At 37.6% G+C, this 144179-nt stretch overlaps 2 protein-coding genes across 10 annotated transcripts in view; one reads left to right on the top strand and one right to left on the bottom strand.

Moving 5' to 3' along the window:
• Positions 1–14728, bottom strand: part of N4BP2L2 (NEDD4 binding protein 2 like 2) — a 41538-nt gene extending 26810 nt beyond the window's left edge. For 4 of the 8 annotated variants that reach the window (XM_041415992.1, XM_041415997.1, XM_041416000.1 and 1 more), the window contains exons 1-6: positions 14446–14691; positions 13848–13992; positions 10721–12156; positions 3349–3473; positions 2875–2963; positions 2441–2517 (exon numbers count right to left, since the gene is read on the bottom strand). In XM_041415992.1, the coding sequence (XP_041271926.1) occupies positions 2441–2517; positions 2875–2963; positions 3349–3473; positions 10721–12156; positions 13848–13992; positions 14446–14483 (1910 nt within the window). In that variant the 5' untranslated portion in view covers positions 14484–14691. Of the gene's footprint in view, positions 1–2440; positions 2518–2874; positions 2964–3348; positions 3474–10720; positions 12157–13847; positions 13993–14445 lie in introns of those variants that run through there. The other 4 variants (XM_041415993.1, XM_041415995.1, XM_041415994.1 and 1 more) reach the window with 4 other exon arrangements.
• Positions 14729–23936: 9208 nt separating this feature from the next.
• PDS5B (PDS5 cohesin associated factor B) lies at positions 23937–124168 on the top strand. 2 transcript variants are annotated; one of them, XM_041416051.1, is made up of 35 exons: positions 23937–24105; positions 44660–44785; positions 48186–48389; positions 52843–52929; positions 53028–53125; positions 54195–54321; positions 60938–61018; positions 62796–62936; positions 70615–70730; positions 72517–72611; positions 74917–75062; positions 75947–76098; positions 77800–77913; positions 79414–79495; positions 82673–82721; positions 84219–84358; positions 84434–84549; positions 85533–85638; positions 87292–87452; positions 88066–88189; positions 88958–89116; positions 89873–89941; positions 94230–94366; positions 98877–99000; positions 104592–104796; positions 109060–109174; positions 109504–109636; positions 110457–110576; positions 110908–110970; positions 113193–113338; positions 115435–115534; positions 118922–119364; positions 119456–119557; positions 122320–122461; positions 123287–124168. In XM_041416051.1, exons 2-35 carry the CDS (start codon positions 44678–44680, stop codon positions 123320–123322), a joined length of 4341 nt encoding a protein of 1446 aa, XP_041271985.1. In that variant the 5' UTR covers positions 23937–24105; positions 44660–44677; the 3' UTR covers positions 123323–124168. The 2 variants fall into 2 exon arrangements, with proteins under 2 accessions (XP_041271985.1, XP_041271984.1); XM_041416050.1 differs by having other exon boundaries at positions 23998–24105; positions 115435–115540.
• Positions 124169–144179: the final 20011 nt, after the last annotated feature.

The raw sequence follows: 144179 nt of genomic DNA, 5'->3' as shown, positions 1-144179 counted from the left end.
ACCACAAGCCTCATGCACAAACTGAATGTCAGAGAATTAAGAGAACTGTAACAGAAATGAATCTGAAAGAAGAGACATAAAACAGAAACAAAAGGTTTGGATAGCATAAACAAGCATTTATCATAACCCAATACTTTTTATTGTCAAGAAACCTTGTCCAAGCTAAATTATGTCCACAACAAACCAATAGGGAATATATTTCTGCATCTTTGCTTTCTGCATGGGCCTTAACAACTTGATCAGTTCTACAGAGGAGAAATCAACAGTGGGAACAAAGAGGCTATACAGGAAATACAATATTCCATACAGAAATATTTTAGAAGACTGATTTCTCACCACCCAGTCCCCTCAGGACTTTATGAGTATTACTACAACAAAGAAATTAGTATCAAGTTGACAAGGGCTCAAAGCACACTGCAGGTAGCACACTAATTTCACATTCAGAATGGAAGCAGAACTGGTGATCCCAGAACTATTCAAAATTACATTGGCTCCTTAAAGGGGTATTTTAGCAGCTTGCTTTCTGTGAAGAAAATGCTTAAGCAGAGCATTTCCCTCACAAACACTCTTCCCTGAGACAACACCAGAAGCTAGAGATCATCGCATGTGGCTCATTGTTTAAATGCTTTTAAGTTCTACACTGTGCTAAAGCAGCCCAGGAGCAGCTGCATGTTGAACTAATCACTTGGTGAGTCTTAGTAGTTTTGATTTTATTCACAAATATGAAAAAGGTTAATGACAGAGAAAAAAGTCAACCCTCTAGAAATATGTGAATTTTATAAAGCACTTGACATTTGTGACAGACAAAAAATGAGAAGAGCAATTCTTTTAATGCCAAATGTTGGAAGCAGAAAGTTATTCAATATTTTCCTAAAAAATATTTAATATTTTACTATCTTAGTACTTCTAGAAAAAAATTACAGCTCAAGTGTACTGGACATAAAGTCCACACACATCCACAGTTGAATGGACTTGTGCATAATCACTTCATAAAAGATGAAGTACTCTTCCTTGCAGAATAAGGCAGGATAATAAAATCACCAGCAGCAAAATCGCATCAAGCGTAGAAACTGATTTAAAAAAGGAAATCAATTTGCTGCATATGTCATTTAATGCCGGTATCTCCTCTTCAGGCATGTCTTCACTCATTCTTTGGCAGCTCGCTATGCTGAGAGAGCATAAAGCCATCTATCTGAACCAAAGCAGACATACCAGCAAAAGCTCCTAACAGATAGGAGGAGGAAGACTGTTTTGCATGAAGGAACACAGAACCTATTGATAAAATCAAAGTTCTGCCACTAATAAACACTTCCATACTACTCTTCACCACTGCACCCTCAGCAAGCTTGCTGATGAAACAAAAAACTGAGGAGCCCTCTCCCAAAGTAACTAAAGAAAAAACTGAAAACTTACATCACCACCTTTCTTAAATTCTCAAAAAATAAAGTTTCCAGGCAATGGGCCTCTCTTTAAATATTTAAAGCAACCAAAACTGCTAAAATATTTCCAGGAATCTTCTAGAAACTGGTAACAGCACTTCACAGTTCAAAGGTTTGCTCTGGGAAAGGTTTCAAATTTACTCCTACAATTAATAATTGAACAATAAAACTCAACAGTAACAACACAACAGTTTATCCTGCTGCTTATTAAGACCATCTGGAAACATGACTTTTCCTGGAAAATTAGTCTGTTTTCTGTAATGGAAATCTTAAGTGCCTGATTACTAAGATTCCTAACTTGGCTGTGCTGCAAGCAAAACTAGAAAAACTTACTATCATTCTACAGAGAGAGAACTCCATCTCTAGAAACAAGTGAGTAAAGGTGAAAACTTTAGTACATGTATAAACCCAAAAGAGCTCGAGTCAGTAATGCAAGCATTATACATATATATAAATACACGTATTTCATGCACAGTAGGGGCTACTTTACAAAGCTGAAACAATTAAGAGGCAAAGTCAGCTGGATGTATATAAAACAAAAATTAGTGAGAGAACTCTGTCATCAACTGTGAAAATATTACACTACTTTTCAAACAAAGAAATATCCTTGAGCTGGTTTGATACCTCACAGATTCCTAAAGGAGGTGTATCTGAGACAAGAAGGACATTAACCAGGAAGAATAAGCAGCTTTCCAAGCACTCTCAGAACCCAGAAGTTCAATGATCCATGTTCAGCAGTACTCTAAGTCACATCTACACACGTCCAATAAAATTTTAGTATCGACATTTTGGGCCAACAAGATGGAGCTGGTATACTTGTTTATCCATAAAACTTCCATTTTTAATGCCTATTTAAATGAAATACGTTTCATATTACTGGTGAAGAACTTGAGAAAATATTTTTAATAAAATATAACTTACTGCATATATATTTATGCATTCATATTTATCTGCCTATCTATCCCTATGAAGTACCATGATTTCTGTAAGAGAAATCTTACTTTTCTAGTTCTTCAGGATCAAACTTCCACCAAGTATCTGGCTCATGGAATTCCACTCTGTATCCTTTTTCCAGAGCCTGCAGCAAGCAAAGAAATATGTGTGATATGTATCATGATCACATAAAACTTAAAAAAAAAAAAAAGACAAATATAATAAACAAATGCAGCAGCATACTCTGCTGTGGTATTATGCTGAATTTCACTTACACCCAGCCTGTCTCAGCTTTCATTTGAGGATAAGCAAATTAAATCAAGTCAGTTCTCGAATTGATCTAAACCACTGTCACACCAGTTACTAATCATTACCAATAAGCAGTCTCTCTCTTTAAAAACTTGAGTAAAAATGTTTCTGGACAAAACATATCAACTTATCCCATGCAGCAAGGGTAAGTCTGAAAAATTGTTACAGGTGACAATCACGCAAGAAAACCTACCACTTCCACATAAGGCTTCATTTCCCAGGCTTGAGTATTAGTGTTGTCTATTATAACTGGAGATTTTCCCTGCTCCATTGCTTGCTTTGCTGAAATGAAAAATTGTGCAAGTTAATAAACCACATACAACTCAAACAAAAAAAATCTGCCTCAGATTTTCTTTCACTAATCTACTCTGACTGAAACACTCTGTTCTGAGAGTAAGAATAAAAGGTACAGGCAGGAATGAAAAGAAGTAGAAACAAGAACCTGATGCCAAAAGAAACAAGGTTATCCATTTTTAACTCTGAACCTTGTAGAAGTTCAAAATTTAATGCATACATCACACATGAATTAAAGTATAAAAGCCACTTGAAACACTTCTATATATGCTGTGCTAAAATACGTATACTCATACATGTTATATTAATACTCATACATGTTATGCTACACTTCTATTTCCTCTATAAAAGGATGCCTTTTATTCATTCCAACCTCTCTTCTGGTTCCACTCATGGGCGTCACCAAGCTGAGCAGCGTTATAGGTGTATCCATACTGCTGACGAAAATAATCATCGGTGCTGAGCACAACACCATCACAACTCTGACCAAGCAGAACACTGTTAAAGGAAAACACAGAAACATATTCACTTTTAATTTTTAGATAAACACATTTAAAAAATACAACTAAAATAAATTGAACTGTGACCTATTTCTGAACTTCTTGCAAACTTCAGACAGATTTATAAAAAGCGCACCTATATATATTACCAATAATTCTAATCCAAATCAAAGCAATATTTTCTTTCTCTACTATTTCTGTATTTGTTGTTTCTTCTCCACTCCCAAGAGATGTTTGTATCCATCTAATTTTGAAGTTATACTACAGTAAGTACCTCATAAGAATTCAATATATTTGCTAACATTTTCCATCTCAATCCTCACATGGAAATATGTCTAGAAAGCAATCTGATCATGAGAACTCCCCGTTCTGTCAAATGTAAACCTAGTTTCAGAAAGTCCTTGGAAATTAGTGTTTAAAGGAAAACCTTATATAACTGAGACAGCAGTACAATTCTGTTTAAAGTCCAGCCTACAGAATAGGTGTAGACTGGACTTTAAGAGACTCCTTGTCTCTTTTTAATTCTATGGCATATTTAAATCCGAAAACAGAAAAAGCCAGTTAGTGCCACAGAGCATGCAGAGTCCACTGCAACACTCAGATACCTATAGAAATTTAGGCAATTATTCCAGCTCAGAAGCAGGCAACATACCCACAGGCTACAAAAGCCAAACAGCACTAGCAGTATGTGGGACTGCACTACTGCTGAGGTGGCAGGAATAAAAAAGAATTGGCCAGATCCCAAATAACTTTGGGGAACAAAGATATGCTAGTTCTAAGCTACCAAGCTTTCCCATATATACCTGCAGGAAGAGACACTTAAATGCAATTCCTACACAAGGAATTTGCTGTGTTTTGCCACCTGCCACCTACAACAGGCCTGTTATAGTTGCTTCAGGACAAACAGCAAAGCTATTTGAGAAAGCAGAGCATGATACACTTAAAGTTCAGCCACTTTATTTGAACACTGATAATAGGTTTTATTACAAATATTATAAATTCATATTTATGTAAATTATAGATTATTACTTTTGTTAGAGCCTGGATCTCTCAATAGGGTGTGTATTACACTGGTTCAGAATAGTGCAGAAGGATTAATCATCTATTTTTGTGCTAAATAGATCAAACAGCACCAGTAAATCATACACCACACACAGCAGCAATTTTTTATCCCTCTTCCTCTCTTGTATAAAATATTTAACAAATTTATATTCATTAAGTTACTTGGCTGTGATTTCACACATGGCTCAATTATGTTATTTACAGTATGCTACATGCCAATTAATGCAAGAAAAACCGGATCCATCTTCCACACACACTCCTTGTGTGCTGAATGTATATAACACATATCCTAAAGAACCATCTGCCTTAATAAAAAAAGATAGCAAACAATATCTGGGGTTCTTCTATTGGCTGAGTAGATGGACACACCTGTACAGTTCCTAGGGGCCTGAGCACCAGGTATATACAGGAATGTATGAACTGACAAATCAGCCCTAGTGAGACATTGATTTTCATTTTTATTTCTAAGAACTGTCTTCTATTTGCTCACGTTCTGGAGAATAACTCAATTGAATTCTTCTGTTGTATCTTCCAAACATTAGCAGCAATAAAGAAATATGGTGACAAGGGTTCAGAAATCTTGCAAAACCATCAACCAAGTGTATTCTTGAAATTTTTGTTAGTATTCCTTGCAGTTCAGAACACACCACAATTAAATAACCAGTATAACTGAAACAACAAATTTAATACAGTAAACTGTATTTGCAGTAATCCTAAACCCACAGAATCTGAGAAGGCAAAGTAGTTACCAAAGACGCCAGAGTAACAGAGCCCTCACCCCATACACAACACACGTGCTATCACAAAGTCAAGAGTTTATGAACTGAAACTCCAAATACTACAATAATGACTAGAACCTCTTCCTACATTGTGAAATCAAATCATAAAACATAACATTTTAAAAGCCTGACAATCACCTCTTTGAGAATTCCTAGCATTTAAACTTCTAAAATTCAAAGTAGAAAACTATAAGTAGACATCACATGGAATAGTTCATTTACCTCTAACACAATTTTGGAAATAAAATTTATCCCAGGCCCACGAACTAGAGAACAGAAAGAACAAAAAGCATATCTATAGAAAGAAAGCATCACTACTACCTAAACCCAGAGAGATTATATTCCACTTTTAAGAGATGAAAAAAGAAAAGAAGATAAATGTATTTCTAGTGACAGTCAAATTCCAGGTTAGTCAGTATGTGCACATGCTTGAAAGGAGTAGTGTATTATCCAACTGCTGTAATACATCTTTTTCACCCTAAACCTTCCCTCCAAGCAAACAGCACCTTTGAACACAGTAGGACATTGAAATGAAAGCAGATCACCTACTTTTTCCAGAAATGCTACCAGATCTAATAGAAGCTATTATCCTGACATACAAAAATCTCATGTTGAAACCAAAATATTAACTACTCAGCAAACCAATACACGTTTTCCAATGCATGTGGGCATGCATGCACACACACAAACCCTTTTAAAACATTCCCTAAATATGTACCCTGGTTAGCCTACTTTGATAAATGATTTTATAATAAAAAAAAGATAACTCACAATGTAATAATTCACCTATTTAAAATAGCTAGCATATTGTGGATGAGGAAAAAAGTAGGCAATAACTATAGTTTCAGAATATGCAGCATTACTGAGCTGTGTAAACACTCCTCTAAAAGTGCTTTTTATAACACTGTTTAAATAAAAACATAATTAGAAACAACAGCACACCACTGCTTCTACATTCAGCTATAAAGATTAACTCTTAACTCCTCCCTTCAGATTTTCCTCTGAGGAAAAATGGCCCCAGAGAAAGACAACTGTCTTTATATATTACTTGATTTAACTAAAAACAGACTTCTTAAATGACACCAATATGTGCTCTTTCAATTTCATTAAGCTCTCTTTTATTCAAATTAATGCTTAGATATTTATGGAGAAAAGGCAAATTGCAACTGCTGCCAGCTTCAGTAGCAAAATATTTTAAAAATAGCGTCTCTTTCCTGTAACTTTTACCAGGACTGTAAGATCACATTATTATCTAAATGTAGCAGACTTTGGTTACTTGGGCTAAAGCTATCACTGCTGGGTATCTGCCTGGCCAAACTGCTTTCAAACATTTTTAACTAAATGCTCAAAACCAAGGAAAAACCAAAGCATTTATACAGTATTTTGTTATTCCAAGCTTTTGTCTGAGAAGCTTTGGATTGAGGAAGTGAAATCTGACAAAGTACATGTGTTTGTTTGCCCTGCAAAAACTTCTTGTAAACCTGCCCAAGGTATACAGCTTTAAATGTCATGCGCACAGCAAATAGTAGTGAAAAGAACTCATGATTGTCACAGCAAACCCAGTCCTGAACAGAGCAATCTGGCAGTGGCAGGAAGCTGATTCAGGACCAATACTGCATTGTAAGAACACATTTCTTCCAACACACAAATGGCAACAGAAGGAACAAAATTGGCCTAAAGTAGGAGGACACAGGAAGCATCGTAGTATAAACACTGGAACAAGCAACTTGGTACTGGAAGTAGAGCTGGGAAACAGGGCCAAGGCAGAGTGAAGCAGAGGGAAGACACTGGTATAATGAAACTGGGAGGGAGGTAATACCACTGACTGAAACAGGGAGAAAATGAGTCTGGGAAGAAATGGGATGGAGATGGAACTGAAGAAATCAGCTTAGTATTTAGAAGCAGATATGGAGTTAGTGAGCACAGACGAAAAGCCATGATTGGATATGAACTAGAAAACAAAAATGGAAATAGAAGGTTAAGAAACAGATTTCGTATGAACCTCAGCAGCTAGGATTGTCTAAGTCAGACGGACACCGGAAATAAACCCATGAGATATGGGGAGCTGCCCAATGAGCCAGAAATGGCTGATGTTATGCTCATGTTTAAGGCAAGTAAAGACAAAGACCCAAAGAACTAACGACTGCTCAACATTACCTAAGCTCTGTCCTGGAAATAATGGAGAGCATCCTCAGAATCTATTTCCAAACATGTTAAGGAAATTAAGATAACCAAGAAGAGCCAGTGTGGGGTTTGCAACAGACAAACCATTCTTTACTGACCAGAACGCACTCTGATGAAACAAGTTCATTTGTCAATGAGTGATGAATGCAGCATGCTCAGAAATTATCAAAGCTTCCAACACCATCTCCCAGCCAGTAACAAGCAGAGAACAACAAAGGAGAACAACATACAGTAAGATCGCTTTTTCAGTACCTTCATCATAAACCTGGATGATGAGGCAGAGAACTTGCAGATGACACCAGATTAGCAGTGATGCTCAACACTGAGCTGAACAGTGAGGCTTCCATCCAGAAGGCCACAGAGAAACCAGAGAACTGGGCTATGAAAAACACCAGGAAGCTCAACAGTGAAACAGTAAAGTTATACAACTGATGAAACCCAAGACTCAGCACAGGCAGCAAAGTGAGTGGCTGAGCAGCTGTTGAAAAGAGTCAGAGGATTACAGCCAAGATCAAATGAGATGAGTGAATGGTGTACCCTCATCAAGGGCAGGGCAAATCACAACCTGGGCTTTAGTAGAGAAAGCATGGCCCGTAGATCACCTGAGAAGGTATCACCCACACTTTACCGGGCTCTTGTGTGGTCAATTCTGAAATACTGTATCCAGTATGGGACTTCCCAGTTCAAAAGACACCCTGAAAAACATGGGAGCGCTGAACAGACGGCTACAGGCATACAACATCCAAGGAGAGGTTATAACAGCAGCTGGGCTTGTTTAGTCTGGCAGCAGAGACAGTAAAAGGTCTGGTGTCAACCTATTACAGTGACTAAACCTCTCCCTTATCAGAAGGGAAGCTATATAGAAGATGAGCCATATTCATACACATTCATATGTAACAATACATGTTATTACACAGGACATGCAAATTATGGCTTGAGAACTTCAGTTTGGAGATTAGGAACAGCTTCCTTACTTAGGTGGTTTGTACTGCACCAGACAAGTTTGATGAGACCACAGAAATCTCTGTGGCATTTTTAGGCTCAGGCCTGACAAAGACACCTGACCCAATCCAGTGATGGTGACAGACCTCTTCCAAGCAGAACAATGAACTAGTTCACATCCACTACTCTTTTCCAAAAAACATGCCCATAATTCCAACTGCTTAGTTGGAATGAAAGAGTCAAAACCAAGAACAAACTTCAGTGGAAGATTTGAGACAGACACAAGTCAAGTTGGTGAGCAGGAAGAAAAGTGTCAGTACTTAAAAACCCTTACTCAGAGCAAAACACAAATAAAAATTTGAGATTCCAAGGTCTCGCTACTGGCTCTGCTGTCATTTCCCACTTGGGAAACCCACTTGCAAGATACACCTCATTCCCCTCTAGTGCTGATCCACACAGACAATGCTAGTTTTCTGCTTTTCCTTCACAGTTATTTTATTGGCACAAATGGTAAAGATTTGCCTGCAGCTGCCAAAAATGCAAGTATCTGCAGATACTTGTGGGTACCAATATGGCATCAGCCATAACATCATTGCTGTCCTAGGGTACGCTACAGAATTCTATGATGTTACATAGAAAACCAAGTTCAAAACATGCTTATTAAGACTTAACTAATAATTAAGTTCTCTTCCCCATCGGCACCCATTACTTCTGGGATGTTTTTTTTTTTCCCAAGGTATGCAAGACCCGTGATTTCATGGGAATTAACAATTGCAACCAAGCATTAAGCATATGAAACTGCATGTAATTGAATACACTGGAAAACAAGCCCCATGCTGTTCAAATTCTGCACTTACTTTTGGTAACTATTCTTAACCTTGATCTCATAGTGCCCACTTTCCCATCTGCTAAACAAAATTAGTAACTGATCTCACTAATGAAAGATGAGAAAAAGCAGAAACATGTGCTCTTAAAAACCTGAAGATATTTAGAATTTTTCAGATAATATGAGTCATATATTTGGAGAAAGATTTAGAGACTATTTAGCATAACAAACATGGAAAACAAATATATTTTGTATCTTCATATTAAGTATTTTCCAATCTCTAAACTGAATGAGGCAACATTTTTTCCACGGGGTTATTTTTAAAATGTTTTATGTTGCCTTCACATATTAAAGCAATTATTGCAGTAATACCAAATGGGGACATGCAACTTCAAAAATGCAGGCTTGCAAAATGCAGCAATCAATAACTATAAAAAATTATAGCAAAAACTACTGAAACATGTAAGAAAAATACCTATTAGAGATTTGTAGTTGTAATATGGAGATGACTGCCTCCTAAATACCAGGAAAAACCCACTAATAGAATGTTGCTCCTTCATATTAAAAAAAAAAACCCAAAAACAAATAAGAACATGATGACTGTATCTACCCCACAGACTCCTCACATACAACAGATGATAACTACAGAAGACATCCTGTGATGCAGTTTCTGGATGAAACTCAATTAGTAAGTACTGATTCAGCAACTTCTTTTTTTATATACACAAGAGAAATTTACCTTCACTTAATACAGGTACCATCTGTGTTCTGTCCACTTTTTGTGCTTTTTAAAATAGGCCAAAAAAACACAAAGGGAAAATCCAAGTTGGAGGTATTATCTGTTTTTTAACTTTGTCAGACTTCAACAAGTATATTTGGAAGAAAAAATAATGCTTTTATTGTGTGTTGTTCACAAATAAGAAAGAGTAATTGACAGACCATACTATGAAAAAAGGGAATGAGATAATGTTCAGTTTCTTCAATACAACAAAACCAAGTATTTTCAGAGCAGCATTCTTCTAATGCTGCTTGAAAATTTTTACATGGGCATCAAAAAGGACTTCTGGTTCAGTCAAACTGACAGTTAGACTTGATGGGAGGTTTTTTTTTAAATTAGGGAATTTAAGAATTAAGAAAAAGCAGCAGACTACCACAAACTAGTATGAAAATTTCAGAATAAAAGACTATGCAATTTAATGGATGCTCAACATTTCAAATTTAACACAGAGGAGCACCTGGTCATCAAAAATCTGAGGGAGACAAAACCCCCAAGTAAATATTTTTAATATTTACAGTCACTTGCACTCCTTAAGTACAAATGACAGCTTTAAATGACTGCATTTTAAGAGTCTAATTTACAAACTAAAAAGTTTCCTTAGTGTTTACAGATATACTTAAATTCATAAAAAATTTTACTTGAATGAACTTCTCAAGCTTTAAGTCTTCACTTACCGAGAAAGTGTGGATTTCCCTGAACCTGGTAGGCCTCTTAAGATTAGAAGCAATTTCTGTGAACAACTGAATTTTTCTTCAGATAACTGCAACGAAGAAAAGTTGTGCATTCCTTCTGTACTGCCAGCTTTTGGATCATTCCAACACTCTTCTCTGGTTTCACAGAAACCATTACTTTGGAGTCCATTCTGATCATTATTCCCATTCCTGAAGACCTGAGCAGTATGGATGTCAGTATGACCAGAATAGTTGGTATTTTGATCAAGAAATGGACCATGACTGTTGATATCAGTATTTCCATGGTAACTTTCATACGGAAATCCCCCATTCTGAGAAGGGGGAACATTTGGGATTTGTGGTGGGGGATCAAATATCTGAAAATGGGATTGATGGCTGAATCTAGGAGAAAAAGGTCCCTGAGGTTTTTTGAAAGATGCTCTAGTCTGCCAAGCAGGTCTGAATTCAGGCACTGAACAGTTCCATGTATCTACTTGGCCATTAAAAGTATTTTCAGTTTTCCAGCCACCTGTTTCCACAACTAACTGCTGCTCATTGTTTGTTTTCTGACTGTTGTGTTCCCCCAAAGAAGACTGTCCATTCTCATAAAATGGGTGTGGACTGCCCAAAAGTACAGGTTGATAATTTTCTTGAGAGCCCTGACTAGAGTTAAACGGAGAGTGCTGTTCCTCAGAAATTTCAGTTTCTTTTTCCTGAACATTAGTATCTAAATTTTCATTTTCCAGCTGGTGAATTTCTTTATAGAACTGATCCAGCTGATCATCCATTTCTGGTACAGTGGCAGAAGCAGCCTGCATCTTCGCCTCCTTTCTTTTACATCTCTTTTCACATAATTCACTCTCATCTCCTCCAGTGCTCCTACATTCATCACAACTGCCAGATTTGTCCTGCTTGTTACTTTCGGCAGGCTTGTAAATAGGTCCTATAAAATCTTTGCTTGTAAAAAAGTCTTCATCTGATTGATTTCTATTTACTGAGAATGATGCACTGCTTTTTTCAATACTATCTTCATCAGCATTATTTGTAATAAAAGGGTCCTTCTGTTCTTCAACTTTAGAGTATTTAATTGATGTAAAAGGAGGATTTATATTCTGCACAGTTTCTGAATCAACTGGCTGACTAAGCACTGGATTATTTTCAGGGAGAACTTCATTCAAGGATCCCAAGACACCTGTAGGTGTTTTCTCTTGCTTCTGCATTTCACATTGCCCTTGGTTATCCAAGGCACACGCAGGTATCCAATCATTTGATTTTCTCTCAACATCCACTTTCTTCTGATAACCTTTGTTATCATCATCATCATCATCAGGGAGTTTCTCACAAGCCCCTTCTGTTGACTTCATTCTTTTAGAACACGGCTCAATTCCGATTTCGTCCTGACACTCCAAGAACCTTACTGTATTTTCAGCATGAAGCATCTTAGAAAAAAGAATGAATACATTATCAGCATGCATATTTTTAAAGTAAAGTATAAAAGTATAAAGTATAAAAGTATAAAAAAGCTGAAGTTACTCAGGCCTATGACACCACACTGTCCATGGTCACAACTAGAATGTACTCACCCAGAAGAAAAACAGACATCACCTACTGCAAGTATGGTTTAAGCTAGACTGCTCCATCATTTATTGCTCACCTCCAGTAAAAAGCATTAGTGCTGTATCAGTCAAGCAGTCACATTTTATGATATGCCTTAAATAATTTACAAACCATGCTTTTAAAATGTGACTATTTGAAAAATTAATTACATCAACAATCTCTGACCTATGTTACTACAGCTCTCTACTAGCTGTTATTTTGCCAAGTGTTTGAAATCTCTTTTAAAGATAAGCATATGCCAATTTCCAATGCACAGACTGATGCTTGACATCACTACTAATAAGACCAACAAAAATGTAAATACTTCAACCATGAGGATTGTTTTCTGTGACATGAACCAAACTCAATTAACTCATTTAACACCAATCCATCAGGTGCTGGGTGCATTTGTAATTTAGAACTAGTCAAGTAAGACTTACAATCAAAGCTGCAACCTGTTATTACGGTTCTGGTTTTGGAACTACTACAAACTTTTGTTAGGGACCAAGATCACTTGTTTGTATATCTTCCAAAATTAAAAACACACACACAAAAAAAAAAAAAAAAAATCCCTGTCCCAAATAGATTGCATTCTAAGAACTAAACCAGTAGTTCTAGCCAGGTTCGGAGACAAGCTATTACAAAGCAAGATGGCACTAACCACTGTGACATGTCATCATCCATCTATTAGTCTGAATTTCTTGGATTTTCAGTCTACACAGTATGCAATAAAGAGCAAACGCTTCCCCTCAAAATAAATGCAATCTCAAACACAAAATTTCTCCCAGTGGAAGGTTTATTCTATTGTTTTCTGAAATATTTCAACTTTTCATGACTAAATATTAACAAAGTGTCACATGCTGTTCATCCTGGATAAGAAAATAATTTTTTTCTTTATCTGAAAAGGATCTGTAGGTATTACTATGGGAAAATTTGTAAGTAACTATTATCCCAACATGTTCACTTGCAAAAGTGACAAGAAAAGGTGTTACTCTAGGCCTACCATCCAAAGGAAGGGAAACCTGCCATTCTCACTTTCAAACTGGCTAAACCAAGATGTTACTGTCTGCACTTGACTTTAGTACCTGGAAGAATGCATTACTACAATAAATACATAATAAACAGAATAAACACAGCCATGCAACTCTGTCTATTCCTCAGAATTGGCACCATGTTCTCTCATCAAGATTTACATGCTGTATGCATACCTCCAGCTTCTTCACACTTCATTTTTGTATATTAGAAAGCAAGTATGACATTACTAATATTCACTGACTCTATCCCCATTTGGAAAAAAAATGTCCTGCTGCCTCCACTCAAAACCAGTACTGGGGTAAAAAAAATTATTATCTTTATTAGCATCTATGTCCTCATCTTCTGGGATGGGGTTTAAGCAGACCCCATTTCCTGATGTGGAATTAAAACAGCAAACGTGAACACCTGCTGGATGACAAGATCTCCACTGACAGAAAATGCTGCTCTTTGACTGTCCCACATAGGAATAGCCTTTCTTGCTAATCTCTAACAGACTTTCCCTCACTAACCTTGGAGAGAGTGAAGCTGCACGCAAAAGCATATCCGCCCGTGTCCTTGGTGAGGACAGAGCAAGTACGCTCAAGGAAAACGCAGTCTCTCTGACATTCTCACTTGAATGGAGCAAGTCCGAGTCTGTGTAATTTCTGTAAAGAACTGGTTGTAAGCATTGAACCTGAGACGGCACACGGGGATGCCAGACTTATTTACCACTTTAACTGACCTATGAAACATCCAGAAGATTCGATCAACTAACTAACTCAAGGCTCTGAACTCCACCTGCACAATACCTTTCCCAAACGGAAAAATGAGGCCTATTTGACAGAACCTACAGACAGGTGAACCAGCTGGCTTTCCTTGCACGGTGGGTACGGCTGTCATGAGGGGCACAGCCCAGCGCCCCTCACACGGCACGGGAAGCAGGCGCTGCTCCCACACCAGCCTGGCAGCGGCGTGTCCCAGGCGAAGGCAGGGCCACCGGTCTCATGGCTCGGGGAGGTGTATCAGCCGCCCCGTCCCTCCTTTCCCCACGGTGCAAAGCCCACTGCTCTCCCCCACACACAAACACTTCCCCCAGCGCGGCGCCCGCGTCACACAACCTCAGCAGCCGCCGGCTCCTACGTGCTGACACCGCCATCCCCACGCCGCCCCTTCCCGGCCCGGTGGTGGCACAGGTCGGTGGTAGCAGCGCTGGCGGCGGAGGAGAAGCGGCTTCCCTTCGCGGCCCGGCCGAGCAGCAACCACCTCAGCCACACGCCGGGGAGGACACGAACCTCAAGGCCGCGGCTGCCGGCGGCGGGAGAGGCAGCGCCTCCGACTCCCCACGCCCAAAATGGCGCCGCCTCCCGCCGCCCCCTCACCCCGCGCGTGGCGCTGTGAGGGGCGGAGCGTTCCCCCGGCCCACGGCGCGCGCTCTGCCTGGCGGGAAGAGCTCGGCGCCAGCCGATTTATCCTGCACTGCCTTCCTTCGGGGCTGCCTGCTCAGCGTGTCGGGGCGTTTGCTTTAGGTGGCATTCTGCTCTGTCATGGAACGTCAGCAGCGTTCCGGTGAGGATTATTGTCCCGAGTGAAAAGCTGCCCAAGTTTCTTAGACGTGCGTTGTACTTAACGTGGATTTGCAACTTTCCTTCTGCATGTATAAAGTAAAATTTTAATATGATGTAACTACTTCCCCCCCCGCCCCCCCCGCCAAATCTTGTGATACTATGCAAGGCAAACCACATTTTTCCTAAAAAACCCTTCAGTCTTGTGACAGTATCCCAAATTTCATTAGTGCACACAAGAGCTTCAGTAGTGATGTGCCCTCTAAATACCTGCAACATTTATTCGTTTGCATCATCCAAATGGATTATGAAGGTTTTAAAGTACATGATTAATAAAGTCACTGAAATTAGTTTATTTGCTATAAAAGAAAGAGAACTGGTCAAATCCACTGGTCAGGGATTCCTCCCAGTTAACCCTGCGACCAAAGCATAGTCTCCTTTCCTGTGCCAGATGATGGCCTTGTTTTTTCGGAAGGTATGGATGTGTGTTTGGTAGCATTTTAACCTAGATCAGAAGTGAGCTGTTGAAGTGAAACTCCCAGTTTGCCACTATTTTTCATCTGTAGTAGTAATTACGTGCTTCCCTACACAGGCTAAGCCATGCAACACCCAAGCTAACCATTAAGAGAGAGTAAGAGTGCTGCACGTGGACATTTTAAGGTAATATATGGAGATCAGAGCTCTCAAGCATTCATGTTGTGTATGTAGTAATTGTCTCAGATGTATTTAATTTGGGGAGGTCTCCCATTACTTGTACCTAATTAAATAAGCCACATGTTACAACTGGCAGTACCCTAATGTCATTTTTTCAACCTCATTGAGTATAATGAAATAGACTTTCCCTGACGATCCTGTTACAGCTGTTACAGTTCCTGCGTGGGAGTCATGAGGACATGGGAAGTCTCTTGCTTGAGACAAAGCTGCAATATTTCCCCCATATTCCTTGTCCTGCACTAGATCATAAAAATAGTTCCATTGGAAACATTGTTAGGACAAGCTGATAGGGTAGGAAAAAGCAGTGTCCAAGAGGTCAAACACTGTAGCAGTGAAAATATTTACAAAGAAGCATTAAGAGACCACATTTTTTTCTCCATTTTCAGAGGGGTCTGAATTTTAAAATTTCATTTTTACATATGTTTATAAAGTTACTCAATGCTACTGTGTACCACTACTATGTGTCACCCAAACTACACTTCCTGTAACATGCATCAGTGATTGTGGTGGAAGTGTCTCACAGAGGTAAAAAATCTTAGAGTGAGGTAGTGTTATTGCATAGATAACAAGATATGAAAAATTATCTGTTCCTATGTTCCTAGACATTTATTACATCACCTTCATATTAGTTGACAAATGGTAGGATTTAACTGATCTAAGAAAAGAGTGAAAGGAAAATTTTCCACTTTATGTAATCAGATTTTGATTCAGTGATTCCAAGCGACTTGTAAGTTTAAGGTGATTTGAACCTTACAGATCACATCAATTTCTGTGCATACAGGAAGTGAGTAATGTTCTTTTTTTTAAAAAAAGTAAGAGTTTTGATGTTATGGAACTTGAGTGTTTGAACTTGCAAATGGAGCATTTCCTCAGAGTAGTTTTTGCATTTGATTTCCTACATTAAAAAGGGAAGATGTCAACTGACCACTTTGGAGGATCATCCTGGCTCCTTTATGGTTCACTGGTACAGCTGACGATTTAAATGCAATGCAGACATCTCTGATACTTGTACCAAACTAAGTTGTTGCCCTGGTTTCTTCTGCATGGGCCCAATTTTAGGTTCTGTAGGAAAAAAAGCTTTCAGGTGCAATTTCAAATTACAGGTAAACCACACTAAAATTAAACTACTGCCAGACAAAGTGCTTCTGCTACTCTTTCCTGCCCATGGTGTTGCCTAATTGCTGTCCTGCCTCCTCTAAACTGATGGCTTTTGTGCTTGTTTGAGAACTGGGTATTTTCAATAAAAACATCATACTATTCTTTTGTGTAGGGAAAGGTTTCCATTAAATTTCCTTCCAGGAACATTTTAGATAAAAATTTCCAAAATAACTCAGCATAAAGAAGGTAGCAGTCATAAAAAAAAACTAACGCAGAAAATTAAATATTTGTTAGTGAAACATTAAATGCCTGTGTTATGCCTTTTAATAGAAAAGATCAGGCAAATTTAAGATAGAATGATGAGACTCCATCTGTTATTAAAAGGGGAAAAGAATTAAAATTATCCAATGGGCAGTACGTGAGATTGGCTTTTATGTTTAAGGGTTAGTATGGGATGATAGCTCAATCATTTAAATCTTGTGATCTCATTATCAGACTTGACATAGCAGAATGCTCTTTCTTCTTCTAATAACACTTAAATATAGCATCTATTTGAGTTCAAGAGGACTAGTTACAGACTTAGATTTAATCATGCCTCTTTCTAAAGGGCCTTGGGTCATAGATTGTCTTGTCACTTTACTAAATCTTGTTTGAAAAAGTGAGGCTTCAAGATGATTTAAGAAATACTGTTGCATAATTCTTTGACTTTAAATTGAACTATCTCTAGGGAGAAATTCTGATGAACTTTAAGAGAGCTGGTTTACTCAACAAACCAGGAATGTTGCCTGCCAAATTGTTTTTCTGAAGCTTTTATATGACTAAGAGGAATTCTGGTATGCAAATGTCACATCAAAGTTTCAGTGGTAAAAATACAGTAAGAGCTTTTTGCTTATTAATTTCCACAGATAATATGGAGGTTTTTATTTTCAAACTTCAACTTGAAAATTAACTTAAGAATTAGAGTTTTGACAAAGTTATATATTTTTATAAATAAATAAAAAAAAAAAAACACAAGTCCAGGTAGCCTGCTGATTATGTGAGATAGGAGTATTATTACATATATGCAACAGATTGTAGCAAGTGATGTTTAAGTCATGGCTAGATTCGTATTTCTTTTGACTATGACATAACTACTTTGTAATTTAAATATTGTTATTTGATTCCCTTCTGGTACTGGATGAATCCTTTTGGAGATAAAAATAGTGGGGCAAGAATAAAAGTAACATATAGTTACTTTATTTTGGAGGTTCTTGAAACCTTTCAAAACATAATGATTTTTATCTGAAATCTGCACGATACATAGATTTTTTTCTTGACAGTAAGGCACATGTTCTGTGATTTAGGTCTCAAGTGCTACAGCAAAACAGAACTAAAAGAATGGAAAAGATGTAACTTTTAAGACAGAGTGCTCTAGACAAATATAATAACTGCTGGCTCACAACATAGCTGAGATTTTGGGTTGTGAAAGCCAGCCAAGGAAGCAGGATTCCGAACAATTCATGTCTTTCAAAGTAGAGCATGGGGAGTTCCTAGGAAGCTGACACTCAAGATGAAGGTCCAGCCACTGCTTAGTCTGTGGGGCTCTGCAAATAGCATCTCCCATTTACATAAAAATGAAAGAGACTGAGCGTAATGCCTTCAGCAGACTGAAATTCAATGGGACATTAAAGTAAGTAGCTTTAAACAGAGGGCAGACAGTGGAATGGTAAAAGCAAAAAGTGTGAGTAGAAGAAAGAAAGCACCAGATATAGCAAGTGAAAAATACCTAGCATTTTACGGAGGGCAATATGTTCAAGTATTTAATGCTTCATAGACTAATGTTTAAGCAAGAGGAAAGAAGTTATCATACACTAAAAAAGTTTAGTGCTACGTGCTTAGTTATGTCCATATTGACATCCTCTCTGTTTGGTCAAATACTTGTTCATTTTAGCCACTCAGCTTTTACCTGAAATTACTTTTATTTGATTTCTTAAAGCTGAACTACTGAGATGCTCACTTTACAGATATGACTTACAGTAGAAAAGTTCTTAATTTTTTCCCTTTTTGTTATGCTAATGGCATTGCTTAAGAATATGCAAGTTATGTACTATCCTCTCCCACCTCCTATCCTACATCTCAATTAAGGATGGATAGCACTTAATTCTAGGTAACTCAGAGGAGAAACTGAACTAATTTAATTCACTGACAAACTGAGCTAATCACCAGGGAAAGAAATACTGCTGGTACAGGCTCCCAAAATACTAATTCACTACTGTGTTCACTACTGTCATCCCCATCTGCAAGGCACCAAGGGAAGAACATTTTTTTTCCCCTTTCTATGGTGCTTTTTTTGATGCTGTCTTCCATAGGTTATATTCATGCTAGATTGTAGGAATACATTGTGCATATATGGTCAGCAAAAAGATTCCACAACATTTAGCAGCAAAACAGCTAATGACTTACAGTAGAAAAAAAAAAAAAACAAACAACAAAAAAAAAACAACCTATTCAAAAAACCCAATAACAAACTTGTTTTAGAAGATGAAATGTTTGTGTATTAATGCTCTCTAACCTATTCCTATCAGATGGCAAGATGGTTTGATTTGTTAAGGAATAAAGGATGGTAGCAAAATATGCACCATCACTTCCTGACTGCATTCTGTTTTAGGACATTTAAAAATCTAAATTATGTTTTTGCTTCTGTGGCTATTGTAACATGAAGCATTTTATTGTTCTCTTCCTGTGCATGTCTCCAACTAGGCAATAACTTCTTTATTAGGAAGAAGTCAGAGATAAAGATACATCTACAGCTGATTTGTGAGGACATGTTTTGTGAAGGGGCAATGCTTCTTGCTTTAATAGACTGACTTTAGTAGGTAATTTAATCTTAATTTAATTAATTTAATCGTAATGGTGTCCCAGTATAGCTATTAACTATTTAATGAAGAAAGCAGATGAGTAGGTGGAGTTAAAGGCTTTCTGCAGTCCTCGTCCTGAAGAATAACATCACATCCTCATATCCTCTCTAGTTTGGTTCTTGTTGGTTTTTGTTTGGTTTGGTTTGCTTGTTTTTGTGAAATTCCATTTAGTACTTAATGACTCTTGTCTTCCTGTTAGAAAACAGCCACAAGACAGGCACAAGTAGGTATTTTTGGTGGAGTCAGACTTGTTAGCACTAAGATGAAAGTAGTACTTTTAAATTTCAAAAATTATATTGCACATATATTGAAGCTAATAGATTCTGAGCATCACTATATTATTCAGCTGTTTGATTTTTGTTTACAAGGAGACAGTGTTGGAAACAGCACACACACAGACAGTAAGAGTCTAAAAATTCCAGTCATCTAAAGTCACTGTTTCCATGTGGCTTCCTTGCAAATTACTTAAGAGACATATGAGATACTAAAATTAGTTGCAAAGTTAACTCATGTTCATAATATTATCAGCTGTTTAGTTGAAGAGGAACACCAATAAATGAATACATTTTTCTTTCTCTGAGACAAATCACTACACCTGCAAGTAGAAAGCCTCTCTTCTACATGTCAAAGGCCCCTTCCAGTGTGAAGGGCTCAGTATATAAATTACATACATTTAATATGAATTGTTTTGCTAGTGTAATACTTTTGATGCAATTGTTTTTGAGTCACAATTAAAAGAGAAACAGAGGGAAGTATCTATGCTGGAAACAAAAGCATCATTTTCACAAAGCTGATATTACCTTGACAGTTGTTTGAATTTACACTGAAAGGCCAATACCATAGAAGAGTATGATCACAGGGCCATGATAAAGACAATGTGTTGGGAAAGGGCCAGTGTTGTTTCTGTGAAGGGAGATAGTGACACAATCACAGACTTCCAGCAGGTTTGTGAGTCAGGAAGCGCATGGACAAGGACAAACCAGGGAACCTGCTTGTATTTTTAAAGAGCATTTGTGCAGCTTTCTTACTGAAAGTTGCCAAACAAAATTGTCATGGAATTGAAGTAAATGTTCTGTGCTGAGTTGGAAATATGATTGAAGGATGGAAGCAGAGAGTATTTTGGTTACTTTCTCCGGTGGAGAAAAGTCAGCAAATCTCTCCCAGAAATATTTGGGCTTACTTATGTTGTTTTATGCAACAATCTTTGATTTTCATTAATGACCCAGAAAAGGGAATGCACACGGAATGATACTTGCAGGATGTTAAACTCTTTCAGGTAATCAGATGCTGTGCTGGTGTAAAGAACTCCAGAAGGCCTCACAAAAAGGGGGTGGGTAAAAAGATAGGCTTTGAGAAGTAGATCAGTGTAAGGTAAAACAGAATTACCTGTCAAACCTGGAAGTCTAAGTTCACGAAATCTTGAAGTTGCTGATGTCAGCTCTCTGAAATCTTTGACTGAAACTGCAACAGCAACCAAAAAAAAAAACAAAAAAAACAAAAACAAAAAAAAAAAACCCCAAAAAACAAAAAACCAAAAACCCAACAAAAACCAAACCCTAAGCAACAGAGATGTAAGGTGTCATCAGGAATAGTACTGAGAGCAAGACAAAAGACAGTTCGCTGCTCTGAGGGAAATCTCAGTGTACTCCCATCTTGAGTACAGTGCACAGTTCTGCTCTGAAAGGATGCAACAGTTTTAAAGAATGAATTGAGAAAGATAACTAAAATGATTCAAGGGGAGAGGTTGTCAATCTGATAAAGTAGGGACTAAAAGACCCTTGTCACTGCAGTCTTCTAGTTTCACAATATGTTTTTAAAGACAGAAGGCTGTGAGAAGAATACTGCTGTGTAAGGGTGTTCTTTGACTATGTTCATCATTGTAACTCAAACACTGAGATGTGGAAAGCATCTTGAGCACACACAATCTGGAGCACAAGTCTTTTAGGGAGCAACTGAAGGAGCTGGGGTTGTTTAGTCTGGGCAAGAGGGGGCTGTGGGGGTCTTACTGCTCTCTATAACTGCCTGAAACGAGGTTGTAGTAGAGAGGGGATCACTCTCTTCTTCCAAGTAACAAATATCAGGAAAAGTGGAAATTGCTTCGAGTTGTGCCAGTGGAGGTTTAAAATATTAGGAAAAATTTCTTCACTGAAAGGGTGGTCAAGCACTGGAACAGGCTGTCCAGGGAACTGGTGGTGTCAGCATCCCCAGAGGTATTCAGAAAACATATAAATGTGGTTTAGTGGTGGACTCGGCAGTGCTGAGTCAATAGTTGGGCACAGAGGTCTTAAAGGTGTTCTTCAACCTTAGATGATTCTATAATTCCGTGTAAAAGATCTAGTCTTGGAAGTTCTGTGGCACTGGCATTCCTTATATGTCCTACTGCAAGCAAAATATTTATTTTGCACAAATATTTTTAATCTTTCTCAAGTATACAGTTTCTGTAAGTAACACGACTTGCCTACACTTCCAGGAGGTGGCAAATCCCCTAAAATTTAGCAAGGCTGCTTAGAGTTACCAGTTCCATGAGAGATGCAACATTTCTCGTGGGGAAGGCTGAGCCTGCCCTCGGGACACAGCCAGGGCTGGCACCGCTTGCACTGTGCAACTGCGGGACCGCATGGAAAAGGAGCGGGCGCGTGTTGCCCTCTCCCGTAGGCAGAGCGCAGGTTCCCGGCGCTTTCCAGGGCGCTGAGCGCGGGTGAGCGAGCGGCGGTGGCGGACGGGCTCCCTCCGCAGGGCCGCGAGCGCCACTGCGGAACCGAGACGGGGTGGGAAAAGGAGTAAAGAGCCGCCTCCGAAAAGCCGATTCCCAAAGTGGTGAAGGGTCTCGGTGCAGGAGGGAAACAAGGGCGGAGCGTGCCTGGGGGAGGTCCCGTTATTCAGCGCCCCGTCCCGCTCCGAGGAGCGCCCGCCGCTCCTGGCGTCCTGATCTGGCGCTGGAAGTGGTGCTGCTGTGACCTGCTCCATCAGAAAAACGGAGCAAAACGGAGCATCTCAGCGCCCTGGTTACTTTCACACTCATACGCTGGATTTTGCAATTTCAGTAGCAGTGTTAAGAGAGTTCAAAAAGTATTTCAGTTTTCTGCTGCTTTGTAAGTATCCCTGCACACATCTGCAAGTGCTCCCCTGGGAAAGGATGTGTTCCTCAACCTAAGGCTTTATATTCGGTGAGCCTAGATAGACAGCAGTGGGGCAACTGAGAGGAAGTTGTTCAACCTGCATAAAAAAGTTATACCTTGACTCCAAGTCCAGGATCCTTCCCAATATAAAATTGTCAAAATTGTCAGACAAACCTTCTATGTCTCTACTTTTTTTTTTTTTTTTTTTTTTTTTTTTTTTTTTTTTTTTTTTTTTTTCCCAAAGGAGTGGACCAACTATAAGTCACTGGAGAAACAAATACAAACAAGGGGAGTTTTGGGGGCTGAAAAGTGATTTGTATGTAATAGTTCTGGTTGAGCTAATGTAGTCTGCATTAGACAAAGAGGTGGTTTAGCACTGAATGAAGATAAGGCATGCCTGGTACAATGTACTAGCAGGTTCAGAAAGCTTGAAGGGACCTTCTGAAAGATTGAAACCACTAGTTACAATGTATTGGCTAACAGTCTGTCGAAGTGTGTTTCTCACACTGGACATAGCAGTGCAGATTTTTCAACAGATCTGTAAAGTGTGATTTGTGGTTTTTGAATCATAATCTTGTAAACACTTGCATGCTGTCCTGATGCATCAGGAGAAAGTTCTTATTCCAGAGGGTGGTCGGGCCATGGAACAGGCTCCCCAGGGAAGTGGTCACAGCACCAAACCTGCTAGAGTTCAAGAGTTTGGACAATTCTCTCAGGCACATGGTGTGACTCTTGGGGGTAGGTGCTGTGCAGGGCCAGGTGCTGGACTCGATTATCCTTGGGTTCTTATCAACTTATTCTATGATTCTACAACAAGTGAAGCCTTTTAGCTGTAGCGGCGAGAAGAAGCCACATTGCTTTTCTGTTTGCGTTTTCCTGTAAGGGCACCCCTCAAACTCTTGCACTCGCTGAAGCAAGAGCAAAAGGCTAGATGATTGACTTACCCTACTTTTGCTGCTCTTTCTCCGCAGTTAAGCGACTTTATTCCTTATTTTTTTCACAACAGTGCTTTAGTAATTCGTCGTTTTGGGGTAGCGCTTGCCTCAGTGGCCCACAGATCGCCCGTCAGCGGGAGCCGGCCCGGGCCCACCACCCTCAGTGGCGGCCGGCCCGGGCCGCGGGTGCTGCCCGCGCGGGCCGGCAGGGGGCGCTGCTGCCCCGCGCTGGCCGCGCTCGCTCCCCTCGGCGGTTCCATTGGAGCAGCCGGAGACGAGTTGGCGCCATTTTGAAGCCGGCAGGGGGACCGGGGCGAGCTGCGGAAGGGGAGGGGGCTGGCGGCGATTGGCTGCGGCGGCGGCGGCGGCAGAGCCTCTCCGAGCCCGGAGCGGCGGCAGCGCGGAGCGGACCCGCCTGCGACCAGCGAGGCGAGGCGAGGCGGCTGCGGCGGGGTAAGGAGCGCGGCACCTCGGCCGCGGGTACCCCCACCCCGTCCCCGCTCCATTTTCCCTTCCCGGGGGCGTGAGGGACGCGCGCCCGGACCGAGCTCCGCGGCCAGCGCTGAAGGAGGACGGGGAGCAGAGGGGGAGCGGGAGGGCAGAGCTCCCCCTGGCCCGTGGTGGAGCTCCCCCTTCCCATCCCCCTCGCCCCTCCGCGGGGCTTCTCCCCTCCCCCCTTTTCCGTGGCCGCCGTCAAATACTAAATTTTCCCCCCCTCCCGCCCGGCACCCCGGGCGTTGGGATGACCTTGGCTGGGGTGCGCGGGGGCCCGGGAGTCACCCCCTCGCCCCGGTGGCCCGGCGGGCGGTGTCGCGCCCAGCGCTGGTGGCTCCTCGCGGCGCGAAGTGGCGGGGAGGGGGGGCGGGGAGGCTGCTCGCCCGTGGCTATGAGTGAGTGAGTGATCTCGGCTTCCCGGGTGTCCCTTTCCTCCCTGCCCCGGGCGTCCCCTCCCTCCCTGCCTGCCCCGGGCAGCCGGCCTGGTCCCCGCTCCGCGGGGCACACGGGGCTCCCGCCGCCCCGCGCTCCTGCTGCCCGGGCTGAGCGCGGGGACATCCCCGTCCCCTCCCCGCCCGGCTCGGGCTCTCCGCGCCGCACTTCGCAGTGCTCCTCAGCGGGAAGAGCCGCCGGGAACGGCGGTATGCTGGGTCCCTACTTGTGTGCGAACCCGGTTCTTTCATGGTGGCTTAGCTTCTTTTCTTTTCTTTTTTTTTTTTCGGGGGGTTTTTTTTTTTTTTTTTTTTTTTTTTTTTTTTTTTTTTTTTTTTTTTTTTTTTTTTTTTTGCCCCCTTCCTTTTCTCCTCTTTCTTTTTCCCTCCCACTTTGCATCAGGCTCTGTTAGAAAACGCTCGAGAAGGGAGGACGGGGGGGAGCTGTGGGGGGGCGGTTGCTGCCGCCTGGTAGATGGAAAACTATGAATTTTACATCTGAATTGCCAGATGGAGAATGGTTAATTTATAGGTTATGTATTGTTTACGTTGAGAGCCTCCGGTCAGGAATTTAGGTCTGTAACTTCATCCTGCTACAAATAAATCACTATCTGTTCTTTAAAACAAATCAACAATTAATGATGGTGAACAGTTCTGGAAAATTAAACTGCAGCAGACCAGTTTGTACAGAGCTGGATTTTGTCTTGAAAGCCTTTTTCTGACTTTTATGCTTGCTTGCTGCGCGGTTGCTTTCTGAGAGCTGTGATTATTTAGTTAGGCGTTGTGTTTTCCCATTTAACACAACTGCTGAAGCGTTCTCGTGTTGGTCTTTGTTTTGTGCTTGCCGGGTAGGTGCTTTGGCTGTAATTGATTTCTCTTCACTGGGGATGGAGTAGAAGGAGCGTTGAAAATTTGAGTGGCTTTATAGTTGAAAATGAGTGTCAAATCACGTTTTGGGAAGGGAGTAAGATGACATGCATTCTTCCAGGTTTTACCCTTCCACACTAGTGGAGTTGTTCAGTTTTCGCGGTGGTAGATATTTTGCCCGGTATGTTTTGTATGTACTGTAGATATGCTAGATATTATACTGTGTAAAGTAACTCCTCAAAAAGGAGTGAAAGAGCTGAATGTATGGCATGCTCAGACCACCTGAGAGAAGACTGACAGTTGACAGGCCATCAGGTAAGGTGGTTTAGCCGAGGTGTGTGTATTGTGTTCATCAAAGTGTTTGAAACGGTGCACTGCTGGAGAAAGTAGTTTAGTACTTTAGCACTTGCATGACATCTTGTGTCTATATCTGAAGCAAGGTTGAACTTAATTCTTGTAGGGTTGGGGGGGTATGATGTGTCTGGGTGGGGTGTGGTGTTTTGTTTGGGAATTTTTATATAGATACTATACTGGAGTATTTGCCTGTGCATTTCTTGCATCCTCTTTACTAGCTAGTTTACAGACTGGATAAACTATGGTTCAGTTTTTGATAAAACAACTAAATAAGTTAAAATATGTTTAGCACTTCTATGCTTTTTTCTCTTGTAAATAATGAATTTAGACTTCATCTGACTTGCTTACTTATGGACTGAATTTGAGCAAGTCACTCAAGTCATTATTAAGCTGTAATTAACCATATAACAGCCAACAGTAATTGCTAGCATTTGGAAAAGCACACAGTAATGAAATATGGGCATAACCTCAGGCATTATCCATTTTTATCTGTAGAACAGGAGGTTCTGTTACCTCCTGTAAATTGGGAGAGATGCATTTTCTTTTGGGATATGTTGCTCTCTACTGGGCTTTCAGGTTATGCCTTTTTCCTCTCTTCCTTCAATCACACAATTTATAGTCTTACAGAAGAGTAAGAGGGTGTATGTGTGGGTATGAGTCTTCTGGTTTAGTAAAAGATTTTCATTTAAAGGTGTTTGGTGTTAATGGTTTTTATTTCTTTAGACCTGAATTGGGAGAGGTGATAAGGACTACTTGTTGCACAAAGGAGAATTTTCATGGGAGCAACAAATAAGAAAATGTGAAGTTGAACAGTAAAAGCATGCAAAATTGGAGATGGAGGGAAAATGCGATACTGCAACTCATTATTTTTCCCTGTCAGTTTCACTGTAATATCCCTATCCCTTTATATTGCTTGCCCCAAATATTTTGCCAAGAAAGAGGAAGGTATGCCTTTCCTACTGCCTTCAGAGAAGTTCCTTCAAAAAAGGAACTTCCTTCAAAAAGTAGTTCTGATATGTGGAATATTATCTTACCACTTGTCAGTATCATTCTTCTTTTAACAGATACCTAAAGTAATGGTGTTTTTACTCTTAGCACAAAATGTCAATACTGCAACCTGAAATAATCTTTGGATAGACTGAGAGAATATTGGATGTTTTCAGTCAATTTTGAAACTAGGTGGTAAGGGAAAACTGAGGAAACTTTTAAAAGGTGTGTTAGTGTGATAGTGCTTGGTGGTGAAGTGTGTTAATTTTCCAGATATGTAGACGCTCTGTATGGTCTGAACAGCACTGACAGATCCGGGAAGGAATCAAGGCTTTTAAAGAATTGTAAAATATAAGCTTAAAAAAGAGAATATTTTCTTTCCCTCAGAGATGGAACATCTAAAAGTCAAGGCTATGCATGTATATAAATTACATACCTCTTGCTATTCCATTGGTAGCCTATTCAGTTGAATGTAGTCTTGTAGAAAAGCTGAGGTGTTTTTTAATCTGCTTAGCTCTGTTACTAAAACCAGAACTTAATATAGTTCTGTAAAGTAAAAATAATAAAAAATTATGAAAAGTGAAGCATATGAATGAAAATTAACTTGGTTATTTTAGGAAGTTAGTGGTTTGTTTCAAAACCTCTTTGGAGCATTAAGGATTCCACAATAAAAAAAGCTGTTTATGTGACTATTTGCTGTAACAAATCCAACTTGAAAGAATTCAATGAAATACAAGTAATATTTTAATTTCTAAGAATCAAGATGTTAACACCTCTATTCTTTTGAAAGGTTGTTACTGTCTGTCTTGGTGTATACTGCTTTTCAACCTTTTCTAAAGTGTGAAGAAGTCCCTGAAGTAGGTTCTGAGGATTAAGACCTCTGTTACTTTGTTCCTGTCTGTGGAATTTACTCTTTTGCATCCAACCCCAAGCACTGTAAAAACATTCTGCTTGTTTAATACTGCCTGGTGTTTAGTTCCGTTTTTTCAGCTCACAACAACTTGGGTATTAATATGCTTCAAGAAATAATAAAAAAGTGCCATACCTCATTGGGAACAGATGGGGATGTTTGTACTAATCATCTTGTGTCTGTCACCATTTGTACGGGAGTACCGTAACCAGGGATCAGGACCCCGTCTGGGGTTTTCTAATTCAGACGCTGCTCTTTAAAGATCGGTTCCAGACAATACTAACTGTGTGTACTTTTTCTCTGACTTAATTAGGAATCCTGGTGTATGTTTCTGCTGCTGAAATGCGATGCTTTGCTTTCATGCTTTTTAGTGGACAAAAAAGACATGAAGTTAGCAGTCAAAAATATTATTGTCTTAATTGCTTCCATTGTAGTCACCTAAACTACAAATTCATAGGACATAGAATGGTCTGGTTTGAAAGGGACCTTGAAGATTATATAGTTTCAACTGCCCTGCCATGCACAGGGAACCTTCCACTAGACCAGGTTGCTCAGGGCCCCATCCAACCTGTCCTTAAACTCTTTCAGGGATGGGCATCCACAAATTCTGTGGGCAGCCTTTTCCGCTGTCTCACTACCTTCAGAGTAAAGAACTTTTCCCCAATATCTAATCTAAACCTACTCTCAGTTTGGAGGCAATCCCTCTTGTCCTGTCACTACATGCTCTTGTGAAAAGTCCATCCGTCTTTCTTGTAGGCTCCCTTCGTGTACTGGAAGGTCACAGTTAGGTCAGCATGAAGTCTTCTCTTCTTCAGGCTGAACAATCCCGATTCTCTCAACCTTTCCTCAGAGGAGAAGTGGTCCATATCTCTAATCAACTTTGTGGCCCTCCTCTGGATTTGCTGCCTGATGTCCTTCCTGGGGACAGGAGTCTGTAGCTCTGTTAAAGAGTATTTGATTCAGCTAAAATGTGATAACTGAGGAAGTGACTCTTGAGAAGGTGGTTGTCCACTACTTCTGCCAAAGCAGTCTTTGGTTGTCTCTGGGACATCCCAGTATATCCACATTGTATCTCGCTTCAGTGTCAAAAACTTTCATCCTGAAAGTCTTAGAAAGAAAGGGAACCAATAAAAAACTACTGAAAGGAAAAAAAAAACAACCAACCAAAAACCTAAGTAACCCACAGTAAGTAAAAACATCCTGCTCGTGAGGAAGTCCTGACAAAAATTAAAATCAAAACTTCGTGTATGTAATCTTTGGACCACCTTGAGTTTGACTGCTCACTTCTCTCATTACTGCTTTGTTGCTTAGATGTGCATTCCAGTGAAAGTAATCAGATTTCTGCGAAATCTTTGTCACCACATGTGTTAGGTTTTTGTTTTTAACAAAAAATAATTGAATTATCAGTTACGAGAATCGAGCAGAAGACACTTCATGGAAACTTGTAATTACATTTGCGGATTTTTTGTCTTTTTTTTTTTTTTTTTTTTTTTTTTTTTTTTTTTTTTTTTGTTTGTTTTTTGTTTTTCTGCATCTGCCTATGTAAAATTTCAAGGACTTTTCTTGGGGAAAATGAATGTACAGAGATGCTAGGCAGCTTGCCATTAGGTGTGATATTTTCTCTGATAATTTTGTTGATTTTGTTACTTGGCAGATCAGAATGTATCATTAGGTGTAGTTCCTGAACATAGAAACAACCTGTATGGAAGTAGCTGTAGCTGTTTGTGTCATCACTTTGTGAAAACTTTTGTGAGGGACTATGTATGTGGACAGTCCAAGTGCCACCCAGTGCTTTTCAAAAGTCTAAGTGAGACAAATTCACTTAATTCATGGCGCAGAATAAAGTCTACATTTGCTTTTCTTCCTCTGAGCATGAACTGGTCAGAATAAGGCTGTAACTTTTGCTTTCCTGGGTTTTCAAAATGAAGAAAAGAATAAATAAGCCGATGATAAACTCTTCAAAGGAGTTGTGAGGAAGTTTTTCAAAGGGACAACAAATAGGAGATGCATTTTGTCTTCCATTTGCCCAGCTTGGGTCATGCAGTTCATAATTCCTTCAGTTACAGAAATGCTTCCAAGAACTAAGAAGAAAGATTTTGATGCATGTACAATTTTTGGGAATAAATATTCTGCACTTTTTTTCAATGACTGGCTGATCTGTACTTAGAGAATGTGAAACTCTTTGAAAGTTTTCCCTAAAGTTACAAATGTTGCCTGTAGTAAGTTCTCCATTAGGTTGTCCATACTGCTTTTTGTATAGACATATAAAGGCATATTTAAAATAACTTTTTATTTCGTAATGGTCCATTGCCCCCTGAATCTTCTGTGTTACATACAAAAAAGCTTTAAAACAATATTAAAATTGCAAATTCTTTTTGAAAATGGTAAACAGTTGAAATTAATTTTTGTCCTTCTAAGTATGTGTTATGGTAGTCTTTAGTTATTATGTGTTGGAGTATTTTCAGCCCACTGTGTTTAGGAATTAGAACTGCATATCAAAGTTGGGACACATATTTTCCAAAAGCTCGAAAGTGTAAAATGAATTGACTGGGGACTGTGGAAAGGGAGAAGCATATCTAGTAATTTGAATGATTGAATGTCACTTTGGGATACTGGAATTCATTCCTTCTGTCAGTTTCTTGTGATCTCAGGCAAGTCTGTTTAAACCAAACTTCCCGCAAGTCCTTATTAGTAGTACATTGATTTCCTGGGAGATAGGCTCCAGACCCGGACTACTTCTGCCTGGCTCAACAGATGCTTTTGTTTTAGATGCAGCACTGGATAAATTGGCATACTTTAAAAATTGTGTCCTAAATTCCTCCTAAATTCCTGTATAGGCAAAATTGGTTGCTAGTTCTTAAACTTCAGTCTGTATCTTGGGTTAGTAATCTATGAAATTAGACAAATACGTATTTTTATAAAAAATTAGTGAAAGTGTTGCAAAAACAAGTTAATTTTTATGGCACACTAACATAGTACAGTCATGAAACCTTACAAAAACCCAGTAATAAATTAAGTCTCTTCAGAGTGTGGCTTAAATAGAATGTAATAAGGGACACACATAACATTATACGGAGAAAAGTTGAATAGCTTCTTTGCTTTGAATGAAAAAGAAATCCTGTGGTGTGGAAAAAAAAAGTAGTGAAGGATCAGGTATATCAGCTCTTTTGTGTGTATTATCTTTAATATTGTATAAGAAACTTTAATTCTGTTTCTTATCTCTTTATAAGTGATTTTACAACTATTTCAGTATTTTCATTCCTTTTTAATCAAACGTAGGAAACAAATTCACTGTGTGGATGTGCTTCTGTCAGTCTTTAGGTTGTAACCTTTAGCTTTGTATCTATGACTAATTGATGGAATGCTGCTAGTAGCAATGTATTTCTCTTTTAGCAGCTTTTTTTGGGGTGAGATATGAGAGCTTTTCCGTGGATTCTTGCAAGTGTTTGTTACTGGTAGAATGGCAGTGTAATGTGGTGTTTGCACACTGCATGCTCTGGAAAGGACTGAGATCTGCTGGGGCTGGATTCCCCTCCTGCCGGCTGCAGCTGATCTTTCTCTCTGGTCTCTCTTTAGTGACTTCTCTGCCGAGTTTGTCTTCATACCTCTTGGGCTTCCAATCTTTCATTGTACAATGTACTTCCTCTCTCACCTTCAACACGTCTAAGGCTTGACAGGATCATAGAATAGAAAAGGTTGGAAGGGACCACTGGAGGTCATCTAGTCCAGCCCCCTGGCTCCAACAGTGTCCCTGAGAGCACATTGCTTGGGACTATGTCCTCATGGCTTTTGAATGTCTCTGGGAGAGGAGACTTTACAATTTATCTAGGCAGCCTGTTTCAATGCTCAGTCATCCCTATGGAAAAGGAGTTGTTCTTCGTATTCAGATGGAACTTTGTGCATCAGTTTCTGCCCATTGTCTCTTGTCCTATTGCTCGGCACCATAATGAAGAGCCTGGCTCCATTCTCTTGATGCCCTCTCTTCAGACACTTGTGTATGTTGTGCATTTTAGGAACCTCAAGGCTGATAGGATATGTCAGCTATGGTGTATGATGGTAGGGTTTTGTTTGTTTGTAATTTTTTGTGTGTTTTGTTTCTATTTTTTACTTTTTTTTATTCTCCTTTTTCTTCCCTCTCTTATTAACTTTGCTTCTTGTTTGAATGCCTTTCCTGTAACCCCTAAACTTTCTAGTACCTTTGTCTGATAGAGCTTGTTGATTCTCCAGTGGAGTTAGTAGAAGTGTCCAAACCTTTCAGCTGTTTCTATGGTAAGCTGAGGTTTTTGTCTTAATTAAGACAGACTACTCTTGAACTGAGAATCTGGCTGAGGTGTCAACAAATCCAGCTTTTTGTGCTAAAGAAACAGCAACATCTGGCTGTAAGCAGACAGGTGGATTAGTGATGGATTCAGCTGTCAGCAGGATTTACCAGATGTGTTTGTTAGTCTGGTTTGGCTATGCGAACCTTCTAACTTCAGGGGAATAAGGAGAGAGCAATGAACAGTTGCGTCTGCATGAAAAGTTCTTGTACCTTCAAGTAATAGGTAGAAACTCTCTGAACTGTTGTATCATGATTGTATGCTTACAGTCATAGTACAAGCAGCTGTATTTCTTTATTAATAATTTAAAACTTCCTCCTTACAGTTGAAAACCTTGTCCTTTTAAAATGAATAAGCATTAGTTTCCTATAGGTGTTACTTTTGTCCTAGTGGTTTCTATTTATGGAACACAATCCAGTGGGGAGTGTACACAACTTGTCATCATTGTTTTGATTTTTTGTTAATGCTCTCCTGGGTAGGAGGAGAGGTCTTCTTGGGGATTGGATTACAGGGTACTATGAGGCAGTGATCCAATCTAGTAAAATGAGGTCCGTGTCCTTACTGCATGTCAGCACAGATCTGAGCCTGACGGAAGCACAGCCCACACAGTGATGCGGGGCCATGAGTTTGTCTGTCACTGTGCAGCAAATGTGGCATAGAACCGTAGAAATTCTCAAGCTGGAAGGAACTCATAAGAGTTGTTAAGTCCAACTCCCTGCTCCACACAGGAGCAGGGAGTTGGACTTAACCACCTAAACTAAATCATATAATTAAGAGTGTTGTCCAGACACTTACTGAACTCTGACAGGGGTGATTGATCACCTGTCAGTGAAGAACCTTTTCCTAAAGTCCAATCTGAACTTCGATGCAGCTTCATTCCATCTACTTGTGTCCTAATGTGAGTGATGAGCTGCAGCTGAAGGATAACTAAATACTAAACAGAAAACAAACCAGAGTTTGTAAATTTATTATCAAGAAAGTTGACATAGCTGTCTATATGCTCTTGTTTACACAAAAACCAGGACTCAAATATACTAATGTATGTAAATTTCTGAAAGTGGAATGCAAAGAAGCTAGAGAGGGACTCCAGTCAGTGGTGCCCCGTAATAGATCCAGAGGCAATGTGCACACACTGGAACACAAGAGGTTCATTCTGGATGTTTTCACCATGACGGTGGTCAAGAACCAGCACAGGTTGCTCTGGGTGTTTGCAAGGTCACTATCCTGGGAGTTCCTCAAAAGCCGCCTGGATGCACTCCTTGGCAAACCAGCTTTAGAATCACAGAATGACTAGGTTGGAAGAGACCTTCAAGATCATAAAGTCCAGCCCATGTGCTAAACACCTGAACTAAACCATGGTACCAAGTGCCATATCCAGGTTTTTTGAACACATCCAGGGATGGTGACTCCACCACCTCCCCAGGCAGGCCATTCCAATATTTTATCACTCTTTCTGTGAAAGAATTCTTCCTAATATCCAACCTGTATTTCCCCTGACACAGCTTGAGACTGTGTCCTCTTGTTCTGTCAGTTGTTGCCTGCAGAAAGAGACTGACTCCCACCTGACTACAACCACCTTCCAGGAAGTTGTAGAGAGTGATCAGGTCACCCCTGAGTCTCCTGTTCTTAAGGCTAAACACCCCCAGCTCCCTCAGTCATTCCTCACAGGGCTTGTGTTCCAAGCCCCTTACCAGCCTTGTCGCTCTTCTCTGGACAATGTGAAGCATCTCAAACTTCATTCCTAACCTGAGGGGCCCGGAACTGGACACAGCACTCAAGGTGTGGCCTCACTAGGTGACCCTTCTTCAGCAGGGAGATTCGACCAAGTGGTCTCCAGAGTTCCAATCTCTGGAGTTTCAATTCTGTGAAAATTCAACCCTATTCAACCCCATCGGGCTTAATAATTGTAAGGGATGAATAATTGCATTAGAAAAAGTTACAGGAGTCAATGTATTATTGGCAGAGCATATACATGTTGGATGAGTGTTGAGGTCAAAGATAACTTAAGACTTAAATATTAAAAGAATCTTCAGCTTTTTTTTAGTGATCTTACTGATAGATCCATATATGACAGTAGGTGACTAGATTGCAAAACTGTTGCTCGTCCTTGTGGTCTTATAACACATTTAGTTCACCTGGTTGTAGTATGTCTTCATCTGATTTGTACTTTGTGATCAGTTATGGGTTCTTTCTCTGTCTTTGGGAACACAGTTATTTTTTCAGTCTGCTTTTCTGTCACAGTTTTGCAAAAAGCAAAATAAAATGTTTTAGCTGGGAAGAAAAGCTGAACTGATAGAAGCCATCTGGGTAGACAACATCTATTTGTAAAACACCCAGCTGAATGTGTTTTTGGTATTAAGATTGCTATATGCAGTTATAATATAAATGTCTGTTTATAATTCATGTTGATTAGGAGTGGATGCACTGTTGTGTAGAACAACATCCGACTTTGCAGTTGAATACCCATGCTTTTTTTAGGTCTTACAGTTCAATCCGTCCCACTAGCATTTTTTGTTTGATCTTTAGTAATTATGTATCAAATAATTTGCAGTGGGATATAAAGCATATAATTTTGTGTTTTTTAACATTATATGCAAAGTTAAGAATGGAAGTACATCTCATATAGGTATAGAAATTCTGACTTGTTACACAAGCAACTTTGTATTGGTTGACCCTTGTGAAGTTTTACATAATGTCATTTTGCTTCTGTGGTAGCCTACTAGTATTTTTTAAAATTTTATTTTAGTTGCTTATTTTAGTTATTTTTAGTATTTTATTTTGTTTTTTAAATATTCTTAGTGTTGGGGATTTTTTTCTTTGGGAGGGACATTTTTAAAATTTTAATTCCTACCAAAAACCCCCCAAACAAAACAAAAAAACAAAGAAGATTCATGGTAAGACTCAGGTACTTTTAGCCAAATAAATGGTACACTAAAGTAATACCAAGTCTTGTTTCCTCCCAAGGGGCAACACAGAGGTTAAACTTGATTTGAGCTTGATGTCTGTGTGTTGTAGTTGTCTCCTGCTTCCCATTACATTCCCCTTATTTTCCTCATGGTTTCCATGCCATTCTTGCATGGTTTTTTTCCTCTGCTTGTGTGAGTACTACAGCTGCTAATCATTTGAAATGAAGTATTGCAAGGTATCTGAGTTTTCTGTAACTGCTTTTGAAAATAGTTAATGTAAAGAAAATTAGTAATTCCTGCCTCTTTTCCCCCATTCTTTTGTAGGAGCTGGAGGAAGGAAACAAATAATTCCTGCCTTACTAAATCTTAAAGTAACTTCCCTGGTAAAAGACAGCTGTGTCAATATTACAACCATAAACCATTACATCCATAATATTGTGGAATTTTGATACTTAGGCTGTCAGCTCTTCTCTTCTTATAGAGTATCAGGCTAAGAACTTCCAGTGTTTCTGGTGATTCTGGAAAAATAATGTTTTGTGGAGTTCAGGGTCTGCTTTTCAAATGTACCATATGAAAGCAAGGGGCTAATTTCTGCAGATTGATCAAGTTGTACCAACCATATTCTATTTGGATATTTTGTTTCAGATATTGACAAGAAAGTAATTCTTAAATTTTAATTTAAAAACTAGAAGTCTGCCTCTCATGATCAGTTTTTTTATTGAGCTATTTATCTTTGACCTTTTGGCTTATGTAATTAATTTTCCTTGGGTGGGATCTCCTGGCATTTGTGTGATTTATGGTGGTTTCTGCCTCTTTTCAACTTACCCTCCTGGCAGTCTCTTTTGTCACCTCTGTGCACGTGCTGTCCTCATGTAATAGACTTCATGGGTGCTTCTCCTGCTTTGCACTGTCTGGGTGATAGGTGCTGGTGGCTGCACAGAGTATTCCAAGATAGTTCTTCCCAGTACCCTGAGGTGGGTGTTAGCTGATGGAGTTTTGGGTTTGTGGGCGTTTATTTCTTTCACATACAGAATGGCTCAGGTTGGAAGGGACCTGGTCCAACCTCTCTGATCACAAGCAGGGTTGCCCTAGATCACATTGCACAGGATTGTGTGCAGATAGTGCTTGAGTATCTTCACTGGGGAGAAGAGGTTCTTGAAGTACCTTGTCCTAGAATTAATGCTGGGCAGAAGAATCACCATGAGACTATAACCTAGGCATTGGCTCCTCTTTAGCCCCCTGTTGTTTTCCCCTTATAGCTGATTTTTTTTTCAGTTAGTGTGTGTATAATTGTTTACGTGTTCATATGCAGTCTTTATATTTGCAAACATTTCTGTTGCTCTAAACTTTCAGTGTTTTACTGAATGACAATATCATCATCCATCTCTTCATCCATCTATCTATGATTTCCAATTTAATGCTTCCATAATAAATGATATTTGGTGCAAGGAAATTTTTGATTGTTTTATCATAGAGGAAGCAAATACAAATTATCCCAGGGTAATATGATAAACCTAGAAGATACATTTATCCCTGTTTTTGAAATTCTGACTTCAGCATGCAGGGTTTTTCTTAAACTCTCAAAATATTACTGATTTCAAACTAGTGCAGCTCTAGTGGTAGTTTTATTACATTTTTTTTCTCTGCATTAGTAATGGGAGTGCTGCTTTTATTTTCTTGGAGTGTACCTTAATTTTAAAAGTTAATTTAAATTTTTTAAATTGAATGGTACCGCACCTTAATTTTTAAATACCTTTAAAAAGCTTTGTGGTCCACAGAGGTTAATGAATTCTTGGATGGTGCCCATGTGATTGCTTTGATTTGAAAATGTGGAGATTGTAAGTGTAGACACAATGACTTGTGATTAAAGTTACCTGTTACCAGTTGTTACAGGAAATTTTTACCTGTCATTTCTTTGAAAATGGGTATTCAGCTGATTTTATAGGATAGTTCAGTATCCTACATAGGATGCTTCAGTAACTTCTTTCTTTACAGTCATTGCTATACAGCAGTACTTCCTTGTTTCTAGCTGCTGAGGTGCAATTTTTTTTTGTTAAGCTTATTTACAGTGGATATCTCAGTTTGGCTTCCATTTGATCTGTATTTTTGTATTTCCTGGTCTTTGTGGTAGAGCTGTCCTGTTTTGAGGGCTCTAATTACTACTTACAACTTCACTAAGTGGTTGTTGGAGTTCACTTAGTAGTATAAAAACTTTTCTTGGACCCCAGTCATGGGTACAAAAGCTTAAAGCTTAATTTTGGTCCTTTGGCACGAACAGTGCCTATGACCCCCCTGTTGGAGTTACATACATCAGCAATTCACTTCTGTTTGAACACTCTGAGGACTGGTCATATTTGTCTTTTCTTAAGATTTTGTGTAGTATGCTTGAATAATGTGACTACCTAAGGAGTGTTTTCCCTAGTACTTGGCTAACTGACAAATATATTGCAGATGTCTATTTTATTAAAATCATATTTAGTCAGCCTACACTCCTATTTCTCCGTCAGAGTCTTTTACTATTGCCTTCTAGTTTTTATCTCTTTGTAATTTCTTTTCCTGCAGCCATACACAGATATGAACCATTTTAATTCCTAGTCCTTGTTACTTAGTCTTGAGTAGAAGTGGGAAAGCAGAGATCTCACAATTATAAGTCAGTTTTATTTTTCCTTAGGTTCTTGAATGGTTTGATGGTAAATTCTTCAGTTCTTTTGTACAGTTTCTGATTTTTTTTTTTAAATCTGAGTGTGTTTCAGGGAAAATGCTGTTTCATAAATGGCATAAAAAAGGGGCAGTTTTATTAAAAGAAAAATGACAACAGTGACATCTGGAAAAATGCTGAAACTTTAAGTTGGGTCACTTACATTTTGTGGAAGCTGCAAGTGTCTGCAACACCACTGGAGAGAGCTGTGTGCTGAGATAAGTTGGTACTGAATACTTTCTACTTGCTGAATCTTTGGGAGGCTTTCTTTAATGAAGTTTGAAAAAAAAATCTTATCAGTGGAAGTGAAGACTTGCCTGGGATCATTTGCTAACTGATTGCAATTCTGTTTAAGTTGCTTTAGGCCCTTTAGTGCACATGTGCTGATGTTGGTATCATGTGTTAGTCTTTTCTTCTTTGTTCGTTTCTGAATCCTCTAAATCCACTCTACATTGTGATGATGTCTCTTCTTGACAGTTACCACCTGCACATCTTTTAATTTTCCACAAAGTTAATATGTTAATAAAGAAACTTAATGTTCTTTGCTGTATTTTCTGGTGTAAGTTTGAAAAAAGTATTTCCTAATTTAAACAGGTTAGTACTTATGTATGACTGTCAGAGTCATACATAGGATTGCCATTAATGACATTCTGTAGTGAAACCCAGTACTACTTATGTCATTTGTTGGACTGAGAGTGTTACTTTTACCTTAAAATTTGCGTCTTCATTCCAGAAAACATTTAATTAGTGGCTTCTGTAAATTCTTCCTGTAACAGTCCTTACCTTACAGAAATGGAAAGCTAGCATTTTATTTATATTATTGATAATACTAGTATCTTGATTTAATGATAGTTAAGTAAACAGTATAGCATGATACGTTTCTAAAAGAGAATGGAAAGTATTAGTCTAGGCATTATACCTGAATTGGTATGAAGAATGATCTGGATTTATGTAAGCACCTTTGGTCCAACACACTGAAGTTTTCTATCTTATTCAACAGCAAAAAATTAATTTCAGCTTGCCAAATTTCAGCTTGGACTGACTTTTCATAGCCAAGTTATAACTCCCTAGCAGTAGATACATTATGGAAATAGATTTAGTTTTGTGGCAGTTGGATAATGCAAGTCTCTAACACCAAAATCACTTCTCACCTTGATCGATTGTTGTCAATCAGCTATATGCCAGCCAGATGTAAAGAATTTCAGTAAATTATTTAAATTATGTTATTTGTGTTTTATTAATAATACTAATGAAGTAGAAAGATGCCTGCCTCTCCCACTTCTGTAAGTTGTTGAGTAATCTCTTAATTAAATCTTGTTGTATCTTTTGTGGAAATTGCATCTTGACAAAATTTTTCATACATCCAGTGTTGTTGAAACAAAGTTAGGGATCTTCAAGTATTTGTCATGGTTTATATTAATTCATACAAGGATGCTACCCACTGAGGGTGCAGAAATAAAAAATGCATAAAAATAATAAAAAGAATTGACAAACTGTGTTGAAAAAGGAGTAGAGCTTTGGAGTGAAATCTGTAGTGTGATTTATGAGATGGAAAAGATTTTGCTTCCTTGCAATATCCTGTGAGACAATTTAGGAAAATGTTTTTGCATTTTCTAAACTGTTTTTGGATTGTTAATGGAATGGCCTGTGACAGTAAGAGGCCACTGGTCATCCTGCTTGGTTGCGGAGAAAGTGTTAATGAATATTTGCCAATTCTTTTTTTTGGCTACAATTTCTTGTTGAGATGGTATGAACGGTGGAAATGTATATTTAGTTCTTTACACGTTCAAATTTTTTTCCATGTGAACCACTTATTAAATTCACTTGAGCTTGTAATACCTTTGTGTAATACCTTTGTGATGAGGAAAGTGTTATTCTCACTCGCATATTAAAAATGTCTTGCAGACATAGATTTAGAAGTATATATATTAGCCAACATAAATTTGAGGTATACTTGCTTTGATTTTACATACATTATTTAAAAAATATCTTAATAGCTGTAGAGATTATTATGTACCTTCAGTAAAAGTTCTGAAAAATGATGATGATAGAATTTGCTAAGTTGATTACTGTTTCTGGAGATCTTCTAGGTCCTCATGTTTGGATTCTGGATTTTTAAGAGGATAGAAAGGCAGGAGACAGACTTGTGAGGAATATAGGTTTGCTTTGCTAAAGTTTGCTTCATCACTTGGGTAAGACTTCTACAAAACTATCTGGAGGATGAGGATTTAAACACATGTATAGATCTCTGGAAAGTCACTGTTGACACATGATGTCTTCATGTGTGTTAAGGCACAGTTTGTTTAATGATTAGCACAGTTAATTAAATCACCATAGGCAATGTAAACTGTCAACCAAACAAAATACAATTAAATGGAGTGTGGTTTAAGTCCTCCAGTTAGGTCATTGACTTAGCATCCTCTAATGATATTTATTGACCTGTGAAGTATATTTGCATAGATACTTAATGTGCAAGATATCAATCCATGTTTTATTTGCATAATCACAATCTGTATTTTAAAGTCTTGAGGAAGTAGTATATGTGACGTTAAGCTATTCATAAAGTTATCTACTATGTAGAAAACATCTGAATGTTGTAGTAATCTAATGGCCAGTAGACTTAGCTGGAACTGAGTAGCTGTTGGATGCTATTGATTATGTACAGAGCTCATGTGTAGTTTATTTATTGGAGCTTGACCAATTTTGGCAGAGGTACTTATTACTAATTAACTCTGTTCAGATTAATTGATTGTTCCCATGTGTGGTCTGGCTGATAGTCATAATTTTACATTAAATATGATATTTTGATTTTTGTCACAAGAGGTGAATGACTTGTTGATCCATCCTAATCTAATGTCCAATAAATATAACTTCCGCTTTTGGCGTTTTTTTCTGTGCTTTAGTTTTCCTGTTGTCACTGTAAAAAGGGTATGTGTTTTGTCATCTTTCTTTCTTTTGTCTGTAGTAGTTTCTTCCACCCTGCCTCCCTTATAACTTAGTTTTTAATTTGTCATGCTATTTTATACATATTATTTTTCTATGTACTTCTACAGACTGGCTCTTGGTTCCTGACTTTAGGTCTTTGAGAAATTACAATTGCAGTGGTGCTTCTACGTTGAAACAAGCAGTTCCTGGGTATCTTAAGTCCTACTGTATCATTTCTGTGTGTACAAAGAGTAGGGTTTGTATTTTAAATGCACTATTAGCTTAAAATATATTTATTTTCTTCATAGTTTTTGAAGACTTAGCTTACAGTACTGTGTAACAGAACTGAAAAAACCAAAGTCTGATTGAATCATGATTTTTATTCCTGTTTGTTGGGACTGGGATTTGTTAAATATTTGTTCAAGTTCCTTGTGACATCTATCTCCTTTTTTTATCCTTACATAGCAGAAGCAGGACAGGTCTTAAAGTTTAGTTTATGTGCTGGGATTCTGCATGGTGCAAAGCAATTAATGATCTGAATTGTTTTCTTGCCTTAAAAAAGGCATCCATGTGAACATTTTCCTTTCTCATAGGATCATTAAGGTTGGAAAAGACTTCTAAGGTCATTAAGTCCAACTGTTAACTCAGAACCACTGTGTTCTCCACTAAACCGTGTCCCCAAGTGCTACATCCATGTACCTTTTGAACACTGCAAAGGATGGTCATTCTACAGCTTCTCTGGGATGCCTGTTTCAGTGCCTGACCACTCTTCTGGTGAAGAAATTTTTCCTAGTTTCAAATCTAAACCTACCCTAGTGCCATTTGAGGCCATTTCCTCTTGTGTTGTCATAGATTACCTGGGGAAAAGACCAATCCCCACATTACCACACGTTTTTCAGGTAGTTTTTGAGAGCAGTAAGGTCCTCCCGAGTCTCCTCTTCTCCAAGCTAAACAACTGCAGCCCCCTCAGCCTCTCCTTGTAAGACTTGTGCTCTTTCCTTTCCATTGGAGTATATGAAATAATACTGGATTTTTGAAGACATGGTGGAGAACTTCTAAAATATCATTTGTTAAAAAAATAATAGAAACTGTCAGCTGAGTCTGTTGAATCTCAAAGATGCTTTGAAAGAATTTCCTTCTTTCAAAATGCTTGTCATCTTAGACTGTTTTCTTTTGCAATACACTGAATCTATAAAAATGAATTTTAAAAGCTTTTTGAAATTCAGTCATTGAATATTACATCACTGGCTTATGGATTTTTTTTTCAACACGTTGTACATACAGTTGGCCTTGAGGCTGCTGTTCTTAGCTGTTACTGTCTTTTTTCCATGACAGAAGTTCACTGAAACTGCTGATGTATCTAATTTGAAATCACGGAGACTTGCATTTGGTTAGAATCACAAAAACACCCTCCCTCCACCCCCCCAGCCCCCCCAATAAAATCCTAGATTCTACTAAGTATCTAAGTGTTCAACACAGATTCTTTTGATAAACCTAGGTATGCACATCTTAGCATTGATTTTTTTTTAATGATAGGTTTTGTTTTCTGCTGTTTCTTTTGAATGGTTTTTGTTTCTCTCAGCATTAGAAGGTTTATAATTCTTTATTCTTTATGTTCTGTTTTTAGAACCTTTTTAGAATTATTTTTGACCCTGTAAGACTAGGTATATTCATTCTCTAGAAAATTAAGTCCTATTTATTTTTTTCTGTACTTCTGAGGAGGATAAGCTGTGTACATCCCTGTCTGTAACCTTGGCTGGCTGTTAGGTGCTAACACTGCTGCTCACTCTTCTTGCTTAATGGAATGGGGAAGGAAATAAGACAAAAATGTTCATGGGTCAAAATAAATGCAGGGAGATTGCTTTCATTCTTCAGTAACCTTGGCAGCTGCAGGTTTTTCGTGTTTTTCCTCACTTTTCTTCCTAGTAACTGCTGTGCAGCATTTTTTGTCAGTTTTTAAATACGTTATCACAGAGGCACTGTCAGTGTCCCTGATGGCTCAACTTTGGCAAGGAATGAGTCCATTTTGGAGCTATCTGGATCTGGCTCTGTTTGCTATGGGAGCATCCCATGTCTCTTCCCACAGGGCTATGCCTTCAGCCTTCCCCACTACCAGAACCTTGCCACATAAACACAATACAGATGTTCGGTTTCATCCAGACCTTGGATGCTACTGAAGCTTAAAAGCTTGGTTGCATGGCCATTGGACATATTGGCTGTGCAGTTGAACTTGACTGTAATGTATGAGTTTCAGTCTTTGAATTATTTCACAGTGTGCTCCAAATGGGACTACATCATCATGTTCTAATCAAGTTTCCACTGCATTTGATCTGATCTGACAGCTATCCACCACTGGAAAACGGAGTTTTGTTCTCCAGTTCCCTTAGTTCCTGTTCTTTCCCTTGAATTAGCTTTGATGCTTGTCACACGCTTTTCAAAAACAATTAGGCTTGTTTTTTGAGTTGGTGAGTTTGATTGGTCCAACAAAGCATCTGATGCTTTTATACATTCTCAGATTCAGGCAAGCAAGGCTCTCTTCTGCTGTGATGAGCTGTTAAAATGAATTTAGGTGTAATATATAACATCAACCTGTCTGAAAGGTAGAGTGTAATATCTGTGTCAAATGCCAAGGAAAGTGAACTTCATTACAATTTCTCTGTGCTTTTGAGGAGTCCTAGACTTGACATGGACTTGTCATGGCAGTGCATTAAAGAAATATAACAGGGATAAAAGTGGCATCATATTTTAGTATTAGAAAAAGTTACTTCAATGGGCTTTGTTTCTCCCAGCTTTGTCATTGTCAATTTTTACTACAGCTGCAAGCATGTGGCACTGTTCCACTGCTGGTTGCATGTAGGTGCAGAGAAGATGACACAAGAAACTGAATTGACTTTTGTCGATCTGTTGAAGTACATTGCATGTCATGCCTGTTGAATGAAATCTGATTATGTTTGTTCTATTCATGTTTTCCCTATTTACAGAAACAAAATTTATTATACTGTATGTGTTCTTTGCAAAAAAAAAAAAATTAAAAGCCAATGTTAACTTTTTGTTTGGTAAAAGATTAGGTGAATATGAAGCAAAATCTGTAACTGATTGTTTTCATGAAATATGAACTGAAGAATACAAATCCCAATACTTGTGATTCACAGTTCAGAAGAGTCATGACTGCTAGAAGTGGATCATACTTTTAGCTAAATAAAGAAAAATATCAAGACAATGACAAAGAAATTTGTTTCTTTTGTTGCATTCTTCATTTGTAACTGCCCTGGTACAGTCTTTTTCTAAGATCCTGGTTGTTCCCACACATGCCACCTAGATTTTTTCACCGTCTTTTGTATTGATTGCTTTTATGTAAGTAAAGTTCAGCTTCCTTCTCTAAAGCAATGACACTCTGCATAATTTAGAGTGGATTACATTGTAGTCTTCATTTGTAACAGTTTAAAGGGACTGAGAAACTAAGTAACTGAGTTGTGTTCCTAGTTAGAATTTAGGAAGAAGATACCATTGCTTATCTGCAGTCTTTGACTTGAAAACTTGGTTTTAGTGGCATAGAGGAAAGACTTGTATTTGGTCTGCTCTGTTTCTGTCTCTAATTTCATTCTCTGTCTGCTGCTTTTCTGGTAGTATTGGGGAGTTAGAACTGGTGATGTGTAACAATTAACAGCACTGGTGTTTAGGCTTTTTGGAAAATTGTTTTCCAAAAGAGTAAAAATGAGCACAAAGTCCACTTTAGATATCTGAACACCCAAGGCTAGGATCTATTATTACCAAGAGGTGAAAACAGATCATACAGTACAGTAAAATTCTTGGTCGCCTCTTGTTAGTGTGAAGATCAATGGCATTCTGAAATGAGGAGTTTCAGCTTTTTTCTAATGTGTACTTCTTGAAAGTTTTGTTGTGTCATAGGACAATCTACCTGGATGTCAAAACTTGCTGTCTCCCACAGTATAGATTACTGAAAGCAATCAAAACCAATCAAAATATTTTGTCTTTTTTGTGTTTGTTGGTATATTTGTAGTTGGATGTAGTTGGATTTTGTTTGTCAGAGTGGGACAGATATGGCTGAGCATGAACTAGTTAAACAGCATTGTCTTCTTGATTTCTTTCCACAGTTTTAAAACCGTGAAATCATGGCTCATTCAAAGACGAGAGCCAATGATGGAAAAATCACATATCCTCCAGGAGTCAAAGAAATCTCTGATAAAATATCTAAAGAAGAGATGGTGAGAAGGCTAAAGGTTAGTAAACAACTAATTGCTTGCAGATTAAAGCTTCTTGTTAAAAGATGTTCAATAATCCTATTACTATATTTTGTATCTGGAAGGGTTTCTTTTTCGTTTGGGCTTTCCCTTTCCTATGCATTGGAGAAACATGTTTGCTCTAGTGCCTTCTGTTCTACCACTTTCTTGAAATGGCTTGTTCAGAAAAGGTTTAAATGCATTTAAAAATAATGAATAGAAATGAGCTGCATTAATTTAAAATACTGTTTAAATTTTATTTCGGCTACTATGCTAAGTCACTACTTTCACTGTTTTCCAGTATTTTCCTCTCTGAGAGTAGTAGTTTTGGAAATAATTTGGATACCTCTCAATACATTCGTTTTATGCCTTCATGCTCTTTGGTTTGTTTATAAAAAGCTTTATTCTCATTGTTTTAGCCTGTATTATGATGAAGGTACTTTTGTTATACTTTAGTCTATATACTTTGATTATACTTACAGTCTTTGATATATTTCTGCCTTGAATTTCTTGACTGTTTTATTTGGCCTAAGCGTACAGAAAAGTTGGACAGATTGGGAGGCTAATTTTGTTACTACAGTTCTGTATCTACCTGTGTATTCTCACAAAAAGGCAGGCCTGTATTGTGCAGAAGGAATGCCTGCAGCTTGGGCTTGCCCTGTGAAACAGGAGGGAACAGATGTGGGATGGGAACCTTGTTTTCTGACAGACAGAAGAGCTTAATTTCGAGTTTTCTGAACAAGTAGTTTTAAGTCATTTGGAACTATGGGTAAATGAACAAAAACCAATAAAATCCCAAAACACAAGGGTTGCTTTTTGCCTTCCCCCCAGTAACCTGTCTAGGCTTTGGGATTTTTGTTGATGGGCTTCAGTGAGTATATTGCGTTCTATGATGCTGAATGAAAGACAACATTTATAACTTTACATATGAATGATTCCTGTGAGAAGGAATTCTTTGTTAGCACTTGCATATTTTTTTCAGCTTGTGGAAATGCAGCGCCACAGTTCTTATTAATCCTTTTTCTCCTGTAGCTTAATTTCATTTCTGGCCTTGAATGTCTAGTCCCTTCTGTCATCTTGATCTGTCTTGCATAATAAGAGGACCTTGTAAGATGTCTTGTGTTTCTTGTTAGTTTATTCTGGCTGTGTTGTTTATTCATTGGTGCTCAGGCAGGGAAAAAACTGCAGTATTTCTTTTATAAGAGATTGGATGATCCATGCTACACCACAAGTGTACAGATCTTCACTATAAACACAGTTGCAGGTGCTAAAGAACAGTAGTTGATAAATAAGTGAACTATTAGCCTTTTGATTTCTCTTGCCAAATTCATGCAGTTATTGCCAAATTCATGCAGTTATTAGGAAAAAGCACTTTTCTGTGCACAAGCAGACGTTCTGCTGTTTGTTGATAATGATATATTAATATAAATGCAAATTATTGAGAAATCTGAGAATAAAATGGAAAATATTCAGAGTGAATTTCTGTATTAGTATAACTTACGTTGGACATTTGATGCATTTTGAATTGATGCCCTCTTGTAGTTTATAATAGATTTGGAAATGAGATAGAAGCTAATTTGTAACAGTTGTGAAGTAGCACTGAGGAGAGAAAGAAGGTAACTTAGATAAACTCCAAGATAAACTTTTGGAAATGATGAATAGTGTGAGAAGAGCATTTTTCCACAGTTTCATTTGTTACACGAGAACCAAGTCATCATCTAATGAAATATTAATTTTAGACAAGCAGTCTAATATACACTTTTATGTCAGTTTTATACAAGTAAATTCCAAAGCTTGTTTCTGTGGAATGATGTAGTAAAAATTGAATGGGTTAAGAAATATGGGCCACATCTGGAAAATGAAGCTCCAGGAGTAAATTGTGGTGATCTGGGCATGATTTCATGCTCTGGAGTCCTCTAACTTACTGCTTTGCAGCAATCTGGAAAACTATGATAGGACAACTAGCTTGTTTTCCTTTGTTTTTCCTTAAACACTGTGATGGATTGCTCTGCAGACAGGATGGCTGATCTTTGGTGTCCTGATTTGTACAGATGTCCATGTTATCAAGCAAAAAACATGAAGGGTTCATTTCCAGAGTAGAAAAAACCCATACTTGTTGCAAGAAGTATAAAAAGACTACTTTTCATGGAAATGAAAACAGTTCTGACTTGTAAATTATTTAGTGTGTAAGGGCACCAGTGCACTTCAGGTGGTTAATCTTGTGCCTGACTGGGGAGGACTTTATTTTTCTTGCAATGGAAGTTATGTCTGCATAAGCTGCTGATCTTCTGTGCCTTTTGGATTCTCATATGTTTGAAAACTTCACAGCTTCTGTGATCCTAATTATGCAGAAGTTTGGAATTTTTTTGAGTTGGGCTTGTTGTTCCATGACCAGTTATAGTAAATTTTTTGGAGGGGGAGAAAAACCCAAGCAAACAACAAATGATAGAAAAGTAAAGTAGTTTGCAGTGTTACAGGATTCTAGGACTTTACATTATTATTCTTTGAATAACATCTCTTCTTGCACTGAAGAAATAGATGGGAGTTTTGGCTTTAATTCTCAGGATTATGTAATTAAGTCTATAGTATAATTTTGTTAATGTTACAAGAGCTGAACTCCTTAAGATAATTCTGCCTCTGTGAGTCAGATAAGGAATTACTTTGTTTTGTCACTAAATTTCTCTCCTTCAGAAAGCTTTTCAAGTGTGAGAATTCTCACCAGCTAACAGTTACTAAATATAGCTTTTCCTGCTTTTGTTTTATTCAGCACGTTAAATATTTGGTGTCCCAGACTCTTTTTTTTCTTCCATAACTTCAATAACTGGATCCTAATAATCCTAGTGGTCATTTTAGTCTTGTTGGACAACATCCTTGCCACTGAGCTGCCTGGATTTATATATCTGCATTTGCTGAAAGTGTGGGCTCTGCTCCTGGATAGCACAGGGAATAGAATTTTCCTCAGAGCAGTAATAGGCAAAAACCTGAAAGAGAATAGGAGGAAAAAAAAATGTCACTGAATAGTTGAGAGAGAAACAAACATTTTTAATAAAGTTTTGCCGTTTTCTTAATTTTTAAGTGAATGGCTGTAAGAGTGAATGCTGTTGCACTTCTTCAATTGTCAAACTCGATTATATGGTTTCTCAAAAATATTTGGGAAGTCTACAACTGGGCTTTCAGTATTTCTGCTGAGTCTGTGTGTTGGGACAGTTGATATAGGACTTGGCCAGGTCTTTCCTGTGCCCTGAAAAATGAAAACACTGTGGTTGCTCAAGTAAGTACTACTGCACAGCTAATAATGCTTCTGACAGAAGTTGCAGAAGACCAGAAAAGTAACTTATAGTAAGGATTCTGTAAGACAAAATATTTCATTTTATGTACTAATGTGTGTCTGTCTATTTAGATGGTTGTGAAAACTTTCATGGATATGGACCAGGACTCTGAAGAAGAAAAAGAGCTGTACCTCAATCTTGCTTTACATCTTGCTTCAGATTTTTTCCTCAAACATCCTGATAAGGATGTACGTTTGTTGGTAGCATGTTGTCTTGCTGATATTTTCAGAATTTATGCCCCTGAAGCTCCATACACTTCACCGGATAAACTGAAGGTAAATGAAATTAATCTCTTGTTCCATAGCAGGTTTTTACACTCAGTGATTAATGTAATTGGTCATGATTGCTTTTTCCCTCCTTTTATTTCTGGTTCAGCCTAAACAGGTCAAAGTTTTCACTTGACTTTGGGATGTGATTGGTCAAGTCAATTGTCCATGACATAAAGGGCTATGCAGTACATATTCCAATAACTTGCAGAGTTTTGGATTTGTATTGAAAATAATTATTTTATTGAACTGTTTTTGGGATTTGTAGGTTAGTTTACCTTAGAAATATTGCTCATATGTATAGCTTTTATCAAAATCTCTTGCAAGATAGCTAATACCTTCACTTGGGAAAATACCCCTGCATCTCAAATCAAACTACCAAGAGGCGGGTACTTGTATATTTATAGATAAAGGTTCTGTTGGAACAAAGATCAAGTACTTTTGTACAGAGTTAAGTGATATTTGATCTGACTTGGAAAATTCCGCAATTACAAACATCACTGATCCCACTAGATGGAGATGGTTGATAGAGAAATGTCAGGTTTGAAAAGGAAGTACAGATCTGACTGATTTGTTCCAGAAAGAAATAAATTTTATATTATTTTGTGGGTTATTTTACTTTTTAAAGTAGAAATCTAACTTATTTCCCGACTCTCAAAATCAAACTGTTTTCCTTGCACAGTCAGAATCTAGAGTGATGAACAGAGTTTTGGGGGAAATCTACAAAAAATCAGGTGAAAGTAACACTCAAAAGTGCATGATTTTTGTCTCCCTGATTTAGAAATGTGTGTGGTCTTTTTTGTTTAGTTTGATTTGGTCTTTGTTTATTCCGCAGTAGGATAAAAAGATGGTTGTGGTGGATGGTCTATCTATTATCACTTAAGAGGAAATCACTCAATTTCTCATCTAGTGGTTGCGCCAGCAGTGCTTCCTAATTAAGGAAACAGTGCAATTTCAACTGCTGTAGTACATCTTTTGTTAACAGACATACTGGAGAGATATCTAGGGATTTTTCTTAGTTCTGTTTTCTTAATTCTGAATTAGTGTGTAATCCAAGGTACAACATCTGCTTCCTGTACTTATTGATTGCACCATCTTCAACTGGAGATAAATACTAGCTTTCTCTACCGTGCTATATTTAAGTCTGGTTTTCAGGTGTCCTGATTTCTATTTCAGTTTTTAGTGTGTTTTCATTTGCTTGTTAGGCTTAGAGCTTTAATTTCTCTTTCTGAGTTGGGCTAACTAAGTTCCTCCTTAGAGTATTTGATCTACCAAATGCTACTAAGCTTCAGATTTCGTAGTGTACAATATTGGAAGGTTTACAGTACTGATCTCATGTCTGAAGTATCAGAATACTACAACCACTGCTTGGATAGAACTTGGAATGGATGAGGGACTTCCACTGCCAGCATTGATTTCTGTAATCTGTGTGGATTTCAGAATGCAGTTTCTTGATGCAGTTTTCTAAACACATTTTGAGAAATAAAGAAAAGCCAAACAATAGGGACCTTTGCCTAGGGCTGCTGGGGTAGGTTTTTTGCAAACCTGTTTCTTCTGAAATCAGCTTTTGTGGTTGCAGGACAAGCTCTGATAGAAATGTCGAAGAGTTTCCTCCACTTTATGACAGAGGTAAGAGGAAGAATGCTTCCTCTTGGGTTATGTCTTGGCACTATTTTTACCCAGTATTTAATATTAAATCCATACTGCAGCTGAGTCTAATCTTGTATGTTTAACACCAAAGTTAAAAATGGCAAAGTTGAGAGCTGAAAAGGCTTAATTTCTTGAGAGGAAAAGACTTAAATCTTAAGTTTTTGCCCTTGCTTCAGAATCAGTGGAACTCTTTGTACCTTACATATTGTGCAAGTGAGCTGCTGAGGAAAGAGATAACAATCTCAGGTTTTCCTCTTCTATGTGTATCATCAGTGTAAATCTTACATTCCTTGCTGATCATGGAAAGAGTGATAACAGGGATGGAAAATGGCATGAGTAGAATAAAAACAGAGCTGGAGTGGGTTTGCTCTTCTGGGATCTCAAAACTTCTAACTTTGAGCCCTCCTCAGTCCATGTAAAGCCTAGAGCCCAAATCTCATTTTCTGGTGGGAAGATAATCTAATCATTTATGTGTGTCAGCTGAAAATGACTTAAACAGAAGGACTGTCTACCTGTCTCTGCTGAAATGTAGATTTTAAAAAGGGTATATGGTAGCAGAAATTCAGTTATCTGAAGGTGTTCTCTGGTGAGAGCCATGACTTTGGTGATTACTGAAGCCATTATGTAGTTAATTAACATCACTACAGCAATCCACATAAAAATAAATCCCTAAAGTTGAAGTGTGAGCACTTTGGTTTTTGAAATCTGGATTCTAGTGTAGACTTGCTTTGTGCAGTCTCATTTGAAAACCTATTGTCCAGTTGTGAAATTATTGCAATTTTTTGGCTGCAGCCAAAGTTTATTTTAGCCCATGTTTTGAATTTATTGATGTGTATTCAAGTAGTATGTTATGCGTGCTTAAAGAAAGGGAAAATATTTGGTCAAAGTGCATGAGATATTAAAAATTAGTGAGTACTTCTGAGTTTAGTCTGTCTTGCTTTCTTTAAATAGGAATAGGAAAAAATGGTTTAGGAGTAAATGCATACTTTTTTCAAACCATGCTGTTATTTGAAACATTCAGGTGTTGGACTTATTGTACATATATCCTATTCATTAATGTCTGTAGTTATATACAGCACAACGATTAGAACTTTCTTTTGGAAAGTTAGTAGGGTCTTTGAATCACATTCAGTAGATAAGTATTGCATACTGAGCTGTAGGATAAAAACTGAGATACTTGCTTAAGTGAACTGATTGAGATTTACCTCTACAAGTAAAATCTAACAGAAATAATCAACACAGAGCATGGGTTCTAAGATTAGATAGTTTTTATGTTTGGCATTGGTCAGTCTGTCACATGCCCTCTTTCTTCTTCAGCTGATTCTCATTCTTCCCTGAGACTCAGATTAAATGTGTTCTAAACTTTACAGAATCTTCCAGTGTACCTGTTTTCAATTCATTTTGGGTGGGGACTGACGGCCTGCTAGTGTTCAGGCACTAATTTTTAAAGGAGGGATTCTTCAGATGGGCTTTTGCATGGGAACTGAATTCTTCTGAAACATTGAAGACCATTAGATGTGTCCTTTGTGTCTTTTGGTTTAGTTTCAGCTAAAGAGTCTAGATTGTGTGCTTCAAATCCTGTAAAGGATTTGAAGTGTGAACAAGACAGTGATCTTTCTGATCATCCTTAGCTCTTCAAAATCAGTTTCAAACCAAATTAGAATATGAGTGTATCTGTAGCTTGAACAGTGTGCTTGCTGTGCTTTTTTACCAAGAGTTGGTGATGTCACATGTAAGCTAGTTCTTGATTTTACCTAGATCCACAGTAAGTTCTCAGCTTAATGATTAAGGCTGGATTTTGTGCTTATAGTGTTGGAAAAAAAGAAACCATATTTTTGGCTTTTGTCTGTGTATTACTCTTGGGGGACTTAGGGGAAATGGTCATTTTGAAAGTGTTGCAGAAATGCCTTATAGACTATTTCTAGGATTGATTTTCAGGATTAACAGTAAGGCTCTATTCTATTTATTATGGCAACTTTATACCTTTTGGAATTTATTTGATTTACACTTAGGTTGTTAGATGAAACATAGATATAGTTGAGGTTGTGAAGAGTGTTTCTGGTGATACTTATTCCTAAATATTTTGATTTAATATAGTTGTATTAGATTAATGTAGTTGTAGTTGTGAATTCCAACTGTTAATTATCTGAATGTCAAAAAAAATTAAGATGATACCTTCCTGTGTGTTTCTATTTAGTTCATAATTGACTATTTTTTCCTTATAACCTGCTTCAATTTACTGTGTGAGACTTTCTGAAGGATTCTTGTGGTGAGAGTTGATAGAGGAAGCAGGAGGAACTTGGTTTATGAGTTTTTGCAAGAGATGTTATCTGTGTCAGTACCTTGATGACTGAGAAATGCACAAACAATACAGAGTGAACATATAATAACATCTCTTAGGAAAGATGTAGTTGCCTACTGCTATTTTCCCCTTCTTTAGAAACTGATTGTAGTGTGAAGTAAAAATATTAAATTCATTGTCCTGCTGAATAATAATCTCTTGACTTCTGCAGCCAGACAGTGGCAGCTGTGTTTGTCAAGTTGAGTGCTTTTCTTTGGAAATGAAAAACATTTGTTTCCTTAGGAAAAGGTTACTTTCTCAACCCTTTAAAGAAATATGAAGTATTTTAAAATTACTCCTTGACATTTTCCTTGATGTTTTGTAGATGATCTTTTTGATAGTGAAATAATGTCTGTCATTGCTGCATATTTTGTAGTGACTAAATAATACAAGTAACTTTAAAAGGTAATTTTTTTTATATTGAAGATTTAATTGCCGTTGATTGAATAACTAGCACTTTTTTCTTTTCAGGATATATTTATGTTTATAACAAGGCAACTTAAAGGTTTAGAAGATACAAAAAGCCCCCAGTTTAATCGATACTTTTATTTGCTTGAGGTAAGCTTCATAACTTATTTCATGATAATTGTTAAACATAACACAAGATTAAATTGAAAGATTAACTACTCCTTTTATTTTTTCCTGTTCCAACACAGAACATTGCTTGGGTCAAGTCTTATAACATATGCTTTGAATTAGAAGACAGCAATGAGATTTTTACACAACTGTATAGAACACTGTTTTCAGTAATAAAGTAAGTATTTCCTCCCCAGATTTCACTGTATATTATTGCACGATTGAGGTCAGCGAGTTCTAACTTGTAGCATTACTGAGTTTTGTAGTTTAGTTTAACTAAAGGTAGCAGAACTGTCAGTTTTTTCTCTTTTAATGAAACAAGACATGCTGCTCATCATCTTTTTTTCCTGAGAAACTTAGCTTTAGTTGTCATTTACTGCATTTATTTTATTCTGTTCTTGAAATTGGATGGTGTAATATTCAATTCTAAGGAATTTGGAGGGTTATTGCTGTGAAAACGTGAGTCAGAAAGTAGCAGACACTGGAAGGTACTGCTAGAGGTAGTCTAGTCTTTTCCTGTAGCTCAAACCAGGTCATCTTGAGCAGATTGCCCAGAGCTGTAGCCTGTTAGGTTTTGGCCATCTCCAAGGATGGAAAAGCTTTGCTATCTTTGGGAAACCTTCTAGTGCTCAATCACCCTTTTATTTAAAAAGTTTCTTATGTCTGAGTGGTATGTCTTGTATTTCACCCTGTGCCTACTGCCTTTGGTTCTGTGACTGGACACCACTGAGCGTGTGGTGTGAAGACAGTCTTGCCCTGTCTCCTCAACTCCCAACATCAGGTATTTACACTTATCACTAAGGTCTTTCCTAAGCTATCTCTTCTCAAGGCTAAGAGAAAGATGTCAGCTCTCTCAGCCCCTCCTTCCATAAGAACAGCTCCAGGCCCTTAATCATCTTCATGAACCTTTGCTGGACTGAGTTCACGATGTGTGTGTCCCTTTTGTGCTGGGAAGCCCAGAACTGGACATGGTGTTCCAGAGGAAGTCTCCCCAGTGCTAGGCAGAGCAGAGGGATACTCTAATACACTGTCTTTTCATGGTAGGGACAGATAGTCTTACTGCAGGAGTGAATGAGAAGAGCATGAAATTTAAGAATGACAGCAATATCGAAGTATTTTGATTTTTAAGAAAACTTGTGATTTGCTGATTTTATTCCATGTTGTTTGCCATCACCACAGGGAGTACTCTGAACAGAAGTTGTACTTTATATGGGTATTACACTAAGAATTCTTGTTTTTAATTTCAGCAACGGTCATAACCAAAAAGTACACATGCACATGGTTGATCTAATGAGCTCTATCATTTGTGAGGGAGATACTGTGTCACAGGAGCTTTTGGATACAGTGTTAGTTAATCTAGTGCCAGCACATAAGGTAAGACTTAGTGGCTTATGTTTTGTTTTCTATTGATTTTTTTTGAAATCGTGATTTCTTGGATGTATGTATGCAGATTTAATTGAGAGAATGGCTGTAGCAAATGTCTTTGTATGCTCTGGTTTTTTTTTAGTGAACAAGTAATTTTAATAGAAAATTAAAATTACTTGTCAACTTTCATTGCTGTAATATACTTTCCATAAGCAAAGTGTCAGTGGTCACAGTAATCTAAAAGGTTAAATGTTATACAAATTTAAACACTTTTCTTATGTCCCATCAATGCCAATAGAAGGGAATAGAGAAGTTACATATATCCTTTGGAAAGTTTTAAATTAATGTAATGCTGTATCAACAGTTCAAACTAAGGTGTTGCCCTGAGTGGGAGGGAAAAAGTTGTTAGGACTGTTAATTTGTAATTGGCTCTGTTGTGTTTCAGAAGTGTTGGCTTGGTGTTATTGTTATGTTTCTGATACAGCCATAGAATCAAAACTGTATGCCGAAATGGTGGTTCAGGAAGAGCCCAAGGAATGGCTATCTTACCATAACGAATTATGTCATGTTTTAAAAAAAAAATGAGCTAAAGGAAAAACTTCAGAACTGTGCATGTGTTGTGGTATTTAAACGTTTAAAAAGCATGGAAGTCTGACTGCTTAGCTCAGGAATTTAACTTTGTCTTACTGAAATCTCATGGGCTACTCACTTGTAAGTTGTGCATGACAAAAAAAGACTGTGGGGAATTATCTAGGGAATGTAACTATATTTTGGACACTTCTAATAGCTTTTTTCTTTCCTCAAAATATATTCAAGATGGTGCTAAATGCTGACGTTTCTAAAAAGTGTAAGGTTAAGTGGTTATTAACAGAGAGATGCTTTGGAATGCCTACTAGTGTGTCTGTACCACTAGCCATCAATTTCAGTAAATAACTAGCACATAAATTATTTTCTATTGACAGGGAAAGACTAAATGCTTAGTATAGGTCAGTCATTTTTTATCCACCACTGGAAATGTTTTAGCTGTGTCCTTCAAGGAGTTTAATACTTGTGTGCCAGGACTAGACTGAAATTTATGTGGCTGAAGTCCAGATTTATGAAGTAAAGCTTTGGAATACAAAATACAAAAGCAAGAATATGCAAAATACTTCAGTCTGTGTTCTCAGTTATTAAGAATCTATTGTTCATTGTGTCATCTGTGTTCAAATTGATTTGACTGTACAATTTTTGTTTCATGTTTAATAAACTGACTTTGAGTTGAAGAATTTGTATCCTGTTAGGATGTCTGTAGCACTAAAACAATTCTGTTTCATAGTGGATTTTAAATTACTGACTGAATATTTTAATAAGGGAAATATATTTGGGGGTTTGCATTTTCTGCTGCTTTTCTTTTAAATGAAGTCTCTCTGTGGGTAGGATGCTTATTTATAGCCTGCTTTCTAACAAATAGATACATAATGTCAGATGGTATTCTGAGTATGTTTACCTCTATTTTTTTTCCACACTAATGGAATGGAACTTCTAATATTCTTCTGTTGCATCTCAAAGTCTTCACATGGTGAATTTTTATTTAAAATTGTTTAAAATTTGGGTCCTCTAACTACTTTCTGTGGCTACTGATGTCAAGTTGGAAAAGTGTAATAAATTCAGAGTTGAGAATTTTTCCACTCTTCCACTGAGCACAAAACTAGAAGGAGATAAAGGATAAGGCCCGTCATAAAAAAAACCCTGTGTCTTGGCTGACCTCACTGTTCAGGTGTGTAGGCTGTGGAAAAAGGAAATTGAATGATCAGACTGGTCACCAAAAATGGCATAAAGGCAGACATTGGTGTAATGGTCTGTAGCGAATCCCCAGATTTCCTAGGTACCAAAAAATATCTTTGATAGAGTGGAAGGAATGTAGATCTGCTACTAGCTCAGTTTGAAGATAATCAGATTGAGAGATTGTTGAAGATAAGACAGTTATATCTGTAGAAAGTGACACAGGCAAGTAGTATATTTTTAATATGCCCCAAAGGAAGGTTGTGTATGAGAGGGAATTTTTTAGTGGCCTTGTGAACTGAATGGCTGCATTGTAGAAAAGAGTTGTATTGGTAAAACAAGACTGAGCTCCTCAAATCTCAGTCTGTATAATTTATCTAACCTGTGGTCTGTAAGTACGTGTTGGGAACAGAGCGTTCATCCAGTGACTGAAATTCAATATTAGACAGGTTTAGGCAAAAATTACATTAATATTTTTAGGAGATGTAGTAATTAGTTGAGCAGTTTACAAAAGGTTAATTCAATACTGTTACCCCTTAAACCAAGACAATATTTTTCCAAAGGTGAAAAATAGATTTGGTCCGTAGTCCTGAGTGGTAAGTGTAAAAAGCAATGGTGTTCACAGGATGGCTGCAAAAACTCAGGCATAAAGAACATATACTGGGCACATGATATATTAGCAAATGTCTGTATATCATAATTAGTAGCCACTGAAGAGTGACAACTCTGAACTATTCTAGCTCCCTTGAGTTTGTCATCCATCTCACTTGGTCAGGATAAAAGCCATACCAATGTAAACCTGAACGAAAGCAGCTGACACCAATATCAGAAAAGAGGCACGCTGGAGTGTGCACAGGCTTGCTTGACTAGTACAGCTGTCAGATAAGGCAATAAAATGGCAAACTTAACTTGTCTGACCATGTGCTTTACTCTTAATTTTGATGCTGAATTATTTTTTCCCTTTTGTAGTTTTTCTTCTATCAACTCAACTGAAGTTCTTTTGATAGGATTGTATTAAGAGGGAATGAATTTAAGTGACCTAAACCCAGATCAGACCTAGAAGCAAGGGAAGAGGTAGTTAGTATGAAAAGGCAAGAAAAATTAATAGTTTTCCTTTCTCCTTTAATGATCTTTTTGTATTACAATGCTTTTATGGCAGACCTGAAAACAATTCTGTGTTTGTGCAGTGTGTTAGAAGGGAAATTGTACTTGATTTCCTTGGGTGTTTGCCAGTGTTCCATTTTCAGCCTCAGGACTGCTACAGGGAGTCCCACATTGTACATCCCATGTGCTTTACGTGCCTATGTTTTAGAGAAAGTGATATTGACAATTAAATTCTTAACTGTCTCTACTAGCAATTTGCTTAATATTTAGTGTTATCTGTCTTGGCAACACCTCAGCTGAGCTTTTTCTTTGTCAGCCATCCTTCATCTGTTTACCTTCCTGAGGAGAACAAGAGAATCTCTTGAAACTGTTCTATCAGGTGCTCTTGGATATTAATTTGGCTGCTGTGACATTGATAAAAACACTGAATAAAACTGAAGATGCTTTTCAAATTCCAAGAAAATAATATGTGAAAAATATACTTTTCAGGAGTATTTGCACTAGATACAGACTTAACATTTGGTTTTCCTCCCAGAGCTACAAAATAAAGGCTAGATTGATACTAGCTTAGTCATCTCCTGCAAATAAAAATCAAGGGACTTGCCTTTTTCTTCTTTTTCTTTTAAGGGAGGTGTAAACATTATTTCACTTTCATATTTTTTTGATCTGTATTAAATTGGTTATTGAGTGGTAACTGGAAAAAAGTTATTGAGGAGAAGTCAAGTGCGTATGAAGTTCCATCACTTCTGACCCCATTGTACAAGAACAAATAGTTTCGGCTCTGTGGCATACTCTGCTGGCGAATATTGTCTGTATAAGCACAAAAATGTGTGTGCCATACTGTCAGAGATGTTGCCACTGCTTCTTCTGTCAAAAAATAGAAGTTTGTCATTCTAGAGAAAAGCAGGTATGAAAAATGAGTTGGCAAAACTGTTAATGTGTTCCCTATATATAAAAAGCTTGAAATACCAGCAAGAAATGCCTAAAAATCGTGGTAGAAATTGAGACAAAGGAGAGAACTTGTGGTTGACCAAGAGAGCTTCTATTCAGATATTATTGCTGGAGGTCTCCCAAGGTTTTAAAAAAATCTGAATGTTCTCCACTGTTAATTAACATTCTTTTCTGAAACAAAACTAGAAGATTTTGGGGGAAAAAGTCTGGTTCAGATGTTAAATGTAACCTCAGTTTTCTTGCAGCAGATTTGTGTTCTGCCTTCTCAGGGGTGGTTCTTTTGTTTCTGCTTATTAATCAATATTTTGGTTTTTTTCCCTTCAAGATGTAGTAATTGCTAATGATTATTTTAAACAATGTTGCCAGCTGATGGCTTTCTTCCTACCCTGCTCAGGACTCCAAAAACCTTAGGCCTACTGGATGCTTATATGCTTGTTAAAGACATCCTGATTAAGATAATTGTCCCCATCATGAGGGCTTTCTTACATCATTAAAAGATCTTGAAATACACATCAATTTTCTTTCCTAACATATGGAAAGATTGTACAGATAATAATGGTAGAAGAGCTTATCTAAAAACAGAGAAGAAATTTGTCAAATTAGATGTTATCCTTTTAAAATTTCTTCTTCAGGAGAAGGAAGTTTAGGATATTTTTGTGATTGTTGAATTAGTCAGAAGGTTTGGTTCTGTAAAAGATCTTTGAGCCTACTTGGTAAAGGCTGGTCTGCTCTTGTTTTCATTTCACCTAAGGCAGTGCCACTTCTCCTTGTTTCTCCTTTTTTCCTGAAACTGGAAAATGAGGAGAAGACTCGTGTTCTTTTAAGACTTCATTGATACTGTTATTTTCAGAAAGTGGGGCCTCTGGACATTTGAGGGTCATGACTATTGGCACTATTAAATCAAGTGCAAGTACATAAGGCATGAAAACATAGCTAACTTTCCTCAGCCACTTGTGCTCTAGACTATTTTTCCTCTTTAGAGCTTTTTTTTAGATAGATATTACACTTCCTTCTTATGCAGGGTTGCAAATAGCCACTTCTAGCATTTATCTTGGGAAGCATTAAGCTTTGAAGTGAACTGCAGTGCAAAAGATACAAGCTGAAACTGTAATTAATGTGAATCAGAACAGTTCTGCCTGTTGGAACTCTCCCGTGCTAGGTGTGCTCTTTAGACTTGTTTTATACTAAATGAAATCTTGCTCACGATCCAGAGTTCCCTCTTCTCCAGGTGAAAATGGTTTTCTTTGTGTTGCTGGAGGTGAACTGTGAAGTCAAAAAGGATCAGAACAAGAATTGCAAGTGGCATACATTACTTGTTATAGTTATTTGTGCCTTTTATCTGCTGAACCATTATGATTTTGAATAACAAAAAACAAATTACTCTTTTTTTTTTTTTGTGACCATAAAGAGCGATCCATCATGCAGTGTTTTTTCTGGGACATGGAACAACTGTACAGTTTTTTAATAAGGTGAAAGTGTTTTATAGATTAAAGTATTTTTCCAGAATTGGAATTTTTAGTCAGCTTCTCTATTGGCTTTGAGTAAAACAGACACTTCAGGCGTGAGTCTTTGTAACATTTCAAGTTCACCTGACTTAATTCTATCAGTAGACAAGTCAAAGACTTTTTTGTTTTATATTATCAGAAAATGTTAATCTGTTCCCACTGGTGTTTAGAAGCCTATTGTTCTATAGGTTTTTTTTTAATTTCAGACAGTACTCTCCATATCTTTGCAAATCCTCTCTTTCATTCAGCATATCTAAGGAAAGAAATACCCTAGGTTGTGACAAGACACCTTGTGTTTGCTTTTTATTGTGCTACAGGAAGTTCTCTTCCTTTTATGGTGAGAAATATTTTTAAAAAGCAGCCACATACTGCCCCTTTTTTACTGTCCAATTATAAACTGAGTATATTGGGTTTTTTTAAGTTGCAAAGACTAATAAAAATTGTAGAAACTATATTTTTGTAGAGTTTTTTTAGCTATTAAAATACTACATATCCTTGTGTATTGAAGACTTCATTCTTCTGTGTGTTAATCAACTGCAGTGAGTGTCACAAGGGCTGAGTTGCATTTTCTTCTGAAAATTTTTGAAAAATAATTGTGATATAGAAATTAAAGAAAAGATGTAACAACTAGCACGTGGAGAATGTGTGCAGGGAAAGGGAGAAAACAATGATAGAGCAAGTAACCCATTTAGACAAATGGAAGGATAGGAATGTTGAAGATGGGTTATGTTTTCAAATTTTTTTTTATTAGTTTAGTTTTTATTTTCCCATAAACTGCAATTCTAGGGGTTTTTTTCTTTGCTGTCTCAGGCAGCAGAGTATCTTTGCATAGTGTGATGGAGAGGCTCTGGGGGTGATTCACAGGTGGCTGTGTAATGCAAGGGCAGAATTGCATTTTCTGTGCTCCTGCTCAGTCTCCCTTCTGTGGTGACTCTAAATGCCTTTGTGTTGCTTTGTATCACTTTACTGGTTTTTGGGGAAACTGATAAGGAGGAGCAGTAAAATTGAAGCATCAGTTTTAGATGTGCAACTGAAAAGTAAGTCCTCATCTGCCTGGAGTTTTTAAAAATTTTTTTCAGTAATGTCAGTGAACACTACAAAGCTTAGTTTGGAATAGCTTTGTTTTTACTGTATTATTTTTATTACTGAAAATATAAAAAAGAACAGGTTATATCTTTGATGCATTTACCAGTACATGATGGCTTTAAATTCTTGGGTTTGTTTTTGGATGAGTGCATGTGCTTATAACTCTTCTGTGGTTTTTTTTGTTTGTTTGTTTGTTTGTTTGTTTCTTTTCCCCTCAGAATTTAAACAAGCAAGCCTATGATTTGGCAAAGGCTTTACTAAAGAGGACAGCGCAAGCAATTGAACCATACATTACTAATGTAAGTGAGGACTGCAAACAAATGTTGAAATCAACACTTTTTGTAACTGAGCTGTGTTATAAAAATAATGAATTGCATGAAAAAATGGAAAGGGCTGAACAAGAACTTTTTACAGGTTGTCATTTTTCTTTAAGAGAGTGATTATATTAATGAAGCACTGCATAACCTATGCTTTTGAGTCTAATTCTTTACCATATAGAAACTATTAAGTATTAATACTTGAGATTTTGGAAATGCAATGGATAATTTACTTCCTACTGTCTTGGAAGACCTTGTAATTCAATCCTTAGAGTGACTGGAATACCAAGTGTGTTTATATATATTGTTCTGATAAAAACACATAAGTACATTGTAAGCAAAATTTGTCTTTTAGCAAGGAGATAAGACAATTTAGAGTCAAGAGAATTGAAGACAGAGCAGAATTTTAGTGCTGTTATCACAGCAGTAAAAGAGGAAGCAGTCTAAGAACAGATAGTAAAGAAGAAAACTGTGAGTGAATTGAGGATAGTAGCAGAGTTGAATGTAGACATCATGGTCACTGTAATAGAAGATGTATGAGGGGAAGTGAAGATCAGAGAGTAGCATGCTCTAACTTGGGCTGCACAATAGAAGAAAGAGCAACTCTCTTATTTTTTAAGCAGTTGAGGATTTAGCAGGTCTTACTGCATGTATCCAAAACCTCAGGATCTTAAAAACACTGAAAAACCTTCAATGCTTTCTGTTACTTTCAGACTTGTAACACTTAGAAAGTTCCTAAGATTTTTAAAAATCCTCAATAAAAATTCTTACTTCAAACGTACTCTTTGGGAAGGTGTTGGTGTATGGGAATGTGTTTTTAATTTTGTTCATCTGTGAGGTTAGATTGCAAACTGGGTGCAGTTTTCTGAGCTTTCAGGAAGTCTGTACAATAAGAATCTTCCTTCATAGGAAGAATGCACATGGAGTCTTCTTTTCTTTGTTTCTCACCAAAGAGGTATTTTTCAAAGTGGTTTTGAAAATTTTCTTTCTTGAGATAGATTAAAAACACAGTATCAGTTAGTTTCCTAACCAGGGTTATATACATTCAGGCAACTCTGTATCCTGAAAAGCAAAACATTCTTCAAGACAGTCTTTAACTTGCAGTAAAATGCACTGTAACATATATTCCTCTTTAGTTTCCTCTTACCCATCAGAGAGGATGTAGTTGAAAATAGTGTGGAAATATTTTCTTTAATGGGAAGTATGAAGTTTCCCTCAAGTATGTCAAGTTTACCAAGAAGGAATTTTTGCTTTACAGTTGCATTATGCTGCTTGGAAATACAAATTCTGGAATAATCAGTTATCGACTCCTATGGTTTTACTTTCAACTCCTTAATCTGTCAGCTGTGTGCTGTAGTAATTAGCCAGTTGTTTCAGTCTTGCTTTAAATGTTAGAATACTTTTGAAATGTTAGTTTTCAATAGTGGAATAACTCTGAATATAGTCCTACTATAAAAAGATATGATGCACTGAAATTCCTTTAAAGTTGTGTTTCCTAAATTATTTTTAGGCCTGCTGGGGAAAACATCGTGTTTAATGTGTTTTCATTTATGTATAATACTTGATATGAGACAATGATATTTTAAGACTTCTGCTATGGAGTTCTGATCTGTGTGTGCCACATTCCAGCCTTTTTCTTTTAAGAGTGAAATTAGTGTTGTAAGATTAAAAGTGACTTAATGTTTTAGGATTTAGCATAGGATTTACAAGAGTGCATGTATACTCTCATTCTTAATGTGTAATCTGTTTTGTTTCCCAGTTCTTCAATCAAGTCCTCATGCTTGGTAAAACATCAATTAGTGACCTGTCAGAGCATGTATTTGATTTGATTCTGGAGTTATACAATATTGACAGTCACCTCTTGCTTTCTGTACTACCACAGCTCGAATTCAAACTTAAGGTAAACACTTCTACCCTTTCTATATATTCGAAACATGTATGAAACATGTATGCTTTGACAATTATTGTTTTGGTTTTTTTTCTTAACTGACAAGTTCTTCAAATTATTTGGTAAATTAATAGCTATATGTAAAAATTACCTTCTCTGCATTGTTTCAAGTAAAACCCATACAACTCCTCAAAAATGTAATTTAAGTTCCAGTGTATTAACCTACAGTACGTGTGTCTATGTATTTGGGATTTGGTTGGTAGATGATTTTGGCTTGTATATTTCAAGCGATAACTCCATTTTTTGGGTGACTTGAGGGCTTGACCTGTTTTATTTCTGGGTTTACTTATTATTTAATGTGAACGACCTCATATTTTGAATATATGCACTAATAATTTTGTCCCAATTATAGTTCTGTAACAGATGTAAGCAGACGACTGGAATGCATCAATATGTCCTGTAGCAATTGCTGCAATGACATGATTTTTCAGGATTGTTTCATATGTCTGGAGGATAGCTGGTGCTAGCTCTCTATTTTAATGGGTATTTTTCTTTTTGACTTCCTTTGCAAAATGTCTCCATCACTTAGACAAATGCGATATAACAGTTGGTTCTCCCTTTATTCTGCACTACTTTTATTCTACCTGTCATTCCACGGGGTTTCTGTGAGGACTAATTAGGTTAGTATTACTCTGTTTGTATGTGGTCTGATACTAAGCTTGAGGGCTGATGTGCAATGGGCCTCTTGTAAGTTTGAATGTATTTTTATTACAGAGGGCAGATTTTAGGTTTGTAGCACCTTTGGCCTCATCTTATGGTAATATGTATTATCACAGTGGCTTGTTCATGTCTATTGCTTTTCCCTAATGTTGCTAGGCAGGCACGCTACACTTGCTGGATGAGGAGTTTTTTTAATGCCTTTATCATTCTGTTGACATTTCCAAGAGAAGTAGGGTTCAATTTACTACTTGCTGCCTGTGTCTTCAAGTAGACCTTTTTTCAACCTTTAATTCCTGTTCCTACAGATGGCAAACAATTATCGTTCTCACTCCAATAAAAATAGTACTTCTGCAGCTGAAGGTGTTATTCAGGATATTTGATCTTAGCTGCTGCCATAATGGTATATAATTGCAGTACCTTTCCCATCTCTAAGTCCACTAAAATCTGCAGGTTCTTCAATTCTTCATCCTACTCCTTCATTGACTCATATTTCATGATTTTGAATACTGATGTAATTTTTTAATCTTATTTTATTGGAATCAGTCTAGTAGCCAATGTCAGCTTTTTGTTTGTTTGTTTTGTTTTGTTCCCTCTTTACCCAGGCCGGAAAAAATTCTGGTCTCTTTCTTCAGCTAGCTGATTTCAGCCCTAAGCATTTCCATGTTTTCTTTGTACTTCTTAATTCACAACACATTTTTTCATGTTTGAGTTTCTGTTCTTTGTTTAGTGTGCTCTTTTCAGATGATGTACATGTATTTTGTTGTTTTCTGTCTCCTTCATCCTTAGTGTAGTTTTCTCACTGTGGGTCTGAACCCTTAAAGGGTAAGTGGTAGGTGTGATGTTTGCAAGATTGGGTTTAACAATGTTTCCAGGAGATATGTAGGTTTTGGTAGCTACATTCTTACCACTCTTATTCCTTGTTTTCTTCTTGAACTTAATATAGTTTGTAGCTATTCCAAAAGCATTGTAATCATTTGTTACTCCTTGTGTTTTGATACTTTAGGTTATAAGAAAAAATAATATATGCCTTTTTTTTTCCCATTGGCTGTCAAATGAACCATCTTTCAGAGAAGAAGAAAAAGCACCTCTATTTGGAATAGGATATACCTGGTTTAAGTTTCAAGGTGCTGGAACTGGTTTCCCAGAAAACTTGTGGGTGCCTCACCTCTGGAAGTGTTTAAGGCAATGTTGGATGGGGCTTTGAGCAGCCTTGTCTAGCAGAAGGTGTTCCTGCCCACAGCAGGGCGGCTGAAGGATGTCCTTAAAAGTCGCTTCTAACCCAAATAGTTTTATGGCTCTAAATGAGTTGAGGGGTCTTGAAGATCCTTCTGTGGTGAGAAGAGTATTTTCAAGATAAGTGCTCTAAAATATTAATGAAATATAGTCAACCTGTGTTTTTTCTGAGATCAGCACAAGTTCATTCTACATGCAAACCTGCCAGTGATGATTAAATATTTTCCACTGAGACAATAGCTTTAGCTTTATTCTGAACAGCAGCAGCTAGTGTCAACATTTTTTAAAATTCAGTTCCAGGTAAATAGCTCATTAGTGTGTTGAGAGTAAAGTATGATTTTGATGAAACTTAGAGTGATTACGGCTGAAGACAGCCAATTTTGTATTGCTTTGAATGAAAAGAAACTAGACAGCAGTAACTCTGTTAAGCTTGATGAAGCCTTGGTTTAGGTGGCTGGTAAAGGAAAAAACATGCATGACAGTCCATACTGAAAACTGGGAGAGGGGAGTTATTTTCTTCAATAAAGGTAAATTAAAATTAATGATACAATAAGAACTTCAGTGTGTCCTGCATATCATTCAGAGCTTGACACAGTGATTTTGTTTTTTCTGGATTTGGCAGATAGTACCGTGTGTCTATGTGCTGAGTTAAGGAGCCTTGTCCTTCTGAGCTCACTTATCATGGACTACTAGGTATTTAAATAAAATTTTGTACAGTATATTTAGATCAAATATGTAGTTTCACTGGAACATCCAGGTTTTGCTCTATGAAATTGTCTGATATGGCTCTTGAATACAGAGTTGTGATAACAGAAGGCAAATACTACAGTAGTGCTTAAGAGGTAGTGGACAGTTAATGTTTTCCAAGATCTCATATTGCTGCTTTTCTGCTTAGGAGATTTGTATTATTCCTTAGCAAATGATCATAGAATCATAGAATACCAGGTTGAAAGGGACCTCAAGGATCATCTGGATAAAATTTTCTTGGCAAAAGCATAGTCTAGACAAAACGGCCCAGCACTCTGTCTAGCTGGATCTTAAAATGTCCTATATCAGGGAGTCTACCATTTCCCTGAGGAGATTATTCCAATGGCTGATTGATCTCATGGTGAAAAACTTTCCTCTTGTGTCTAGTGTTGAAGGAAAGCTGTGATTGTCTGAACAACAGTGTTGTGCAGATGTGCCAGAATGATCTCATCTTGCATGCATTGAACGCATGGAAGGGGACATAGTATCTTTACAAAGACAAATTGAATAATTTTCTCTATTTTTGGAAATATGCATTTCTTTTAAAGAACTAAAAACTAAAACATTTAGTTTTAGTTCAAATTGAATAATTTTCTCTATTTTTGGAAATATGCATTTCTTTTTAGTTGGCTTTAAAAGCAGTAAGTGAAAACAAATTTTGGCCAGATGACGTACACTCATGGCAGACTTACCTGAAGGAAGACATCAAGTGATCTGGCTCACTTGAAAGCTGAGGTGCAAGCTTGGTTTCAGGTGTAAAATTGGCTAGTTCTGCATGAGTTTGTATGGATTCATCCTGGTATCAGCCATGTTGCATATTCTGTACATGAAATGAACTTTCTGTGTAATGTCTTATTTCTTTGCTTCTAAACATTTAGCCTTGACAAAAGGAGGCTCAAGGGAGATCCTATCACTCACTAGAACAACCTGAAAGGAGATTGTAGCAAAGTGGGGGATTTGGTCTCTTTTCCCAGGTAATAAGTGACAAGACCAGAGAAAATGGCCTTGAGTTGCACCATTAGATTTGGAATTAGGAAAAATTTCTTCACTTAAAGACTTAGGGAAGTGGTGGAATCACTATCTCCGGAAGTATTGAGAAGGGAAGTGCATATAATAGTTTCTTTGTAAACATGGTGGTGCTTGATTAACTGTTGGGCTCAAGGATCTTAAAGATTTTGTTTTTCCCACCTTTATGACTCTATGATCCTATGGTTTTCTGGCATGCTTTGAAAATGAAGTGATGATGGTTTTCCCCTAACCACCAGGTGAGTTTTACTGAGCCATCTCCACTGCCTTCCGGTTGATTTGTGGCTTTGATGGGAGTTTGAGGATGTAAACAAAAATCTTTGTGTTTGTGACTCATTACCTGACAGGATCCAAATCTCTTGCTCTCCATCTCCCTGAAAGTTTTTGTGCTCTTTCTGTCAGGGAGCCTTCTTGTTTGTCTTCATGGGTTTAGGGTTGTAGACTGTCTCTTTGAGTGGTGGTAAAATCCTGGGCCTTTCTCACCAGAGACCAAATAAATTTTTGACCATATGTAGAGGGGTTAAAAACTCTTAGTATGAAACTTGTGAGAAAGTTTAGGTGTCTCTAATACTATTGAACCTACTCACTATTTGGGATGTAAGCGATGTGGCCACCTAGTGTTCAAGCACCTTGCCATTTTGGTACAACAGTGAAGACACAGGTAAAGGCTTTCTCCCTGTGCCATTCCTCCTCCCCCCAAGGTGGGCTGAGTAGAGCAGAAGGTTGAAAGGGGGAATGTGCTCAGCAATAAAAGGCCAGGGGAAGAAGGAGGAAGGGATTAATTTGTGTTCATGCTGGTTGTCTTCCCAAGTGAGCCCTATGTGAGACCCTGCTTTCCAGGAACTGCCAGGACATCTCCCTGCCAGTGGCAGGTAGTGAATTAATTCCTCTTTTTGCTCTGCTTGTACACACAGCTTTTTCTTTACCTACTGAACTCTTGTTCTCTTGATGTATGGGCCTTTTAACCTTCCTTCTCTTCCATTCCTCTCTCTGTTGGAGAGAAGGGACTTGGGTGAATGCCTTTTGGCTGGGGTCAACCTACCCTAGCTCTATAGATTTATGTAAAGAAAAAGCTCCTGTGTTCTCAGGTGGCAGAACTCTGTTGTTAAGCTCTGTGAGAACTGTGTGAAATCATGGTTGCATCTTACTAGTAATTTGGTTTTTGCCTGATTATGGAAAGGAGTCTGGGGAATTAACAGAAGAATGAGCACTATATTCATTTAACTTAACCTCTTCTGTGAGGATCAGTAATTTGTGCCTGATCTTGGCATTTTAAGGTGATGTGTTTAGAGATCTAGTACTGACACAGAAGCACTATGGGCTCAGGAAAGAGCTAAGAATGTATTATTGTATAGGTCAGCTTATCAAAGAAACTGAAGGGAAGGAACTTTTTTCAAATTTCATACTTGAATTTTAGAAATTTCTGTTACAGAAAACAAATAACATTTAAATGTTCAAGAGAATGGAAAGCTCATGAATAGACTGTTTTGAAAATAATTGTCATGTGGTTTAGGCTTTTATCTTACTGTTTTACTAAACCAATATGATGTAATGAATAAAATCAATAAAAGCTTGACTTCTTATTTTAGAGCTGCCTTTTTTCCTGGATATGATAATTAAAATTTTCAAAAGTTTCAGGTTATGTGTCCGCTTCTTATTCCCAAATCTCTTCAGGTTCTGAGAGCTGCCTATTCTTTTGGACTCGGTAGTGGGAACAATCTGACTGTCTTCAGCTGCTCTTACTGACAGACTCAAATGTCTGGGCCAAAGAGCAGCTGCTGGGACCATGTATGGTGAACTGAAAATATCCATGTTTGGTGTCAATTTGTATTGACAAGTCATGATGGAACATTATTAGAGTGCTGGATTTACTTAAGAGGTGAAGGGTGTGACTCTTCAAATACAGAGTTTCTCATAGAATGGAGAAAGATTGCATTTTTTCAGAGTTTGATGCCCTTTTTTTTTCACCCTCAGAAAGAGTGGAGATTAAAGTAGAAAAAAGGAGAGAGACTGTAGCAGCAATGTATTCATTCAATAAGAAGTACAGGTTTATTTTTGTTACCCCGTGGAGTGTATGTTACCGTGTTTCAGGGAAGCCAACATCAGGGTAAAAAATTTAGAAGGGACCAAATAATTATGTACCAAGGTCCATAATCACAAGTACTTGTTTTTTCTACAACAGGACTAGAAACATAAGTGGGTTATCTTGTAATTGGATTAGTGGCTGATACAGTGAAAGCTTCTTCTGTGACTAATTAATTAAGGATATTTTAGCGTTTTGTTGTTTTGTGGGTTTGTTTTTTTCTGTTTGGTTGTTGTTTTTTCCCTCTATATTTCTGTCTGTATAATTAAGTTGTTGAATGTTTAGTGTGCTCCCAGCTCTTGCATCAGGCTCCTTCTTCCACATTCTGGAGTGTCTTGCTCTGAGTCTGTGTTGGTTTTCTAAAAAAAAAAAAAATAAGAGATGCTTAATATTTTAATATTTTGTTTGTTTAAGCAAGAATGGATAGGTTGTATGTCATGAAGGCTGGACTAATGTAGGCCAAAAAAAAGAAATTGGAAGTTCTCAACCATGCCCCACAGAATAAGAATTTGTAGTGTAATGGGCTGGAACTCATTAAGAAAAAAATATTGTTTATTGCAGATTAAGAAGAGGTGGTTGTAGAATGCTTTCAGTAACATCAATGCGAATGTTAATTGGAAAAAAATTAGTCAAATGCAAAAAACCATATTAATGGATTTGCTGTTAGTGCTTTGAATACTTAATACTAAAGTGTATTCAAAAGAATTAGTCTTTTGTAAAGTAGTAATATATCACTGTTAAAAACTACTGTGTCCTTCACTTCTCTTGCTCTGTTACTTTAAGGATTTTGCAAATGCTTTTACTGTTCTTAGGGTTCTGAATTAAAAAGACATGCTGGCAAACGTTTCAGCCCTTTTATGGTATTGTGTCAGGAGAAATAGTTTGTCCCTAAAACTGTGGTGTTGTATAAAAGAATTCCGACGGTTATATTGTGCTCTTATTTCTTGTTCATGTTCAAAAGGTGATGCTGAACTAATAGGAATTCAGAGAAAACCCAGTATTTTACACAGTTCTTATCTTTTACCAGAAAAAAAAAAACCTGGGAATAATAAGGGATTAATAACATCTAATTAATATAAATAAATTTTAGCTACAATTTTCAAGGAATTGTTGCAGCCAGTTGAGTTCTCCTTTTTCTTTAACAGTAAAGGAAAAAAATATGATGAACAGTAAGTACGTGCTAATTGCACAAATGTTAACATACATTTCTGAAGTATGTATTAAGGTTCAGGTTCTGTGTGTTTTATTAAAGAATGTAATGCAAAACAATGATAAAACAAGGCCCTCCCCTGTATATTTCCACTATCATTGTTAGTGCTCATTTTCAATATATCTGTTGTACCTCAGCAGTTTTGAATATAGGCTCAAATACAGGACCACATCCTGTGGATCTAAGGTCTTGGATACTTAATCTGATGTTCTCTAGAAACTTGTATTCTGGAAACGGCTATTTTTAACTAATAGTTTTAATTAAGAGATTAAGCACTGTTCTATAGAAGTGTAAACCTTTGTGTGCAGGCAAGCATAGACTGACTTCTGTAAGTTTTGTGTTGCGTCTGAATTTGTACAGGCACGTATCAGGTTTCCTAACAATCAGTGAACTGTAAATAAGTGTTAAAAAGATGTATTTTTCACTAGGCTTCATTCACAACAATATTGTTCTTCATTTTCACAGTCTTTATTATTTTGTCTTCTCAAAAAAATAATGAAGGGTTTTTGCCTTGAGATAGACATTTGTATATAAGAGAAGTCTACTGATCTGTATTGTGATATTTCTAGAAATACGTAAGTGTATTGGTGTAAGAACTGTACAAAACAGAACTCTTTTTTTTTTGGGTTAGTTTTCCTTTTCAATTTAAGAAAAATCTGTTCATTTTCCAGAGCAATGACAATGAAGAACGTCTGCAGGTTGTAAAACTTCTAGCAAAAATGTTTGGGGCAAAGGATTCCGAGCTGGCATCTCAAAACAAACCACTTTGGCAGTGCTACCTGGGGAGGTATATTCTGGTTTAGTTCCCTCTCTAGGGAGGAAGAACATTTAATGAAGTCAAATGCAGTTGGTTCGGGTTTTTTTTTTTTAAAGTGACACAGATAAGCGTGAATTCCCTCCTGCTGCTTTATCTGTGATCTGGCAGATAATGCTACATTTAATGAAGTCAAATGCAGTTGGTTCGGGTTTTTTTTTTAAAGTGACACAGCTAAGCATGAATTCCCTCCTGCTGCTTTATCTGAGATCTGGCAGATAATGCTGAAGAAATTTTACACATATCTTCCACATCTGTCGTTTTGCAGAGTGAACGTTTACAAATTATCTCCTTAAAAGCTTTGTTGCCATTGTCAAGAAAAATGAATATTTTCATTTCTTCACAAGTAAAGCTATTCAGTGGTGGATTAATTTTAAAACAGCATCAAATGACATTTTTAGTGTCAGGTGGTACTAAAACTACTTTTGAGGCTTTTATGTACAGTCTTTGTGTATGAGTTTCATTTTTTTTAATGGTAGGAGTACTTTAAAAGAAGTATGTAGTATTTACGATGCTGCAAGGGTACTTAGCTATTTTTTTTCTTTTTCTTTTTTTTTTTTTTAATATTCTGCCAGTCTGAGATGGAAAATACAGCTGGAGCTTGTAGTCATGAGAAACTCAAGTTTGGCTACTATAAAGAAAATATTTTTGATCTGAGTAAAAGAGGATAAATTCTAAAAGCTATTGCAAATGCTATAGTTTATAGTGCAGCATTTAGTCATCAAAAGCAGAGTCCTCAAAGAAATGCTACTTTTAAGGATAGAAGAAACTTAATTGAAGCAAGGTATTTGGCTTGAAAATATATAACTATTTAAAAGATGAAATGTCATCAAAAAATACCACATCTGATTGGGCCCAAAGGAAAATGCTTCATTGTGTTACAATGTGATTGTGTGCAGTTTGTTCACAGTAACTGTTTTCTGTTAGTTATGAATCACATATATGCATTTGCTACTTCTAAACATTTTCACAAAGTTATGATACCTGTGTTATTGAAGGAAGCATTCATAAAAATCTCTTGATTTTGAAAACATACCTGGCTTTTATTAAAACAGATATTGCTTGAAATCTATTTATTTGATAAATAAATATTTTGACAGCAAATTCTAAAATTACATTTTTAATTTGTTTCATGCCAACGATTTTGAGGATAGCTTGAAAATCCATTTAATTTTGGAAAAGTTGTCTGTAACTAATTGCATCAAGAGTTTTGTTGTAAAATGACTTAGATAAAAATAAAAAATGTGAAAATACTAGGTTTCAAGCATCAAATGGAGTTCGGCCTTCCAAAAGGAAATTCTATGAAATGAATCCATCTCAGAAGAAATTTGTAGTAGACTAAATGTACATTTGTTCGTTGTCTGTCATGCAGTACAAGGAGGGGATGAATGTCACAGTCTTACAAAATTTTGAGTTTTTGATACATAGCTCATGGTTAATTATGTGTAGCATTACAGAAAAGGAACTAAAATATACATATTTCTAATAGTTTTTTGTCTGCCTGGGAATTTTTAATGTGTACCAGGAGAAGATAATCCTTTTCATGTTCAGAACATGAATCAAGAGATGAGCATGAGAATTTTTTTTTAAGCTAAAAACATTCTACTTAATGCTGTGAAATTGGAGATGCTGTATGCATGTAACCATGCATGGGAAGCATAAAAAACATTTTCAGAAGTATTTAATACTGTGTAGAAATTAACAGATTGCTTTGGTAGAAGTGGAATTTTTGTTGTAATGCATTCTTGTTTCTAACTAGGTTTAATGATATCCACGTACCTATTCGCCTTGAGTGTGTCAAATTTGCAAGTCACTGCCTTATGAACCACCCCGATCTGGCCAAGGACTTAACAGGTATCAGTTTCTTTATAACATTAAAATACCATTTTAAGTCTCCTGGAAGAGTCAAAAAGACCAGTTGTAATCCTAAATGATGCTGTCACATATTGTGGAGGACCTAATTGATGGTGGAGTTCTTAAGTCAAAGTCCCTGCCTTCAGTGTTGCTTCTCAGGCTGAGGGGATTGTACATAAAGAATGCCTCCACTAGGGAGATCTCTCTCCCTCTCATACAGTAGCATTCCCATTGCATTCCCAACTGCTGCTGAAATTGAGTGCCATGGGATCAGATGAAGATAGCCTGCCTAACCTAAAGGTCTTGGTGTTTATTAATTAGGGTGCATAGGGGAGACTTAAGTTCCACAAAACTGAAATGTTGAAGTCTTACACAGCCACTGTCTAAAACATAACAGTTGTCATAACTGACCACAGCTTCACAGTTCCACCTCCTTCAGATCAAACACAGCCTGAAATTCAGGAGCTCTGTAGGAAGAAGGCTACTGGCATCAATGGAAGCATTTAGTATTTGGTGCTCCCCATGTCTTAATAAAAAAAACGTGTAATTAATGAGAATTTGTTGGTTTGCTTTGTAGACTGTATCTTCCCCTGATCATTAAACTCCTTCTTGTAGTTTTTTTGAGGCAGTATCTTTGCCTAGTTGGTCTAAGGAGGAAGTTAAAAGGACTGTGAAGTGCATGGGATTGCTCTGCTGCTTGCTGAGTATTTGTCAGTTTGGACACAAATAGAGACAGGCTGGAGTCACTCTGTAGTTTCAGTGTTATCCACAGACCAGCTCAGTTGGTTGGAGCATGGAACACCGTAGTCATAGGTTTGATCTTCATCTAGGCCATAAGGGTTGGACTTGATGACCCTTGTGGGTCCCTTCCCAACTCAGAATGTTTTGTGATTCTGAATTGTTAAGCCAGCTTAAAAAACCCAAAAGGTTCTGGGTCTTTCCTTAATGGAATGCTAAAAATATTTTCAGTTTTGATTATCAGAATTATATTTTCAACTGATCTTTTTTTTTATATTGCAGAAAGACTTTGTGCCCCCTCTAATGGTATCCTCTGGGAAATATAATTTTGTTCACCCCTCCTCTCTCTCCCTGCAGTGCTTATCAAAGCTAAATTGTTTAAAAATTCTGTGGCTCACTGGTATTGGAGACAAGCATTGTTTTGTATAATGGCAGTGATTTTCATATGTTTTAGTTTATGTTCCTGTGAAACAATAGGTTTTTTTAAAAAAGGCTTATTTGGATTGAAAATTTCACAGCCTCCATAACTGGAAAACATTATTTTGCAGTGTGCTCTTCTGACACTTGGGCTGATTACCAGTAATGTTAATGGATAGTGTTCCAGATGAGACTTGAGAATTTTCACTGGTCATTGAACAGTCATGAGAGAGTAGTAAACTAGTAACCTCTGGTTATTTCATTCAGAGTAAAGTTTGAATTTGCAAAGTTTCTTTAAATTCTCAGCGTTGCACTGATGTATGCAGTGAACTGTGATCTTAATTTCTGTTAGGATGTTCCTACTCTTTTGTGCTTCTAAAATAACCTAAAATACAGCTAAAAAGATAATTGAACTTTGCCATTTTATTTGCCAGCTTTTTAAATTGACAATAGGTAGCTGACAAATTTGACACCTAAAAGCGGAATTTTTAAAGTATTGATAGTATAAGATTATTGGTGTTAGCAAATAAGTAGCAGTGCACCAGAATAATCTAGAAAAATTGTTTGAGATGTATAAACTGTGATGTCTCTAAATAAGCATTATAGTTTGAAGTATCTCTTGATTTGTCCCTGCTTACAATGCTTACATGGCTCATACTGTTGAGTGTTCCTGGAGCAGGTGAACTAGATTCCTTGTGGATAATTCAGAAGTTGTGAGCAGGCGTGCAACTACTGTGCTCTAGGAGCCAAAGGGGATGGAGTCTGCAAGAAGAGAGTAGCTTCTAGCCAGATGTAAGACTTTAAAATGTATATGATGTGGTTAGCAATTCTCAAGCAATGTCTATTGTACTCCACAGCTCCAGTCCTGCTTGGTTATGATAGTTGCTAATGTATACATAGTGTAACTACTATGAGAAATAATAATAAAAAATTCTAGCCACATAATTCTTATTTCAATAATGCCAGTAATATACATCTTTAATATTCTAAGCAAATATGAAGTTTTACTGATATTCCAGTTAGTCTTGGAGAAAACTATTGGTTTCTTACTGCTGATGTGTCAAACAGAATAAAATAATTATTCTGTTTCTGTCTAGCGGGGAAAGTAGCTGAAGTTGTATACTTATATTTACTCATGTTTTTCCCTCAGAATATCTGAAAGTAAGGTCACATGATCCTGAGGAAGCCATACGGCATGATGTTATAGTATCCATAGTTACTGCTGCTAAAAAAGATCTTTTGCTTGTCAATGATCACCTACTAAATTTCGTCAGAGAAAGGACACTGGACAAGCGGGTAAGATATAATTAGCATTGGTAATAGCTGTTTTATACTTCTAAACTGTAATATTTACCTTCTTTAAAATCAGCACTTCTAAAAAATTCTATACTGATTTTAAATTACAAATGAAAACCAATATAAAGCAAAAAACCTTGATGAAATCTATTGAGTGAGGTACCTTCTTCCCATTACTAGAATGCTGTATTTTATTTAAGATTATATGATTTAAATAATTAAATTGGCTGCAACACAACAATGTTGTTCCAGTTGTCCAGTCCAGTAAAACTTTTGAGTCAAAGAAAACCCTTGTAAAGCATTCTAGCATTTTTCTTAAGAAATTTTTCAAGCAGGTTTCAGAATGTATTGCATGTATTGTAAATTACCTGCTTTTAATTAGATTATTGAAAGACTGCAAATCAGGGTAGTAGCTTTCAAATTTGAATAGTCTTGAATTTTAGTTTAGATATATTGTATTATTTGGTAAAAGTTATGAGGTTTGCTACTAAATTTAAAGCATAGTAAACAGGTTTGTTGATGGCCAACTTTAAAAATTATTTCCTAATTTTTTTTCATTTGGTGACATGCTTTTTCTTGTTGCAGCCATAACAGAAATGCAAAGAGTGGGTATGGGTGAGAAGGCTGTTGGCTTAAATCTGTAATAATTCTAAATTGAAGAGGCATACTTCTATGGTAGTTACTGGTGTTGAAAGGTTTAGTGTAATAGATATGATGCAACGTAAGTCCTAAGGAGAAACTGTTGCACTAAGAACTCAGTTTGACTTTTTGCGAATTAAATTGTTATTTTAGTGTAGATTAGGAAATAGCTAACATAAAATTCTGCAGTCTTTTCAGTTTTGAGTTTAGAACTGCTAAACTGGCTGCTGTTTCTTTTTGTCAAGTGGAGAGTGAGGAAGGAAGCTATGATGGGACTTGCACAGATATACAAGAAATATTCATTGCAATCAGAAGCAGGAAAAGAAGCTGCAAAACAGATATCTTGGATCAAAGATAAACTTCTGCATATATATTATCAAAACAGTATTGATGACCGGTAAGTTAATTGTAAAAGCTGGGTGATTTAGTGTTGAAGTGTTAAAACTTGTTATGAAGATCTGTTTTTCCTTCATGTTCCAGTGTTGATGAGAAGGAGGAATCTTGATAATCCTGTATGTTTGGATTCAGTGCATAATCTTGTATAGCTGCAACTAAATGTTGAGCTGTGTTGTTTTCTTCTACATTATTATTTCTTATTTTAAGGCCAAAAGTGGTTCTAAAGGGTGTGAGAGGTTGGAATATTTCAGAAGTTTTAGGTATACTTTGCCACTGCTTCAGTAGAGGGGATCTTTGTTTAAATATCAGCAATGCGTTAGTTTTTATATTAAAATTTAGGAAGTAAACTTGCTTGAATAATGTTGCTTTAGATTTGCATGCTGTTCCTTTATGTTTTAAAGATAGCACGTGTAGTGACAATGGGCAAGCTATATCACTGCGGAAATGTAGGTTTCTATAGCAGAGAAGCTGTGAATTTGGGCCTTCTCCTGGATTTGTGGTGAAAGCAGTGCCTCTGTCATACCAGCTGTAGCCTTGTATATGGTTGTTGGTATTGGACTAGAGATGGTTGCACATGGGTAACAAGTTTGGGAGCAAGTCTGCCTTGACTAATCAAGGTAATCCTGTTGGCTTTGGAAATGAGCCTTCACAGGGCGTTTGGATACAAACGGTATTGCAAACCCATACAAGTCTTTTAAAAATGCAAAACCTCAAAAAGTTACCTTCAAAACAAGTAGTTATTGCATGGTGCCATGGAAATGGACTGTCTGAATCGTTAAATCGAGTCTTAACCGCTGACGTGTTTCTTAAACTTTTTAAACTAGCTGGGTTTTGATCACCTGCTCCAACTGTGCATAAGTAGTTTTGTTTTATTTTTCAGCATAAACATACATGATTGTTTTTACCTGTTTGCTGCATTCTATTACTGCTGATCTCAGTATTGGACCTCAGTCTTGGACTTCTTGGTATTTAGGAGTAGCATGTGGGCTTGGTTGCTCTTTTTTTATTTTCTTCTCAGTCTTTGCTAGGTAACTGTCAGGCCCAAACCTCTCTCCTCCTTTTTCCAAATAAGGATCTTCATGTTACACAGAAGCTTTTAATAATTCCCTTGGGAATATACCTGCATTTATATTGCGGATGGAAAAGACATGGGATAAACTCAGCCTGTGGGGAAGGGGCCAGAAAAGGGTGGAAGGAAGTCAGCTCCTTCTAATTGGTATCTGGATTCTCCTTCTGGGCTTCATGATATTGTGTGATACAATCAACATGATATTTCTTTTTAATAAGCATTATTATTATTAGTAGCACTATTATTTTAGGGCAATTAATTTGGGTCAGTTCATGAATATATCCCAATACTAACTTGTAATGAAATTAAATGATAACATCTTCTTGGGTTGGTAATTAGTATCTTTCTTGAATTTGATTTCTTCTAGATTAATACATCTGATTTTGATAATGTTAGGAGATCTGTTAAATCTCCTAATGCCAGCATTAAGATTGCATTTTATATAATGAAAAAATTCTGTTTAATTTATGCTGAGTTATGTCTAATAACTTGAACTTTAGGTTTTTGAATATCCCCATTTTATAATGCAACAACTAATGTCTAGATAGGGCTGAAAATTTTTAAATTGATGTTTCAACAATTCCAGGCCGTGTTCTTGATGCACAGCTGAAATGTCTTAATCCTGTCTTTCAGGTTACTCGTTGAACGCATTTTTGCTCAGTACATGGTCCCTCATAACTTGGAAACAAACGAACGAATGAAGTGTTTGTATTACCTTTACGCAACACTGGATTCAAATGCTGTGAAGTACGTGCTGCTTTTTGCTACCTGCAAAATAATTTTTAATACAAATGGTATTGTAAAGTAGCTCTGAATCCTTATGAGTAGCCTAAGTCAGTGGACAGAAATAGTTTATAAACTATTAGAAAACAGAATGTAGAAATCGCATCTATTATTCAAGTGAGATTTTGAAAAAACCCTAAATTTATAGGATGTTTTCTAACAAGATGCAGTACATTTCAACCATAAACAGCTAAAAAATATAGTGTCAAAGATCTGGAAAGAAGCTTGAGGGCATGTCAGTCCTTTCATATCTGCAAAGAGATAACACAGGTATGGTAGATCAGTCCTAAATCTTACCTGACAATTTCTTAATTGATAAACTGCTTGTTGCAGCATCCAAGGTGTCTTCAGAAAAACTTACTTGTCTTTCCTCCTTCATTATTGTCTTATGTGCCTTCTGCAGCTTAAAATAGGTACATGCACATGAAACTGACTATTAACAGTTACACTGCTGTTATGTTCACAGTTGGATTGATTTTAGATAGTTTTACTTTGTTTTTCATGTAGTAGTACTCAGTCACTTGAAAATCAAATAGAAGATCTTCTTTCTTTTTTCTCTGTGAAAGAGACTAGAAAAGGCTTTGTATATGAATGAATGCCTTAACAGATCCCAAAGCCCTCCAACACTACAAAAACTGATATTTGAATCACCTGAATTTCTTGTGTTGCCTGTCCAAATATATGGCAATGATAACAAACTAAAATTATCAATAGTATACTAAAAATAAAAACTTAGTCTTTTAGTAATTTTTAGTGTAGGCTAAATGAAAATGCAGAATGGATTCTTTAAAGTTACTTGTTATTTCAGGCAACAAGTAACTTCTGAATTCTACAGTTCTTGTAGTCATTTAAAAGACATAGTTTGTTCAGTTATTTATATAGAAATGATTTATTTACTTATGGATTCTGTAAGTTTTGTGAATGCGGCTGTGACCTCTATTTATATGGCTTACTATTCCTGGAAAGTGTTAATTTTCTATTCTGCTGAGTATCTTTCATGCATCTCTTATAAGCATAATCATGTCCACTTTTTGCAGTTTATTCATCTAGTAGCTGCTTCCTGTCTGCAAGAAAAACATTGTTTTGGCGATAAAAATCTTAAACATCTGCTTTAACCTACTTCTTGGTATGTTTTTAGAAGAGTCATTTCAGGCTTGTACAAATGAGTTCTTAATGGACCAGAGATTAGTTACTTCCTCCTTCTTTGAAAGGCAGTGTACTTAAGCATCTGAAATGAAACTTGTTTCAAAATCTCACTTTGTTTCAGTCTAATATGACCAAGTACATTTTCCATGTTATCCTAGTAGGATATATTTAGCCTTTGCTCACTCAGCAGTGAAAGTTCAGGTGATAAGTACATTTCTGAGTCTAAAACTGAAAAGACTGTAAAGACTCATTTTGGACAGTTGTGTTACTCCTTGAATAGATAATTTTGACAATTCTTTTAATTTTTTATATTTTTAGAGCATTGAATGAAATGTGGAAGTGTCAAAATCTGCTACGACATCAAGTAAAGGATTTAGTTGACCTGATAAAACAACCCAAAGTGAGTTCAGCTTATCTTTATTCCCCAGTGAATGTGCAGTTTTAGTTACTGTTTTTAATTCCTTTGTTCAGCTATCTCAAGCTTATTTGTAATAGCAGATAGAAAATACTGTGAAAGTCAACTGATACTCCGTTAGACTACATTTGATGAAGGAAGTGTGTATACATTGTGTTTGTAAAATTGAAGAGGAAAAGGGTATTATAGAAATTTCTAAAATGTTTTGCTAGTCATTTAATACTAAAATATTTTGTCTTAGTGTTTGAATTCCATCTTGCCAGGACTATTCTGGCTCTCGAAACAGGGTGAAACCAGCATATTACTTTTGACTGCCAAATCAAGTAATTAAGAATAAGTACCTATATAAACCCTCTTAAATTGTTATCTTACGTGTGATTAGTAACTTTGGAGAAATTTGAATAATTTTGTCCCAACAGGTTATTTCTCTTCCCTCTCAGAAATTTCTTAAATACTGTATTGGAGATACCAGACTAAAATTTCATTTTCTTATTTACAGATTTTGCTCAGAAGGGAAAAATGAGAATTTATTGAGCATTTAGGATATTATTATAAAGTGAATTTCAGTTTGTTTTAGTTACATCTATGTTCATGCTCATGTTTGGGTAGGGAAATTATAAAACTAAATTCTTGCTATGCTTTGAAATATAATTAAAACTTGGCTTTAATGCTGGAAGTTTGATCTGATGCTTTTTTAACAGAAATAATATAGAGTAGAAAATGTTGCCGTGCTCAAACTTCTTTGTGCCTGTGTGTGTGATTTTTATTTATGGTATGTGTATATAGTTGTACCAAGGTAAATTTAATGATTATCCATTTGCTGGAGTTACCTGAACTAGGAAGAGTGGGTAGCTGTTTGGTTGGATTATCTAATGTATCTGTTTAGAAATGGTAGTGTCTTGCTAATACAGAGATACTGCAGTAAAATTAATTTTGACTTGGAATTTAATACATTACAGCATGTTTTTAACGCACTAAGTGCAGTAAAAGCTAGCACAACAATACTTCATTGTATTTTGGTGACTGTTTTGAAATGCTTTTCATGTACTGTTTTATGTTCTTTGGTGTAGGTTAAACATATTGGTGCATTTAATACCAGAGTTAGTTTCATGATATTTTCTACTTTTCAGTTAAAAGTGAAATTTCAACTTTTCCTTTTGTTTTCAGGGAGTAGTAATAGTTCTTTCTCAGTTGTAAAATATCAAATATGATACGGAATTTACCAGGAAAGTTTTGATGCCAGCATAAGCATTGCATTCAAGACAGTGCATGCTTTTGGCATGTTTGCATTTGTCCATCTGGATTTTATCCTCTTTTTTGTTCTTAATTGCTAGTTCTCTGCACTTGGGTATTCTCTTGAATATCAAGACTACATGAGAGAATTTTGATGGCTTGTGATAGAGCAGAGCAGGGAAGAAAGGTGTCTGAGGGGCAGCTGAACGCTGTTCTTTGAAGTGTTCGTTTGCTTTTATTTCTCAATACCAGAGTAAATAAGTAAAACTTTGTGTAAATTGACATACTAAATTAAGTAAAATTCCCTGATGCGAAACTGTTTTGCTGCCTGCAATGCCACCTCAGACTATCACATACAGTCCAAGTAATAATCTTGAGACAAATATCCATTAGCAATTCAGAGCTATGTAAACATTTCTTTCTTTCAGGAAACAAAACTGAGGTTAAATAGTAACCTTTTAGAAAATGAGTTTTTGTGTGCTTTTTCGCTTCTAATTTCTTCATGTAATCATTATGGCTTGGTTGTTGATTTGTTCTCCTGTGGGTGTTATCCCTGTGCCAAGTGTAGGCATTATGAGAGCTCTCAGAGATAAACTAGAATAGGAGAAGAAATAGTGTACAGATGTTACCACAAAGAAACTTTGATTAGGTAGTAAGAAAAAAAAAAATGCAGTAAGAGTGATCAAATACGGGAACAGATAGCCCAGAGATGCTGCAAAGTCTTCATCCTTATAAATATTTAAAATGCAACTAGAAGTTTGCCTGAAGCAAAACCTGATCCTGCTTTGAGTAGGCAGTTCAACTGTGTGACCTAAAGTTGTCACTGCCAACCTGCATTATTCTGTAAATGTAGGTGTTTGAACTTCCCAGTCTACCTTTCTGCCATTTACTGGAACTCTATGAGTGTCCTCCTTTTTTCCTCTTCAAGACCTTTCAGACAAAGCACTATTGAGGAGGCCGGAAATGTGTTAAGGGAATTTTTATTGCTCTTGGTCATAATTTCTCCTGACTTAAAACAGAAGGGACATCAAACTTACCTTTCAGACAAGATACTTTTCTGAAGAGTGAAAGCACAGCTCCTCTTGTTTTCTCCTTCAGCAGTGGTATACAGTAAAATGAAATACATAACCTTTCCTGTTCGTATGTAGAAAAGTGGGTAAATGCTATTTTGTGTGTATTGGAGTATAATCTTCATTTGCTGCAGATGAATGCAAGATTATGTAGATAAGTGCCACAGCGGATTTTCTAAAAAGAAATGTTTCTTAAACTTCTTTAATCTGTCATAATTCAATAGTGTTATACTTCTGCCTCCCGTTACTTCTGCCTCCCGATATTTTGACGATTGGCTGAATTATTAGTGGTTTGCTCCATCTCTTTTGATGGGACCTTTAGGTAGTACTTGAAGACTTAGGTAGTGTTAGGAGACCAGAACAGTCAGGATAAAAGAAACTCCACAGTACAGTTTTTGTTTTCCCCTGAGTCACAAAAGATTCGAATATGGGAAGTTTGTGTCTGCTGACAGCATTACTTGAATCCTGTAAATGATAATCTGATTTCTGTCTCTTATAAATTTTTTTCTCTGAACATGTGAATTCAGCTGTGACAGCTAGGAGCCCTGAAAATGATGGTGTTCTTCTGAGACTACACACTACAGAAATAGCCCATCCATGCTGTTCATAAGTTATATGGTAGATTGAAAAGTAATAAAAGTATTCTATGTAATTCATCTGTAGCAATGATCTACCTTTTGTTTCCTGTGTCTACATTGAATTTGCAGTGGTGGTTTTTGATTTCTAACATGCTGATGTGTTAGCAGAATGGATGCTTACTTGTTGTTAATGCAGTCTGGAATCTTCCTTACTCAATATTCAAATGGAAATAAATAATGTAAAATTTTTACTTAATTAATTTTTCTTTTGTGACTTGCAGACAGATGCCAGCAGTAAAGCTATATTCTCAAAAGTGATGGTTATAACAAGTAAGTCAATAAAAGTATTTATTAAATAGTGTCTAAAAATTACAGTAGAACTATATTGCTTTCTTGTTTTAAAAATCATTTGGGGTAAGTTTATAAAAGAACATTTTGCAGCAGATAAAATTAAAGGAAATCATGATAAATGTGATGCAGCAGTAAGCTTTTAAGAATGAAGGCAACTCTAAGCAGAATAGCTCTCTTACTATGAGATGGCATCAGTCATGAAGCCTATCACACAGCGTTTTGGCTGCATTGTGGACTAATTCAAGGTCTAGATGATCTAGGGTGTTAATGTCTATTTTAACATTTATTGTAGAGTATGTATTCTTAGGTGTTAACTAAACTACTAAGCTATGTACTAACCCATCTCTCTTCTGAGGTTTTAGTTTTGTAAAGGTCATTGGAATGCAGGAGAGTTTGGATTTCACTAGCAAGGAAAACACTTCAAAAACTGAAGAACTTCTATGTAAACTGAACTATTGAGAAAGAAATACCCACCAACCCAAAAGCAACACGTTTTTTTCCCCAGGCCCACCCTGTCAATAGCATTAAAACTAGTATAAAGAAAAACTTGCTTTACAAATCTGAAAATTTGTTTTCAAATCCACCTTTTTGAAAAAATGCCATCTGTTCTGGCAAAAAAAATGTACTACATAAGACTGCACATTTTTGAAAAAATACAAAGGAAAAAAATGAACTGTGCTACTTTGTTGGCCATGATACTAATCTATTTTTCATCAGTTTGTATTTTTTCCTCATACTTCTAGTACTCAGTTTATTTTTTTAAAAAAATCAATACAGCAAAACAAAATCATAAGAGAACTTGTTTTGAACTAACCATCCTGTAGTGCTACACCATATTCTCTACCAGCTTTGCTTAACACTGTCTGGACCAAAAAATAGGAGGCATCTTAAATAGTAGACTAATCCTTTGCTAATAAATTGCCTTGCTATAATATAAAACATAAATATAAAATGAGGATCTAGTTGAAGAAATGCATTTTAAATGCCTTCTTTTTTTGAGATGTTTTAAGCTGTTGTAAAGCTTATGTTTCCTTAATGCATTTTAAATGCTGTTTTTTATTTTTGAATGTTTGTTGTAAAGCTTATATTCGCTTAAGGGATAATTTAGCAAAAAGACCATTTTTGATGTTTTTCACACTTGTTGAATTGGGTGATCTGTGTGCAGAGTCTATTTTGTTGTGGAGTTCAGGCTTTACAGTCTGAGGTCGGCTTCAGCTGTTAGCAATATTATTAGCAAGAGCAACTAGACTTGCTGAAAAATGGGTGTGAAGGGTGAGGAAGGCAATTAGCCAGAGGAAATCTGTAGAAATTTGTGTCCTCATACATATGTCTGCTTATTTTGAGGTGTTTAGTGGTTTGGGTTTTTTGCGGTTTTTCTTTTTGCTTGTTTGGTTTGGGTTTTGTGTGGTTTCTATGATGTTCCAAACTTGTGCAATTTATGATATGTAAATAGTGATTTATTTTGATTATTTAAAGGAAACCTTCCTGATCCAGGGAAAGCTCAAGATTTCATGAAAAAGTTCACACAAGTTCTAGAAGATGATGAAAAAATAAGAAGTCAGTTAGAAATGCTTGTTAGCCCAACATGTTCTTGCAAACAGGCTGAAGGATGTGTGGTAAGAATTGCTCTTAAAGTGTGAATATTTTTGGAATAGAATTTGTTAGAAATTTAATCACAACTTATATTTCAGAGGGAAATAACAAAGAAGTTGGGCAATCCAAAGCAACCAACAAATCCTTTCCTGGAAATGATAAAGTTTCTTCTTGAGAGAATTGCTCCTGTGCACATTGACACCGAGTCCATCAGGTATTTTTTTGTGTGTGTTGTTGGCCATAGATCACAGGGTTTGAAATTGGAGTTTCTTAGTTTGCCTTTAAGCACAAGCAGTGATAGGCTGGGTGGGTATGGCTCAAGGCTTGGTGACCTGCAACATTTTCTTCTGTTTCACTTTGTGTAGGGGCTTTTGTGTCCTTGTTCAGAATGTAGTCACAGAAAAAATTGCATTGTCATTCAGCATAGCTGGGATGACCTGTCAGTAAAAGTGGATGTGTTGCTGACAGACAACACATGGTTTGTGACCAGCTGACTTATTTTAAAACAAATTTCTGTCCAGACTATTCAGCTGAAACTTTCCACCCAGGATATTAGCTCATAGTGACATAAACAGTAATGTAACTGAGGAAGAAAAGGTTATGATGATGAGGCAGCAAGACTTCAAGGAAGAGTGAATCAATGAAGTTATGGTAGGAGGGGGATTGCTGAAATTATTATTGCTGAAATGATTATTTAACTAACAGCAGTATTTGAAATAAGCCTTACTGTCAAGAAGAAATATGCAGAAGATAGGTATTGTAAATTTGTCATCAGCTCTTAGCAGAACTGTTAAATGGGTTTTTTTTTCCACTTGGTTAGAGACTAAGTATTGTAAACAGTTATTTTCCATCAATTATTAAGAATCTGTAGCGGGTTGTAACCTCAGCATAATTCTTACTGAGATTTTTGCTTATATTGCTCAAATTGTTTTCTTATTTTGATCATCCTTCCAGGATCGCTTGTATATAGTTCTTAATTGATGATGATTAAATATTTTTTAATGTAATGCTTCAGAAGCTTTGATTTGGATAGGAGATGAGGGCAATCAGATTATGTATGTAGTTGACATATTGGTTTATAATAGGCTTTTGTTTTAAATAAGTTGCTTTAATAAGACTGTTTTCACAAGTTTAAGATGTAATCATACATGGCGGAATTGCAGTAACCACAAGACCGTGTTTTGTTTTCCTCTTCAGTGCCCTTATCAAGCAAGTGAACAAGTCTATAGATGGAACAGCTGATGATGAAGATGAGGGTGTACCTACTGACCAGGCCATCAGAGCAGGTCTTGAATTGCTAAAGGCAAGTATAGTCCTGATGGCCAGTGAGCATGGGAAACTTTGCAAACAACTTAGTTAAAATAAATTTTTAATTAGCACTTACTGCTTTTAGTCAAAAGCATGTTGTACCTACCTGGAAGAAACTGGTTTGGTTGGTTGTGCTTTATGCTCATCTTATGTGGTGCATCAGTAAGGTTATTTTTTTAATTATTTAGAAGCTTTTCTGTAAGCCAAAAGTAGTTGCATGTGGGGCAGCAGCAGTGTAGTTTTGGTTATTAGAGCATGAATTCAGTGATTTGTAAATAGACACTGTGCTTTTGTACATTAATGCAACACTGTGGTTCCTCTTGTGTTCCACCCAATTTGGGGTCTTACCTATTTCAGCTATGAGTAATCTTGAGACTGAGCTAACGTAGCAGAGACTGTCAAGTAGTCCAGGTGGGGGTTGACTTCAAAGGCCTAAAAATCTAAAGGACTCCCATACTGAAGTTTTCAGAGTATTTTAGATGAACTAAGGACTGAGTAGATTCACCTGAAAGGATGTGACTCTTTATCCAGATGTGCACATTTAGATAAAAGTGCAGCTACCTAGTAGCCCAAGAACGCATCTGAGTAAGAAAGAATGAGTCATGTTGTGAAGGAGTATATGCTTGAATGAAAGCTTCCAAGTCAGTATTTACATATTTGTATGAACTGGCATGACACATTTAAGGAAGAGAAGTAAGACTGCCCTAAACAAAGATGCCTATACATCATCAGAATAATACAGAGAGAACAAATATAGGAGTCCAGCACTGGGAATGCCATGCAATGAAGTGGGAAGGAAGGTAACCTAATTAAAATAGAAAACTGCAAATGAAGAAGTTTCTAGATTTTGAGGGTTGTTTCTCTGCCATGAGTCAGAATATTATGTGGAATAAGGCTAACAATCAACAGCCACTTAAAAATGAAGAGAAGACCAAATTTCAGGGAGGATCAATTGAGGATTTCTTTATTTCATTTTTTTTTAACATGGGAGGACTGTCATACCTGAAAATAACCAAGTCCAAGAATCTGAAGGAAAGGTACAGAATCTGTTAAGTTAATGTGGAAAACTTGAGGAACTAGAGGCCCTATTGACTATGTCTGTGTTGCTATTTTAGAGATAGGAATTCCACTTCAGAGCAGATTCAATTCTTCCCCTGAGGAAACAAACATGAAGTCTGGAGGCACACAAGCTGGATTCCTTTCAGAGGAACAAAATTGAGATGGGCTTCAGAAGCACATGTTGTGTTGCATTGCCTAAAGTGGATTTAGTCAGTCTAAAAATACTCTGAAGTAAAACCCTGAAACATGAACATTGCTTCCTTAGCATCTGTTGGGTTTCTCTTAAGACCTGCTCCTGCTGTAACCCAGTACTTGCTAATGTAGATGTAGTCACTGAGAAGTACATCGTCAGAATAGTAGGGGAAGAAACTGAGACTGGGGAAATAAATTCAATCTAATGAGGTCATGTATAAAGACAGAACTTTAGGAGCTACTAAGAAAAAAGAAGATAGATGTGTATCATGAATCAAAACCAGGGAGAGCATTATAAATGTTCCAGTATGGCAGTGGAAAATTACTCTTGATGAAGTGTCCTCTTATAAGTGGACCTTAAAAAAATGTTAACGTGTCTTTCATCATATTTTGGCAGGTACTTTCGTTTACGCACCCTATCTCATTTCATTCAGCTGAAACTTTTGAATCTCTCCTCGCTTGCTTGAAAATGGATGATGAAAAAGTGGCAGAAGCTGCATTACAAATTTTTAAAAATACAGGAAGTAAAATTGAAGAAGACTTTCCTCACATAAGATCGTAAGTTGTGTATCTTATTCTGAGCAGTGACTTTTACTGAATAGGATTTTGGAAGTTCTCTTCCTTTCATCTGCTTTAGCATTATCCTGCATTCTTTTTGGAAGAAAGTATTGCTTCCCAAAAGAGATTTTGAAAAACTAAATTGTAGTGCTTTTTGAAGAATGGAAGTGAAATGAATATACCCGAAGTAGTGACAGCTGGTATGTCACTGATAGCACTATAATTTGTATTGTTGCCCTTCATAATTACTTATTCTTTCCTGGTTTTATATGTATATGCGCAGTGTAAAAACCTTCCTTGCAATTTAATGGTGATATGTAGGCCAAAACATTTCCAAAATAACATTTAGTACCTGTGCAGATATCAATGCCTATTTTACCACATAATATTTTATCAACAAAAACTAGGATTTTTTTGCTTGTAAGTTATGTAAATAATTTTTTTTTAAGAAATTGCCCAAACAAAAGCAATTAGTGCTTTTGCAAAAGTGTTGTGGTTTTTATGTGTATACCTGTACTTCGTTGTTAGTTTGATGTTTTGGAAAATTTTCGATTTGTGAAATTACTTATCTCTTGGTCTGTTTGTCTATTTGTTTTGTTACACAACTATTTAGTGCTTTGCTTCCAGTGTTGCATCATAAAGCTAAAAAGGGACCCCCTCGTCAAGCCAAATATGCTATTCACTGCATCCATGCAATATTTTCCAGCAAAGAAACGCAGTTTGCACAGATATTTGAGGTAACATTAAATATTTAATTACTTTTGCTGATCTTTTATATTGCATATGTAAACTAAGGGATGTAGTTGCAAGTTGTAGCAGATTTAGGAATATGGTTTTCCCCTTTCCTGTTTTTCTTACATGATTTTGGCCCAAAGAATGGTAGTAGAGGGTGTTCTTGTACCTCGTGATTCATCATGTTTTAGGTTATGTATTTTAAGAGCTGGTAGAGCTCTTAAACCAAGTGTTAGGCTGTGTACTAGAACCATGAACTATTTATGGAAAGACAAACCATATGCTGCTCCTTACCCTGTTGAAAATGGTCAAAAATATTTAAATGGTTGCAGAAATTATGGAAAACTGAATTGTGGTACAAACTAAATAAATTTTATTGCTGTAACTGCAAATGTACCTTTTAATTAGTGGCCATCAGGCTCTTATCTTGAGAGTTGAACCATAGTCCATTACTGGAATTGCTAGCTTGAGATCTAGTTCTCCCACAAGAAAGTAGGCTTTTTAATCCATTGTTTCCTAAATGGTCATGCTTGAGCTGTCACTTTTTGAACTATCTAGAGGTGATAAATAGTTTGTCTGTCATGACATTTCCTCTGACTTGAGAAAGATTTGATGGGTTGGTGAAGGTATCTTTAAAATTAAATAATCAATAGTTCTTTTGAAATTGTATTTCTGAAGTGGACAACTTGGTACGAAGCTGTCATTCCCATCCCCTCAACAAGACACAACAAGGTTGTATCAGTAATACTTGAATTTGTTGCCTTTTTTTTTAGCCACTGCATAAAAGTCTGGATCCAAGCAATTTTGAGCACCTCATTACGCCATTGGTTACTATTGGTCATATAGCCATGCTTGCACCTGACCAATTTGCTGCCCCTTTGAAGTCTTTGGTGGCTACTTTCATTGTTAAAGATTTGTTAATGAACGATAGGGTGAGTACTTTTAAAACCTTACGTTAAGAGTGTGCTTTTTCTGTAGTATCATACTTAGCAAGTGCTTGGGAAAATATTTGGCATGTTGGTTCTTTTTGTGTATGGTTGTCTTCTGATTTCTTCATGTAGTTTGACTCCATTCAAAACCCATGGTACAGAAAAGGAAAATTCTACCAATTTGGGAATCTTACAAAAGTGATGAGCTGCGTAGCATAGCATTTCATCACTCATGACTTGGCCTTCATTAAAAAGAGGAAAATTGTTATGACTTCATTCTGTTTCTTATCTTGAGTGAGTTGTGATTTTTAGGAAGTATAATACATTTATGAAAGACTGAATTTCAATTTTTTAAACAATTTTGAATTGATTCTAAAGTGATTATGAAGCCAAAAAATGAACTCGTGCATTGTTTGAAATTGCTTACGGAAAGATACACTATCTAAAGCAGTAAAATGTGTGTGAAGTTCCAATGTACTGGATATGGAAAAGCTGTTGTTTTCAAAACAATGGCTATTATGCCCTAAATGAATAGTTTTCAGGTAACAACAACGACCAATCCCTTTATTAATCTTAAATTTGCTGATGGTTGGATAGTGGGGGTATCTCTCTTCTGTAGTGGTTACTTCTGTAAGGTGCAGGAGGCATAAAGCTGACCAGGAGTGCTGCTGTACTGTTTCCAGAGGCAAACAGGAAAGAAGAGGTTACAAGTTTCACTGAAGAGTAACAGTACTGTAACAAATGTAACATTTTGTTTAGCTTCCAGGAAAAAAGACAACAAAACTTTGGGTGCCAGATGAAGAAGTGTCTCCTGAAACCCTTGTTAAAGTGAGTAGCATGTACTATGTTTTCTTGTCTATTATGTTTATAATACTTAATAAGAACTTGCTCTTGGGAACATATTTTTAAATTATTATTTTATGCATAAATTTTACATACACACTTCATTAAGTTTTTATATAAGCTCTTTATACGTGTAGTTTTGTTTTCTGACACTTGGCTGTGATGATAGCTGAATTACTTGAAGTAAAAGTATTTTTTCCCCTCCTCTTCAATGTAGGAGTTAAATACTATCGAAATTTTGTTAAAAGTCTTTCCTTTTTCTGTTGAATTTTTATGCCATTCCGAGAAACTTTCAGTGTTGTTTTGGAAGAAGAAAAATGGGGTTTGATTTGTCAGTTTCCTCAAATGGATAAATCTGTTACATTGTTTATTTTTCTATGTTTGCAATGTGTGTTAGAGAAAAACCTGAATTAAGAAAAAAATCACTTTAAAATGGTGAGGGGTTTGTTTTGGTACTTTACTTAAAAATCTCCTCTCAAGCTTTTTCTTATTTTGGAGTAAGTGTATTTAATTTTCTATACTCTGTAAGAGATACTGTCAATCAATTTTTCAATGAATTAGAAATAGACTCACGATGTGGAAAATATATTCTATATCTGTATTTGGTTTTTAAATGCCCTTCAGAGCAGGAATGGATTTTTGCTTTCACTTTTTTCAGAATAAGATGCTTGTCTTTTATAGTATGTTCTATGTTATATCAGTTGTTTAGTTTCTAATGTCTTCTGAGTAGAGTGGCTCTGGTTTTAAATGGTTCTTTGCCTTCTCTCAAAATTGTTAAACACTTCCAAGGGGACCTTCCTTTCTGCTAGGTTAGTAAGTACTTTGCTTTGCAGTTTGGTACAGAACACATTACTGGAAATGCTTGGCTTTTTTTGAAGTTGATTTGTTGCTTTTAGTTTTTTGACTCCACAAAGGATATTTTTCATGTTTGTGCAACTCCATAGTTACACAGTATGCTCCAAAAATTGTTAAAAGAATGCACCTTTGTTTTAATTTAATGAAGTGCTAATTTTAAATAGGTGTGATTTCACTTGAGTGATTATACATGTAACTTAAAGTAGCAAATACTGTTTTTCTTAATTATTTTAAATTATTTGTGAAGCTGTAATAACCGTCTAACATGTACTTTTGTATTGATAAAACTTCTCATATATTTGGCTGTTTGGAAGGGAATTAACCTGCAGAAGTTCTTAAGGCAATTTGCAGTTTAAGCCAAGCCTGAAAACTGTAAGATGAATTTATTTGCATGTGAAAACAGGTTATTGTGAAAATTGATTTTCAGATTTAATTAGCATTTATTACTACTGCAGAGCTTAAACTTAATGTATGCTCCAAACCATGCCATTAGTTTATAAATGATCTCTCTCTGCTTTTCTTCAGTCTGGTTTCACAAGCCTCTTTTTCCTTTTGTAACATTATATATATCTAGTGGGGATTTTAAAACTAGCAAGTTGGAGTACGAAAGTTAGAAGGACTGCTGAAAACTAAATTTTAGTATTGTTCAGCCTAGCAGATGTAGACTGATACAGGATAACCTTAGTTTTGGGCGCTAAACCCTCTGTGAAAGGCTCTCTGCAGAGAAATGTTTCAGTAGAGTATTAACTATGAATTGGATTAATGATTGTATGAGTTAGACTGGAATTCCTATGCCAGGCACTTGAGTTCTAAAGCAATTGTCTCCCCTGTCAGTGATCTGTAATGAGTACTGTGCACCATGCAGCAGATTGAGACTTGTGTAGTAGCCATGATATTTCTTGTTTCCTTCCATATCACTGGAATATAAGGTTTTTAATACTGTTTCTCTAACTATGCTCAAAGTGGGCTTTGTTTCATTTTTCACTATTGCACAAACTTGCAGCCTTTGTTGCTCTGAAACCTTAGACAGTAGAAATCTTAGCCAGCTGCTGCCATAATGGTGATGTAGTAGGAAGACAGTGTTGTCTTTGATATGGCTCTGTCTCATTTTCACTTTCTTCTCTTTTCATGTTGTGTAAATAATTTTTCATCTCTGAGGAGAATTCTAGGCTTGTGGCACAAGAATTGAAACAGGAACTTCAGACTGAATATAAGGAAAGGCCTGAGAACAGTCAGACAATGCAACAGGTAGCAAGAGGTTGCAGGTTGCCAAGAGAGCCTGTGCAGCCTTCATTATAGGAGGGCTTTTGACACCACAGAGCATAAAACTGAGACCAGTGTAGTGTGATTTTATAGCTGACCTTCCTTTTAGCAGGAGATTGAACTGGAAATCTCCTAACACTCCTTCCAGCTGGAGTTATCTTTTAATAGCTGTACTATTTGGTTGCAAAGGGAGAATTTAAAACATGACAGCAGTCCAAACTCGTGTCATGTTTAACAGTCTTTGGGTAATCAGTAGTAGTGACTGGGGGAATTCTCATGCCCTGTACTAATTTCATGGGAGTGCTTAATTCTGAGTGGTTGCTGGAATGTCATCATATCATCTTTAACACCAGCAAAGAAATAGGGAAACTACTGGGGTCAGACAAAAATTCTGAAGGAGGCAGGACTAGGTCTGGGCTACATGGTAGGAAGACTAGAATAGGTTTGGATAATAAAACTGGGGAAAAGACATTATGGGAATTACTAGAAGCAAAGATTGAAATTGAAATTGGTCAGGGAACAAGGTAGCCTGTATCTGTTCTTGGCTGAATGGTTCATTTTTTGAAGACCAAGGAGAACTGTCATATTTCCATCCTCCCAACAAATGGGAGGCACTAACGGTTACAGGTCCTGGTTATGACATGAAGAAAATGAATTTGTGAGCTGTGAAAAGATGGGATGCCATTATTGTTATATTACAATTATTATATTGGGCTTGATGCTATTAAAATCTTCTGGTGGATACTTAGAGCTGTTCCAGTGGAAGACCCTTTGAAAGTGAGGGCAAGACGAATTCTGCTCCTCAGATTCCATTTGCATTTTGAGTTCTGGAGTGGCAGATATCCTGCAGCTTACTGGTGTTACCCAATAAGATGGAGCAAGTGGACTACAGTCCTAAAAACTAAGCTCACATAGAAGTGGTAGTCCTGTAACTGAGATCTGATGGGACCATTTTGGTCAGTTCGTTGCAAGGAGTAGATCAATTAGGCTATAATAAATTTAATTTGTTGATATTCTGAATGTTTATTTGAAAGTTACTAGAATTGCTTTTCCCACTAATGAGAATATTTGAAGTTACCATGTATGAAAAGTGTAAGTTTTCTCAAGCTTTTGGGTTTTGATTGTCAGAGTTCAGTATTTTGTTTTGGTTTTGAGGTTTTTTTGTTCTTTTTTTTTCCCCCAAAGGACATCTATGTGATTTAGATGTGCATTTTTATTTTGCTGTAGGAAGATTATCTTTTTTGTTTTCTTTATTGTCTCTGCTGTCATGTGAAAGGAAAATGAAAGGCTAAAGGGATTCAAATACTAAACCAAACTTAATCTCCAAATTAATGTTTTATTTTCACTAAAGAAATGTGAAATTATTCCGTGTTTCATGATAGTTGCTGGATTCTGCATACTGGCAGAAGGTTGCCTCAAAACACTTCATGTTTCCATTGACAAAACCAGTTATCCCTCCCTGACTTTGAGGCTTTTCTTTAAATAGCTGTGAAAAAAGTACTCTTTACCAGGGTAAGTTATTGTAGTACAGATTGCTAATAGTCAAGATATCTATTAAGTGTTTTTTTCAAGAACATGTCGTAAATTTAAACTCAAATATGACAGATAAATAGAGAAGATATAGGGCACAGGAATTTAACACCAAGGTTATGGGTTCAGTCGCCATATGGGTCATTCACTGGACTTGTTGATCCTTGTGGATCCCTTCCGACTCAGAATATTCTGTGAATTATAGGAATATATAAAGACAAAAGTGTGTTCTGCTTTTTGATCCAGTAACATTTTCTCAGTAGGTATAAACTAACTGTTTAGCCTATTTCACAGTATTTAATGGATGTAAGCTCAATTAAGAAAACATTTTCAGAGGACAAAATATGTGATTGCTTGTAGAAAAAGCAGCTCAAACTTTAACTGTGTAATTTTTATTTGCTGTAATACATCCTTGAGACTTTCAGTGAAAAGTTGCTGTTTAGTGAGAGTATGTGTGGTTATCTTTCAGTATTTAAATGATGTTTTGCAGTCCTGACAGACTTGTTTGTACCAGCAAAAAGCAGTTGGAAAAAAATACTATGTGATTAAATTAAGATAAAGATTTTTTTTTTAAATGAGGCTTATGATATGCTTTGACTTTTTGGTATAATTTTTTTTTTTCCAGATTCAGGCCATCAAGATGATGGTTCGATGGTTGCTAGGAATGAAGAACAACCACAGCAAGTCAGGTACTTCTACTCTGAGATTGCTAACAACAATATTACACAGTGATGGAGATTTAACAGAGCAGGGGAAAATAAGGTATGTACCAGATGGTAATGTTTTCATGTCTGTGATGATGGAGTGAGGGGAGAGTTTTAATTGAAGTAGAGTGTAAACTATTCTGCTAGACTGGTTAAAAATTTATACATTTTATTTCATAAGATGTGATAGTAAGCTTGGCTGGTTCCAACGTAAGTTTGCTGAGTCTCAGGTTTTGTAACTGTACACACAGCTGAATTTTACGTTTTATATTCTTGCTTTTATTTATCCCTTCAATAGGCCATTACTCATATTGCAGGAATAAACTGTGCAACTTCCTCCTTCCCACTGAAAACTGGTTTTAATATTTTATGCAGCTTGCTGTTCCTGGTGTACCAATTGCTGTGTATGCCAAATGCCAATAGGTGGGCTTTCTAATAAAGAATAATAGTGTGTTGTATAAACCAAGTGGAAATACTTATTACACAAGACACTTCTGCTTGGAGGCAGGCTAATCTATCCTGAGGTCTCTAAAAGTAAAGGCAAGAAGGAAATGTGTAAACAGGATTAAATCTCAATAAATAATTTACCTTTTAGGTGACTGTTAGACAACTTGTTTTTCTGGGTATCTTCTTAATCCTCTGTGGTAGGAAAAGTGACAAGTTGTCAGCTACTATTGCTTGCTAAACATTGAAAATTTATGTCTACAAAAGATATTAAGAGCATGGGTAGATTGTGCCAGTATGTTTAAAAAGTTCAGATTTTCAGGTAGAGTTAATGTTATACAGTAGTAATGCAGATAGAACCATATTGTGTGTGCAGAATTACAAACCTGAGAGCTGTCTAGTATATTATCTTTGTAGCAACTGTGTAGTCTGTCCTAAAGTTCTATGTAAAAAATTGTTTATATTTTTAAGTTCTGTAAAGTGACCATTCATGGCAGCTGCCGGGGAGTTGAGTGGCAGTAATTTAGCTTTTCAGCATGACTACTTGGAGCACATAGTTGGCTTACACAGTAAGCCACACAGTTAGTGAATAGATCGGTTCTGTAGACCCTGTATGTTTTCATGCTTGGAATGATGATTCCTTACTGTGCATGTTTCAGAAATTTAATTTTCCCACTCCTTTTCTACTCAAAAAGTAATTATATAAAATAGAAACTTTATATAATGATGTGACCAGTTCTCCATTTTAAAATCAAGTTAATGGAGAGCTCGGGAGGGATCCTTTCAGGGTAGGGAGAAAGCTGCAGTGACATGTGATGTTGCTGTGGAGCTAACCCTTCCATGCCAGAGCTTGGAGCTCTGCCTGGATGGGGATGGATGTTGAGCCAATGGAGAGCTTATGGGTTAAGACTCAAGAGGAGATTGCTCTGGGTAACATCATGGTGAGCGTCTGCTGTGGGACCCCTGGCCAGGAAGAGGAAGTGGATGAGGCCTTTAAACAGCTGAAAACAACCTAATGTATGCAGTCTTTGGCCCTCATGGGGAAATTCAGCCTCTCTGATGTCTGCTGCAAGAGCGACACAGCAGTGCTTAACAATCCAGGGCAGTATCAATGACAACTTTTTGACACAACTGGTAGAGGACCTAATGAGGAGAGGCTCTCTGCTGGACCTCATACATGCTAACAAGGAGGGGCTTACTGGGGATGTGAAGGTTGAAGGCAGCCTTGGCTATAATGACCCTAAGATGAAGTTCAAAATCCTGAGGGCAAGAAGGGGGCCAGAAGGCAAGATTGGGCTGGACTTCAGGAGAACAGTCTTCAGTCTCTAGAAGAATGTGTTTGTAGGGTCCCATTGGATAAGGCCTGGAGGGAATAGAGGCCTAAGAAAACTAATTACCTAGTATTCAAAAATCACCCCTTAGTACTCAGGAATGGTCACAGCAGAAAAGCAGATGGATACTTCAACAAACTTTACCTGGATAAGCAAGGTGCTCCTGGCAAAATTCAAACATAAAAAGAGGGATTGAGAGCAGCCCTGCTGAGTAGTACTTAGGGGCACTGGTGGATGAAAGGGTGGACATGAGCCAACAATGCGTGCATACATCCCAGAAAGCCAGCTGTGTCCTGGGCTGCATCAAAAGAAGCGTGGCTAGCAGGTCAAGAGATTAGATTCTGCCTCTTCAGCTCACTCTGAGGGTGAGACCCTACGAAAAGTACTGCATCCAGCTCTGGGGTTCTCAGCACAGGAAACACATGGAGCATGTTCAGAGAAGGGTCTCAAAAACAATCAGAGGGCTGGAGCACTTTTATGAGGAAAGGCTAAGTGATTTGGAGTTGTTCAGCCTGCAGAAGGGAAGGGTCTGGGGTGACCACAATAAGAAGGATCTTATTGTGACCTGTCAGTACTTAAAGGGAGCCTGTAGACAGAAGGAAGAAATTTTTTTGTGGTGAGGGTGATGAAACACTGAAACATGTTGCTCAGGGAAGTAATAGATGCCTCATCCCTAGAAATATTCAAGGTCAAGTTGGACAGGCCACCAAGTACCTGCTCATTGCAGGGGCTTGTACTGGATGAGCTTTAACAGTCCCTTCTGGCTCCAACTATTCTATGGTATGAGGTATACAGAAAGAGGAAGTAGAGATGGGTAATCTGGCAGGAATGCAGGAATACCATCTGAGATACAGATAGGAAAGCCAAATCCCAACTGGGATACACTCTAGTGAGAAGTGACAAAGGCAACCAGAAGAGTTTCTCTAAGTAAATAAGTGACAAGAGGAAGACTAGGGAAAGGGTGCATCCACTGCTGAATGAGGCAAGAGCCCTGTTGACAGGACATAAAATAATTATTTTGTGATTCTAAGTATTGCTTTTCAAGAAAGCTCCAAACTGGTAGAAGGGCCAGTCCATTGTCTCTGTGTGACCTATACTGCCTACATTAACAATTACTCTCAAAACCTGAAGCAGAGGAGATGATGTTTCAGGCCTGTTAGTTCTGCATGGAACTTGCTGACACTTCCTGACCTTTGTTCTTCACCCTTTGAGTGCCGTCAGGATATCTTCTTTCTGGCGATGCTTACTGTGTCACTTTTGTGCAAATCTGATACTGCTCCTTCTGACTTGGAGTAGGCTTTGAAAAGAGTAAAACTGTCCATTCAGTACAGAACATAACCTTTCAGACTGTACTTGATATGAGGTCATTCTGCGTGAGTCAATTTTAGTGTTCATGGCTTGCACTTGTCTTTTAAACAGTGTTTAATAATTTGCTAAACATAATTGAATTAAGTGAAAGTGGCAGGGCTCAGGAGCCTTTGATGCTGTTCAGGCCGTCAGTCATGTTGTAATCTTCTTGGTGTTATTGCCCTCATCAGCCCTAAAAGTGACTCTTGCCCTATGCCTCTTGAAATCTACACAATTTTACCCTTCGGTGACACTGTAAGGGAATTTTTTTTTTTTTTTTTTTTTACTTCAAAGCGTTGTTCAGCCTGGAGTGTCAGGTGAAGGCAAGGTCCCATTTGGACAACAAATCCCTTCTCTTGTTTATCTTTCACACTTTGAAGTAGTAGGATTGATGACTTTCTTGAATTGCTTTTAAATCAACCACTGATTTCTTCGAGACGTTATAATTTGTAGGTTAAATTCACCAGTCTTGTATTTTTTTAATATTGAATTTAATCAATAAGCAGTATCTCAACTGTCCTTTCCAAGTCTGTCTTTTTAATTTTATAAGTCATAAACAGTCCTACAAAATTCAAGATTATACAAATTTTCTATTTGTGGTTAGGTAGAACAGCTAGGTTTAATCTTACATGTCTTTGTAGTAGGATTTTGATTTTAGTCTATACTAAGCATAAAATAAGACTATTTCAGTATCAGAGGATGCTAGCTGTTGCTGAAAGTACTGATATTAGATATGAAGTTGAATTCGGATTTTCTTGAAATACCATCTGCATTTTTTCTTAAACTGCTGCTCACCAAGAGAAATTATTAAAAACCTTTTGGAGTTTAGAATGTCATAATTCTGTGCTGTAGAAAATTTGCCACACATCTGTTACACAACATTTTCAGTGGTTGCATTCAAAAGACATTTGTCTTAAAATAGAATTCACTTAGTCATGTATTACAGTGTCTAATTAATCTTAATTTATGTTTGGCCTGAAGCATGGATTTTGAGCTAGAAAAGTTTGGCAACTCTGGGGACTAGAAATGGGCTGGCTACTTCTTTGGCAGGCCTCTCCTGCTGAAGGGGGACCAGCAAGCTGAGCAGAAGTATCTTACTGCTAGATGTGGTCTCTGAGAGGCAGTATGGACTGTACTCACTCAAAGCAAAGCTAGAATTGTTTCACACCCATGTGGAACTTTTAGGAAGTTTGATGGAAAATTTTTATTGCCAGGTTGGGACGAGGTAATGGTAAGCGGGAATAGGCTGTAAAATGTGGTGCCATGAAAATTACTTTGTGTTTGAAATTACTTCTGCTAGCATAGGGGTGGCTAAGTTCACAGAAACTTCTTTCCTTTGAAGTACTTGTTTTTCAGTGATGTGAACTTATTAGATTTAGTTAAGTCAAATAATTACATAATTTTTTTTGCTAATTAACCTTCACAATCCATGTGCTTGTTTTTCAGTAAACCTGACATGTCTCGCTTGAGGCTGGCTGCAGGGAATGCTATTGTGAAGTTGGCACAAGAACCGTGTTACCATGAAATCATCACCCTAGAACAATACCAGCTGTGTGCACTAGCCATAAATGTAAGGAAATTTGTTGGAGTTGTGGGTTATCAGCAGATGCATGAGTATATAGTTGTTTGTTCTGTATGTTATGTATATTTCTGCCAATCTGGTTTTATGCAAAATATTCAGCCTTGGCATGAAATTATTTCTCCATTTCATAATCCTGAAAACTCATTGTGGGTGAGAATTAGATCGGTACTACTGGGCTGTCCATTGGGGGAATACTGCATTAGAGTAGTCAAATGTTAGAAACTAAGTGTGATAAACTAAGAAATGCAGTATGTATTTAAGTAATACCCCAGCTGCATTATAACATTACTAGAAGTTAAAATGAGATGGTGTATAGTACATTGAACTGTGATGAAAACGGTGATCTTGGTTTCTCAATACTTGGGTAGAATATATTTGGAATGCAGAGGTCTGCAAAAATAATTAGCATCCTTCAAATATTAGAAGAAATAGGGAGATATTCCTTAGCAGATGCTGGAATTTTCATCATTAACTTCTGCCAGTGAGCCCATAGTAAGGAAATAACACTCAAATTGTAAGTAGAGATATAGGGACCTTCTCTGTTTCTGGCTTGTAGGTGTAGCAAATTGTACAGAAATTGATTCATACCCCAAGAGTAAGGTTGCCATGAAGGGACTGTTGTTGGTGTTGTTTGTGTAGCTGCTGGTATTCTCCTGGCTTTCCAGAAGTCAAGAAATCCTCTGCAAGGAATCCCGTCCAGAAGTTATCTGCAGCAGTAATGATATGCCATTTTAGATATTAATTCCTGTGTCTAGCTAAAGCTTTAAAAGCTGCAACCCATTTTAAATGTCAGAAGACTTTAAATTGGCATGCAATATTAGAAAGTAGGGAGTATGGCTCCTGTGTGGATATTGTTTACTTTCGTACAGAGTATCTTTTTTAGTTTCTAAAGTTGCTTGGAGTTGGTTACTGTTAGATTAGAAAAATCATTCCTTTACCAGAGTAAGACAGGCCCTATTAGGCTTGTATATTGTTTTAACTATGTTTATGTGAATTTTAAGCTTCTGTGTTCCTATGAAAAGGGGCCCTTAGTTAGTTCCCAAATGCTATAAAAAACAAGGGAAAGGACCAAAGCTTTAAACTGCTTAAGCTGATGAAATCCAGCAAAACTACAGCAGGAATTCAGTGGTAACAACTGGAGGTCCTTACGCCCAAAGCAAAGTCTGATACTTTTCAGCTTTCCTATTCCAAAACTGAACAGAAATGTTAGTCTTGTCTCAAAATGAGTTATAAAGATTTTTACAGTTCAGAACAAATTTAGTCAAGACAAAAATAGCCATTCAGTATAATGACAAATAAGTTCTGTCTCTGCTCCAGAAAGGATACTCAAGCTGCATAATGTCATGCCAAACTAGCCTTGCCAATGTAGTGTTTGCATGTTCTGTTTTCTTGTGAACCCAGTGATCAAAATCTGTTCATTTCTTCAGTCATTTCCCTTCTGTGGCAAATCTTTATTGCAAATGTTAACCTTGTAGTTCCTATCAGAATTTTGCTTCATTGTTTTGATATTCTTTTTAGTGTGTTAAGGTGCAGGCCCATTGACCTCCTGCATCTCTCACTTTTATAATTTATTTTCCAGCTGTAACAGTCTTGACTGTTTGTGGATATTCTAACATGTGTTGTCACATTTTTTGTGTCTAATGCTTACCTTCCCTGAATTTTTAAAAGGGAATTTTGAGAGATAAGATGCAAATTAGAACATGATTGGGTTCTCAACATTTATAAACCAGTTAGTATCACATTTTACTCTAGCATTATAGCACACTTTGGACCAGAATGAGCCCATAGTGATAATCTCATTTAACTCCCTTGCTGTGGTCAGGGACATTTTGCATTAGAACAGGTTGCTCTAGACCCCATCCAGCGTGGCCCTGAACGTCTCCAAAGTCCACGAGTTCTCTGGGCAACCTGTTCCAGTGCACATCCTGTCACCTTCATGGTAAAAAAATCTTTTCCATATGTCCAATCTAAACCTCACCTCTTTCAGTTTAAAACCATTGCTCCAGAGTGGGACACAGCACTCCAGATGGGGGTGCCATGAGAGCAGAGTAGATGCTGAGAATCCCCTTTTTGTCCCTCTGGCCACTCTCCTTCTGGTGCAGCCAAGGTCATGGTTGGCTTTCTGGGCTGTGAGCTCATGTCCAGTTTTTCATCCACAAGTGACCCCAGTCCTCTGCAGGGCTGCTCTCAATCCCTTCACCCCTCAGCCTGTATGGATACTGAGAATTGCCTGGAGCCAGGTGCAGGACCTTGCACTTGGAGCTCTTGAACCTCCTGATGTTCCCCTGGGCCCAGTCCTCAAGCCTGTCAAGGTTCCTCTGGATGGCTGCCCCTCCCTCCAGTGTATCAACTGCACCACTTGGCTTGGTGTTATCCACAGGCTTGCTGAGGGATGTTCTCAACCCTCCTATCTGTGTAATTGACAAAGATGAACAATGCTGGTCCCAGCATTTCCCCCTGAGCACACCAGTTGTTACTGGTCTCCATTTGGACATGGATTTTTTTTTGACTGCAATCCTTTGGACATAGCCATCTAGCCAGTTTCTTATCAGTTGAGTAATCCATCTCTGAAACCCATATCACTCCAATTTAGAGACAACAATGTTGTGTATAACTGTGTCAAAGCCCTTACAGAAATCCAGGTGGGTGACATCAATTGCTCATCCCTTATCCATTTGCACATTCACTTCATTGTAAAAGGTTAGACCAGTCAGGCATGATTTGTCCTGTATAAAGCCGTGGTGGGTGTCTGTAATCCCCTCCCTGTGGATATCCATATGCTTTGTCATTGCTTCCAGGAGAATCTGTTTCTTTGTAGTGTCATTTCTGTCACTTTTCCCTCTTCATTTGTTGATACTTATTTGCCTTTTGTGACTTTCTAAGTTGTTTTCTAGAATTGGGATTGTAAGCTCTGTCAGGTCAGGAATTCTGCCTTTCATTTTCACTGCAGCTCCTAATGGATTTTGAATACTTACAAATAACTTTTCTAGATGCTTCTGAGACCTTTCCAATTTCCTTTCTCACCGTCAGTGGAGATGCTCAGATGCAGAGTAGCTGTAATGGCTTCAATGATTTTTTCACTTAAAAGTGGCACTGTATTTTTTTTTTGAGATTGGCATGTGCACATATGCATACATGTGTGTTATTGCTTAGGGTGGTTAGTATTAGAATCCATTTCTTGATGGTAGATACTGAATACTCTAGAAGTTTATTTATTCTTAGCATTTCAAGTCTAGCCACAAATCAGATGACATCAAGGCTAACTCTAGTTTTGTGTTATTCAATTCACAGCAAAGATTCTCTAAGTGGGCAGATCAGAAACAGATTAAACAACAGGAAAAATCTAACTTTTTAAGGCTTGTGGTGTTTGCACAGATTCTGTTGTGGTTCTGTGCTGGCACTTTTTTTTCCCCTCTGATGCTGCCCTTTTGTAATGTGTAATGACTGGAGTGCAGAACACATAATGAAATTTTGTCACTAATTGCTGTGTGAAAGTGGCACTGATAAGCAGGATCTTTATGATGATGAAATGCATGTAATTTTAGTAATTTTAAAATAAGTTACATATGTGTTTGGCCAATCTTATAAGCTTACTAGCAGCTGACTTCTGTGATATCCAGAACAAATTTTGATGTCAACAGAGCTTTATATTGAAAGAGAGGGAAAGTGAAGTACTGAGGAGATAGTACTTCAGTATTTAACAAGCTTTAAGATCAGATCTAATATCTGATAAGCTTTGCTGTTGAAAATACAATTAAATTGTATTTAGAATATGTCTTGTAGATTGCATAAGTTTCATTTGTTTAAACCAATCCCAAAACTTTTTCAGTTTTCTTTGTTAACTCAAGGTGTTGTAATTGATGAATCAGAGCTGTGTCTGAGTGGTACATGATATTTTGCAAATATGTATTTTTAATGCTTTTAAATGGTGAACTTCTGATGAATTTGCATTAAATTCAGAGGTGTAGATATATAAAATTGGATTAATTTATGGAGTTTGTGTATGCTGTTAAAAATAGCATACCTTGGTTACGTTTTGTCCCCTTCTTAGTGAGCTAGTGTAGCTGAGTCAAATTTAAGGTTGTTCCCTATATTATATGATAAAGAAATTATAGTCTTTCCAATTGACCACACAATACCATCAGTAGCAAGCAACTGTACCTCCCTTGTCCTCTGAGACAATGATGTTTTCCTGCTGAAACAGCAACTGGGCATCCATGTCTTCTGAGATTCCTAAAGGCTTTAGACTTAGGTGATACTGAGGAGGAAAAGAGGGCTCTGTCTTAGCCTCCTTTGGGGGTGGATTTGCTGTAAGGAGACAAGAGATGATGAGCAGATCTCATGGTTTGGGCTTGTGGGCTTGGGTTACTTCAACTCGGCTGCAGCAGGTGTTTCAGGATTTTAGTCGACCAAGGGGGAATATTACTTGAAGCACAGAAAGGAGAAAATGGGGCTTGATTGAAAAAAGGTTCTTAATTTTGTTTTTGATGGAGGCAAAGGGAAGATTGCTTTATTTAATACATGATCTATTTTGATGCCATTTGCAAATTTAGCAGAGCCAGTGTTTCCAGTGGCTAGGTTTTGGCTCTGCACTTCCAGTCCTTTCTGACTTCAAAGCTGTCATTTGACTAAAATAGCTGCTTACTCCTGTTAACATTTTTTCTTTGTATATAGAGATAAATCTTTCCTCTTGACCTTTTTTTGGCAGGTTAAATGTGCCAAGCTATTTTGGTGACCTTGTTTACCTTAAGCTTTTCTGTGTGTTTTCTTCAAAGTCTTTTCTACATGTGTTTCTGTTAAGCTTTCTTGTCCTGTGTTAGGAAATGGTTTGTCATGTATTAAATGGTATATGTAGGTTATTTTCATGCAAAAAAAATTTAAAGTTCATGCCTTTTCTGGGAACACATTGCTTAATAAACTGTAGAACTACAGATGCTGCCTTCATATTAATTTACTTCATGTTGCTTGGCAGCTGTTCAACACAGGTAATTCTCTTCCATGATCAGTTGTAGTGCATAGGTTTCCCCAGTATAATGGAAATGCTTGGTACTCTCTTCAGTGTTTCACCTTATCTGGTAATTCTGTTGAATTTTGTTTCAGCTTTTAATATTAATGTCTTGATGAAAATGTCTGAAATTGTAGCAGCAAAATCAACATGGTGATGGTTATTGGTGGCTAAAATGTTTTTGTGGAGATCTTTGACTTTACAAACCAAGTGACCCAACTGTAAACAATTTCAGTAACTCCATGCCTTAGTACTATACTAAATTAGGCCTTGGGTGTCCTGTGTACATGAACCTCAGTTCTTCTTCTGAGCTTAAAGGAAGTTCCAGCTGATTAATTCAATTAAATTGCCCTGAATTGGCATTTAAAAAAATTCTTGCAATTCCTATGTTTCAGTGGCTTCAAGGTCTAATTGATTAAAAATATTTACCTGAGCTTCCATGCTTTAGCATATTTACCTGAGTTTTTAGCATATTTACCTGAGCTTCCATGCTTTATCTTACAGTTTATATTGCTTTAAGAAAAGTTTACAGTTATCTTTTTTGGTTTTGCCTTTTTTTTTTTTTTTTTAATAGGATGAATGTTACCAAGTGAGACAAATATTTGCTCAGAAACTTCACAAAGGCCTTTCTAGACTACGGCTGCCACTAGAATATATGGCCATTTGTGCACTGTGTGCAAAAGATCCCGTGAAAGAGAGAAGAGCTCATGCTAGGCAGTGCCTTGTGAAGAACATAAATGTCAGAAGGGAATATCTGAAGCAACATGCAGCAGTTAGTGGTAAGAGACTAGAAGTCACTTTTTGCTACGAGCGTTGTAGTTCAAATATAAATGTGAGTAGACTGAAGACATTGATAGTTGTGTTTTTATACACAGAATGACGGTAAATTTAATTTGGAGGTATCGAATGAAAACTGAAAATTTGCAGGTTTTCTTTCGTCCGGATGTTTTTGGTTTGTTTTTCTTTCTTTCTTTCTTTTTTTTTTTTTAACAGGCCTTTGAATTCTTTGAGTTTTTTAACTGAGGTCTTTGAGTTCTGTTAAAAACTGTGCAAATGCTTATGCCTAAAATATATTGGAAGTGAAGTAATTTTCCAAGGCAATTATGTGTACTATTTGAACTTAATGTTAATAATGTTCTAAGTGAAGTGACAATGATTAATTTTACTTCAGCAATTACTAATAAGTAACTTTAATGTATAAATGCTGTACTAAATAGACTGTCCTTGCACTGCTGTACTGAGTAGCATCCTGTGTTATTCCTGCAAAGGGCTATATTTGTTGGCACTTTAGGATGAGTTTATGCAATTCTTTTTTCTCAGTGCCAGTGGTCTAATCATGGGGATGCTTTGGAATGATTATGGACTCATGTTAGCTATTTTTCTTTTATTAAATCTGTCCTTTTGACTTAAAGCTACAGGCATACAGTATTATAGTGCTGGTACAGGGTCGTAGGAAAAAACCTTTATGAAGAGCTATAGAATTTTTGAATGAGTGGTTTTGAAAGTTTTCTCTCTTTGAAAGATTACTGATGGTTTGACCTTTGTGAAATGAAGGGGATTTTTTTTATCCTTTTAGCCTAAACCAGACCTGTTTTGTGAATCTGATCTCACAGATGCTGTCAGATAACTGACTTCCTTCTGTGTTTATGAATCACTTTATATTAGTTATGTCAGTCAGTCTTTCTCAGTCCCCTTAGACTCTGATCAGAGAATAAGTCTGCAGACAAATCCTTTTGTGTATAATTAGAGTTAAAGAAAAAAGGGGTACTTTTCTCCCACTCGTGGTACTTATCTCTCATGTTACAATTACATGTAAAAAAGAAAAAATAAATTGAATAAACACCTCTAAGTAATTTTAAGATTATTCCTCTTGAAAGTTGAAATCTCATTTTAATTATGTAGACAGAAAGCGTAAGAATTATCGTGTGTTTGAAATAGGTGCTGCAAAGTTACTATCAAAAATCTGTGGAAGAAATTAAGAGGAACCTAGGTGTGTGTGCTTTTCTTTATCCAGTAGGACCTCAAAAGTGCACATGATAAATTATTTTCTTGCTGAAATAATCGTGTGATACCTTTGATTTGACATATGCTATAATGCATGGGAAGTCTGGATTAAATATAGATTGCAGGATTTTTTGAGAATTACAATCTTAACTTCATGCCATTGAGATTTACCAGTCTGAGCTTTCAGCAAATAAAATGTCTTGAACTAATTGTATCCTAAAATATCCTTATTGCAGCAGTTCAGCCAAAGCTCATTTTTGGAAATACCACAATATGTAAATCTGTGTCTCCCTCTGCCACTCGCCATGCTGGCTGTGCAGTAACTCAGGGTGGTTAATGATGGTAGTATCTCCTTTGGAAATCTGCATCTTTGCTTATTCCAGCTATTTGTCTGAATCTATAAATGTGTGATTTTGTGATACATTTTGTCTCAAAAACTTCATACAGGTGAGGAGGATGTCTGTTGGATATTTTGAGGGGGATTTCAGTTTTTGTTGAAAATATGGTAAATTTCTGTTTGCCCTGTCTGAGGAAAACTTTCTAAGGACTGGTACCAGACAGTAAAACACCTCTTTCTTCCACACTGGCCTTTTATAGTCTGGCAGGAATTATTCCCAGCCCTCTTAAATTCTCTAAATTCTATTCAGAGTGGAAGCCACTGAAGAAGAGACTTATTTTGATTGTGTATCTTTACTAGACTCATCTGGCTAGAGACGTGTCTTGCATAGGAATTTTTATGTTCTCATGATGGGCTTTACTTGAAAGGCAGTAAGCAGAAAAATTACAAGAGTAAAGATTAATTTTTTTTTTTAACAAGTGCTCTTCCTAAAGGCTCATAAAGGACTCTTGTGAAGGGTTTTGGCGCATTATAGTTTTATGTGCTGGTAGGAAAACCACCCTACCTTTCAGGTAGGGTCTTCTTTCATTACAGATAAAAATTCTTTTTTTTTTTTTTTCCCCCTACTGTTTTTTGTCATGACAGCTCATTACAGATAAAAATTCTTTTTTTTTTTTTTCCCCTACTGTTTTTTGTCATGACAGGGTTAAACATAATATGTATCAATATTTTTTCTTCCCCTGTTTTGTCTGGAACTGGCTCATTTTATTTTCCAGACCCAGTTGGAATTATAGTTATGTGAGAAATTGTCCAAAGCAGGAAGTTACTGAAAAACTGAGTTTATGAGCTCTTGATTAGCATTCTATTGAAGTTGCTAATTAGTACAAATAATAGTGGGTTGGTTTGTCTGGGGCATATTTAACGCAAGCCAATTTTGCTAGTGTTCTGAAGTTGTAATTATATTTTTTTCCTTCCCTGCCATCTTTACTTTTTTGTTTAGTAATGTGAACAGCTGCTGGCGAAAATGCAGGACAGTGCTTGAAAAGAAGTAAAGGATGTTTTCAAAGTTAATAGTGCAGTGTCAATTGAAACACACTAAAAACTGCTTCGCAAAGTACACTAGATTTCAATTACATAAATATGGCTTGAAAGCCATTGGTGATTTTATATATAATGTATATTTTATGTAGACTGCATTACTCCTATTTATACAGATCTCTAAGAAAGGGATAGGTTAAGACTTGATGTACGCATGGCAATTATTGTTAGTTTTGTAAAATCTACAATAATGGTGTATTTTGTTTGATGTGCACAATATTTGTCAGGCAAATACTCATATGTCCAGCAAATTACTCATATGAATACATATACTGGAGGTCAAACTGTTAGTGTTCTAATGTATTTTTAAATAGTTTTCAAATCATATTAGTGTATATAATGATTTACAGGTGTTTGGACGTCTTCATAACTGAATATGGTATAGGTAAAAGTTTACTGAAAGAAGATTTTCCAGACTTGGTCATGCACTTACAATCACAAAATGTGACTTTTCAGAAGTGGAACTGGGAATTTCCCTCTTCCCTTCACATGTACATTCAAGTCATATCAGTGCTACAATACTGCATTTGCCATGAGTGCTAAAGATCAGATGCTTGTGCCATAGCAATATAGCTGGAATACCAGGATGCCTTCTTTTGACGGTTGTCTTGCCTGTTGCACAGGGTACAGGTTTAGTAACTTAGGTGTGCCGTGTGTCCTCTGCCAGTCACTCAGGCATCAGGCTAAAGAAGGCAGTGTAGATGTTTGCTGAAAAATGCTTTTTTTTACTTTTGGGCTACAACTTGTCCATCTGTTGTTTGTGCCCCTTGGGAGATGATCTCTGAGGTGCTGGAGTTCATGCTGCATGGTGTTGGTTGGGTCAGGGACTTTGTTACCTTACAAAAAGTGTATTTTGTGATCATAACTCTGAGAATGCCATTGACAACAACCCTTACTTTTTGAATCCCCAAAGGAGATAGGTCTTCAGACTCATGATGGAGGAGAGACTTTCTTGCAGTCCTGCGTAGGATTCTGAAAGTCTCAGAGAATGCTAGAAAATATTTTGAATGCTTTGGATGTCAGAATAGACTTGTGCTGCTCTGTTTAGGTGGGATTGAGCCTTTCAAACTCAGTGCACTACTACCTTGTTACAGCTTTCATGTGACTTCCCACTCCTCTGGAAACGGACATTGTGGCAATTTGACTGCAAAATCCCTGCAGAAAGCCTTTGTTCTCTTGACAGCAAGACTGCACACTGCAATGTCCAAAGAAATAGTAATGGCTTATCCTGTAGTTGTGCTGGTCTCGCATCTTGCAGTCAACATGGATTTTGTGATCCATCCTCACGTCTGCTTTTCAAAGTCCTTCAGAATACAGGCTCTGGACTGAGGAAAGAAAGGATTGGGAGTAGGAGGTAACTGGAGCTGTATCTCAAGGTAGCTAGAAAACAAGCAGCCCTGAGTGAGAGATACTTAAAATCTTAATTGTTGCATGCATGAAACATGTACACATCAGCCATGAAATGAAACATCACAGAGAAATGATAGGCACACGTGTTTATACCTTAATGCATGCTGACCTCAAGATTTGCCCTCTCGTCCTTGGTAGAAAAGCATACTTCTTGGTATGTTGTTTTTTTATGCATCTTTCTTCTGCTTTTCAGAGAAACTGTTGTCACTTCTACCAGAGTATGTTGTTCCTTATACTATCCATCTTCTAGCTCATGACCCAGATTATGTCAAAGTCCAGGACATTGAACAACTCAAGGACATTAAAGAGTAAGACCACTTTTAATAGTGTTATTTCTAACTTTATTCTAAGTGGAATTTTAATTCGTTGTTGTACACTGTTACACAGTCCAGTATGCATAATGATACCAGTTCTGTAAAATATTGAGAGAAATAGTATAGGTGCTTTTTTAGTGCTCTGTGGTATTTTGTAGAGGAACCCTTCACCTTCTGCTCATCTTCATTTCCTTTTTCCAAAATAACTGTTTTCTCAGAGTTAGACTAGTAAAAGCTGGATTTTAATAATGTTCTCAAATATGCTTTTTGATGGAATTTCTTTTGTACTTTGGTTCATGCGGGATACTGTGTTTCTCCTGTAGGTGCCTGTGGTTCATACTGGAAATATTAATGGCTAAAAATGAAAATAACAGTCATGCCTTTATCAGAAAAATGGTAGAAAACATCAAACAGACTAAGGATGCTCAAGGACCAGATGATCAAAAAATGAATGAAGTAGGTGATACTTTTTGATTGGGAATTGCATTTAATTCTGGCCTGCTAATGTAAAGGGGTTGCTTTTTGTTTATACACTAACTTCAAAATGTCTTTCAATAGAATTGTGTGTATGAAAAGATATTTTATTTAGTGTAATGATTATATTTATTTTAGTTTAGATGGCAGTTATTTTCCTGTGCTTCAGTAATACTTGCACATTTGCAAGAGTCGTAATAGTTTTCAGTTCCTCTGTGTCTGTCTCAGTAAGATTACTAAACACTAACTTTAAATAGATATAAACAATAAAATTTACTGTGTTAATCATTCACTTTAGTGCTTTTTAGTATTTCATTTCTAAAATGCAAGAGTAAATTTAATAATTTAATAGAGGAAGAAAAACACATTAGAAATCTCTTGTGTACTGCATGAAGAACCTTTTTTTTTTCTTCTTTTTTTTTTTTTTTGTGGTTTTAGCATCACATCATATCCAGATTTGTCCCTTTTCTGCTTTTCTCACAGAAATATGTTTTGGGTAGTGGGTGGGTGGGATGTGTGTGCTCATTTGAGTAACTTTGTCTTAGAAACTATGGCAAGCACTACTCTTAAGTGCAGAAAGACCATGAAAACCATCAGTCTTCAACTGTTAGACTCACATTGCTTTTGCTTTTACCACCTGCATTTCAGTATCCTGACAGACACTGTTTAAGATGCAGACTATAGTTAAGTATTCAAGATAATGGTTTTTGAACTGTGATTTGTTGTGGTCCTGCACATGAAAGATACACTGTCTTTTGTCAAGATTTTCAACGAACTGTTTTTTAAACTTTATTATTTACAGAAACTATATACAGTCTGTGATGTAGCAATGAATATCATTATGTCAAAGAGTACAACATACAGTTTGGAATCCCCTAAAGACCCTGTACTTCCAGCCAGATATTTTACTCAACCTGACAAGGTATACTTTGGCGTTTAATTTTTCTTGAGATAAGTCTGTTTAAATATTTCCTAGTTGTAATTCAGTTGTTTTTCTTAAATATTTCTTGTAACTTCAGACTTCTCCCTCTTACATACATTTTCATTGACAATGTATGTATGTGTTTTCGTAAATATTTTATATATATGTGCACACACCAATTTCTCTTCCCCCCTACTCTCATATTACTGTTCTAGTTTAAAAATTCAAAAGCATAAATGATATAAATTAAATCTTTCAGTGCAATCTGCAGAATGTTTATCTCTCATTCGCTGATTATTACTGTAATTGTCCCCACCCCCTTTTTTTACAGAATTTCAGTAACACCAAAAATTATCTTCCTCCAGAAATGAAGTCTTTTTTCACCCCTGGAAAGGTAGGTATGGTATGGGGGTTGAGGTTTGGTGCTGTGTTTGTGTTCTGGTTTGTCTTTGTTTTTGGAGTGACAGTTTTGTTTACTTTTCTGTGGGTTTTTTTGATTGTTTTGTTTTTTGAAGAAAACTAGCATGTAATTAATGAAACATTATGTTTAAGAGAACAGATTGTTCCTAGGTATAGAGAAAGACAAGGGTAAAAGGAAAACTGCTGCTGTCTGTACTGGGTGGTGGCAACAATAGGCAAAGCCTGCTACCTTTAGAAGGAGAGGATCCAAAACCACCCCAATACAACCCATAATATTTGCCACCTTTACAAAATGGTTAACCCTTTTAGACTGCAGAAGACTACAATGTTGCATACAAAGTGGCAGCTAGGGAAAACTATTAACAGAAATAATTTTAAAAATCATTAATCTTTGGCAAAGCTGACTACAATTTTATAGTACCTTACAAGATAACTGACTGTTCTACAGTGTTAAGTTGTTCCTTCAGAATATGCATTCTATTGAATGGCAGTGTTCTTTCTTCACTGTAACTAAACCCGGGTACTCTTTAGGAGAAAATTAATATCTGTTAAAGGAAGTGACAAACTGTGGTTTTCATCTGGATTAATTCGTCCTGTTCTAGATGGCAAAGACCATTCATTTGTTACCTTGAGGAAGAAAGAAATCTTCATTACCCTTAACTTTGCTAATGAAGCATGAACTGTCAGCTAGTAACTTAATAACAAAGGAGGAGTGCAAGCTAGGAAAAGAAGCAGATTTCTCTTTGAGAAATTGAAAGTCAACATTTATGGAGTGGAATAGATCATCACTGAAATTCTTTTGAATCCTAAGTTAACTTTGATATTATTTAAAATTTCTGGTGCTGAGTACTCTAGCTCTCCTTGTGTTGTTTTGAAACTTTATAACAAACAGGTGAGGTGTATTTGACCACCAAAATTTTCAGTTTCTTCACTATCACAAGAGGAACATGAAATGCAAGTTGGTCTGGGGAGTCTTGTTTTTGTGAGTGGAAGACTGGCTTGGGTGAATGTTAGTGGAGTGGATATAAGCAGATAACACTGAGGGCAGGAAAGCTTTGAGTGAGGTTTCTGTGAAAGGGAGGAGCTCTTTGTGCAGGCCCTCATAGTCCTTCTTCAGCAGGAAGTCCAGTTCAGTGTGAATTTGAAAATCTCTTTGCTTTTGAGCTCTTTCAGCATACACTGATTAACATTTAGTTCTAAACTAATAGAAGTAAATTGTTAAGCTGGATTTAGTTCTCCAAGGTTTGTTTTTGGAAAGCATATGCTATTTTTTTTTTTTTTTGTGCTCAGTGCAAGAATGAATCCTTCTAAGTGTAAAATTCCCTCTCGCTATAAAAGTATAAAGAGAAATTCCATGGTCTGTAGCTCTGAAAAAAGAAACACTGCTGATATGATATGCATGTTGAACTTTTTGTAGCTGTCACTAACTGCAGACATAGTTAGAATCTAATATTGGAGGAGAAGATGGATAATGAGAGATGTAGGGAATGGTCTTTGACTCAATTTTTGTACATGTGTGTTTGGCATTCTCTTTAAGAATAATTGAACTCTTTCAGCTCTCTCAAAAGTCAGTATGAGCTGGAGGCGTTTGGCAGGTCTGAAAGATAATCCAGTTAAATTAATAACCTGAAGCTCACCAGTGTCTGGAAATTGTGGCACTTAATAAAAGTCTAACATTTTTAAATCTGTGAAAGAAGTATCAGAATTTTCTCCATAGTATTTGGCTTTTGAGATTCTCATTTATTCCCAGTTGAAACTAGTGTGGTTTCCAGTAATGTCTCCTTTGCTGAGAGGGCCGTTGTGCTGCTATTTCTGCTTCACTGGGCCAGGTGCTTTCCTGATGCAGATTGGAGCTGGTTCAGGTAGATAAATCAGCAGAAAGCAAATGGCACGCAAAGTGACGCACTGCCTGACTGCATGGTCTGGTGAGCACAGAGCACTACCAATGAGAAGAGGACAGAATCTAAGGCTAGAGAGAGGAGTACTAGTTTTGGTGGCAGCTAGTTATTTGATTGCAGCTCCTTCAGTTTCCTTCTGGTCTCTGTTGTAGCTTTCGTACGACAATGTTTATCACTTTGTGTTAAAATTAACATAATGATTGCAGAAAGTGAAATCTGTGAGTATTTTAAGCATAGTACATGTTAACAATATCTGACCGTGTAGCTTAAAATAAAGGAAATATATTTTTGGTTTCAGCCCAAAGCAGCCAATGTTCTTGGAGCAGTTAATAAGCCTCTTTCGTCAGCAGGCAAGCAGTCTCAATCCAAATCTTCACGAATGGAAACTGTAAGCAATGCCAGCAGCAGTTCAAATCCAAGCTCTCCGGGAAGGATCAAAGGGAGGTTGGTAGACAACAAAGGATCTTTGATATTTCAAATATTTGTAATGGAAACTTTGAATACTTCTATAATGTTTTCTAAGTAAAAGACAGAATTCTTTTATCTTACACTGAAGTAAAGTTACAGTACCACATTGGTATAACTGAAACCATGAATATGGCTTTCTAACTCCAGAAATAAATTTTCTTTAAAAAACCCCAAAACAACAAAAAACCACCAAACAAAAACCCACCAAAAAACAAACAAGAACAAAAAAAAAACAACGAAAAAAAAAACCCAAACCCCAGAATCAAATTACATCCACAATTGGCTGAAGGAAAAAAGGAAAGTCTCATATGTTTTAATTTTTTTGAGGACGGGGTTGGGGTGTTTTGGGGTGTGTTTTAGGTAGATAGCTATATTCCCCCATATATGTACACGTGTATATATATGTGTGTGTGTGTACACAGCTGCAGTCCCTGGGAACCTGGCTGTAATGCTACAAACACATCCCACCTAGGGGCAACTGGTAGACCACTGTAGTGGTCCTGCATGACTTCCTCAAGTCCTGCACTTTGCTGGACTTTGCAGACAAATATTTTTGGATTTTAGGTTTTGTGATGGAGAGGTGAGTGCACTGTAAAGCTACATAAGTCATCTTCTAGTTATCTGTCTTCAAAATTATAGCTTGTTTTGTGTCAGCTTTGTATTCATCAGTCTGTGTATCTTATGTTCATTTTTTTTCTTTTAACTGAAAGCCCCCTTGGTGCTAGTTTTTTTTGGGGGGGGGGTTTGTTTGTGGTGTTTTTTGGGGTTTTTTTTGTTTGTTTGTTTGTTTTTTACTGACAGTGGGAGATTGTATAGCCTCCACTATTTGTATTCTTTCTACTGTTTCACATTCTTTCAAGACTTAGGAAATGTTAAGTTTGAATTTAAGACTTCTCATTTGGTACTTCTGTGACTATCCAACATATAATATTAATTTTAAATGTAGTGCAGTGGTTTGCAAGAAATATTTCTCCACTAGAAAGTCTGCAGAAAGGCTTATTTCTTACAAATCATGCGGGTTCACATGCTGCACTGTATCACTGGCTGATGACACGTTCTAGGACTCCAGATTCTTCTCTATATCCAGAAAAATGAATCTGAGATCAAATTTTAAAAAATGCTGCACTCACAGCCTAACATGTTCTGACATCTTCATAATCTCTCCAGTTCACTTAAATTTAAGGGATTAGTTTTTGGGTGGAGATGCCAAAGACAAAGAGAAGAGATGGGAAGGATTCCGGATGCAGATGCACAATATTTCCAGTTTAGTCAGTCTGAAAATGTACAGGCAGATTGGCATCTTTTGAGAGGATGTATAAAACCTAAGCTTCCCATCACATCCCAGTTAATACAGATTGTACACCTGTAAGAGTGAGAGAACATCTTTCACTCACTATGCAGTGCCCAGGCCAGGGAGTTGAGTTTGTGTGTTTGAATACCACTTGTCATTTCCACACATAGCATATTTCTTTTCATTAAAAAACATGCACTGGTATTTAGAAATCTTGCTTCTGCAGATGAAGTGAAATGACTTGTGTATTGGCTTTTGTGCATTACCTGTATCTGTGGGTTTCAATGTTTACATATGCAGGAGGCATTATTGTCCATGTTTAACATCTGTAGAAACTGAAATATAAATGAAATTACTGCTGCAAAAAGCAGAGGGAAATTTGAATTGCTGTTTTATTGCCTAAATCTCACCGTAGGAAGATGTATGCTCTTTGGCTGGTCTGTCTGTGGGAATCTTTGATGGCTATAGGAAATTGTAGGCAATTGTATGCAAACACAGATCTCTTGCAACTCACACTCTTCTGTTTAAAAAGGCTGCTTATCTTTCCCAGTGAAAAAAGAAAATTGAATGTGGTTTTGATCAAAACATTTGCCTTGAGACCTAGGTGATGTGACTTGTGATACTTGATATCTATAGTACCCACAGTGAAAGGGTCCTTCTGCCAAATTGTTCTTGGTTTATTAATTGATTTTTTAAAATTAAAATTGTTGTCCTTAGTATTTTTTTAATGATTCCCCAACGTATTATAATAATGAGGGAAATATATGTTTATTCATCCTAGGCTTGACAGTACTGAAATGGACCACAGTGAAAATGAAGAATTTACACTGGCTTCACCCTTACCAGGAAAGAAAACTGACAAAAGGGACGACTCTGATCTTGTAAGGGTGAGCTGTTAAAAATTAATGTGATGATATTTGAGATAATTCAAAAAAATATGGTGAAACATGAAACTGAGCTGATATTTTAAACTACTGGAAAATGTGTTTAGAGTTGGATATGAAAATACAATGAAAAAAAAGGTTTTGTTTCTCATAGAATCATATAGGTTGCAAAAGACCTTTAAAGGCCATCAAGTCCAGCCATTAACTCGGAAGAGTGAAGTCCACCATGAAATCTTGTCCCTGAGGTTACAGAGGCTTTGGAGAGTGGTAGTATCCCTACTAATTCTTACCGATGGATATACATATATATGTAGTTCAGTAATAAGAAAGGTTCCTAATGAGGATGTAAAACATCTCACTCAGATGTAGTGCTTTAATATGTAAAAGAAGTTGCAAGCAGGCTAAATATTACCTTAAGCAGTATTTATACCCATATCAGAATACAGAAAAATAAACCACTGAAGAAAATTATAATTGTATTGTAATATTAAAAACAGGTCAAATAAAATAATAAGAATTTCCCTTACCACGAGTAAGTTTCACTTCTTTGTGCCTTAATAGTAGTTGACAGTCTGTAAATTTTCTAGTATTTGGAATATGCATGAGAAAGTAATAAGATCAGATTTGCTAGAATTGGATTTTCTAGGCTGCATTAAAGATGTCCTGTATCTGATGTCACTGCTGCTTTATTTCTTTTTACTGTCTCTGACATTTATCTTTTCTCTCATTATGTCATTCTGGTGCATTTTTCTAGGTTGCTTGGGACATAAGCTACTGTCTAGTAAAAATTCCTGAACTTTTGCTTGTATAAATAACTATCTTATAGTGTGGGAAAAGCAAACCAGTTTATAACTAAGTAAGAAAAATCTGGAGTCTCTTGTCTAAAAAACCTCACACTTCTGTGAACCCTAAAGTCTGAGAGTCCAGACAGCTCCTGGCATGCAGTTCATGTTTAGAAGCATTAGTTTGAACTGGTAACTACTGAGAAAGCTCAGTGATAAAGCAAATACAGCTTAGTGTCTTGAGTACTTTTTTGAGAGCATCATTCCACTTTGAATTTGTAAGTGAGTTGCTCAAGATTGTGGATTCAGAACTCATTTTTGGTTTTTTGGAGTTGGGGAGCAGGTTACAGCAAGCATTAACTGAGAAGCAGGATTTTAATTGGGTAGCAGACGGTCCATGTTATCGCTCTTCAGGATTACACCTTAAATTAACAGATTAACACCTTAGTTCTAAGGTTGTGGGACACTGTTTAGCCCTAGAGAGAAACTTTACTTTGAAATAGGCAGCAATTACTTAGTGGCTAAAAAGAGTTGCAGTGACAGATGTGCATCTGCAAAAGCAAATGAAATGGGGTATAATGAGAATGTCAGTGAAGACATGAACTGACAGGAGATGTCATCATTGTTCAAACATTTTTCTTATTTTCTTCTAGGGTAATTTTTTGTCTTTCAATTTCTTTTCCTTTTTACCCTCATATCCTTCCTAGATTTTCTTTCTGCTTTTCTTGAAAAAGGTTTTTGGTTAAAATGGAGACATGAATGAATATGTAAACTCACCTGTATCTTATGTCACAAGGCAGATGTACAGGGAAAAAACCTTCATTCAGGTTTTAAATGATGTATCTCTGATTATGTAGATGAAATTTCAATGTGGCAAATACTAATAAATGTATTGAAATACAGTAGTGTTACTATGAAACCAATATTGGTACGAAACAGAACTAGTTTAAATATTTTGGATAATTTCATGATGTGAAATGAAAGAGTCATGGTACCCATGAAATGGGGATGGGTAATATTTTCTGCTTTTATTTTTCTGAGGATTGGTTGGGGCCCTATAGCTGCTTATTGAATTCTTTGCACTGTTTATGGCTCTTTACTGTGCTCTTTAGAGAACTAGAGCATGCAGAGGAAAACCAAGAGTTTCTGTGAATATGTTTTCAAACCTTATGATTCAGAATGGGTTTCTACCTTTGTTGATATGTTAGAGGGAAGGGCTGCCATCCAGAGGAGCCTTGACAGGCTTGAACACCAGGAGGTTCAAGAGTTTGACAGGGGAACATCAGGAGGTTCAAGAGCTCCAAGTGCAAGGTCCTGCACCTGGCTCCAGGCAATTCTCAGTATCCATACAGGATGAGGGTTGAACGGATTGAGAGCAGCCCTGCAGAGAAGGACTCTCACGGTCACTCCGTGTATGAGAAATGGGACATGAGCCAGCCCATGTGCTCACAGTCCAGAAAGCCAGCTGTATCCTGGGCTGATCAAAAGGAAACTGGCCAGTGGGGGCAAGGAGGGGATTCTTGATGTCTCTTGGGACCCTCATCTGGAGTGCTGTGTCCATCTCTATGTCCCCATTAGAAGATGGACATGGAGCTGTTAGAGCAGATCCAGAGAGAGGCCACAAGAATGATCAGAGGGCTGGAACACCTCTGCTAAGAGGAAAGGCTGTGAGAGTTGGGATTGTTTAGCTTGAAGCAGAGAAGGCTCTGGGAAGACCTTATTGTGGCCTTCCAATATGACGGGGGCATGTAAGAAATATGGAGAAAGATTTTGACTTGTCCTATAGTATTGGGACAAGGGGCAGCAGTGTTAAACTGAAAGAGGTGAGGTTTATTAGACATAAGAAAGGGATTGTTTACAGTGAGGGTGGTGGGACACTGGAACAGGTTGCCCACATGAGTTGTGGATGCTCTGTCAATGAAGATGTTCAGGGCCAAGTTGGATGGTGCTTTGAACAACCTGGTCTCGTGAAAGGTGTCCCTGGCCATGGCAGGATGGTTGGAATGAGATGATCTTCAGAGGTCCCTTCTTACCCAAATCATTTGTTTTAAGGCTTGGGTGGGTTGTTTTGCTGCTCAGAGCAAATGTTGGTACAGCTCTGACAACAATGACTTGGCAGCTACCACTAAATTCCTGTGTTTCCTTCTATGGTTGTAAAGTCAGGTTGCCCACTGTCTTCTGTATCAGTGCCTTGCCAGTGCCAGCATAGGAGCCAGGCATAAGCACCCTGCAGCTCACAAGAAGAACTGAAGGCACAAGCTGGCAATTCCCATCTTCTCTTCTTATTGTCTTGTTGATAGAAATGCACTTATGGATGTTCTGTCCTACTGTGCTGGACACAGCAGAGGATACAAATGAGGAAGGCCTTACACGCTTCAGGGTTTTAACTACTCACTTTTCAAATAATCTTTCCCCATTGTCTGCTGTTTTATATGTAGGTGTGTGTTTATATTTTTTGAAAATATTTTTGAAATTAATATGGTAAACAATCTGAGACAACTTGTGTAATTTGAAGACTTTCTTGTTGGAGGAAGCTTCTACATGTGACTGTTTAATATGGCAATTTAATTTTTAATTTAATGGTGCAATCTTGCCTTTTTAGTCAGAGATGGAGAAGCCTAGAGGAAGGAAGAAAGGCACTATCACAGATTCAGAAGAGAAGCTAAGCATAGATGACCTGAATAAACTGGGTCAAGAGCAGAAACTTAGAGGCAGTCAACGGGGAAGGAAGAGACCTGCAGTTGTATCAGAAGCTGATGATACACAATGGCAAGAGGAAAAACGGCTAAAAGAAGATGTGATAGAAAGTGAGGATGAACAGAACAGTCCACCAAAGAAAGGGAGAAGAGGACGCCCTACCAGAACAAATAATGGGGCAACACCAAAGGAAGAACCAGTGGCAAAGTCATCAAAAAGGAGCAAAAAAAAACAACCGCCAGCAGCTGCAGTGGAAGAAGAGGAGGAGGAGGAAGAAAGGCAAACTGAAAACATTGAGCAAAAACCAAAAGGCAGGCAAAATAGGACATCAAAAAGAACACAGCAGAGGTAAGTCTGTCTTCTTGTAAGCTGTGTCTTTTTTATCTTTGGACATTAGTTATAATTTGATGCTTTGCAATTTGGGTCTTCCTCAAAACAGAGCAGAACCATCTGAAAGTAGTACAGTTGAATCAGCACAGTCTACGCCACAGAAAAGACGAGGAAGGTCATCACAAACACCACCAGCACAGCAAAAAAAAGTGTAAGTCTTCTAAATCTGTGTTTAGTGAAAATTAAATAATGCCCCTGTGCGCCCAAGCAAACCTTTACTGGAAATATTTCAGAATGCTAGTTGACAGTTAAGAAAATAAATTGCTATTGTTATTTCTAAAATGTTTTCCTTAGCTGCTTCTCCTAGGGCATCTCACAACTGAGGAAGAGGCTGTAAGTAATTTTAATGTGCTCAGGTAGCATGTATGTAGCTTTGCTTTTTTAGGAGAAAAGTCAATAAAGCATACAGAGGTCTTGAAGACAGGGTTTTATTAGGACTTAAAGGAGAGCAAAGTGGCCTTGTTTGGATAGCAGGGAAGAATCAAATTGTTACTATGGTGAAACAGATTTGTGGAGAATTAAGTTTATTCTCATTCTCCCTAAATTAATGTTCACTTTCTAATTTGTGGCCTTCTTACCATCCACTTAAATAATTTTCATGTGGAAAAGATGTATTGTGATCAGTGAAGGGTAGTAGCTTCTGAAAATTCTGAAGTGCATTAAGTTCCCAAATGAAGGTAAACTTGTTGTTGGCTAGCTTCATTTTTTGGTGCCTGCTATAGGAAAACACAGGTATCTGTACCTTTTCTGTACATGTGTAGATAATATATGTAAGCAGAGTGCACAAGGGGTTATTTGACCACTTGTATCAAACTGCAGCTCATGGAGAATATTTACTTTTCTAGAACCTGATATAAATTCCTTGGGGCACTACTTGAGGACATCTACTGTCTGACACTGTTGTACATCTCTGTTGTCTGTCTGGCTTCTGGGCTTAGTTAGCATCACATTGCTCTTCCTCTGGCAGTGTAGTGTACTGACTTGCCTTATAGCAGGGATCTTCCCTACAGGAGAACCTTGCCTGAGCAAGCTTTTATACCCTCATTTCAAATTCTGGGCTCACTCTGGATCACATGATCTGGCATGTTGCATGCTATACATCCTGACCTTTCCAGTTTCCCTGCCTCAGGTCAGACCTGTGCTTCTCCTTTACTCTGTAACCAGAAGCACAGGACCAACAGTGGTTGGTTACTCCAGAAGTCACTACTACACATGCAGTAGAACAAGAGTTGGAAACTGCTACTGCCATGCAGGGAAGACAAACCAACAAATTATTGTTGGGTGATGTGCTATCTGGTGTTTGTCAAACGTGCCTTTTACTAAATATTTAAATAACTTTTCTCTGTGAAGTTGGTATGTTTCTTTACTCCATTTTAAGCTGACAGTAAAATATATCAATACTCACAATCAGTAACAAGCATAGCTCTTGTTCATGTGTATGCAGCTCCTGTCAGCTGTCAGGGTTCAAAGTTGTTGGATCTATTCTAGATTTCATTAAAAAAAAAAAAAAAAAGTGGGTTGTGTTTGTTTGTTTGTTTTATCAGACCACCCATATTTCTTGACTGTTCTTTTTCCAAATCTGCAAGAAAAAGGTGAGACAGTAGCCATTTCTCAGTCTTCAAAGTGCATTGTAGTCAAGTCTTTCTCCCTCATCTACATGAGTTTTCACTGAAGGAAGTTGATAGACTGAGCCAACATTGTGTACTGCAAGATAAATATGTTTATACCAAATGCTTAAAGCTTTCTGTGCTCCTTGGGATTGGATTTGGAAGAATCTAGCTTGTGAATAATTCTTGTGCTTCCTTTTCAATTCTGTTGCTTCTACCAGTCTTGGAGGACCTGAGTTGGGCTAATTTGTCTTAAGGGATGGCAAGTTGGTTGGTTTGGAAATACTATAATTGCTGTGCACTTGAGAGATTTTATTTGGTCTGAATTTTAGTGGTTCTCAGGATTGAAAATTCCTACCACTTTCATGATGTGATGGCATCAGAGTATGATTGTTTTGGATCTGTGCCTCCACTGGAGATTGAAGTCTGTCTGTTACGTCCCCGGTACTGAGTTTCCGGTTTCATTTCAACCGAAACGTCACCAACCTTGGGTGCACCAAGACTGCACCTGCAGCAAATGGGATGATTCAGTGATTTGATTCTGAATTGTGCTACTGTAATGTGGCTGCAACTGTGGAGTTTTGGATACATTTATAGTTGGCTTTTCTTTAAGGCAAGGGGTGTTGGCTAATTCTCATTTTAAGCAAATAGGTGCTTCCTGCTTGTGGCACAAGTCCCATAACCAACACAGACAGTTTAAGATTTTGTTGACTGATTGTTCTTGATTACCCTGATTAAGATATTGTTATGCTGATTATCCCTAAGGTAACTTGGAAGATTTGCATTTTAGGTGTTAATTTCATGGGTAGCAATAGGGGTTCTTCTAAGTCTGAAAAAACATAGATGCAGTTATTCAAATTTGTTATGTAAGAAGTCCTAGAGAAGTAGAGTACTGTTAATGGAATTGAATAGAGAGAAAACTAACAAACAATATTCAGTCTCTGGCTGTTTGGCTTTTCCTGTTCATTGGTTAGTGTTGTTACAGGCCTATTTTGGCCTGTATCGTGACACTGAAGAGAAAAATCTGCCGCGTCTGTAGAGGCAAAATTGTTCAACTTTGTGCTCCTGGGCCTCTATTGTGGAACAATTTTGTTTTCAAATAGTGTTGTCCAGCCTCCTAGCTTCACTTCAGTTCTGTGCATGGATGAACTAGACAGGTGTAAAAGACAGCAGCATTATATAACATGAAATGGTAAGGCTGCTGTTTTTGTGAACTGGAATGTTTGCTCTGCTGTACTGTTTATACATACATACTGCAGATGTACAGGTGCTGTGAAGGTGATCTTTATTGTTCTTCTCCTCATAGCCGTGCAGGGCGTTCTAAACAAGCAGCCAGTAAAGAGAATGAATCCAGTGAAGAGATGGACGTGTTTCAAAGTGGTTCACCTGTCAGTGATGATATTCCCCAGGAAGAAGTAATGGAAGAAGAGGAAGTTTCCACAATCAATGTAAGAGAAATGCCTGAACTTTTCTTTGTGAGTCTTTATGGTGTTCTCTGTGTATTGATGATCAGACAATGACCTCTGTTCTTAGAATGACTTCTCATTTTTAGAACTTAACCTTCCTCCTTTGAAATGAATGGGGTGGTTGTCACCTAGCACTGTTGTGTAGTGGAGCTGCACTGTAGTTTCCTAGAGAAGCTGCATTTCTTAGAAAATAATTTTTCATCAAGTATCTTGAAGTTTCTGTCCTTTGTAGCCTTTCTTATCTGAATGCCAGAATTGTGTAGCATCTAATGGGAATTATTTTCCAGGTAACTCCTGCCATTCTTCTCATCTAGAGTTTAATAATTAATAAAGCTTCTTTATACAAAACAGACACACAAAATAAATAGTACTGGAAAATAAGCATGGAGTCTTGGAACAGAATCCTAAACTGATCTCTTCCTCTTGCCAGCATATGTTAAAATGAGTTCACTTTCGTATTCATAGAAATATATTGGCAATGTTAGTAGTTGCACTGAAACTGAGAATGCCTTCACACTTTTGGATAAATCTGATGGTTGGAGCATCTGAGGGTATGGAAACTCTGAGAAAGGAAACTGCATTGTTGTGAATTCCATTGAGGATGTGGGCTCAGTAAATGAAGTTAGGTCCTGGTCACTGAGTGAGACGTGTACTTGTGACAAAATGAGTAATGAATGACACTGCATATGGATACTCAAACATTATTGAGTGAGCCTGACCATTTTTTCCCATTATAAAATGTATTTGTTCTTGAACTTTTCAAAATTTTTCTGTAAAAAACATTTTAAATATATTTTTTCCAAATAGGTCCGTCGCAGAACTTCCAAAAGGGAAAGACGATGAGTGAGCATGTAGTTACCAGCCTTCCAGGTGAAAGCTTTGAAGAATGCTTTTAATATAAAGCTTGAGACTGAATGAAGCTGTTAGTGCACAAATGGGGTTGCTGAAGAAAAGACAAAACCTATTTTACTGCCCCTGCATTTGCAGTCCCTAGGTCACAAGCTTTAGCCACACACATGTTGATATCATTAACTGTGGATTTTTGTGAAGTGTAATGTGCGCTGGCTTTGTAGACATATGAATTAAACTGTAAATAGTTCTTTTTTTAATGTTTCTGACTTATAAAGTGCTTGTATATCTTTTATCTGCGGCTTTAAACTGACAGTACCCCACTGTTTATTGGATCGATTGATTTAAAAAAAGAACAGAGTTTGTTGAAAATTGATCTCAAGCAATATCTGTCAGTGTTCGTATTTGTACTCTTGTTGACATTTAACTGTGAAAAACAAGTCAGTTGAACAAATAGTGCCACGTTCTTTTGCCACTATTTGTCGAGGAGAAGAAGAAGAAGAAGAAAAAAAAAACAACCTTTGTTTCCTTCATGAATATAACCTAGTGTTTACCTTCAGGCACCTACCTATCATCAGAGGTGCTAAATTACTTTCTTTTACAGTTGAACAATATTGGATAGAATAATACAAGAGATGCAAATTTTGAAAGAAGTTTTGTTTTAAACCTCAGTATTGATGCCAGACTTTTCTGGACTTGCAGTGGCATTGAAAAGTCAAAAAGGATTTAAAATATTTTAATTTTAAAAGCGTGGTATTAAATAATGTACTGAATACCCTACCCATTTTATCTTCCCCTATCAGTTTTTATTAATCTACTGTATCAATAAAATTCTGTAACTGAGTTTTTAATAGTCTAGTATGTTAATGTGTATAGATATTTCCTTCTGAACATGATGTTCACAAAGAGCAAATTATTACTACATTATAATATGAAATCTGATATATAAACATTAGTGAAAATACAGTTCTTATTACAATGTAAAGTTAATCACAAAGAAATTTTATTGATGCAGTGTGTCTTTATAAAGCTGTTCTTGAGAGCCAAGTGTTTTGTATTTTATAGTGAAGTTGCATGTTTATGAAAATGTGCTGAAAATGGGATGTAATGTTTTTTTTGAAACTCGTATCTAGCAGTAGTATATGGTAGGTTGCCTCATGAGAGATCCTTTTATTGAGAGTTTATTGTATCTTTCTGTTTTGTTTTTGGTTTTTGAGCCAAATTTTTTTGGTATGAAGAGCTAAATTTTTTGTTGAATAACCAGCTGTCAATTATTATGGTCAAGATATTCAAGATTTGAATGAAGCTCCATTTTTATTTTGTGCTACAATAGAGAGAGGTTGGTTTGTACTGGTTTTTTGTTTTGGTTAGGGTTTGGTTTTTTTTTTTGTTTTTTTTTTTTTTTTTTTTTTTTTTGGTTAGGGTTTGGTTTTTTTTTTTGTTTTTTTTTTTTTTTTTGTTGTTGTTTTTTTTTTTGTTTTGTTTTGTTTTGTTTTTTTGTTTTGTTTTGTTTTTTTGTTTTGTTTTTTTAGTTATAATCTGGAAAAAAAAAACAACAAAAGAAACAATATACATAGAGCAGTATCCTATATACAGTTTAACAGTTTGCAAACTGTCTTTGAACCAAAATATATCAGTTACTATACTCTGCTTAGCCAAGCACACATCATAATTTCAGGTGCTGTTCTCCCTCTCATTCCCTACAGTTCACAACACATGAAAAATAAATTTCTAACTGAAGAAAATTTTATTTCATTGAATAATGGAGCGTTTTCACATAATCCATCAATAAATAAGTTATTGTTGCAAGGTTGCCTGTAAAGATTATAGGAAAGGATAATACTGAACCGCAAATTCACCAATTTACAAACTGTAAGATCACTAATAAAACAAGCAACCCTTAGAATTTTTTCATTATTCATTTTTTTTGGTACCACTAGGAAAAGGTATTATAAACAATTAGATTATTCTGCCTCATCTTAACTTCCCCCTCTTCCAGTATTCTGCTTTTTAACATTCACACCTATAGATATGGGGGAAATGCTGACTAGAAAGGCAGTTATGGTTGATATGAACTGACTTTGAATAGTTGGCACAACAGAACTGGCTTACTTATGCTTCAGCAGTGCAAATGCAAGTTGTTGAGGGTTTTTTATGGTATAAAATGATTGAAAGCTAGCTTTGTATTTTCCTCTTTGACAGAATTGCACTGAAAACATTTATGGAAGATGTACCTTTAAGTCAATTTTATACAAAAATATGAAAAAGTAATGCTGAAATTGCTGCAGACTCTTGAGGCTTTATGTGCATAAACATGGTTAGGTTAAACTTCATGGAATATTGATGCACCATTACTGATCATAATGTTTATTGTAAATTTAAACCATAGTTTTGCAATTTAAATGTTGATTTCTTGGGTAATAATGTGTAAATCATTATTTCTTGAGAAATAAGCTCAGCAAATATGTCATTCTTATATTCAAACCTCTTCTAAGTTCATTCTCATCTCATATAAAGAAAATGAATATTTTATGTACTAACATTTTGAGATCTGCGTACAGTAGCTACAGTAGATTATAATTATGTATAAAAGATAAATTGCTAACATTCAGTTAGCATGCTCTTCTGCAATGATCATGTTGAGTTTATAAAAATGTACTGTATTACATTAAAAGATCAAATTGAACTCAATGTAACAAGTTCCAGTATGACATTTTTGTGAGATTACCAAAGTGTCTTGCTGTACTTTGCAGCAAATAAAGCTTTTGTTACATTTCCTTTTTTTGCTGCAGTGCAACAGGAAACTTTCAGTGATCTGTAGTTCATGTGCAAAATCCAAACAGGGATTGTAACCTTTATGCTACTGTTTAAAAATAATTCACTGATTCCAGAAGCATGGTGGTTTTTTACCTGTCACAGACAGAGATAATGAATATTTAGGGCAAGCTAACCCGCTAATAGGAAGGAAACATGAAAGTGTTTGAAAGTTCTAATGTGACTATACCTGTTCCACCTCAGAAAATCAGAATCCTGTATTAACTATACTTGACTCTGCCAATTGACTTTATTTTCTAGCAAAATAGAAACCCTTTTCAAATATTTGGACACTTGCTATTTTGACATTTGGATCTCTGTGAACAAAAATATTAGTTTACAAAAAGATACAAATATTAAAGACATTTTCACCAAAAATGAATATGCTCAGTTTGTGAGTAACTTGCAAAAAACTTACGTGTTGAATCCTAAATACATTATTCTGGCATAGCATTTGTCATCTGACACTCTAGAAAAGTCACCACCAAACATGAGAGGGTTGTGTGCAGTTTTCTTGCTGCTTTTTTTTGCATGTGTAGATTTTGACAGATTATCCAAGTCTGCTTTTGTGAATGCACACAGTAGGTTTTGGATCCTGCAAGTTTACTTATCATTCATACTTATCCCTATTGCTCTGTGGGGTTAATTCTTAAATGCAGTCGTCCTGTGCAAATACAAGTACAAACCCAAAAACGTTGTTTGAATATTCTCAGTTGTGCACACAGAGGATATGAGGATCTTAAAACAGGACACCAGCGATAAGCAAAATTGTAAGTTTGTGGATGGAATAATTTTACAAACTTGCCTGTGTTTAAATACATATAGTGCAGAAATGGATACATCTGTACCTCATCCGAGTAGGTGCAGTACATATTTTATAAATACTTTTTTAAAGAGACACATTCAGGTACACCACTGTGTTTGATCAAGGCCTCATGTCTATAAACACACATGACTAAGATGAGTTCTAGATGGCCATCCTGCTACTCTGATGGTTATGTAATGACCAAAATGATGAAATTCACTTGACGAAGACCAGTCATCCATCAGGAGCGGTAGAACAATCTGTATGCATTCTTTTTTCCTTTTTTTGTGCTCACAGATTGCCATTCCAGTCTTCACATCTTTGTTGGATGTTGCCTTTACAAAAGACATTTACTAATTTAGGTGCAATAGCCTAACACTGACAGAAGTGATTTCTGTTCCACAGACAAGCAAACTTCCTGACGTGTCAGTAGGTTTGACCCACATCCTCAGGATGCCCTCTTCATTGCATACAGTACAGATTCTGCTCTTTTGTTGATCCTGGAAAAGTAAGAAGCTGAATGTTGGCAGTTGGTAAAGAAATACAGACAAAAAAACCCTCCACCCAATTTGTTTTAAAGTTCATCAGATTCTGCTGTCTAAAAGATCCAGTCTCTTCACAGTGGTCCCCAGGTGCCACTGTATTTGTGTGGGCATGATAAACATGGTCTTGTACAATGTGTACAGTAAGGAAAAGATTTCATGCTTGCATTTTTTTCAGTACCTCAGTACAGTCATGATGTGGTTTTCAGCAGCACTTTCATTTCTGTAATGAAGGTGTATATTGTATATTCTTTTTGAAACAGCAGCATCATATCGATGTAAGAAGGAAGAAAGCCTCTACATGCACATTTCTACCCCTGCAAATAAGTATTTCAGTAATGATGCAGTATGTTGGAATTACTTTAACATGTGGGTTCTTTGAAGGATGGATAACATAAGGTGCTTGATTTGGCTAGCTGTGTTTCCCATACTTGTATCCTACCTCACATATGTAGACACAAAGGAATGCAGTATTTTACAAATCAAAGCAGTGTTACTGAACACTGTCCCTGCTTACTTGGAAGTAATTTTGTTACTAAAAAGAAATTGCAGGTCACAGATTTGTTAGTGGTTCTGAAGAGATTTGGTGCGCTGATGGCTTCAGATAACATGTTCTGTAATACTGTGTCAGTATTGTTGTTTTTCATTATTTTTCTATAGGTAGAAGACAATTGCACAAGTTATGACATGCAGTGTAAGAGAACATGAGAACTTAGTAGCAATTTCAATAGTGGTAACTTCAGTTGCTGTTACAGTGTAGAAGATTGCATTAGAATGAAACAATCTTATCCTAAAAAGCTTTTTCTTTACTGTGTTGGGAAGACAAGCTGTAAACCAGCTTTCTTCTTAATCACAGCACCTTGAAATGGTCTGTTTCGTAACAGCTGTCTTTTTTTGGTAGATATACTTTAAACTTGCAGGTTCCTGTTTCTTGTAGTATATTTCTATTTAGCAAAACTAAATTATTGTAAACTAAAGATATTTTGAAGAAGAGAAGAGTTTTGAATCCTTATTTAATAAATTAATAAGGTGTTCATTTTAAGCAAAGAGTTTTTTGGGGGTTGGCTTTTGTTGGGTATTTTTTATAGCTATACCTGTAGATGCAGTAACATGTTACATGAGCATGATGTGCTTCGCCATTTTTCTAGTCTTTGACCTGCAAGACACTGAAAAGCAGTATTACCTGTCTTTGTGTTTTCCCAAAAGGCATTTACTCTTATCCTTCAATGACCATTTCAAAAGATGAATAAATTATGGTTTAATTATCTTCTGTTATAATCTCTATGGTTTAGGTGATGAAAAATCAAGTGGGGTCAAGTGGTTGGGTGGAAAGTGAGGTATTAGGGATGGGTTATTGATTTGAAAGGTGCTGGAGAGATCAGTAAAGAGTAGGGAATCAGCAGATAAATGAGGTAGGCATGCATTTCCTGATATGAAATGACTTATGGTAGGAGTGTTCTACTCAAGATGAAAGCTGAGATGGTGAAAACTAAAGTGGTGATGATGATAGTATTATTATTTATTTAAGAGAGGAGAATTGAGGATGTGTTGCTTTCTCTGATTTGGAGGAAAATGTGTAAGAACCTGCATAGAATTGAGACTAATGCCAGGAGTGTTTGTGGCAAGAGGGCAATGGCTACTGCTGAGGGCAAATGTCATTAGTAAGGAATTTGGAATAGTTTGGCAAAAGAGGATTCTAACCTCCATAGGTAGGAAGTAGGGCAGCATTCATTTATGTGCTAAAGTAAAACTGGGGCAAAAGAGGTCAAGGTATAAGCCATTGGGAAACAAGAGCTTTCAAAGCTGCCTAATAGCAGCAGCCTGCACAGGCCCACATTGCAGATAGCAGCATTTAAGCATTGGAATGATGTTTCCTACAGTGCCTCTCATTCAATCTTTCAATGTGACCTCTTTTCTCAGCAGCATTTTGTGAAACCCTGATTATCTGCTCTTCTTTACTAATATCAGTATACGTTCTCAGCAGCCTGGGATGATTCTCCCCTACCTTCACATACAGATGTCCTCTTCTACAGGACAGTGTGAGTCCTATGCCCAGTCACTGCTGCTTTTCATTCCTTTCAGTGGGCCCCAGCCAGGCAGGTTTCTGAATCTTTCTGTTTGCGACATGGGCTCTTTGCTGAGAGCGTGCTTGGTCACTGAATGGCCTCCTCAGGGAAGCAGTCACAGCAACAGGCCTGACAGAGTTCAGGAGTGTCTGGATAACACTCTTGGTAGTTAAGTTTATTTTCAGGTAGTCCTGTGAGGAGCAGGGAGTTGGGCCTGATGATTGTTATGGTTTCTTTCCAACTCAAGGCGATCTGTATTTCTAAACACAGCTGTTGTGCTGCTTGTTTCACAGGCATTGAGGTGTAAAGCAAAAGCAGTCCTTGGACTGCAAGGTGTATTGAAAAAGATTTGGACAGGTTTGGTAATTCACAAGAGAAGTAGTAGTTGAACTGCTGCTACATTTTGATACCTCATTTTCCCAACATCTAGTGCGCCAAGCTGCTTCCAAGGTTATAGGTAATATAGAACTTCAACAAAATTAGGAAGGTGTCTTCCAAAATCTGGCCTGTATTATCCAGTGAAATGGCAAGGAAGGACTCCCTTGAAACATAAGTAGCCAACTATGTGTTCCCAAATACACTTTGTTTTCTGAGTCTAAAGGAGGAGTAATACAGAGAGATTTAGACAGAAGTTTCCATTCACTCTTTCTTGCTCCTGGTAGTAGGGAAGAAACAAGTTTTCAGTAGGAATGTGAAAGAAAATGAATACTATTGCAGTAGGGAAGAACAAGTTTTGCCAAACCATTTTTTGTATGGAAAGAACAGGAAAAGTTACTCAGGAAATATGTATCACTTCAGCAACATTTAATGATTATATATACTTGGGTGCTATCCTGACAAATGTGTGATTGTGGCCTATGGGATATTACAATAATTATTCATGGGATAGTGTTTAATCTCTGTAAGGATCTTAAAATTAATTTTATTTTCATCTGAAGCTGTTCAGTTACTTTTATTGTTTATTTTTCTATAACTGTTATTTAATATCTGGTCAGCATCCATTGCCTGGTTTCAACTTTTGCATTTAAACAAAATAGGGAAGTGAGAGATGGCCATGACACAAAATTGCTGCCATTTAGTGCTATCATATTTACTTCATATAAAATATTTGATGTAACATGAGAACCCTTTAAATCCATGCTTAATTCATTAATATGTTCAAAACTTGTGATTTTGTCATCTTCGTTTCTGTGTTACTATTTGATATTGAATCTGGAACATTGTTTTATTTTGTGGTGTTTTCTGTTTATGCAAGAAAAAGGAGTCCTTAGTACTGTAGCCATCCCTGCTTAGGATCCACCATTCTATTTAACTTCAAGACTTATGAGGAATTCTAAATAGTTGTTTAAGTAGCTGGATTGTCCCATTTTGTTACAAAGGTAAAAAATTGCCCAGGTGTTCCTCAGTTAAAATTTCTGGGGTGAATGACTGATACAGCTGGAGGCTTCAAACAGTGATTCCCTGTTTGAATCTCTGGATTCCATGTTCCTGTTAATGAAGTGTGATGTTCCTGATAGCCATTACCTCTGCTAGATGTAGGGAGATACTAAACCTCACATCCATTCAGCCACATTTTTCCATTCCTCTGTTGTGTTAATTTTAAAAGGAGTGGGAGTTTCATCTCTGCCAGGAAATTACTTCAAATCTTTAAATCTTTTTCTTGCGAGCCTTTTGCTTTTATGTGTAATTTGTCTGTCATGGTCTTGATATCAAAAGGCATTTCAATGTTTTCTTGTTTTGGATTTTTTTAACCACATAAATTTAGATCTTTGGACATAAGCTGTTCACTTCCCCTGCAGGCATTCTGTCCAGGTGTTCTGCTATTTCTAGCCAGTGACTGTACACAGCTAGTTGTCTGTGTTCAGGCCTTCTGGGAGATACTTTTAAGAGGTGAGTGGTCAGAGTGGCTTCTACCCAGACTCAGGTGACTTCTGGAACATTGAAGATCTACCATATTCTGGTTTTCTTCTGTACACCTGCATGCAGCCTCATCCATGCTCTTGCTAATCTGGATTTCACCACACAAATTCCATCATGAGAGCTCATGGGGTCATCTGGCCCACTGACGTGACACAGCATGGTAGAATTTTTTGAGAACCTTCTCCTGTGCTAGGCAGTAGCCAACTAGTGCTAAACTACCAACTGCACTAAAAGTGGTGTAACATTTTCATGGGAGTGCAGGCCAACTCACTTGAAGAAAGCATTAGTTGGTGTATGCACAGTGGGTGAGCTTTGAGAGACCATGAACATTCTACTTGGGTTTTCTGTCATTTGGTGTCTGCTGCCGACACATTCCTGCAGCTGAGAGGTTCTGAAATGCTGAGTATGAGAGGAGTGAGAATCCAGAACATGGCAGCTTTGCATATGGCAAGGGGATCTCTCCTGTCCCACGTGCCAGAGAGAAATACAACCATGTAGGAGGCGTTGTTATTAAAGTAGAAGATGTGTGTATTTGCTTCCTTTCTGCCATTTCTGCTGTTAGCCTTCTGAAACATCGGATATTTTAATATTCTACAGAGCAGAAACTGAAATGCAACAGTTTTGTCATGTGTACATTTGTAAGAAAGGTCAGACTGGGAGTATGTGGTGAAAAACCCAGATGTTCCATGGTCTTGGCTTCTGTGCACAGCTGTGGCAATTTTTATTTGTAAGAACTCCAGTGCCTGTTGAGTTGTGCCTCTTTATTTTTCCTCTTACACATTTACATTTTTAATGTGCTGAAAAAGGTTTGAAAACAAGGTTTCAAGTTAAGCATAGTATATTGTTTTCCTTATTTGAACCATGGTTCTTACTTTTCTTCATATGATGTAGACTGGTGTGGAAATAGTGACTGTGAAGAGGAGAGCTGCGAAACTAGGGAGAAGTCCTCATGGGAGAGTGGAGTTCACTGTTGCTCTACACAACAAGCAGCATCTGAGTTCAATAAAACATTGGCTGTAGCCATGGAAAACTCCTCAGAAGGAAAGTGTCGTGTGCTAAAAAAATAAAATAATCGGCACATACCGTGTTATCTATTTGGGATTTTTGTATCTTTTATACCTTTCTCTTTCTTTTGATGTTTCTGCCATGTTCCTTCCACCTTTGTACTGTTCCTTTGTGTTAGTCAGTCTAATGACACAAATACAATTAAGGAAAACCAAGTTTATCTTAAGAAAAAGACTGACTAAAACTCCTAAAGTTCTGCCTGCTTTGTCATCAGCAGGTGCTTTCTGCTCTTTTCTGTGTGTTCCTGGGCTCACAAGGCTTTGATGAACAGCGGTGATTAAAAACAGGCCCTGAGAACAAAGGTTCATCCCCCCCATCACTGGAATATGTACCTGTTTGCACAGATCTGCTGTGGCTGAGAGCCAGAGCTCTGCAGGAGGAAAACTCATAAATGAAAAATGATGCAATGAAGTAAGGGAGTAAATAGACTTTTCAAACTCTATGAGAATATCACAGGAAAAAAAAAAAAAAAGAGGAGATTCACATGACCTTTTTAAGAAATGCAGTGAATTTGATATTGATATTGATTTGATAGTGATTTGATATTGAATTTGATATTATGTTTGGGTAACTTACTAACAAAGTGTCTCTATAAATAAAAAATCTGAAGTATTTCAGTCCTCTGCAAAGAGGAGTAAGTTCATTGAACGTTGCATGGACAGTCATGTGATGACCAAGTCACACAACACTTTCTCTGCTGAAGGGAAACAGTACAAATTCACTACTGAAAGAGAATGGGTAATGGGTTTAGATTCTGGCAATGGGGTATCAGATCTCTCAAATTAGTGAGCTTGTATCTGAGGGAGTCCTTTGCCCAGTCAGGATGCAGGGTTAGATGATTTCCTGCTGAGGTGGAGCAAGAGGTCAAGGGAGGAGCATGCAGTTACAGATACAGAACAGGCATTGGTCAAAATTATTTTACCAGTCAAAGGTTTAAATATGCAATAGTGGATGGAGCTGTGAGATGAAGATGTGATTCCTGGGATGGGAAGAAGCTGCAAGCTAAACTCCATCCTGGGCTGGTCCAGGTGGTAATCCATAAAGTGTCTCAAACCAAGCTATATTTGAATTAGATGAGACAGGGAATGAATATTTTGGCTGCTTATACTAAAACATGACTTTTTTTCTTACACCTGTAGATAGCCCAGTTCTTTGCTTAGGAGGTATGAGTGGACTCAGAGAGCAGTGGTTCAAGGGCTACTCTGCCTCAAGACTGGTAACAACTGTAGGATCTGTCCTGGGATGTGCTGTGTTTAATGCCTTTTTCAGTGACCTGGAGGAGATGGCAGAGTGCTTGCTTATGAAGTTCCCAGATGACAGAACATGGAAGGGGGCAGTCAGCTTGCTGGCATACAGACACCTGGAGTCCTTGGGGAAATGGGGCCACCTCATGAAGTTGAATAAGCACCCACGGGAAATAAGCCCCTGCACAGGAAGAACCCTTGAGCATGATGCAAGGCTGGGGACTGACTAGTTTGGGCAGCATATCTGTTGAAAATCAGCTGGGGGAGATGGTTTTAATACATCACAGTGGGATGTATTAATAGGAGCAAAGCAAGTGGGTAATTAATAGGTAGTGATTATCCCCTTTACCCAGTAGTTATTAGACCAGATCTGGATACTGTGCTCAGGTTGGCACCCTGAGAACCTGATAAATTCCTGTGAGTTCGGTGGAGAGCTGCCACAATGGTCAGGCCCGGAGCACAGGCTCTGTGTGGGGAGGCTGGCGGAACTGGGCTTTCAGCATAGCTCTGGAAGGAGAGCAAAGAAGAGCAGCCTGCTGACACTGGCACAGAGGGCAGCGAGATGATGGGCCCAGGCTTTTCACAGCAACGTGTGGTGGGAAGAAGGGACACACAGTCAGACAACCTCGGTGTAAGGCTGGATTCAGGGAGATGCTTATAAAGACAAACTGACCAGAATGGGCTCAGTAAGGCATGGGATCAGGTTACCCAATGAGAATATAGTCTCTCGTGTAGATTTTCAAGAACCAACTCTGCAAAGCTCTGAGCAACTTGGCCTCACGTCATGCCTGACTCTACTTTGAACTAGATTTTGGCCTACAGACCTTCTGAGGTCCCTTTCAGCCTGAATTACTGAATGACCCCATTCCTGTAACAGCGTAGCTTTTGAACTGGGAATTATGAAATAGGACAAGTATCCCTGGCTTGACAAATTTAGGTCACTCTACTATATTCCACCTGCCATTTAGCATCACTGCTGGTCAGTGCTAGCATAGTTTAGGAGATAACAAATACAAAATAAATAGATTGGTTATTCTCAATTTTTTAGATGTGAGTTCAAAATAGTTTCTCATACATTTGTGACACACACACACATATATCCTGCACATATGCAGGCAGCTTGAAATCAGATTTTTTACTTCTAGCTCATTTCTAGTTATCACTACCAGGTACCTATGCATTGTTATGCTAATACAGTATGTATTATTGTTATTATTACAAGTCATGTAGTATTTCAAGGGCCTGTATGGCCATGGGCTTAATTCATGGTTCTCCTAATCTGCTGAGTACTAACTTCAATTTTTAAGATACTGTGGTGGACTTTTGATCTGATAAGTAAGGAACTACTTCAGCATAGTCAGGTTTGTTTGAAGAATTTGAAATTCTTTTGGCATGGTAAGATGAATATTCCTCAGTGAACGATTGCCAGCACTGAAGACAGACTTGGGTTGCTGGAGACAGATTTGAGGAATTGCATATCTGTTGGGGCAGCCAACAGGTATGGCAGATTGCGCAGCAGTTTCTGGACCATGCTTTGAAATCTTGTGGGTGTTCTGAAAGTTCCTCATAGGATTGACACAGGACTCAGAGACATTTGAGGAGCATCAGTGTGCTGCTGCTGCTGCATGTGAGGATGCTGCAACCTCAAACAGGTCTGGCCTGTTCCTGAAGAAAGGGGGCTCTGAGCTGCTGTTCAGCTGATTCCCGGCTGAAGCAGACACAGGCCTTTTCAGTAGGTATGGGGCAGCCGTCCAGAAGCACTGCCTGGCGGAGAACATGGCTTCCCATGGCAGCAGTCAGTGCAGGACAGAGACGGGGACCTCGCTGTGAGCAGCAGACACGTGCCCTGCCATAGTGAGGATGTGCTGCAGAGTACAGACCCCAAAAGAGTTGGGTGAGTGGCCTCTGTGACATCAGCAGCCTCAGGGAGTGCAGCTCCGCAGGGCTGTGGCTGAGGAATGCTGGGGACCTCTCCTCAGGGCTAGGGACATGGGCTTTTGTGCCTAGGAGGGTCCATGTTGCCAATTAGCAGAGCTGTGGGAGGATGAAAGTGGTTGGGCATCATCAGTGATGGCAAGAAAGATCCACCAAATCTTCTCCAGGACCCTGCAGGTCCAAAAGCTCCTCTGTCCTGAGGTACAGGCAGAGTCTGTTGGGTGGGAAAGCAGAACTCCCACTATGGCAAAGGCTGGTGTCTTCCTGGGCCTGGAAGCATGGCTCCTGCTCCCCCTGCAGATCTGCTCCCAGGGAAGGAATTCACTCTGGCCGGACACCAGAAGCTGGAGACTCCATCCAGTGCATTTCTGTACCTCAGCTGGTAGCCCTGGGAGAAAGCAGATAATGGCAGCAGTGGGAGACTGACCTGTCAGCTATCTGCTGACTCAATCTGATATCTAGAGAGGCCTGCTGTGGTCTTGGATTGTGCTTTTCCTTGTGGGTACCAACAATGTATCTTGGAGACTAGGAGTGACCAAGGAGGAAACAGTGACCTACCATCAAACTGTCAGGTTCATTAGGTTGTCAAACAAACAGAATCGAGGAAAAGAAGGGGCTGAAAGGGGCCAATTTTGAGAAAAGCAAATCTTTGTCGGGAAAATTCTGTGGCCTTTTCTGGGAAACTGAAACATGCGCATGCCTCTCTGAAGTGCTGATACACTGACATATACAGCATGAGGAGCAAACAGCAGAAACTGAAGATCTGCATGCAGTTGCAGGGCTGCGACCAGTTCACATCACAGAGGTATAGCTCACATGACAGGAGTGCCACCATGGATGGATCAAAACTCTTCAGGGAGGTTGCAACAGGAGGATGAAGAGGGGGAGCTGCCCTGTACATGAGTGCAGTGGGGGTGCATCGAGCTCTCTGTGGAATGGAGGAGGAGCCAGCTGAAGGCTTAGGGGTCAGGACTAGCAGGCAGGCCAGCGGGTGACGTTGTGAGTGTCTGATACAGACTTCCTTCTCGAAAAGTGGAAAACTTCAAACAACTGAAGTATCCCTCAGGGTACTTTAGCCTTCAGAGGCTCCTTGCTGCCTCCAGCTGTGAGTTGGTATTACACTCTGCCTTCTAGGTAACTGCAATGAAAATACCAGCAAAAAATATATAATTCTTCAGGGAGCAAAGCCCTGAAGAATTATATAAGGAGCTGAGTGTTATTGCTGCAGTTGAAGGACACTCTGGATGATTTTTCTCACTGTACAAAGACCAAAGGCTATGGATATCTGTAGCTTGGCCATGCCTCATATGCCACATTCTTCCTCTTTTAATGGGGATGGCAGTGTTTTGGCTACTGCAATGTGCCTGGCTGCTTATAGCAGAGAGAGCAGGTTGGACCTTGACCTTTCTATCCTAGAAAGACAAAATTTTAGCCCCTAAATCTTGAACAGAAACAATGCATTGCCTTCTCTCCAGTGGGCTTTTTTATCCCCCTGAACCGGACAAGTTAAAGAGCCTAATTGCAGAGCTGTTCTGCTGGCAAGAACTGGAGAGAAGAGGGTGATGGAACAGCCTCAACCTCATTGCGAAAAGGTTTTATTTAACACATGGTTTGTTTTGTCACCCAGTTTTCTCCTATAGCACTAGAGACTCCCAAGAGTTATTAATGAGTAAACAGGGTGTTTTATTAAGCAGACACAGTACTGTAACCAGGACTGTTTCCATTAACGTGGTATTCCTCATGTGTGTCCCTTCATCATAGAACTTATCTACTGAAGAAAAAACAAGCCAAAACAAACCCAATGGGCCTTTTCCTGTGTTCTGTATGTAATAGTTATTGGCAAGGATTTTAACTTTCCTTCCTGCAAGGATGGCTGGTTTCTTTTAGGATGTGGGAGATGCCCGTGTGTGTGATGTGAATAGCCAAAACCACGTCAAGCAGAGGAGTTCATGACTGGACTGGAATTTGTTGGGGAGAGAGGCAGAGATCAAGGAACGGAAAAGCAGCTGTACTGGGAACTGTACTGTACAGAAGAGACAGACTGCCTCCAGGAGTGGCCAGAAATGGGTATCTAGGGGAGAATAAGAACAGGATAAAAATATACAGTAACTCCCCCAGACATCCCTGTTGCTGTGGGCTATTTTCAGTGCAGAGGATTTCCTGAGCTAGTTGTGGTTTAACTGTTTAATAACTTTCAATGGATCTGGATCTCTCTTCCAAGTCCAGCTTCCCTTTCAGCCCACAAAAGCTACACATGCAGGGTGCTCTCTGGCAAGCAGCTACTGTGTGAACTGCTTCTGATGATGTGTTTCTGAATCCAGATCCTGCTGCTTTCATTTGACCATGCCTAGTTCTGGTGGCAGAGGATGCTGAATGGTCAGCCCTTGACCACTCTTAATGATGCTCACTCTTAATTAATGTCATTCATGACACTGCTTCAGTTACCTCTGGTTTGGGGTTTTTTTGAGGACTATAAGGAAGCCATCCCATGCCTTTAATTTAAAAAATGATAGCAAGGATAATAAAACTTTCCCAATTCTGTTGTTTCTTTTTGACATGAGGACACTGGCACTGTACCCAGTTTTGTATAGTTCTTTGTTTCTTCTTGTAATTCCTACCACTGGGTTTTCTTCTTTGAGCACTGAGCTGCTGTTTTAATGAAAGCATCTACCAAAATGTCAAAGCCTTGCTCAGGAAGGGTAACAGTCAGTGGAGAATGTATCTAGAAAATTCCCTAGCTATGGGGGAAATGTAATTCTTCCAGCAGAGACTGCAGTCCTTTACCTTACCCAAATAAAGCTGAAATGGCAGAAAATATGAGGTGAAGAGACAGTACTTCCTTAAACCATTGTTTCCTTTAAAAGCTGCTTGCTCTTTGTCTCGGACAGCTGAGCCCTCTTGCTAAGGATTCTGAACACTGCACTGGCCCTAGTGTGACAGAAGCTGTAGGTGAGCCAATACTTCATTATCCAAGCCCAGGATAGAATTTCTTCATCTCAAACTGTTCAGTTTCCCCTTAGCATGTATTCTTGTTAACTTCCTTCCTGTTTAATACTCGTAAATTTCTCAGTGGCTTTATTACCTTGCTTACATGCAATTTTTTACAAAATGTTTCATGTCAAAGTTTACTTAGGTCTTGAGAAATGTCTGCCATGACATCTGCATTTGCCACTTGACTATCAGCCTGGAATTTTTATAGGTAACTGCTTCTATTTTTTTCTGCTATTAAAAAATTGCCAGTTTTGCAGTCCAACCCTTTGCACACTCCAAAATCAGTAAGACAGGGGTTTTTTTGTTTGTTTGTTTGCTTGTTTGTTTACAGCAGGATGAGAAAACTGTTCAAGATCAATATGTAATTCACTGGACCAGCAGTCTGTTTCATACCTAAGGAAAGGGTGTACATTTCTCAGTTGTATCACCAGTACAGTATTTGATGAATTTAGTAGCTGATAATTACTTAGCAGTAATTATGGTCATTAGAATGACCATAATACCCTGTCAGTCTGCTACTAAACAATCAAAAAGCCCCAACTGTGTAGGCTTGTAACACCTGAAGAGGAAAGACCTCACTGGTAATGCCGCTCTGTTAGCAGAAGCTCCCAGTGCTTACAAACTGCTTGTTACAAGCACAGATTTTTTTTTGTGGTTGGCTTCTTCAAAATTTATGGTCAGTCCTGCAACATTTGATTCTTTACTTGTGTTTTACTTAGCCTGTAGTGCTGTCATCTGTTTATGCTTCTTTGTCTCTCTGTTCCATGTTGTGTTGGCATTTAATGAGCTTCATAGCCTTGATTTTCTTTTTTTCTGAGTAAATATATATTTCTAAAGGTTCTTCAGAAATCGGCTTGATTGTGTGAACAACTTAGGAGGCAGCTGAATGTGATCAGTAATGAAAAAGGTGCCAACCTTCCCACACACAGATTTCATGTTGCTGTGAACAATGCCTGAAAGTGTCCGTGATTCTGTTAGGAAAGATGATGTCATCCTGGCTTTTTTCTTGCTTACATTGGTACAGATGTGCACATCAGACTTTGGGAGACTTGGAAACTTCATGCTGTGATCAGTGACAGAAAGACACAGTCATAATGGCTCCAAATGTTTTGGTAGTTTCTCTAAGGTTCAATCATACCCTCACACTACGATACCCTGTGACTTGCAGTGAGAGGGATCCCAGAAGCCAACTCATGGTGCCCTGATCTGGGGAGCTGCAGGGCAACCTGGGGTGTCCCACTCACAGCTGCTGTCCTGAGACAGCAGCAGAAGGTCACTCCCAAGCAAGGGAGAGGTGTAGGAGGACACGTCTACACCTTGCCCCTTCCTCACCTGAACAAGAGCTCCTCTGGGCTGGGCTCTGGACAGGCACAGGCAGAGGTGCTGGGGTGATCGCTCTGCACACGCTGCCTGAGCAGCTTTCCCCATCTCCTCTGGGGAAAAGGGGCTCTGGGCCAGGCAGAAGCATCCCCCTGCCACCTGGGTCTGGCCTGCAGATCCCAGCTGGTCTCTGCCGAGTTGACCTATCCACGCTGTAACTGCACTGAAAATTATCTGTTTCTGCAAGATTTATGTATTTAAATTAGCACGGCCTGATGTGTGATGTGTGGCTATAAATGAGCACATTCTGAAAGTAGTTTCTGCTACTGTTTTGAATCTCTGTGTCCATAAATCCAAGACTGTCAACATGAATTAGATTTGATGCTGTTTCCAAAGTGTTGTTTTATATTCATGTTGATGCTGTACATGTATTGAATAATTTTTTTTTTAATCTAGGAAATTAATGTTATTGTTGTGAGCAACAAATAGGCTGTTTGAAAAGGCTAAGGCTGAATTATCAGTGGGCATTAACAGGAACGGCTTTCTTTGTTATTTTAATCCAGTGACATTGCTGATAAGGGGCTTTGAGTTAGGAGAAGAAAGCAGGTTCGGTGCTCTGCTTTATAGGCAGACATTCTCTCTGAACTGTGCGTTATGGATCATAATAAACAGTTTAAAAGCACAATAGCAGACAAGACAAAAATATCCAATCATCTGATAATAATTTGGATTGCAGTGCAGTCATTTAAAACTTGTATACTTTCAGGAAAGAACAGATGTAGATGCTACAGAATCTACATGAAAAAAAGGAACTACAGGGCCAGTTAGGGTATGTGCATAATGGCTTTAAAGAGATAAACAGTGTGGCAATTAATTTGAATGCTGCTCGGTAGAATAAGTGCCCAGGGAAGTGTGGAAGAAAGCTGAAGGGAGCAAAAATTCCTGGATACTCCTGTAAGAAGCTGACAAAAGAAGAAGGATTACTCAAAATAGTTCAAATATTGACTTGTGCTCTGGGTAATTTCCATTTGATTTAGCGGAAGTTCCTTTTAATCCAGATTTTAGTCAAATCCATCCATGCACATTGTTATGCTGAAGAAAGATTATTTTCTCAAAGACAATGTTTACAGTTTGCAAGATGATCAAACAGATGGTTTAAATTTGTTCTGATACTCTGTGTTTTTTCACAGTCTCTTTGTAAGTTAAATAAACTTGAGAATGATCAGTGTCATTTCCCAGACGAGATAGCTGCTTGAGGACATGCCTGTCTTCTCTCTCCGAAAAGATGATCTTCATCTTCAGCAAACAGCAATGGCTCTGGTTCCCTGCTATTCCAGGACTTTTGCTTCTCTCTCCACTCTCCAAAATGAGCCCATGACCTCACTGCCTCATATCGTAGCTTCTAAAAGAGGTCCTTCATTATCCATTGTCCGTGGACATTGTCCATGTCCTTTTCTGTTCCTTGTTCTGTTCCTGTTAGTCACCCTGACTGATCCAATATAGATCCTGTCTTGCATGACAAGAGGGAGCTGGGAAAAAGCAGGGCAGCATGAAAGAGGTGATATTCCCAGTGTGCCAGAAGTGATATTCCCAGCGTGCAGCTATTCAGAAGTGCAGACATTTCCTTTTAGCATCCCTCCAATTGTTCAAAGTCTCTTTTTCCTTGCTGGCAAAGCACCCACTGAAGCCTACAAATGATAGCCATGTGCGTTGTCTTGCAGCGGGCTGAACGTGTCACTGTTTGTCCTGTGTGTTACAGGCTGACGCTGCTTTCTGAACTAGCTCCACTTAGTTCAGAGCGGCTGGTTTCAGTCCTCGGTAGCAGGCAGAGCAGCAGCGCTGGTCTGTCTGCCTCTTCCTCAGTAAATGCAGTTAACAAAGGTCTTTTGATATGCTCAGGGAAGCCTTGATAACGAAGGAGCTCTAGAAATTGTATTTCTGCATGACAAAACAGCGGGGGGAAAGAAGTTATTTCTTCCTTTTCCTCCCCTCCCCCCATTTTGGGACAAGGCTTCAAATTCAGGCTCTGTTTGCTGTGCACATTGCTGGCACTGTTTTAATGATATATGTCTGTTGCCTTTGTGAAGGACGAGAATCTACCGCTGGATCTTACCTCAGCAAAGGATTTGGCCAGGTGCTGGACTAATTCCTTTCCATATTTAATTTAAGCACAGCAGAATTAGATTGTAATTGGACACCTTTGAACTCTTCTTCGTACTTGTTGTCTCTAAATCATTGTTAGTATAGCCAAATAGTCCTTCAAAGCAATGTAAAGACCAGCCAAGAATATAAATCTAGTGGTTTTTTATCTTTGCCTGGCATGGAAATGCAATGTCAGAAAACGGTGTAACTACACAGAACTTTAAACTTCCCCTTTCTTTCCTCTCCACATCTTTTATTTCTTTTTTTTTTCCAAGGAAATGGATTGCTGCTGGTATAGAGATAGTTTTTTTTTCTTCTTCCTCTCCACATTTTAATTTCTGACTGAATGAGAATCTTTGTTCTTTTCTCATATGTATACTACGGACAAGTAGAATTAAATAGCATTGACATAGAAATTTCTTTGCTGTTTTTAGCAATGGCAGAACAGTCAAAATGGTGGGCCTTGTATTTGTCCCTCTTCTTTAGAAAAGGCCTCAGCAATCAGATCCTCCTGAGCCAAGGTAGCTTGAGTGGTCAGTTTTAATGAGACCAGGGCAACAGCAGGTAACCATGGTAAGTCTAATGTGGACATTATTTATCTCATGCTAAATTATAATTTGCTATTAGTTCTGCGTAAAGCCCATGGCTGTGGGCATAGCTGACACCATGGTGGTTTGGAAAAGTTAGGGGGCAATTTTTTTTTTAATTTTTAGTGTAGTGTTTGCAGTGAGAACATCAGGGTACATTGTAAGCACCTTTTTTTAAAATGGTGTATTTTTTACAAACTTGTGTGCATCTGTGATCTATGAATTCGGGCTCTGCAAGCAGGTTTGGACATAACACTGTCTGCTCGTGGTGGGAGGGGTGAGAGGAAAAAGAAATACTGGGTTGTAACCATCTTCTTTAGGTTATATTCTAGTGAATTTTTCTATCTCCCTGAATGAACAATATAGTTAATCTTTCAGGTGGCACAGATGATGTAAAACTTACAGTACTCATTTTAGTGATAACCCTGTTACACTAGCCTGGATTTCCAGATGAAAAATCATGTTTCCAGGTCACAAATACAGTTCTAGTGCCCACATGGATAGAAGAAAATTATCCAGTGAAAATGTCATTTCATCCAGAGAAGGAAGGAAAACAAATAGATGCAAATTTAAATCATAGAATCATAGAATTCTAAGGCTTGGAAGCGACCTTAAAGATCATCCCATCCCCCCCCTGCCATGGCAGGGACACCTTCCACTGTCCCAGGCTGCTCCGAGCCCTGTCCAGCCTGGCCTTGGACATTCCAGGGATGGGGCAGATCCAGCTGCTCTGGGCACCCTGTGCCAGGTCTTCCCACAGAAACCACGAAATACAGACACAGACAAGATGTATTTGCTGCACACCCGGCAAACTGGAGCCTGTGCAACAGAGGCATCCTGCTAAAATAACAACTTGGGGAGAGCCCCAGGGCATCTTCAAGCACGAGAGAGTGACTCGGCAAGAAGGGAGGCAGAGCAGATGTCCCGTGTGCTCTGCCTGGCCACACAAAGCCGGCACTGTGCTGAGCTGAGCTGCCCCCGACCTGGCAGAGAGCTGCCAGGGCACGGCCCCCCGCCACGGGCAGGGACACTTCTCAGTTCACCAGGTTGCTCAAGGCCTTATCCAGTCTGGCCTCAAACCCTGCCAGGGTTGGGGCATTCACAGCTTCTCTGGGCGACCTGTTCCAGTGTCTCACCACAGTAAAAAATGTCTTCCTAATGTTTCTTAAATTCCCCCTCTTTCAGTTTGTATCTGTTACTCCTTGTCCTTTCACTATAGCTCCTGATGAAGAGTCCCTCTCCAGCTTCCCTGTAGGACCCTTCAGGTATTGGCAAGTTGCTGAGGTCTCCTTGCAACTTTCTCTTCTGCAGGCTGAACAGCCCCAACTTTCCCAGCCATATATTTTGGTGTTTCAGCTAGCCCATTCCTCTCAGCAATAAGCAGAAACCTCACAGTACTTACGGGGTAAGTGAAGGGAAA

The sequence above is a fragment of the Onychostruthus taczanowskii genome, unplaced genomic scaffold, assembly GCF_017590055.1.
Source record: "Onychostruthus taczanowskii isolate IOZ18803 unplaced genomic scaffold, ASM1759005v1 scaffold50, whole genome shotgun sequence".
Taxonomy (NCBI): domain Eukaryota; kingdom Metazoa; phylum Chordata; class Aves; order Passeriformes; family Passeridae; genus Onychostruthus; species Onychostruthus taczanowskii.
The sequence above is the reverse complement of the archived record's forward strand: the minus strand, read 5'-3'. Positions and strand labels throughout refer to the sequence as shown.

Excerpts from the sequence above, each read along its gene's own strand:
- PDS5B (XM_041416050.1), top strand. The coding sequence starts at position 44,678 with ATGGCTCATTCAAAGACGAGAGCCAATGATGGAAAAATCACATATCCT. Across the intron at positions 87,453-88,065 it reads GACTTTCCTCACATAAGATC|TGCTTTGCTTCCAGTGTTGC; the intron begins GTAAGTTGTGTA and ends ACAACTATTTAG. Across the intron at positions 99,001-104,591 it reads TGTGTGCACTAGCCATAAAT|GATGAATGTTACCAAGTGAG; the intron begins GTAAGGAAATTT and ends TTTTTTTAATAG.